Consider the following 110,114-nt stretch of genomic DNA (forward strand, 5'->3'; position numbering starts at 1 on the left):
AAACGGTAGTGTATATATAAATATATTCTGGTGTGATTGACATGAAAAGGTTTGAGATCAGACAGTAGAGTATAACATGAACTCTTTCAACAATTAAGTGTGCCCGTCTTGTGAAGCCATGCAATTACACGAGGAGAGCAGGGAAGGGTGTCCTGCAGAAAGAAGGATCACTAATGACAGTAATCTTACCTTAATGACATTTCCCCACGGCGACTGACCTGATTAACTTCAGTGCACAGCTACACCTGCACTCAGTCAGGTAAGGACTGACACCACTACACACATTTGGGATTTCCAGGTGGTTTTGTTTTGAGTCAGAAAAGGTTCATTTCAGGGAGACTAATCTTTTCTCTTGGAATTTCAGGGGACTTCTGCCCCTGCCCGAGACTGACATCCACATTTGGGCAGCAGGGGACCTAGGGAGGGAATCAAAAAGGAAATAATGAAATCCATGGCAACCTAGTTAGTCAATATCTCCCTTTAGAGGAGAGACATTTGTTTTGTCCTTAAACCCAGAAAGGCTTACAGATCAAGGTCTGATTAAATAAACCCCTGCATGGGCCCGATACCAACTGATTACAATTTGATGTTGACAAAGATACAACCGACACAGTGACACCTTGTGGGCAAAAAGAGAAAGTGCAACATTCTCCTTTGACAGGAAACCATCTGTCTTAATTCATGCTCTACTACTAAACTGGAAAAATAGGAACCTTCTTCAGAAAATGTGATAATTTTGATTCACAATATTGTCAGCTTCAAAACGTATAAATCCCAATCCCGTTTAATCTTTAAAGCATATTTTCACAGCTGACAGACAGCAGCAAAAAAAAGAGAGACACAACTCTATATCCATTCTTTAATATCACAAAATAGTCAAATATAAACCTATCTATGTACAGTGGCAACAGTCTTAGGAAATTATAATTTGCAAAGAATTTTTTTTCAAAAGTATATCTCTGGCCAATAAGATAAATGATATCAAAGCATAAAATAACCTTAAAATCTTAAATATATGCCCCGGATTAAAACAACTCATTTCAATAATTCTTCCTATGCGAGTTTATTTATCAAACACATGGCAGAATTGTTGGAAAGATTACTTTTGAAAAATTATAAACAGGGCAAAGAATTGTACGAATAATCTGATTTGCTCACTGGCTGTGGACGTGTCTTTTTTGCAATTGAAATCTTAATTTTGCAAAATCCAAAAAGAGAAAATAGAAAATAGACCGGCACATATATACTGCAAGTAATCACATACATTCAAATAGCAGGACATAATTCAAAGCAGTAGTATCACCATCGAGACAGGCTTTTATGCAAAGGTTCATAATCACTGTCAGTTAGCTCCAAATGTGGATTACATGACATTCTGCAAGAAGACATTCAAAAAAGAGCTGTAATCTCTGCAATTCATGTTTGTTAAACCTAAAAAAAGCATTCTGCTAAGGATGCCATCTGGAATGACTTGGTATTTTGTGAAAAATAAGACAGATCAACCATTAGCTGAATATTCACATCAAACATCACTGAATAACCTTAAAGCTAAACGTCTGTGCTTTTACATTATTGTTAAACTGTTTTTTTTAATACTGAAACTGTTTTCATGATCGAGTATGTGCTGAACACGGTGAATGAAACCTATTAGCACTCTTGTGTGCGTGTTCAGAAATGCCCACGAGACACATAATAAACCTTTTCCCCCCTAAATCTTTGAAACCTGATTTTCTGGTCTTAGATTAGTTTCCTTTGTTCACGAAAAGCATAAAATAGCCACTCAGTGTTGCACATGATGGGCCGATGAGCTCCTCCCCGTTCCCTCTGGTCTGCAGGCTCTACGATTCTGTGCTGCAGTAAACTTTTACTGCAAAACCCCCCAACAAAAAACAACAAGTCTGTCTTTAAGTCTTTGTGACTTCAGACTTTGTTGTGGCCTGGAAAAAGGAATGGAGGCAGTTTATATTTCTCATCATTAGTTTGGATTACTGGTACAAACTTGTTTGTTTTCGTATAAACTGGTTTTACACATGATAGTGAAGCGATCAGTCATCAGCTCCCGATTTTTTTAAAGATATGTAATATTAAAAAAGATGGGAATGTTAAGAATAACTATTTTCTTTCTCATGATATTTAAATTATACATGGTTGCAGAACCAGAATCTTGAGGTTCAGTTAAATGTAGCTTTACTGTACCGTCCTAAAGTATCCCAAAACGCTGGTGTCCCTAAAAGCAACGAGACTGTCGCCTGCTGCGCGTTCCCCTCAAAGAACATCAAGTACCGAGCGCCACTGGTGGAGGAGAAATGAACGACGCAGACAAGGAGAAAGAGCGAGGCTAGGGAGGAGCGAGGAGAAAGGACAGGGAGCATGGAAGCTGGGTTGCGCATTCGTCTCTGTTTTTATGCCACAATCTGAAAAGGAACATTAAAAAAAACAGCAGAGAGGAATTGATTTGTAGATTCAGCTGCGCTTCTCCAAACAATACAGAAAGTTTTTCATCTTCCTTGGACAAGGGTTGACGAAAAAAAAAATCCTCAACAATTTCCTCCTCATAGAGAGAAACACAAGGCCTCAGCATTACTGAGAGGGAGAAGGTTCGAGAAGTGAAAAAAGGAAAATGAGTAGTCCACACAGAGTTTCTTTCTTCTAATCAAGCCGTCTTCGTGTGCCGTGACTGTTTCCACTCTCGCACTGCGAGAAGTCCAAAGACGTGAGATGTTCAAACTGCAAAATCATCTTTCATAAAAGGTCAAAAGTTAAATGATTTGACGTCACCAAAGTTCCACTGTGGTCCCGTCCTCAAGGGAATTAAACCAGCAACAGCTCAACATTACGAGTACTCAACCAACTCTTTTTATACGTTTAGAATAAAAATTAAATCTCAAGGCCACACATCGTTCTCTCCCACAGTAGTTCTGGTTTGACAAAGCAGACAAAAAGTTGATCCAAGTGTTCAGCTGAGACGGAAAAAAAACAATCCAACAAGTCGAGAGGCAGGAACAGGGGTTGAGTGACGCGCTGCATGCGATAACCGGCCTTAGAGCACACAGACGAGTTTTGAAGAGTTGTGGTGTGCAGTGTGTCAAAAACCTGTCATCTTCCTTTAAGTCCCACTAACTTCAGGATTCTTCAAAAGGTCACGGAGGGGTCGCAGCACTGAAGGTGAATGTGGTGATGGTTGACGTTGACTATAGCTTCATGTTGCTGAGGTCCTTGGACAAACTCTGCAGGTAAGCATCATGAATGGCACCAAGGAAGTCTGGGTCGTTCTAGACCGGGAGGAAGTAAACGAGAGAGGAATGAACAAACCTCACATGTGAGCAAATACAGAACAAGCACGACATTCACTGGAACTCTACCTTTTCATTGGAAACATAACCAATGTAAAATATGGCTAAAACATTTTTAATGTGGGACTTTTGAAACAGATTACTGATTCCCATTGAAGCACTTCAAATTTAACAGCAGCATATCTTTTATGAATTAGAGTCTCAGTTAGTTATTAACATATAGGCAATTGTTTTCTTTGGAACCATTTCTTCAGCAGAAAGGAGTTCCAATGAAGACAGTATCCTGTAGATTACCCAGAGTAACATAGACACATTTATGGAAAGACAAGTTACTATTGCATTAGTCACATTTTTCAATAATGTGAGCACCACAAATTAAACTCCATTCACCTCAGCCATATTGGGGCAGTGCAGTAAGACAGCTCTCTAAAACGGGAGCATTTTATCCACAATTTTCACCCATAAAAAAACCCAACACGCAGTTATGGTGTTGGAGAAGGTTTTTACTATTGTGCCACTGATGTTTGAGTGGATGTCATAAAGGATTTAAAAAGAGGGATCCGTTTGCAAAATAGATCTCTTATCTTGGTGGTTATTTAATTCAGCTTTAGAATGTGACGGCAACGAATACTTCAGCAAATACAGTTTTTATTTTCTTTACGTCACTGGCTTTTTTCTCTTGTCGCTCCTTCTCTACGATTCTCTCTCTAGCTCGCTCGACCACACCCCCCTCCCCCTTTTCATTCCCTCTTAGTCTTAAAAAAGAGCAAGATAAGGAAATGGACAAACTTTCTGTTTACGCTAAATATACATCAACCCCTCTTCCCAATAGGGATACCAATCACACACTGTGCTTTCCTATTTTGGGAAAGAATATGTCTACAAGTTGCAGAGACAGTTTTTTGCCGTACTGTTTAGGAATATAGTTGAATCACTGGTTTCTTTGGTCAAAAGGCAGCTTTAGTTTACACCCTGAAATTTGACCAGGATTTTATGTTTTTGTAATTTGGGTCAACCAACCCTTTAACTTTACACTAGAGTCTCTACATTTTGAAATTTTAATGCTGAGTCAAGAGCAGCTTTGTCTTAAGAGTTTTTATACTCTTTTTACACCCTTTGTGTACCTTAATGAGGTGAATCAGAGTATCCTGAAGCTGCATTTTGCTGCAGGCTACTTGTGGAGACTCTAAAGCTCCTACAGAGGCGCAGGAGGACTCGGCGGGTGACGGAGGGACCAGCGATGCTGCTGCTGGCGTCTTACTGATGGACTGCTGGAAGGCGCTGGGGGAGAGAAGCACAGAAATCGGCGACACTGGAACAGCAAGACCTGGACTCATGGGGACAGCCTGAGAATAGAAAAAGAAAGATGGAGAGGATCAGAGAGGAAACAGCACCAACTATATGTTGGATTATAATAAAATTCATTGCTTTATAAGACTCTGATGAGGTTAATACCAGCAAACAGATCCACAAAAACTGCTGCTAAGAAAACCATTGAACTCACAGACATTGGTTGGATCAGGTTTGGAGGCTGAGAAAAAACACCCATCTCCTGGAAGCTGTGGGGTGGGAACAGCGCGCTTGGCAGGAAGTTGGGTGCGAGCATGGGCTTGTGGATGTCCGAGTTCACAGAGGGCACTGCCGCTTTGAGAGTGTTGAGTATCTCCTGTCCTAAATATGCAGTAGGAGCTGATGATGGTGCTGCAGGAACAGGCGGCGCACCACGCGCCTCTGAGCCAGCTGGAAGAACCATAAGCGGGGAGACTGAACACCGAGGTTGGGGGTCAGACCTCGGTACCACTGACCTGAAAACAGGGCTGGGGTGTATCGCGTACGGAGCTGGGAGCAGGCCAGGGACTTGGGCTGAGAGATGGGGAGGAAAGAGTGGGTTTTGGTGGGCTGAAGTGGGATAAGACTGGTTGTGGAGGTAAGCAGTGGAGGGGCCACTGTCACTGGAAGCAGTGGTGGTGTTCTGTGCCATCATGGTGGGTAGAGGGGGGTCCTTGGGCAAAGACGAGCCAAAGAGCTCCTCAACTGTGATCTGCTTCACCATCGTATGAGAGCTCTGGCGAGTAAAAAGAACAAACGTGTGAGCTTTGGTGGGAATTAAACCGTTGTTGACAGAAAATCAATCCATAAACAGCTGCTGATTGATTTTCTGTCAATAGCAATATGAGGATGCCACAACAGACTGATTTAAGATTGGCATCGTTCAGTATTTTATGTTATTTCATGTATAGAGCAATTTATTGAAAAATGAAAAGACAATCTAACGGGGAGGGAATATTAAGGTGAGCCCAAGTGGTTTAGTGGTAAGATGCCGACCATGAAAATAAAGAGATTCGTTAGGGTTGGAGCTTAACAGGTCCGGTAGTTTGCAAATTGGAAGCTGGAACCAAAATAAAAATCACCTATTATAAACCCAACCAAAATGGGCAAGATCAGTATTATGTGAAAATGGATATACGTTGTGTGTCCATATCCTCAATGCTTAAACTCTCCGGCTTACCTCAGACTTAACACAAAAAGGCAGTGCTCAACACCTTCCTGATTCATTTCCTAGGCTCAAGATAAGCATTTTGCATACTATTGTATCAACATTTGTTCTTGTCTGCTCTCATGAAATTATCTTTGTCTAACTCAATTGTCAAAACATTTTAAAATCAGACCTGTGCCTCATATATAACCCGAAGGTTGGATTACTTTAACTGTATGTTTGCAACATAACTCACATAATCAACTTATTTCTGCAGCTAAATACTCCTTATATGGGGTCACAGTGACACCTGAAATGAAAACCGTGTCCTCCTCGGGTCGCAGTATGTAGGCGTTAACAGGATAAATTAATAAATAGCTTTGCATTGATGTTTGTGTAATGCCTGTACCTTTTCAGGTTGTGGTGCGCTGTGCGCATGCACTGTTGTGTTGATAGCTGCTTTCACACTCGGCTCTGCAGACACATCTGCTTCACCTGCCTGAGCCTGCGTCACACAAACAAATGAAATGCTATTTCTAAAAGAGCCAGAGGATAAATACGTAGACTAAAAACTGGACAAGGCATACACTACAAATGCTACATTCTTACTCAAGCCTGTGATCAAAGTTCACATTTTGTATAATCTGCATTGACAATTAGTGGTTCTGTATCATAACCATGGCCAGTACTGATGTTTTTCTAATTTAGAACATAAATAACATGTTATGCGTGTTTGCCTCCTCACTCTCTGGTATTCCTCCTTGGCTTTGCTGAGCAGTTCCAGGATGTCGATGGGCCGTGGTTCTGCGACTCCGTTGGTCCTCCCTGGCACTGCCCTTTCTGGCGACTCTCTCTGGGCATAGTCCGCCTCTTGTTTGACAATCCTGAGGGAGAGTTAAAATGTGACATTTAGCGTACACACCGATTTGTCAAATGTGGATTTAATGAGAGCAGAGCTGCTTCTTAAGCTAACAGGTAATGGGTGAAAAACTCTGTAGAGCCATCCGTGTACTGTTCCATCTCATCCAAACACAGATACAGTGTTTACATGTCCGGCTTCTTACTTGACCATCAGCTGAGCGATGCGGTGACAGTCCCTCTTGTCATAGAACCAAATACTGTAGATGCCCACTGTAAGAAAAATCACAAATATTATCATGAAGCTCTTCCCACATAAAACTTTTAGAACAAACCATACATTTTAACCAATAACAAAATATGATCACATCATCACAATACAGTTACACCAAAGGTTACTGCCAAAGCCTATCACCTGCACTCAAAAGGAACTAACTACTTGTTGCACAATATAATGTAAAAATACAAAACAAACGGTATGTCAGCAGTTTTTGCTGAAACAATAACTAGTTGATTCTACATTGCTTGTGCATCATTTGTGTGCGTATGTGATGAAATACTGGTGTGTTGAAGGTCCCTCAAGAGGCTGAGGTAACCTAGCAACCTGAATGTTTCCCTCCCTGCAGCATCAACTGCGACCAAGGGGAATATGGCGCGTTGTAAACAGGTGTGTGTCCAAGTACACTGGTCTCTCTAAACAGCATTCTCTACGTTTGAGTTCATTTGTGAACCTCAGGCAGCATGTTCACCAGGACAAGACTCAAATAACCATTAGTTATATCACCGTCTCTCTGAATAATCCCTCCTCCCTGTGTTGGACTTCTGAATCAAACTTCAATCCTGCTCGTGCTCAGCCTCCATCTCTCCGTCTTGGCCCTTCCTACTTCAACGCAGAGGGAGGAGTCGTCGAACCATCTTGAAGATATTTCACAACAACCAGACCTTCGCAGGAGCGCAGCAAGACTTTCTACATGACGACCACTTGACTTCTGAAATCTACCAAAAGGATCCTCAGCCAGTAAGTTGCATTATTGAAGAGCACTAATGGACTGAAAGGAACTACACAAGCAGTCAACCAGGGGAGGACACGACCAGAGAAAATTAATTAAGACCTGTATTCCAGGTGACCGACCGCTGCTTGAAACGTCTCCACCAAAAGTAGAGGAATATCTTCAAGCAGTATTTCACGCAACAACTGTAACCTACATCTCAACCCAGTCTCAGGAGTAAAAATGGCAACAAGAGCACTTTGATTCAAGTGAAGCATCAGAGAAGCTGCTCTGGCCTGAATACGAACAAGAAATTACATCATGTCTTCCATACCAGGCAGGCTGAGGGGCAAACCAAGTCCAAAAGGGGAGCAGTCTACTCTGACGTTGACACTGGCCATGCTGTTTTTTCTGATAAGCAAACAAATGGGAAAGCCGTCTAATTCGTTATTCATTGCCGTAATGAAACTCCTGTTCAGACTTCTAATAGATTACCTCGGTGGCAGCGCTGTCAGTTACTTTCTCAAGATCTGAGGAATTTCATCACTTTTCAACGCACTTCTGCAGAACAGTTTGTATAAGGACTCTGTCTGCAGCATAGGCACCTCTCTGGATAAGGCAATCAGTAAAAACACAACTTAAATAATTAAATGTATATCAAGAACTAGTTGGATTTATAAATCAAACAGATGGATCTTTTTGGCCGTTGCCCGCATGCAGAATGATATTGACTGTGACAAAACAAAGCTGAAACTGTTGCCGTCTGGTCAGCTTGTCTGAGGCCATGAGTGGGAAAAACACTGCAGAAGAAGTTTTCTTGCTAAATGCGACTCCAAGAAGCCAAAATGACTTCAAGCAGAAGGGAAAGGAGATGTTCCAGAGAACGTTGGGGAGTTGTTTATTCGGCATTTTCAGAGGTACCATTATATTCTATTCCATTTGTTTGTGTGTGATACTAAATGTTAATAACGCCAACGCAGCTGTCTACTAGCAGGACATATGCACAATGTGTACATTTCCATGACAGAAGCTTCTGTGATACAGAAGTGTTTTGTGGTAGTTGAGCAGAAATCTAACAGAAACGGATGATTCGGTAGAAAGAAAATACAACATCATGATATTTCCACTGACAAACAATCCTGAGATTTGTGATGAAGCCATCACATCACCGATCAGCATTTTCAACGGGACAATATCTCACATTTCTCATCGTGCAGATTCTTAAAACTTGTCAGTTATAGGCATTGGACTGGGCCTCACATGCGACTATGTATATTAAAAAAATTAAAAAGTGGATAGTGTAATAGTCTCTTCTCACATCTAATTTCAGTAAATAAACCCTGACACGGTAATATGTTGGTTCTGTTTATGGGATTTACTCTTTTAGCTTGTTTGAGCTTTTATTCTACAAAATACTAACAGTTGCCGTTCCTGTAGAGAAGAAAGGGATCCTGCAGTTGGAACTCCAGGTCTTTGTTGATCGGCTCCACCAGGTTCTCTGTGCTCAGTCGGTTCATGATGGTGAAGCCGTGGTGAGGCGAGGCAGACCTTGGAGGAGCAAAGGTTGCAAACGCTGTCAGATAATTCTCTGGCAGTACAAAACATCCCATGTCACACTTCACAACAGCTTTCACATGACTTGACACGAGCACTTTCTAGTTAATTCTCTATTCATCTAAATTAATATATTGTAAAGTAATCTTAAATAAATAATCACTTTTCAAATGTACATAGATGACAGATATTTTCATTGTTGATAAGTCAATTAAAATAGTTAAATAACGAACTGATGTATTATTTTTTCATGTGGTATTTTAAGTTACCATGATGTCTTAAAGATGGCTATGAAGTTAAATCAAGTAAAAAAGAACTGAACGTAAAGAGGATGGCAAACAAATCGGCATGCTTAAAAGTTATCACCTAGTATGTAAATCTTTAATTTAGTGTAACGAACAACTCAACTGTGGACATAAACAATTACATGATGTGTAATAGAGAACCACTGTGTGCAGTAAATGTTTGTTTACAAAGACTGCGGCCTACACGTGTGCGCAAAGAAACGTTGTCACAAGTAAACAACATTCGCGGTGCTCGTATTTGAGAGCTGACGTTATCCACACGGCACGTGCTTACCTCGCATAAACAAACAGGGTGCCCTCGATCTCGGTCTTCTCCTGAAATGATACGTGACATCATGTGTAAAACAACAACAACCGCTGATCCAAAACGTGCTGAATAATAGCGACCAACGTCATGAGCTAGCTTGAGCTAGCTCTGGTAGCGTTAACACACATATCGGGTTAGATAACTAACTTGTTGACAATAAAGCAGTGTAATCATCCACATATATGTATATATGACAGTTTGACAAATACCAACACATTAGTGTTCATGAATGTTTTAATCATGCGTTAGCATACATACTAGCATACTTAACATGCTGCTGAAGACTTTAACAAGCTGTCTCGGGTCTTCTAACTAACTCACCCATTCGTTCACTTTGGAGTTGAAGTTGTAGAGAGCCACCTGTCCGGTAACGTCGAGCAGTTTGTTAATGTACGGGTCTTGTCTCTGAAGAGCTGCTAGGCTCATCATTTGTCCAGTGTTAACGGTCTCCATCTTGGATGTGATTGTTGCTCCAACACGGACGGATTTCTGAGGGCACCGTTGTGACTTCCGCTGTTACCGGAAATCATGGCTCTCAAAAAGTTTACCAGAGGTTTATTTTTTTCCGTTTAATCTGCAACGCAAAATAGGTCATTCCCATTTGGTTAAAGTGCCATTAAAAAAAAGAAGAGAAATGCTTTTAGTAAATGACAGGCGGCCTTAAAACCTTAGTCGTATTACACAGGTTATATTACAAAAAAACAAAATAAATAAAATTGATGATTTAAAAACATATTTGTTTTAAGATGCAAACCTGGCAATGATGAAACATTACATTCAATTAAATGAATTCAGAACATAAATCGTATTATTTAAGAAGACAACCATTGCACTAAAAGAGAGTTATAATATAGGCACATTTGATTTTCAAAAAATAATATAATAATTTTCTAAGAATGTATTGCCAGTATCTTCATGCTATAACGACACCACGGGGCTGCGCTGCAATAGGTCTATGTTTGGGTCCAATCTCTCTGCGAACCTTTATGTGTATGTTTCAATCAAAGTGACAGTTGTTTGCATAAGTGGATTTACTCAAGATCTCTGTTAGTTAAATTTGGCCTTTTTTTGTTTTACGCATGCCAAAATGCCAAATTGTTAGGCAAGTGACCAAAATATAGCCTAAAATAACTCAGTAGTTTGTAAGAATCCATCAGAAATAACGTCTAAAGATAAACATACAATTCTCTGCTCGGTCAATTGGTCCAGTTGAGCTGCAGCTGCCCCACCTGCCTCTGTTGGGAGAAAATTGGAGCAGGATATATAATCGGAGGATTACGCTCTACCGTGAAACTGTTATCCTCCGGCACAGGTAATCCAATCACTGGTAACCTTCCAGCACAGCGCCGACAACTCATTTTCTCTCGAATCGCCACGGAGTGAGGGCAGAAAACTGCGCAATGAGGCCCCAGAGAAAAGCCAGGTGACAGAATGCCGTTCATTATAAGGGGAAGACCCCTGCGGGGTAAGTCCAATGACCTGGAATGTAGTAACTAACCTGATGATGCTGTTTATCTTGCTTTTCAGAAAACCCTGACAGGGGAAAGTCAGAGTGATTTACAGAGACTCATCTGAATGTTTTTACATTCTAATGATACGACAATGCATTGAACTGAAACATTGATATGAGGCAGATTAAATACATGTTGTTAAATGCTGTTTAGTTGTTGTTTTTAAAATGATTTGGAGACGAGGCCTTAATTTGTGGGCGTCTCTTTGTGTGTTTGTGTCCATGTGTTACATGCGGCGTAATTTATTGTTAATATGACGCAACTACTAATTAAAAACATGCTGACTTCTTGTTGTCTGTCCTGGTTGTTTTTTGTCATCGCCCAAGTCTTTATGAAGAATACTTGATGTATGTATCCGCATAGAATCCATCTAATTGATGATTGTTGTTTAAAGCATAAATCATGAGCTTCATTGTCTGTCTGAAAACACTTGGCAATGCCAGACGTCATTCTTGGGTTGAGATGTTTAATGTGCGCTTTTGACGTTCAGTGGGCGGCAACAGGTGCATTCAGTTCGGAAGTGATTCCAGTCGGCTATACTGTACATTGATGTAACTTGAGTCCAGATAATAATTGACAGTAATGGATTGACTGCTGCTGTCTGCGCGTCCCCTCGGATCCGCCGTGAATCTGCAGGCGGGCACCCGGATGTGGCAAAAATGTTTGGCGCTCCTCTCAGGGTTTGCGCTCGGAAAATATTTTATAATTCAGGTTGACGGCTCGGCTCAGGCTCACGCGTCGAAACCTTTGGATGTTTTCGTTCCAACGATGAGTTGGATTTAAAACGGACCTTTTCAATGTGGATTCGAGGATGCAAGAAGCAGATGAACAGTCTGAAGGTAAATACGGTGCGCGGAGCGCAGGAGGAGAGTTGGAGCGCTGGGAGAGAGGGGGCGAGAGCGCTCGTTTGGTTTATTCTCTGGATGCCTGTTCAATCTGTGTGTTTATATCATCTGAATCGTGTCTGTGTGCGGGATTTTTTTTCCCTCTAATTTATTTGAGACCACAGATTGAATAGACTATTGACGTTGTGAGTGCTTGTTCTAGGCAGCGTGATTGTAATGACAGCAGTCACCCAAATCCATTGGGAAACGAGTTGCTGCTGTAGTTCTCCTAAAAATGGTTGACCATGTTCGCTCTCATTATGGCCAAGTGTACGTTTTAGATCCACGTGACAGCTTGGGGAAAATGCTCTGGATGTGCGCGCCCTCAATGAACTGAGAGACGCTAAATAAACTTTTCAAGTAACGCGAATCCCGTTCGTTTAAAATCAGTTTCATGTTTAAGAAGTGCTCTAAAAACGCTGTACTGTTTTAAAAAGCTACCACAGGTCAAAGTAAAGTCGGGAACAACAGCAGGGAGTCAACAGTTGTCATCCAGCAACGCGTGACAGGAGTGCGATGTCCAGCAGAGCTGCTGGTTATTCCTATTGCATCCCAGATAGGTCAGATAAGCTGTTGTCATCATTAAATAATAGGTTGCACTGGTTATTTTGCACCTGTGGTAATGTTGTGTCCTGAATGAGAGTCAGTTGTCCCGCAGTTACTCATTCAGATTAGAAATTGTGAATTTCTGTTGAGCTATCTTTTTAAAATACAGTTAAAAAAAGAAAGAAAATAAAAGAAGTCAAATTCAGGGAACAAATCTAAGATTGTAGTCAGTGCAAACCTTCTGTAAACAATAGTTTTTAAGTGCTTGGCCATTTAATCACCCTTCTAGTTCATGAGGGGCTTTCTCTCTCTGTCTTCCTCCCTCTGACTCAGTCTTAAGAGTTATCCTTATGAATGATTAGTGGTTTGCATTTGGTCGTCTCAGTGTGAGAGCTCTATTGAACACCATAGTTAGCTGTGACTGTCTCTAATGTGTTCTGCTCTAGAGCTGCAGTGAACCAAAGTGAATGTGTCAAGGGCACTGTCTTTTTCACTCGTGGTTTGCATTGATTTGAATGACTCTCTGTCTCTCTCATTAAGGCAGTATGTCCTGCTCTCTTCCTCTTCTACATTCTTTCAAAATGAATCTTCTTCTTCCTCTTCTTCTCGTTCTTGTTCTTCTTTGTCCTTTCACTTTTCTGCCTATAGGTTATTTTTTTACATCTTCTCCTTAAAGTTCAGTTTTCATATTAATTTGTACCAGTGGACAGTACGTTAAAGTTGTACAAGGCAGTGCTTTAATGTGAAATTACACTGCTCTTATCTGGAAAAATTGCAAAAATTAAAATCTAAAGTCCCCTAACAAAAGGTCTTAATATTTTTCCCCGTTTGCTCAAATGAAAATCAGCACTTCTCTGCTCACAGAAATAAGATCACCTTCTAAACTGAAATACACGTCATCACTTAATTTACAGCAAGTGCGTAATCTGTGAAAGTCAGACTCTGGTTTGTTTGCTTCCTTTCCCCCTTTTATTATAAGCACTGTAAAACGTTTTTGTACAATGTAAAATGTTCCAGTCTGGACATATACAACTCTATGACATGTTATTGCACTTTATTTGACCTCTTCTTGAAACATTTAGTCCCCCTTGTTGATAATGCCCTTTATGAATATAAATGTATTATTACATCCCTATAGGCTTATTCTAACATTATATGACAATTTGGTCAATTTGTTGATGGTAAAGCTGCCATGTGTATAATTTGGTGCCTCCCAGTGGTTGCATCACAAATGAAACAGTGGCAGCAATATACATAGCAATGATGTTTGCACATGTTTATACTCACAATCTCTAAATGTCATGACCATGTTGTGTCTGATCGCACCTTCTTCCTCCAGGGGCACAGCATGCCAGCAACCAAAGGACCGCTCCCCCCGGTGACGCCTCAGCTCTCTGGTCAGAAAGCCAAATCCGTCTGCACCAGCTCCATCCCCCTGAGGCCCTGCATGCCCCGCATAGTACCGGCAAGCCCGTCGGCTCCTCTTGTGGTCTCTTTAGGGCCAACAGTGGCGTTCAGGACTCCGGTGGCGCTGGTTCAGGTGTCAGCCCGGTCCTCGCTTGGCATGCCGCCATTAGTGCTGCTCGCCAAGCGCAGGGCGATGTCGCGACGCCGGACATGAGTTCGCAGCCCACAGTTTGCACCACGGGACCACCTCCTGTGGGCTCACTGGCACAGAGGAAGAGGCAGCAGTACGCCAAAAGCAAAAAGCAGGGAGGATCTACCAACAGCAGGCCACCCAGAGCTCTGTTCTGCCTCACCCTCAACAACCCGATCCGCAGGGCCTGCATCAGCCTGGTGGAGTGGAAGTATCCTTTAGCCCGGAGATGGAGGCTCTGGTTGAATGGATGGATGCTTGAGATTATGTTTGTTTGTATGGATAGGTTGCCTCATAGCGCAGTGGATGGAGGGTTGGGAGGTTGATGAATGTATGTGTAGCTTGAAATACACAATATAAATAAGAAATGCCGTCATTAACATAAGCAACTTACATGTATGAAGCCCTGCTCTGTCCAAGGATTCACTAACTTTCAAAATCTAAATACCACTATATATTAGATTAATGTCCTTAACATTTTCTTTTTCAGACCGTTTGATATCTTTATACTGCTGTCTATTTTTGCCAACTGTGTGGCCTTAGCCATCTACATCCCCTTCCCCGGAGACGACTCCAACTCTACCAACCAAGAACTGGTGAGTGGTGCTGGAAAATACAGAATCAAGGCTTGGGCATGAAATGGATAAACTGGGGTTTGCTGAAGTATATTGTTCATCCACTATTAAATGCTACTGCCATGTGCATATCCCTGCTGTGGATATAGCTTACAGAGTGGTACAGATCAGCATGCTAGAGGGATTTCATGGGTTTGGTTTTGAGGTCAGAAAATACACTTTAGCCCAAAATATGTATTTTCTGTCCCCGTAGAGTGTGTGTTGAGCTGAATTGGATTGTAAAAGGAACACACTGCAATTTTGGGGATTTTTTCATAACCTGTAATACCTCTAAGAGTATAGTTGAGCTTAGTTTGAGTGCCAACATTCAGAGCAGGCTTAGTGTTGCACGTCACTAATGCCACAGCACTAGACTATGTTTGGATAAAAGTGATGCTGTCACATCTTCTTACTTTACCCAAATGGTATCAAGTCATGCAGATAGTTTAGTTTTTTCACACTTGCACTGTGCTGCTAGTTGCTCGTGCCACTATTTGTCATAGCTGACACACAAAGGCTCGACTCAACACCTTTGCATGAGTGTGATTGGCTTGATGTGTGAACTGCGTCAGAGGGTTTTCCCGGGCAATATTTAGATGGATGTCTCATTGTCTTTTTGATGCACACATTTACTGGTACACACACACACACACACACACACACGCACGCACACACACACACACACACACACACACACACACACACACACACACACACACACACACACACACACTGCAGATCCCCCTGTGTGTCAGCAGCTCCCCATGGTGTGAGAGCAGCACTGAGTTAAAAAGACAGAAAGGCAGTGAGAGATGAAACATAGTTTGTTTTGGTGCCAAAATTGCAGTGTAATCTGACAGCATCAAACTATTGACAACATAATAATTATTACCATTGAATACAATACTATGTATGAATCCAACTAAGATTTGATTACACAATCCACTCAAATGATGTTCCTGTTGAAATCCACAACAAAGCAAGCGGTTTAAGAAACCCACAGTTTTCTTCTGTTTTTGTCTTTTGTTTACCACACGCAAATTGATGAGCATGATCAAGGATCCCTCCAATATACCAGATTTAGACACAAAGACCAGAAGGAACACCATAAACTTTTGACATTTGGCGATTTCTGCAAGAATAGTAAACTACTCAGAGACCCTCTTGTCATTGGTCACCTTAGCAGCATTCATTTAGGTATTTACGCCTGTGCTTTTCCTACTGTGACCTGTCCAATGAAGAGTGTGGTATACTGTTTTCCAGCATAACTTTGCCATATTTCAACTGGAGCGGAGGTCTAATCAGCCAGAATAACAGTACACACTTGTGAGTCTGTGTCTTCAGACTAACTACCTGTTTTATGCTGCATTCGTGTAATATTGGCAGAACACAGACATATCCTTTGTTCTGACTTGGACACGTTCACACATTTATTCCAAGATAGTTAAGCCCTAATATCCCACCCTATAAACATCCTAAATCAGCTAGTTTTTTGTGTGTGACATATTAGTAAAGTTTCAGGTGAAACCAGGTACAAATATATGCGGTTTATCCTTTCATAATTAAGCAATAAGGTACGAGAGGCAGTACTGTGTCGTGCAATAATGTACAGTTCAAGGGTTTGCCCTAACAACACCCTTGAACAGTACATTATTGCACGACACAGTACTGCCTCTCGTACCTTATTGCTTTTATAATACGGGTACCTGCGACTTTATAAATAGTAATAGTAAGCTCCCTTTCAGCACAAAATAGTTGTAGCCACCAAACGTTGTGTATCGCATTTCAGCGAAAGAGAAAATAGTCCCGTGTGTGTATGGCGCATATGGGACTATAAAACTGACTGCCAGGCCGGTTGAAAGCAGGATGGAGGATGACACGCAGCCACCGATGTAAAGAAGTGCTCTCGCTGCTTCAGTCCTTCTTTTCTCCGTCATTTTTCTCCTCCATGATGTTTAGAGAACTTGCCTCGCATCGGGAAATTACCGACGTAATTATCTCTCACTGAAAATATCACGATACCAACGTCTGCGAGTCGTTACTGTGGACGTTACAATATCAAAGTTTACACGAAACTTGTTTGGTAACTGTCAAGCTTGAAATGACAACTAACGGTCACACAATTTAAATCTACCTGTTATTTTAGTTGCGCACTGATATGGAACGCTGTAAATGTAAACAGGCTGTACAGTACTTTATGGCTGAATAAGGTACACCTCGTGACTCACTCTCAACCAATTAGAATGCTTGATTTGATCTACCCGTTTTATAACTTTCAATAAAGACTAAATTAAAGGCACATTTGTATTTTTCGTCAATTAAATTGTTAATGATTGGGACTTTGCAGCTTTTTTGACACTAGTTTCTTTACACTTGTCAAGTTAATTTCGTCAAGAGTCAGAAATTCACAATATGTCCGACCCAAAAACTCAGAACCTTTTCCGCTTGGCTGCTCGTAATGCGCTATTACACGCAAATCAGGTTTTTGACAAAGATAAAAAACTTTGAGCCTTTGATAACAAAGATGTATGTTATTAGCATGTAGCTTTTTAGCTCGGTCAACCATTTATTATTCGGTTCTACCCAAAAGTATAGAGCTAGATTTTTGTGTTTGTAGTCATAACAAAATATAATAAATAAATTATAGGCACATGTTTAAATTAGACCCAGAAGTGAGATGATATATATCTGCTCTAGTACATATGTGGGTATAATTACCGACATTACCTCTTTTCTTTGAGGCTGGCAAGATTTCTTTTTTTTTTGTGCTTCATTGGGGATTTTATATGTATGTGTGTGTGTAGTGAGAGACAGACAATGAAACGTAGCATGTTCCCTCAACAGATGGGGATTATTCACGCTGTCCACGTCATCACTCACTGCATAATGTACAGCATCTGTGTGTGTGTGTGTGTGTGTGTGTGTGTGTGTGTGTGTGTGTGTGTGTGTGTGTGTGTGTGTGTGTGTGTGTGTGGTGAATGTTTGTGCAGCTTTTTGCATCTCTGTAGGAGTCACATGACACGCTGCTCTTTTCTGCTTTCAGAGATGAGATGTCTCAGGTCATTGTGGTTGTTGTTATACTGCAGTTGTACAAAGTACTGGTAGTTTATGAGGATATGGAGCACACAATTTTATCTAAAATAATATTTAGTCCAGTCCATAAATGCACTCTTTGGCAGCAAAACTAAATGTGTGAAAGAGTTCATTTCAGGCGGAAACTAATTCTTCTCCCTCAAAATGTTTTGAAAATGCTGTGCCACATTGTACTCAAATTCGAAAAGCTAATTAAGTGATCCTTTGGTTTAATAGCCATTTATAGAAAACATGATTAAGTAATGCTCCACACAAAACCAGTGTTTCAAAAGCATCAGTGTCCATAGCAACTTCTGAAACTACTCCCGCAGCATAATCCATTTCTGCTCTGTCCACCCTCACTGTGCTCCTCACACACAGTCAAAATGTGCCACTTCAATTTGTTGCTATGTAAGTAAGCAGAATTGTGTGCGGCTTATTATACATTTACAGGACTTTAACAACATATATACTACAGAGGCCATAAGTTATTTAAAAGAATAAGTCATTCAAGTTCTGGGGCACAGTTTTCCTCTCTCACCACTGTAGTATTTCCACAAACACTGCTTCCTTTTTTAGAGCGCATGTAGGTGTTGTTTGATCGGCTCCTTCATAACGAAACACGGGGCCAAGGAGAGAAACAGACATCTCGGGGAACACAAGAAGTCCTCACATGAACTTAACATGGAAATTTGTAGAAAATGGTTTCATTTTTTGTTTACCAGTTCTGTTCCTCTGTTTTACATCAGCATTTTCATCCCATCCATACGAGTAGAACAATCATTTATGAATGTTATTGAACTCGTGTTTTCACAGTGTGTACTGTGCTACGTGTATTTGAGTATGTTTTATTTTATATAAGAGATTGTGTGTGTGTGTGTGTGTGTGTGTGTGTGTGTGTGTGTGTATGTGTGTGTGTGTGAGGGGCTGAGTGCGCACAAGCAGAATGTTGTTGTGTGTCTGAGTTGTGTGTGTGTGTGGAGGTTGAGGGATTAATCTGGGCAGTGGATTAGTTGTCAGTAAATGAATGGAGGTTGCAGAGAGAGAGAGGGGGAAAGAGAGAGATAGGGTGTATCTATCTATCTATCTATCTATCTATCTATCTATCTATCTATCTATCTATCTATCTATCTGTCTGTTTAGATGCTCTACATCAGATTTAGCTACTTTCAATTAGGTGTAAATAAAATAATTTATAAATAAATACATTAAAAAAATAGACTCCGGGGAAGAAGCAAAGTCAGTAATGTGCATTGATGGGACTTGAATTCATACAGAAAGAGATTTTTGTAAAATAAAAAAAAGATGTGCTTTAATCTTCAACAAAGGACAGAAACACAGCTGATAGCATTACACGATTAGCTTTTTTTGTCAAGACTGAATGGAGCCTTACCTGAAATGTGTTGAAACAAACCAGAGAAGTGCAAGTTCATGAAATAATGAGATGTGTTTGTTATCCTGAGCGTGCTTGTGACATTGACGTCAGCCCACATTGATGTTTCTCATGAATTACATGCTAGCAAGTCATCCCTAATATAACATGCAAGAAGCAATTTTAAATTGATCATGAAGGCCTACAGTTTTCTTCTTTGTGACCTTTTGCCTTGTTTGTTGCTCCCACTCTTGTTCATCTATCCATTACTCTCAGATTACTGAATCTGTCTACTTAACTGCCTCAGTCCCCTCCTATGTTTACCATTCATGTTTTCCTCTTTGTCCTCTCTCTTCTATCAGTTCTTCCTCTGCCTCCCCTTCCGGTGCAGAATGGAAAATGATTAATATCTCATTAAGCCAGTTAGTGATTTAGCAGACTTATGACGGCCCCTTTGACCACTGGCCGACTAACACACGCTTCTGATCAGCTCATAATCCCATGAGGCCTGTATGAATCTGCTGTATGAAGAAAGAGGTGACCACCTTAAAGGCATGCATGCAGAGTGATGCTCAGTCAGGGAAAACTGACTTGGACATCATAATCATGATATAAAGTTGAAATGTGATTGAGTGTGTAGTTAAATCACAATTTAAGAATAGATTTCAATTATTGGATACATCATATGAAAAAGCTTCAGACGACTCTGGACAATCTTTTCTTTTTAACTACTACTGTGCAACGGAGCATTTTATAGGACTTGATGTAAATGTTGTCAAAAGCTTAGAATTAACTTTTTATCCAAATTCAGTCAGTAATGCTGTAATGTCTGTTACCAAAACATAATGGCAATGACCACAAACGTTTGCTCCATGAAATATCATTTTCTATCATCACCCAGAAGCATTTACATTACATTTTATTTAGCTGACACTTTTATCCAAAGCGACTTACAATGAAGGGCTCAGTGGTGAGCAGGGTCATCCTTCAATCAGAGGATCGGTGGTTCGATCCCCGGCTCCGTTAGCCCAAGTCGTTGTGTCCTTGAGCAAGACACTTAACCCTAAATTGCTCCCGTAGCTGCGCCTGCGATGTATGAATGGTTGATAATGCTGATGTGGCACCTTGCATGGTAGCTGCTCTCATCAGTGTGTGAATGGGTGAATGATGTCATGTAGTGTTAAAGCGCTTTGAGTGGTCGGAAGACTAGAAAGGCGCTATACAAGTACGAGTCCATTTACAATAAGTGCATTCAACCATGAGTACAAACTCAGAACATCAAGAATTGATCTCAGTCTAGAAAACTCTCTGCCTGTGTTTGGGTGGTCGCAGGGTGGCAAATTCCACTTCTCAAAATCTCATACAATTTAATCAAATGGAAATATATACAGTATAATAAATGTCCTGTCCATAACTTCACACATTTCCCAAAATCTCAGCCGGACATATCTGGTACATGGCAATTTTGGGATCTCCACTCAAATCCAAAATATAGTTCTGTTTTAGGGCCATTGGGTGTGAAAATGATCTGCTGCACCAAACCCTGCCGGCATCTGGCATTCAAACTGGGCTCTAAAAACATGAAAAAATACTGAAGGGGATTTTGTTCCAGCGTCTCTTTATTTATACATCAAATCGTGCAGTATGTTTACTAAACTGCAATGATAGGATTTCTGGTTTGATTTGATGTGTGTATTCTACTTAAAGTATATTTCTAACTAAAGTGGGTAACAAAGACGCAACATTAATATTTTGATAGCATCTCAATTATGGAACAATAAGGACTCAAGAATATAAAACCACATCATTTAAAATAAAATGAGAATTAATTATATTGAGTCAAATTGTGTCTCATGGTGTTTTAACACAATCCCATGATAAAATATATAAAATACATGTTCTGAAGCATTTTAGATCTCAAGCTGATTTCTTTGTGATATTTAAGTGACAATGAATAATATAATTTGTATGATGTGGAAAAACGATGTTGCCTCATATGAACACCTGCTGTTTACAGAACCCGGCATGAAGTGAAGGAGACAGCTGTGATAGTCACATTGCAAGTGCTATGTGAGCTATTTGAGGTTATTCTAAAGTGATATTTTATTCTGTGGATAAATAACAAAGATACAAAGATGTAGAATGAAAAGACTATTTCTTAATTAATTAAGTAATTATAAACAGATTTGTTTATAGGCCATTCTCAGAGTATAACCAGGTAACCTCATTGGTTGTGTTTGCATTCTGTCCTCATTTTTGAGTCCATTTTTACTTCATGTGGGTGAGCCTTCAGATGAACAGCATGAGTCAGAGATCAAATCTTTTGGCTAATGCAGGGTTGGATATCGGAGTTGAAGTCATGGTAACAAGCCACATCATATTTTGATTAAAACTATAGGCAGACTCTGCAGCAGCTGTGTTTCACGAGTCCTGGCATTAAGTCAAAACACACAGCAGCAAACCTCCAGACTTCACCCTCGTTTTATTCACTTCAAATGTAAAACTAATTCTCATAAACTTGCCTGCCGTAGGGGACATCTTCCAGCCCAAGACTAGCTTTTGCAATTTTGAACAAATTTCAGAATCCTTGTCTGACTGATTTGTCTCAATCAATGATCAGATCAGTCGAGGTCCTGGTTGCTGGCGGCATATTAAACCTGGATGTCTGTGCAGAGGGCCTTTTGTTTCTCATTAGTTTCAGATTCGAACTTGAAGGGATTCATTTTGCCGGAGAAGGTTTGGAATTTGGTTCCTTTGACTGCTATAATTATCGAGCGCAATTTGCAACAAGCCAGAGAAAAGTAACTTAAAACCCTCCTAAAGCACAGCACCATCTGTGCCTGTTCCTACAGTCTTTCATCAGGGAAATAGCTTTTGAAATAACATAAATAAATAAATAAATATCTTTTCTACAGACATGCACTTTACGTTTATGGTGTTATCATTAAGGTCATTAATCAAGAGAGCAGCAAGGCGTGTTGTCATATGAGGATCCTTTCGACTGCACGTTGCTCCTCTCGTTGCTGTTCACTCTCACATGTTTGAGTTGGTCATGTAACAGCAATCTGAGACCTGGATGCTTTAAGTAAGGCAGGCTAATACAAAACAGCAGTACAGGAGATAGTTCATTCAGTTCTGTGTGTGTGTGTGTGTGTGTGTGTGTGTGTGTGTGTGTGTGTGTGTGTGTGTGTGTGTGTGTGTGTGTGTGTGTGTGTGTCAAGTTCCTATGTATTCCCGGTCAACTCTTGGTCCAACTTGCAATGACCTGGTACATGATCCCAAAGGACGCACGGGACAACTCGGTTCAAACACAGCTCAATCTTTTATTGGGGTTTTTTTTCCAATTGTTGGCTGGTTGATCCATCAAGGTTGAAAACCTTCGAACACAAAAAAGCACAAAGTTATACAATCAGAATGTAAAATAAACAATTTTCGCCAACAAATGAATAAATAATAGCTACGGTACCAGTGGCTTCTTTGGCTGTACCATTAGTTGACTCCTTCCTTCTCTGTCTCAGCTGAAAATGTTTGCTCTGAGAGCTTCCCTTTGCAGGTGTTTTCAAGAAATGTTTGGAATTCCCCCCAGGTGAAACCTCCACTCCCACCAAGGTTGTTCAAGGCCTGCTTCACAATCTTGACCGCTGCCTCATTTCTATGGGGAGAGTCTGCAGGGTGGATTCGCCAAGACCACTCCGTTCCATACTTGGCAGCGTTTTCTTCTAGCTCAGACTTGTTGAGTTTGTCCAAAAATGTGTGAAGCTGCTCCAGAGCAGGCTTGGCCCCAACAAAGTTAGTGCCAGGGTCTGACCACAGTTTTCTGGGGTATCCCCTCAGCGAAGTGAACCTCTGGTAAGCCAGCAGGAATCCTTCTGATGACTGGTCAGAATCAGAAACCATTTATTGCCAGGAATGTTTGCACAGACGAGCAATTTAGTTGGGTGGAAGGTGCATACATTAGACATTAGACGAGACAAACAACAATCAACGACAGCAACAGTGCAAAAAGTCTAAATAAGATGAGGATAAAGTGCTCAGATAACATTAATGTAAGTGTATGTTAAAGTGACGTGTGTGTTTAAGTTAAAGTTAAAGTTAAGTGTTTGTATTAAGTGTATTAAAGTTAAGTGTATGTGGCATGTTAAAGTGACGTGTGCGTTTAAGTTAAAGTTAAGTGTATGTGGCATGAGTGTTTAAATATGAATATGAATTATGCAGTGGAGTAACCGGTAGGAGGAGAGAAAGGAATAAAAATAAAAATAAATGGTCCGAAAGAATGGTCCGTGAATAGTCCTGTGATAGTCAGTCAGTGGGGAACCCGGGCTCTATTGATGAGCCCGACTGCCGACGGGAAGAAACTGTTAGTGTGGCGTGAGTTCTTAGTCCTGATGGACCTCAGCCTCCTGCCAGAGGGGAGGGACACTCACCACATCAGTGTGTATGGCTCTGGAGGCCATGCAACAGAACACAATTCCCCACACTTTGCATCTGACTCTTTTCTTTACCTCGTCCCTCACTTCATAAGGGCCGAACAGGTCCACTGTTGTGAATTCAAACGGTGCAGCTGTGCCCGTTTGCTCTGGTGGAAGTTCTCTCATGATTTGTTGACATCACTTTGCCTTGTTTTTCCTGCAGACCACACAGCTGTCTACTATTTTCTTGCCAAGTCTTCTGCCTTTTATCACCCAGGCTTTTTTCCTCATTCTGAGAAGGGTACCCGCACCTCACTCGTGGTTTGAGTTATGGGCTTCTCGTGCCAATAATGTAAACACCCATGCTTCATATGGCAAAACTGGCACTGCAGTCTTGTCATCATCAAACATCTGAATCCTCCCTCCACAGACAAGAAGTCCAGAGTCAAAGTCTTTGTACACTGCTAATCTGCTTAGAGTTGTCTCTGGAAAAGTTGTACCTTCCTGTGCTGCGAGAAAGAGGTCTCTGAGCGCATCTTCCCGTTCCTCCACAGCTAGCACGGCTTCATATTCCCATGTATTCCCGGTCAACTCTTGGTCCAACTTGCAATGACCTGGTACATGATCCCAAAGGACGCACGGGACAACTCTGTTCAAACACAGCTCAATCTTTTATTGGGTTTTTTTTTCCAATTGTTGGCTGGTTGATCCATCAAGGTTGAAAACCTTCGAACACAAAAAAGCAAAAAGTTATACAATCAGAATGTAAAAGAAACTTTAAACAATTTTCGCCAACAAATGAATAAATAATAGCTACGGTACCAGTGGCTTCTTTGGCTGTACCATTAGTTGACTCATTCCTTCTGTCTCAGCTTCTTCTTCTATAAATTTGACTGGCGGATCGTAACCAATTTGCCTAGGTGCATACCGCCACCTACTGTACCGGAGTGTGCAGATTCAGGACTAACTGTTCTAACTAACAAAGAAACAAAACAAAATAAATAAATGAATAAACCAAACCAACAAAGCAAATAGAAACAAAACAAACAAAACAACAACAAAGCACCTCAAAGCAACAAACCAAAACACTACCCATTAACAGCCAATCTACTTAATACCCAAACAAACCTATACCTAAATCCTGCGTCCTAGTCCTGTATCTTTGGCAAATCGCACAAAGCCCTATAACCCTCATGACCCTCATGACCCACCTGGTTCGCTGCCAGAACTCCCTCCAGACTCCACCTCCATCCCAGCTGAGAAATTTTTGCCTTCAAAAGTTTCCTTTCATAGTTGTATTTACGGCACTTCATGATAATATGCTCCACATCCTCAGTCTCATTACGAAAAATACACTTATCTGTTCCCACTTTTGCCATTAAAAACAGAGTTGCATTCAGTCCTGTGTGTCCCAATCTTAGCCTTGATATGATTACCTCCTCTCTCCGACACTTCCCTTTGAAAAACTTAACATGAATGGATTTTTGTATATTGTGATAGTGTCTTCCTTTGCAGTTGTTGTCCCACTCCCTCTGCCATAATTCCCTCACTGCCTCTCTAATAACAGCTTTCGCGTCCCCTTTTCCAAACGGAATACTCAGGATTTCCTCCTTTTTAAGTTTAAGGGCTTTCTTAGCGATCCTGTCCGCTCTCTCATTTCCCTCCACACCTATATGAGCAGGAACCCAGCAAAAATGCACACTAGTACCCAGCCTTTGGAGTCTCAGCATTATCATAGATATTTCCAGCACTAAGTCCTCTCGAATAGATCGTTTGGACTTAATGCTGTTTAATGCTGCTGCAGAGTCTGAGCAGATAACCACTCTCTCCGGCCTGACCTCTTCCACCCATTGCAGCCCCAGGATTATAGCAGTAACTTCCGCCGTGAAGACAGACTGTCTGTCATTAATTCTTTCACGTGACCATTCCCATTGTCTTTCGACCCATCGGTGTATATTTGCAGATAGTTATAATATGTGTTGTTCATGTATTCTTGTGTCTGCTGTCCAATGTCACAGTTTTTCCCCACCCATTTTTTCCTTTGCTCTATGAGTGATAAGTCCACCTTGTTGGCTGGTAAAATCCACGGAGGAACATTTCCCCACATCACACTGGGACCATAGTCATACTTATTTAATCCGAATTCATTGGCTACTGAGTTAATGCTCCACCCAAACCTTTTCCCTTTATTGTGTGTGTATTCCCAACATTCCTGCAGCACATTGACTGCAGGAAGTTCCTCTCCCGAACCCTTAAGCTTCACCCAATATGCCAATGCTAGCTTGGCCCGTCTTAATTTTAATGGCAGTTCGTCCGCTTCCACCAGAAGTGCGATGTTTGGTGTGGACTTAATTGCACCCGTGCATAATCTGAGAGCTCTGGACTGAATTCTATATAATATTTCTAGTGTGCTTTTAGCAGCTGCTCCATACACCATGCACCCATAATCTATACTTGATCTTATAATGGCCCTATATATATCCAGTAGTGACTGTTTATCTGCACCCCATTCATGCCCAGAAACTGCTTTCATAACATTGATCACCTTTCTGCATTTAGTTTCAATGGGCTTAATATGAGTTCTCCACAAACATTTCCCATCAAACCACAAGCCTAAGTATTTAAACTCTGCTACCCTCTCCATACCTCGTCCATATAATTTAAGATTCCAATTGACTACATTTCTTTTCCTGGTGAATAGCATGTAGCACGACTTATCCACTGACATTTTAAATCCCCAGTCATACGACCACTTTTCAACCTTATCTATAGCTTTTTGCATGCTACTGCTCACATACCCAATATTCTTTCCTCTTTTCCATACCGCCCCATCATCAGCATACAGCAGGGAGCCCATATCTCTTCCAATATCCAAAAATATGTCATTAATCATAATATTAAATAGAATAGGGCTAATGGCACTCCCTTGTGGGATCCCATTTACAATACTAAATTCATCTGACACAGCATCTCCAACTTTTACTTTGAATACCCTGCTAGACAAAAAATCTAATACCCAGTTGTACATCCTTCCACCAATACCCAATTTATTCATTTTAATCAACAGGCCCTCTCTCCACATGGAGTCGTATGCTTTCTCTATATCAAAATAAACTATTGCCATAACCTCCTTCATACTTATTGCTTTCTTTGCCTCATTGCTAACTTTTATTAAAGCGTCAGTTGTTGATCTACCTTTATAAAACCCATTCTGCGATTTATTAAGCAAGCCCCTGTGCTCTAAGAAGTAAGTTAATCTGCGCGTGATGATCTTTTCCATCCACTTGCACAAGTGCGACGTCAGCGCTATTGGTCTGTAATTGCCAGCATTAGCTAGGTCTTTACCAGGTTTGCCAAAAGGTAGAATCAAAGCACTCTTCCAGCTGCTTGGCATTACACATTCCCTCCAAATCATATTAAACAGTTTACGCACCATTTCGAAGGCTTCCTCTGGTAATTGTTTAAACATAGCATAGCATAATTGGTCTTGTCCTGGTGCAGAATCCCCACTTCCCTCTATTGCTGTTTTCAGCTCTTGTATTGTAAACTCCATATCAAGGGGAGTGCCCTCACTGCCCTTTTTCTTTTTAACGTCTGTATGTACTGCTAACATTTCTTCTTTTCTCTGTCTGTGCATCTCATATAAATGACTTCCACTGTGAACATTTGCAAACTTCTTCCCCAATAACTCAGCGTTCTCCTTATTTGTAATTGCCCGATATTCTCCGTCTATCAAAACTGGGATTATACCTGATTTCCTTTTCCCACTCATTTTATTGATCATTGCCCAAACATCACGCACCTGTATTTCTCTTCCAATAGATGAGCAGAATTTCCTCCAGGCATTCCTCTTGGCTGACTTAATTACTTTCCGAACTATCGCTCTCTTTCTTTGATAGTCGATCAAATTATGTTGAGTCAGGAGGCTTCTTGCCTTTCTGAAGGCGCAATTTCTTTCTTTAATGGCATTTTTACATTCCTCATTCCACAATGGGACCATTTTCTTTTTCCCATTCCCCTTACTCTTAGGAATGCATATTGATACAGCACCAATAATCATGGAGGTCACTACTCCCGCGCAGCTGTCCACATCCCCTTAAATAGTTATATCTTCACATGCCTTCCTACAACATTCTTTAAATATTCCCCAATTAGCTTTAGGAAAACACCATCTTTCTGTTGAATTACTCTTCTGTGTAAAGATACTACAATTTAATGAGCATAATATTGGGTAATGATCACTCCCTATGTTAGAGTCATTCATTATATTCCATTCACACAAATTACTCATATTTCCTGAGACTAAGGTGAGATCTAAACAGGATACTAAATTTTGAGTAACATCTACTCTAGTGCCTCTTCCATCATTAAGACAAATTAATGCTCTTTCCTCTATAAATTCTTCAACTACCCTTCCGTTGAAATCTGTGCACTCACTTCCCCACAGTGTATTATGAGCATTAAAATCTCCACACCAAATTTCTCTTTTCCCAGCATTTCCTGATATCTCATGAAACATTTCCAAAGACAGCTTTTTATAAGGATTATAAAAGTTCACCACCTTGATCTCTCCTCTGGGACTGCATACTTCTATCATAACACATTCATACTGCTCTGGAACATTAATCTTCCTAAATGCTAGTGCCTCCTTAATAAATGTTACACCCCCCCCCCCACCTTGTTTCCCAGTTCTATCACATCTGACAGAGCTGTACCCTGGAATTACAAAGTCCAATTGTGGCTTTAGCCAAGTTTCTTGAATGTAAATAACATCTGGCCTATCTTTCAGATCAGCCACCACCTTCTTGAACTCTTGCCCATTTGCTATTAAACTTCTGGCATTCCATTGTAGGATATGCAACACCATTAGGAGGTTAATCACTCCGAACATCGTAGTTGGGAGGATTTAACATTTTATGAATCAAATCTGCCTTCGCTTCTTTGATCCCCAGAATCTCTATAGCTGCCTCTACAATGGTCTTAATTCTATCACTTTTTTTCTTTTGTTGAATTGCCAAGTTCATAGTTTTACAGATGAAGGCCACAAAGCACATTTTGTCAACAATTAGCGTGTCCTCATTTATCTCTGTTATGCATGAATTCAACTCTATTTGACTCTGATTCGGAGCAGGGGGAAGGTCCACAAGGGGTTGTCTTTTTCCCGCTTCCTTCATGATTGTTTCCCTGGGTGTAACTTTTCCATTTTCCTTCACCTTTTTAACTGCTTCCGCATAGGACACCTGATTGAGTATTTTATATTTCTGCACTTCCTTTGCTTGCATTTGAATTGGGCATCCTCCAAAAGCAGCACTGTGTTCACCTCCACAGTTACAGCATTTAATTTTTACATTTTGGCCACATTTTCCGTATTCATGCTCGCCTCCACATCTTGCACATCTCTGCTTCCCCTTACATTGCCCTGCCGTATGTCCCATTCTTTGGCACTTGAAGCATCTTAAGGGAGCTGGAATAAACTCTCTAACATCATAGCTCATATATCCTATTCTTATTTTCTTGGCTAGGACCTTTTCAAACTCCATCAGCACTGATAGGCTATCAGTTTTCTTACCATCTCGATTTATTTGCAGTCTAGAAGCTTTCACTACCTTTCCTCCTTTCACTTCCTGGATAATCTCATCTATTGACAGTGGCACATCCTGAATAACACCCCTCAGTTTAGCAGCACTCCCTGGAATATGACTGCTGATCCTTTCTCCGTTCAATGATTCCGCTTTGAGGATCTTCTCCCTTTGCCTTTGATCTGTAGCAAAGACCAACAGTTGCCTGTTGCTTAAAAACTTGGCAAACTTAATCTTCCCTATTTCCTTTTCAATAGCTTTGGTCAGTTTTAACGGATGATAGTGAGCCCCTTCATTTTTGAACGCAACTCCCACTTTCCATTCCGCTGTTTCATCCTCTTTCCTCACACTTGCTCCATTAGCCTTCGCTTTTTTACTCCCCTTGCCGAACTCATTTCCGGAGTGACCAGAACTATCGCTCCAATCTCTCCTCTTTCTGTTAGCTTCTTGCCATTGCATTCCATCTCTCTCGCCATCTGAACTGTCACCCATATTATCTGCATTCACGGTACAGTTGCTGCTGAACCACAAAACTCTGCTCTCCTCTCGAAGTCCACCGATTTTCCACAAACTTGATTCGTCGCACACCGATGACGTCCCAGACTCCGGCTCACGATCCGGACCTGCTGACGAATCCTGCTCCTCTGTCTCAGCTGAAAATGTTTGCTCTGAGAGCTTCCCTTTGCAGGTGTTTTCAATTGGGCGATCAGCAGCCTGCACTGGCCTACTGGCGGTGCATTCTGGGACTTGCAGTCTTTTCTCTTTTTCCTTTTCTTTTTCTTCTGGCAAAGTAACATAATTCGACTAAATAATAATAATTAACTCAACACCTCCCACTTGAGCTCCTGGTTTTTTAAACCCAGGGAGGTCATGCCAGTCTTTCAATTCTCTGGTTGTTCTTCAATGGGTAATAGGATGACTAGGCGTCTGACATCCCTATGCAGAATTGTTGCAGGGATTTTTGTTAAGAGCCTCTTGGTTCCTTCCTTGTTTGTTTTTGTTTTCTCCCCTTTGTTTGGATTTGTGACCGAGATGGGGTAGCTGGGAAAGGTTCTCACTTGGACATCCCTTACGATGTCTTCCCTATTAGTGTTGACACTGACCACTTTGGCCATCTTGTACTGACCTCTCAGGGCATTCTGGTCAGCCAGCCAGACCACATGGCAAAGTAACATAATTCGACTAAATAATAATAATTAACTCAACAGTGTGTGTGTGTACACATATGTTGTGTAGCAGCCAGTCAAAGCACAGACTATATGTTTGTGACCTCAGAGGATGATGCATATGTACAAACTGCTGTGTGTTTGTGTGTGTAAATGAGCGTGTGTGAATTTAAACATATGCCTATTTGTGTTTTTATCTAGAGCTTCCACACAGTCTGCACACACTTGTGTATCTGTGCATGTGTCGCAATCATGTATGTTGTGTGTTTTTATGTTTGTGTGTGATTCTGGAACAGAATGCCATGTTGCCTCATTTCCCCTCTCAGTCAGGGATTACAGGTTTAAAGAGGAAGGGACTTTCAGTGAAATCATATATAACACATTTTTACAAAACAACTGTTTTAATATTTTATGTGGTTCTGCTGATGTTCGCCACAATGTGACACATATTGGAAGAAATATTTGATTGTGATGCTGATTTCAGTAATATTTTGAACAGCACCGGGTATCAGCTGTCATCCTAAAGCATCTAAAACGAAAGAGAAAGAGGGAGAGAGAGAGAGAGAGAGAGATAGAGAGAGAGAGAGAGAAAGAAAGAGGTCAATTAATTGTATTGGTGATCGGGCGACAGCAGCGTGTGGCTGGTTGTTGACCTAGCAAGATGTCAGCCTTTAGGGCAGTATTTTGACACAAACATACACAGTCAAACATACAATAAACACGTGCATTGACCTCCAACTCGTTTCATTTCGTAATCATTTCTGTCTTCAGTCTGTCTGCGTGACTCCATATTCATGTGTATAATGTATGCGTGTGGGTGTGAGGAGGGATAGGTGTCTTGATGTGAGCGTGCAGTATGTGAGGTGAAGCCCTCTCATTAACAGCCAGCCACAGGAAAACATGGATGCTGTGTTTGAATACTGAGATTGTTTTTTAATAAAAGATTGTTCTGGGTTTCAGTGAAGACAGCCGAGTCTCGCCTGTGAATCACAGAACTCATAAAAATAAACACGTCTCGCCATTCCTGTTATAAAGGTATTAAAATCAATAAATAAATTCCCAGCACATCTTGTGGTCAGTGTTTCAGCGAATGATTCAAAGACGATTATTGCGTTCCCCTCCCAGTGCGGGTTGTTATATATATATATACATATTCGTCCATGTTGGTCCAATGCTGTGTGGGTCAGTTGGTGGTGACAGTCAGGAGAGGAAATCACACGGTGGTGTGTAAAGATGCTTTTCCTTCTGATCAAGTCACTGCCTGTTGCCTCTTGTTCAGATTGTCATGAAGATTGCAACATTTTTACAACCTCTGTCAGGACTTTTAACAGTCAGTAGACATTATATTTGTCACACCTTCAACTTTTGGGGGTAAGAAAGATCAAAAAGCCTTTGAGAGAATTTTCATGAGCTTCCTCAACCCATAAAAGATTAGAATTGCCACGTGGAAATAATCTGTTACTGTTGGAGGTTTTCACACATTTTCACATTTAATTAAATAATGCAATAACTCAAAATGCAATAAGAGAGTCATGAAAATAGAGAGGTGATATCAAAATAGACTATATATAAAATACAATAATTTACTTCACAAGTGAAATGTGCAAAGTCCAGTCGTGCAACTCGAGCAGGCATATTGTTTGAACTATTTAGTATATAGGTATAAAGCAAAATATACATGACAATGACATAATAAAGTACTGCATATAATGTAATGCAGTTTACATAGACACACTTGTGTTAATATAAGTCTATGAAGCCTGTATAATAGAAATCAAATGAAATACTATGTCATGTAAAAAGTTGACACAATTACATTTTTGGTGTAACACAACATACACTGAGAGAGAGGCCTTTTCTTAAACATCTTATTGTCCATCCAGCGCAGGCCAAAGTCAGAATGAGAGAACTCACCGGCTGATAAACCTTTTAATCAGGTCCTCACATTGTTTTTCTATGAACACCCAATAGCACTTGGTGTTCCATTACTTGTTCCCATAAAGTGAAGAGAATGGAACAGCAGGCTGCTTTTTCCACACTGTGATCAGATAACAAGCGTCAATGCTGCCCACACACTCGCCTTCAACACAAATAGAACAAGTCCTAAAATTAGTTCATAAAGATTTCACTGAATTAAAATGACACTAGGGGATTTGAGTGGATAAAGATGGGATCGTATACGCACAAAAACTCAACACTTGATGATATTTCTATAAATCTAAGCTTATCTGTCGGAGACTTTGGAAGGTTGAGCTCACGCCTTGATTTGCCAGATTGGCAGAAACCTGCAGTGTTGACGCACTGATGGCAGGATGGATGGATGGATGGAGAGATAAAGGGATGAAGAGATAAAGGGATGGATAGATAAAGGGATGGAGAGTGGGTGGGACAGTGTGAAGAACACCACTGTTAATATTCTTAAAGCTTCATTTACCCTGTTGGTTTACAGTCTGTTGAAGCTCACTCACTTTCCACTGTCAGATCTGTGTGTGTGTGAGTGTGTGTGTGTGTGTGTGTGTGTGTGTGTATGGGTGTGTGTGTGTGTGTGTGTGTGTGTGTGTGTGTGTGTGTGTGTGTGTGTGTGTGTGTGTGTGTGTTAGTCCTGAAGTGTGTAGGACCAATAACAAATGAGAAAACAGTAAATAATTCCCACATTCTATGAATTTGAATAATTTTTGTTGAATTGTTTTGTAAGAAACGTGTCAAAAGGCCCGCTGTGCAAAAAGTCTATTTATATATCATTAATAAAACTGTATCATAGTTTCAGGCTAACACATGAAAACAAATATATAATTTTTGTGTGATCTTTGCGCAGTTGTTAGTTTTGTTTATATCTGCGTGTATATGTGTCACCGTTAAATTTGCCTCGGGACATCTGTGATCATACAGCTGTAAGAGAGTGCAGTCCCATTTATTGTGAGTCATGTCCTTCCTTCTCTGAGCTGTCCCTCCTCTTCATCATTATCATGTATTAAATATATAATTTCTGTATAATGACAGAAACCATGCTCACAAATATATAGTCTGCTAAATTCAAACTCTCATTGAAGAGGAATTATATATTTGTTTCAGTGGTTGAGAGCCAAATGCGCCTCAGAAAATGCATTTCTGACGTTTGACCAAAAATGGTAAAAAATGGTATTACTTAAAAAAAAAAATATATATATAAACCAGGAAACGAACGCGTGGGTGTGTCTGAGCGTTATGCAAGTGTTTGTGTGTTTTAAATGGAGCCCAGGGGCTTTAAAGGTTTTTAGGCCGCCGGGTGACAGATGCCCAGATGTAAGGAAGCCTGTTGGACAGACTGCTTAGCACCCAAAGGCCCAGGGACCACAAACACTGCAGGGAATGTGGAACACAAACACATAAACACACACTTGCACACACACATATACACACTCTCACTCTTTCTCTCAGTTACGCTCTGTCTCTCTCTCTCTCTCTCTCTCTCACACACACACACACACACACACACACGCGCGCACACACACACACACACACACACACACACACACACACACACACACACACACACACACATTCCAAAACCACATTTTGTTCAGACATTAGACACAGAGCACCCTTAATGAATGCAGTGTTAAGCCTTGTGCCCCAGACTGAAGGACTCAAAACACAGCATTCTGCTGGACTTAACCCAAATCGCTGTCTGGTGAGAAGCTCATTGATTGAATTTCAATAAAAGGCTAGTTGCAAAGAGCCAATTATATTTGCTTATTACATGTTCAAGCACAAAGTGAGGCTCAGGTTAGTGAAGGTTACCGCACTCCACATGAACCTGTCTTTGACGGACAAGGCCAGCTGTTGTGTTTGATGTGAACAAGGAAAATGAAAACACATTTTTATAATATAGTAATAGTTATAAGTCTGATTTCTCCAGTTGTTTAGAAATAGCATCAAATATTGAATGAAGTAAAAAAAATCTAGATATCTGTTTTCATAACTTTTCATCATTCAATAAGTCGAAAGTGTATTGTTTTTTATATTCAGAATTAATCATCGTCATTATTTTTGTCATTAATCATCCTTTGAAAATGTAATTTGTGTGGCACCAGCGGACATTTTTGTTACAGTTCTTTGTTTCAAATGATGAATGTATATTATTCAAACTGTTCAAAATGAATAATGGAAGTGGCAGTAGATTGAATGACCAGGAAATGATGATGAGGAGCTTATCTGTTACAGCAAAGCAGTCTCTCTGTCGCTTGCAACAGTTTTCTTCTTGACAGCAGGATGTTTGGCTCTGCAACTCAAGAACTAATATTCAAAGTGAAACTGAAACTATTTGCATTTGAAATATGAATTAAAATGGAAAATATTTTACTGTTCTATCAAAGTACAGCTGGCCTGCAGATTCTTCACAGAGCCGACAGTGCAAATACAACTGTATTCAAAATTGACTTTACATATATATTTATAATTAAATTACTTTTAATATATTTTGACATTTGAAATCGCTGTCCTTTCAAATGAAAGAGTATCTCCTCTATCATTATTACTGTATTCTCAGCTGTGGCATTTATATTTTCACTGCAACATCAACTTGGCCCTAAAATATTGCAGACCCATTATACCACTATAGGCCGACCCTTGACCTCCAGTAGGACCGTTTTCGTCCTTCAGTCCATCTCTACGTCCGTTACCTGCAGGGCTCAACCTGTGTGGTCATGCAGGCAACTACAGAGAAAGACTCGCCATGATCATCCTTTTGTAATGTTGTGGCTCTTGTATAACATCTGAGTTGCTGCTGCTTGGGGTTTAGTTTTACGCCATACCTTTATGTTCGAAAGGCTTTTATTGTTTAGTCACCAACAAGTTGCAACATGATGTTATATGGATGTTGTTCAGATTATCCATCCATCCATCCATCCATCCATCCATTATCAGCCGCTTATCCGGGGTCGGGTCGCGGTGGCAGCAGGTTCAGCAGGCCGACCCAGGCTTCCCTCTCACCCGCAACACTTTCCAGCTCATTCTGGGGGATCCCGAGGCGTTCCAAGGCCAGCCGGGAGATATAATCCCTCCAGCGTGTCCTCGGTCTTCCCCGGGGTCTCCTACCAGTTGGGCGTGCCTGGAAAACCTCTAATGGGAGGCGTCCAGGAGGCATCCTGACTAGATGCCCGAGTTCGTGACCATAGGTGAGGGTTGGAACGCAGACCGACCAGTAAATGGAGAGCTTTGCCTTCCGGCTCAGCTCCCTCTTCACCAGGACGGACCGGTACAGCGCCTGTTTTACTGCTGCAGCCGCAGCAATCCGTCTGTCGATCTCCCGCTCCACCTTACCCTCACTCGTGAACAAGACCCCGAGATACTTGAACTCCTTCGCTTGGGGTAGGCAGTTTGTCCCCACCTGGAGGGAGCAATCCACCGGTTTCCGGCAGAGCACCATGGCCTCAGATTTGGAGGCGCTAACTCTCATCCCTGCCGCTTCACACTCGGCTGCAAAACGCCCCAGTGAATGCTGGAGTTCACAGTCCGAGGAGGCAAACAGGACCACATCATCCGCGAACAGCAGAGAGGCGATCCCGAGACTCCCGAACCGGATCCTCTCCGCCCCCTGGCTGCGCCTAGATATCCTGTCCATGAAGGTCACGAACAGGACCGGTGATAAAGGGCAGCCCTGGCGGAGGCCAACACCCACCGGGAACGTGTCTGACTTACTACCGAGGATACGGACACAGCTCCTACTGTAGGCGTACAGAGACCGGATAGCCCGTGCCAACGGGTCCGGCACCCCATACTCCCGCAGCACCCCCCACAAAAACCCCCGAGGGACCCGGTCGAAAGCCTTCTCCAAGTCCACAAAGCACATGTAGACTGGTTGGGCAAACTCCCAGGACCCCTCCAGTAGTCTTGCAAGGGTAAAGAGCTGGTCCACTGTTCCACGACCGGGACGGAATCCGCACTGCTCGTCTTGAATCTGAGGTTCGACAAGCGGTCGGAGCCTCCTTTCCAGCACCCTGGCATAAGCTTTTCCCGGGAGGCTGAGCAGTGTGATGCCACGATAGTTTGAGCACACTCTCCGGTCCCCCTTCTTGAAGATGGGAACCACCACCCCGGTCTGCCAGTCCATGGGCACTGTTCCCGACCCCCATGCGACACTGAAAAGGCGTGTCAACCAAGACAGCCCAACAATGTCCAGCGCTTTCAGCATCTCAGGGCGGATCTCGTCCACCCCTGGCGCCTTGCCACCAAGGAGCTTTTTGACTACCTTAGCAACCTCTGCCAGGGATATGGGAGAAACCACCCCAAAGTCTTCCGGCGCTGCCCCCTCTCCGGGGGACATGTTGGCCGGGTTTAGGAGTTCCTCAAAGTGCTCTTTCCACCGCCTGACGATGTCCCCAGTCCGGGTCAGCAGTTCCCCCCCCCCTGCTGAGAACAGCCTGGGGTAGCCCCTGCTTTCCCTTCCTGAGCCGTCGGATGGTTTGCCAGAACTTCCTTGAGGCCAACCGAAAGTCCTTCTCCATGGCCTCCCCGAACTCCTCCCATGCCCGAGTTTTAGCATCCGCAACCATCGCAGCTGCAGCCCTTCTGGCCTGCCGGTACCCGTCAGCTGCTTCAGGAGACCCCTGGACCAGCCAGGCCCGAAAGGCCTCCTTCTTCAGTTTGACGGCTTCCCTCACCCCCGGTGTCCACCACCGGGTTCTCGGGTTGCCGCCACGACAGGCACCGATGACCTTCCGGCCACAGCTCCGAGCAGCCGCGTCCACAATAGAGGCTTTGAACATGGTCCACTCGGGTTCCATGTCCCCAGCCTCCCTCGGGATTTGTGAGAAGTTCTTCCGGAGGTGGGAGTTGAAGACCTCCTGGACAGGATCCTCCGCCAGACGTTCCCAGTTCACCCTTACTACACGTTTGGGCTTGCCAGGTCTTTCTAGCCGACTCCCCCGCCATCTGATCCAACTCACCACCAGGTGGTGATCAGTTGACAGCTCTGCTCCTCTCTTCACCCGAGTGTCCAAGACATACGGCCGCAGATCAGATGATACGACTACAAAGTCGATCATTGATCTCCGGCCTAAGGTGTTCTGGTACCAGGTACACTTATGAGCCACCTTATGCTCGAACATAGTGTTCGTTATGGACAAACTGTGGCTAGCACAGAAGTCCAACAACAAAACACCATTCGGGTTCAGATCGGGCAAGCCGTTCCTCCCAATCACGCCCCGCCAGGTTTCTCTGTCATTGCCCACGTGAGTGTTGAAGTCTCCCAGGAGAACTATGGAGTCGGCAGGCGGCGCCCTTTCCAGGACCCCTCCCACCGACTCCAAGAAGGCCGGATACTCTGAACTGCTGTTCGGTGCATAAGCACAAACAACAGTCAGAGCTTTACTCCCTGCAACCCGTAGGCGCAGGGAGGCGACCCTCTCGTTCTCCGGGGAAAACTCCAACATAGCGGCGGTCAGCCGGGGACTGGTGAGTATCCCCACTCCCGCCCGGCGCCTCTCACCCTGGGCAACTCCAGAAAAGGACAAAGTCCAACCCTTCTCCAGGAGCTTGGTTCCAGAGCCCATGCTGTGCGTGGAGGTGAGCCTAACTAAATCTAGCTGGTACCGCTCCACCTCCTGCACCAGCTCCGGCTCTTTCCCCGCTAGCGAGGTGACGTTCCACGTCCCTAGAGCTAGTCTATGCTGCCGGCGATCGACTCGCCCAGGTCTCCTGCCTGGCCCGCCGCCCGGTCTGCATAGCACCCGACCCCGATAATTCTCCCCGCGGGTGGTGGGTCCACGGGGTGACTGCTGGTCCATGTTGTTTCTTCGGGCTGAGCCCGACCGGGCCCCATGGGCGAAAGCCCGGCCACCAGACGCTCGCCGACGAGCTCCCCTCCTGGGTCTGGCTCCGGGAGGGTGCCCCGGTTTCCCTTGTCCGGGCGAGGTAACTTCAGACCGTGGGCTGCTATTCATCAGGGTTTTTTGAACCGCTCTTAGTCTGGGCTCTCCCCCGAGACCTGTTTGCCTTGGGAGACCCTACTAGGGGCTGACGCCCCGGACAACATAGCTCCCAGGATCACTGAGCCACTCAAACTCCTCCACCACGTTAAGGTGGCGATTCATTGGAGGAGTATTCAGATTATAAAAATCCTTATTTATTTATGTATGGTTACCAGGATCATTGGGATGTAACTGCTCCTTTATGTTGTAATATAAAGATTAGAGGGACAACCATTTAATTCCCAGATTCCCGGGTCCAACAGGTCCTCTACTGTTGGCAGCATGTGAGCGCTGCTGTTCATTGTTTAAACTTGTTCAGGTCGACGATAAGTGTCCTCTGAGGAAAGATTCCCACAGGATTTGTCATGTTAGGAATAGTCCTGTGTTTAAAGGGGATGAAAGTAACGCTGAAAGTAACTCTTTAATGTATAAAAGGGAATTACATTTATACAAGAGCATAACACCTCCAGTTGTAGCCATGTGAAATAAAACACTTGAATGTATTTATAGTGTATAAATAAAAATAGGGATGAAATAACAGGACTTTGGCTCGGAGGGAAAAAGAAACAACAGGCTATCTTGCATATTGCTTAAGCTAACAGTTATTTATCATGACCGGTGATTACAAAAAATGCCTCACCTTTTAACTCTGAAATGAAATACTATTTTGTGAGAAAGCAAATGTGTGTTGTGAGGATACTCGTGCTAAAGTTGCCGTCCATGTCCCGCATGTGCATCTTACCGCTCGGTGTTCATATTCATCGTGCTGCTCCCTCACCTCATTTTACATACAGCCCAGCCTGCTGCCGTGACAACTGTGACCATAGAGACTTGTGGAGTATCGGACGAGAAGGCTCTCAACAGGAGAGAGAAAAGGTAGAGAGGAGAAAGAGTGGGACAAGAATTGGAGAAAAGAGCAGAGAGCACAAGAGAGGGCAGAGGAGTGCAAGGAGATAATAAGGGGAAGAAAACAAGAGGATGACATAAGGAGGGAGAAGTGGAAAGGTTAAGATCGTAGGTGACGAACAGATGAGAGAGGAGAACAAGGACAGGACAAGAGAGGGAAGACTTAAAGAGGAGAAGAGAAGGATAGGTGAACTAGAGCAGCAGAGGAGGGATGAATAAATAAAAGGGAGAAGTAAAAAAAGAGAGGAGATGAACTTTCTTCTTTCTCTCTGATCAGCAGCAGTAATGTGTGTGTGTGTGTGTGTGTGTGTCATCACTTACTTACGGACTGATGAAGACATGTCACGCTACACATGACTGTTTACTTTCTATAGCGAGGCCATAAAGTCTTAATACCAACTCTGGATTAGTAAGTAGCTCTTGGTGGTCAGCCAGTAACGACGTTGGCTGCTTTGGCCATGCTCACTGTTTTGACATCTGGATTATGAATATCCACAACTAAAAATAGACACTACCTATATGGTCATGATTGGAAAACCAGTAGAGAGAACAGGAAGGCACAGAGGCCGAACCATCAATAACACTGTCTGGACTGATGCTGCCACAGAGCTAGAAGAGATAGAAAAGATCAGTGCTGGACGATGATCATCGTTATAGCAGTTAGTATGTGCATGATGATAACGCAGTCAAAGGAGTCCTATTAAGAAACATATCAGGACTGTAGTGCTCTGCCACAACAACAGAGTTGCATCTGACAGCTTTGCACATCATTTGTGGGATCACATCCTAATCAGTAAACAGAATAAGACATTTCCCAATATAAGAAAATACGTCAATAAAAAGTCAAGTCAAGAGCCATAGTGGCAAAATGAGAAGATCAGTATTTTTAATTAATAACCTGCAAACATCAGCAAAGGACCGGTATAAAAAGTGAAAATGTAATTGTAACGTTTAATAATGGGGTGAAACCACACGCCTTTAAGATATAGATAAGATACATATAAAAATAGGCTGCACTATCGGGTCACAAGTAATTCATTAATATCAAATTAACCAAATGTTAAGCATCATCATTTAATTATACAGCAAATATTGTTAAATTAAATATGTTTTAATCTCATTCCTTGTGAGGTCCTTGCATAAAGGCACCATTGCTACAGCGTATGTCCGCCTTGTTTTTTTCAAAACAACAGTGTCTAATTTAGGTGGGATGTCACAATCTGCAATAGATAAAATGGGTATTTTACAACTTCCTTTAATAAGGAACACTCTTTTCCCAGCAGCAAACAACCAGATTGTACTGTAAACAAAAAGGCTACTTCAATTTTGAAGTGGCCTGTCTTTGGTCAGTAATAAGTTTATTTCTGTCAATACGCCTGTCACCTTTCTTTGACCACATTTCTCTTTAGGTTGAACTTTTCATGCCGCTTGCTTCTCTGACTTTTGGTTGTAAAAGACTTATCGGGTTAATAATTAGCACTTAGCAATTACAGTGTTCTCCTCTGTGCTGATATATTATGCCATCTACATCCAACATGATATCATTGGACAGGACTCTACATCCGAAGATGAGAGGGATATGAAGAGAGAGAGGGGGGGGGGGGGGGGAGACATGCTGAAGAGAAGTGGGAAGCTGACAATATAAATCAAGTCTCGGTGTTTCTCTTCCCTTGTTATATGAGTGCTTCAGGACAAAGTATGTTTATTAACAGTCCTCCTTTTTTCAGGTAGGTAGCAGGTACCAAGTGGTAGGTAGCAGGTAACAAGTGGTAGGTAGCAGGTAACAAGTGGTAGGTAGCAGGTAGGAAGTGGAAACAGGATACGTGTGGATTCAAAATCAACCCAAATGGACTCCAACGTTATGCAGTTTACAGCTTTGGAAACTTTTTCTCAGGCGCTTTAGTAAAACAATACAGGTAGCAGCCAATTCAATTCAATTCAGTTTATTTTATATAGCCCAACATCACAAGTAGGGCCGCCATGGCAGGAGGTAGGAGGTATAAGAGGCAGGAGGCAGGACCGGTTCCAGCAGCTACGATCCCTGGAAACTTGAGGCGAGGAAGCACAGAGACTCCCGGAAAAAAAAGTAGAGTTTAGTAATGTGCATTGAAGAGACAATAATTTATCCAGAAGGAGAGAAAGAAGAGGAGAAGAGGAGCGAAAGAAGAAGAGAACAGGAGAAGAGGAGCTCAGTGTATCCTAAGATGTCCCCCAGCAGTCTAGGCCTAATGGGAAGACAGATGATTCCCAGTGTTTTCTAATTTCTTGCATGCTGTAAATCCTGTACATTCTGAAAGTGAGAGGTCAGCTTCTGTTTATGGAGCTGACCACGTTAACAACCGATATGAAAACCAGGATTCACTTTTTTCAGGATTTCATGTGATCATTTAGAGTTTTGTCATTTTTCACATACTGTATTCTACCCCAAAAATGTTTTTGTTTGAAAATGACTTCCAATCTTCAAATCTTCAAATGTATGCATCATGTGCAGCTCTAGCCTGCAGCAACGGGAGAGGTGAAGATAAATAACCTCTCATCCATATAACCACGTCAGTTTTTCTCATGAATATGCGCAGAGAGCGAGAGATGGACAGTCGAGTAAAGGAGACCTGATTCCTCTGTTAACAGCCCAGGATGTACTCTATGACTGTGTGTGTGTGTGTGTGTGTGTGTGTGTGTGTGTGTGTGTGTGTGTGTGTGTGTGTGATGATAATTTTTATTCTTGGAAATTGAGCATATTTAAATAAGTTTAGAATATATTACAACAACACATACAACAGGTACATGTATAAAATGGATTTTGCATCACTTCCTGACACGACAGCCTCGTACAAGACAGATGCAGTAGATGTAAGAACAAGGAGTGATGGAGGAGATGCTGGTGACTCTATTGTTCAGCCTGTGGTCGTGTTCTGGAGCAATCAGCATGAATATCCTCAGCCTCTCTGGCCTTCATTAATCTTATTAAGACCAATGGGAACACAGGCTAATAGGAGCTGATTAGCCTGTCTCTGGTCGCCTGGCTGATTCACCTACATGCACTCGTTCACATGCACATGGCCTCACAGATACGAGCACACTGACAGAATCACACTGACACGCTCTCGTACGAGCATACACCGACATCCACAGAAATATATTCATAACACTTTGGGTTTCTCTGAGAAAGTTGGTGGGCAGATACAGAAACCGGCCGAGAGGCAGAGCTGAGGCCCTGTCATCACAACAACTCGAACGCATCGAGGTGAAAATACAAGCCGAGCTTGCAAATATCAGACTTCAGACCACAGCTCAGCTCTTGATTCTTTGCTCCTGTGTTATTGCTCACACACCTGCAGGTGATTAGGACACATTAAGTCAACCTCGTTGACTTTTCCTCATTTTACCCAATGGAGCTGTGATTATCACCATGATGTGAATATAGGAAGTCTGATCCGTCAGTGGCTGTGAACTATTGTGTGTGTATTGTCCACGCTCAATGGATGGCAATATTAGTCTGAAATATATATATATATATATATATATATATATATATATATATATATATATATATATATATATATTATGGATTGCTGTGAAATGTCGTAGATATTCTTTATGAATACCGGTATTGCATTCCCATCAGCCTCAGCTTTACTTTTACCACACAGATGCTAACTTTAAAAAAAAGGGTACAAATGTCTCCTGACATCAGCAGAGGAGGATGCTGATTCAGCGAAGGAGCTCTCTCTCCACAATAAGGAGCTGAAGGAAACCTTGATTTATCAAGTCAATACAAAATATGACATGTTTTGCTTTCATCATTTGGATTAATTGTTAAGATTCAGCATATAGGCTTAATGGCAAAAATACAGTACATGTGTATCCCATCATCTAGTTAATTGTATAAGATATTTTATGAAAGATAAATGAACACAGTTTACTGTCACTATTGCCACTAGTTCAAAATGCATGAGAATAAGAGTACAAATTGAACATTACCAAACAAATGGGAGAATTTGGAATTTTGTTCATGAGGTTTCTAATCATATTTAATGCAACTTGTTTGCTGATCAATGTGGATGAATATCAATAGTATTGTTTAAAAACATGTTCTGAAAGATCAACTTCCTGTTTACGTCATGTGACTCAGGCTGACATCATCACAGCTCTTGTTCACAAACAGCATTATGGGATGCCACAGTACCTGTTGGGTGGGGTGGATGATACTGAGCACACACCCACACACACACACACACACACACACACACACACACACACACTGAGCCACATGGCATTGAGTGTTATGTCAGCTTGTGTTATCATCAATGGGTAGTGACATCGCGTGACCCTGCATCTGCTGTGTGTGTTTGTGTGTATGTGAAGCTCCCAGCTCTTCCCACTGATCAATTTAAGCACACACACACACACACACACACACACACACACACACACACACACACACACACACACACACACACACCAGAATATACAGAGAGGGGGAATACAGTCACCTCAGCCAGCTGCAGAATGTCTCTCTCTCTCTCTCTCTCTCTCTCTCTCTCTCTCTCTCTCTCTCTCTCTCTCTCTCTCCCCCTCTTGTAGAATGTTTAAATTATTATTATGCACTCTGGATACTCCAAGTACATTTCATTGCCTGAAGTGGGCGCTTCAGTTCATCCATGACATAAGACTGCCCAGCTGTTCCCTGCATCTTGAATTATTACTGTTTGCATATGTATTTGTGCATGTTTTTTTTTGGTTTAGTACTTTGGTTTAGTCAGCCATTTTATTGGGAGAACATACAGTGACATGAAAACTTTTAATGTGATAAAAGTCCGATTTTAATGTTTTTACTACAGAGGTAGTGTATGGACCAATGAACTAATAGGATTTTTTCCATTTCAATGTGTAGGGTGAACCAGCCATTCACCCCTTAACCAATATTAAGTATCTAAACTGCTTTTGTGCCACATATAGTCAAATAATACATAATAAACTAACTTAAAAGTTTTTCACAATTTAGTTACGGTGACATTGTTTTTGGTTCAAGTAGTTTTGTTAGTTTTAACCAGTCTTTGTTCATAAGAGGAACACATGTGCTGGCTGTTCAACTCAAAATGTCCAATGGCTCCAATAACAAGTCATTAGAATGCGCATAATAAAGTCAAATGTAGGGCAGATTGATTCTGGTTTATTGATGATATGATACTCTGTATTGATTTGCAGTTTGTGGTCACAAACAAATCTTGTATAATTGTGAAATACAGGAAATCAGTCTGCATAATTCATATTGCGGGTTCAGCACTCATCAGCTGCTCTTCATCGCAACACAAACACTGCTGAGAGACAAATAAACCTTTTTAAGACGTTAAAGTGTGTGTGTTTCTAAGACGCAGGGCACCTACATTTTTTTTTAACCGTTAGCCCCGTGGCGCCCATTATCGGACAAGGAAATTCTAAAATAACTCAAGTGACGTTTCCTAAAGGATCTCCGGAACCACAACGTTGATTAACTTCATTTAAATCACTGAAATACAGTAAAACCTTGTGGGAAGAGTTATAGGTGAAAAGAACAAATTAAACTTACTGTTAAATTTATGTAATTACATAATCCCCGTAACCTCGGCGTCCTTTCCGGGCGGCGGCCGTAACGTTTTACTAGATCGTTAATAAGTACACTTTACAAAGTCGGATTTCAATAAAAGACACCTATTTGTAACCCTACAAGCTTATATGAATCTAACAAAGTATGGTAGATCCTTGTGTGTAGTATATTAGTACCTGTAAGATCCAAATGCGACCTTACTAAGGCCTCTAGAAGGGCGTCTCCCCCCTAGGGGGAGAATCGGAAGCAGCACCTTTAGGTTGTGGAGGCTATTTATGTTTATTTATATTTTCTAAATGCCACAGTAGTGTGCAAAAAACTGTACTGTAGTATCCATGCAAGAGTTTAGAGAAACAAATCCAGAATCAGATAAAAATCACATTCAGATAAGGTGGTCATGTGTGGTGGGTTAGCGCAGAAAGGAACTTGTTGGTATAACTGCAAAGATTCACACAACATAATGTGGCGCTTGCAGAGTACAGCCAACTCACCATTGCTGCTACCAGTTTGTCTTACTGGAGAACATAGTTTTACTTATCATTTCACAGCCTGATGCACAATAAAGTCACCACAAAAACAGAAAAATGCACAACAAGCCTGGGGAGGAATTCTGTGTTTTTCCTCTTTTAGCCATCTGTGTCTATATATTTTTAATTTCTTTTTGAGTTCACCTCTAGGTTCCCAACCAGATTATGAGTGAGCTGATGGACTATCATACCCTATTTCAGACTTCCTATTTTTTGTGTCTCGTCTTCATCTTTCCATATCGTAATCTTTTTTTAGCTTCACACTCTCCTATCCTTCCGTCCTTCCCTTCACGTCTTCTTTTTCTCCTTTGCTCTTATCTTTCACTCTTTGCCCCGCTGTGCTTTAGTTGGTTGCAGTTTTCAAAGCCATGGTAAAAACCAAGAAAAATAGTTAAGTCATTAAGCCAGTTGTGCATTTGTCCAGTCAGGTGTAGGGATGTTCATGTTGATGCCTGAGTGCAGGAGAGTTCAAACCAATTGTCTATTGTCCAGTTCAATCTCAAAAGTGGTGCTTGTGGTTGAGCCAGGCTAATAGGTCGATCAATAAAGCCATGAGGATAGAGAGGATAAAGCTGACCCTAAATCTCTGCATATTAACGGCACAACTCTGTGCAGAGAGTTAATTTTTTTATTTCTTTTACAGTTGTTGACTGAAAACATGCTCCACAGTCTCTGCCGATCCAAAAACATCATCTGGACATTTTGTCTGTCCTCTGTACAGCGACCGTGAGCTCTCTTGGCTACAGCTGCCAAAATTTCTTGTCCGGCTCCCAAAAGAGGAGATTTGGGAGATTACAGGAAGCACTGCTCCTCCTTAAATCAGTTAAGCTGCTTCGTAATGTGTGCCTGGGCCGGTGTTGTGCTGCGGTTAGTAAAGACATCTTAAAGCCAAGGAAGGTAAACAGGCAAAGGAGCACAAATGCGCTCCATCCTCCTGCTTTCACAATTAACCATAGAAAAACATGGACGTCCAGTAGTGCTCATGGAAATTTCCATAGTTTTCTTAAGGGTCTTCCTTTAGGCCTATTCTTTGGGATTACCACTCCATGGCATGATGCTAGTTGCTGAAGCCAGTAAATCCAAATTTGGGCATTGTGGGTGGATCCTGAATGGAGCAGTAATTGGACGATCGTGATGCAAAAACTGTGAGGAAAAGACCTTGACATCCAAGGTAAAACCCCCCAAACACACGTTTGCTCATTTTAAGTCTATATATGGTCTCAATGGAGCAATGGTATTTAAAATCTCCACCAACACACATAAGAAGAACGAGCTACTTAGATCATACAAAGTATGACCTTATCAAACCTGCTTAAAGGATCTTTAACATTGGTCAATCACCTTTTATGTGTGCAGCTCAGATTTGAAGGCACTTGCTGTTTTTTATAGATTGCTAAAGTCTTATTTTTAAAGTGTGTAGTGCATCAGTGAAAGCTCCTATTTATCTGGCAATGTGTGCTATAGAAGAGGCCGTTGTCTTGAGTATCCCAACTTCAAGTCTCATTCTCTGCCCACACATGAAAAAAACCTGATTTCCATGGCAACGTTATCCCCATCACAGCTGTATAACAAGCACAGAAGGAGATTACTGTGATGCACTAGTGCCGTGGTCTTCACAGGGTTTGGACAAAGGAAACAAAAACAGTTGATCCTTTTGGGAAGCAGTTTACATGAAACAAAACCAAATAAAAGCAGCTTTCTAGCTCTTCAGCATACCAGTGTGGGCACTGGGACTTGCATTTCCAAGTCTCTTTTCCCATTGCATTTCTCATTCTCCACCTCAGTTCTAACAGAACAACGGTTGTCTAGAGAAGAGGGTTGACAGGGTTTCGGTGTTTCTCTTTAAACCTCCTGGTCAGCACTCAACCCCACTCTAACTACAGTATGTCACACATGATATGTTACTCTAACACTCCTGCACTCACATACTATCCAGGAACCCATATGAGAAATAAGAGATTTAATATTTATTATGTAACATCATGCCACGTGTATTAAAGCCATCAGGAGGTATGTAATAGGGCAGAGGGCAAAGACTATTTATTTTCTGTCTACTTTTTAAATCCTGCGGGGAGGAGGTTGGAGTTACATGAGTACAACACTAAACTGTGGGTTTTAGTGCAAAATGAGTTTCTGATGGGTCTCCTAGTTTGCTGAATTAGATTATTTTTTAAATATAGTGCATTATGGTGTAATTTAGAATATATGAGCGGTTCCTCTAGACTAGTTTATTCGTATTTTTGTCTACCTGCTCAAACAATAATTGTTAGTCTATTTATATTAATTAATTATAATAATGTTGAATTATAGTGTTCTTAAAACAGTTCAATAATGCAGAATGAGCTAACTAAGTAATTACAGGTATTCATAGCTGCTCCACAGTAAAGCCATAATCCAGCCCTTTCACAGGAAAGCTTTGCATATGATGTGTTTTGTTCTCATTAACAGCATTACACACATGCACCTGCCCTCTGAAAACTGCTGTCTGCTGCTTTTTATCTCCATGCTTCATTGTGTCACACTTTTCTTCTTCATTTTTGGTGAGGTGGTTGAAAGTAAAACTGTCGAAAGTATTTTGCTTTTTATTTTTTATAAAACCCAGGAATACAGTGTACTACAGTAGGGCATGCAGGACAGGGTGTACTGATTGTAAATGTGTGTAAAATGTAACTCAGTCTAGTCTACCGATTTTTTTTAACTTTCATGTAATACTTCATCACAAAGGATGTCTTAAAATGTAAAAGAATGCTTACAATTAAACATCACTTGATCTAACTATTCAACAATCAGTTGCAAATCCAATATATTATATATAGTCGTATAGTGCCTCTATTACTTGTGTTACAATACATTATTTATTCAGATCATGAAAACAGTGTGTAACTGAATGATTACATTAATCTTTTCAAATATCTTCGCTTTTCTCTATTGATTTAGTTTTTGAACACCTGGCAGTTTTTTTAGATGCTCATGTAATTGCTTTCTCTTCACTGTGCATTGTTTTCATTGTGTGGGTGTATTTGTGTGTGTGTGTTAATTCAGTATGTAAGATCATGTGACCGCTCTATTTGTTGTCTCCATTGTCCTGCAGTAATCTCCCTTCTTATGACACAAACATGTTGATTATCAGCTGCACTCCGCAGGTCACAACCTGAATGCAGAGGGCTGAACAGACAGACACACACATGCACACACACACACACACACACACACACACACAAACACAAGCACACACACACAAGCACACACGGGTTGTCAGCTGTTCACTAAGCGAAGGAGCGGACATTTAAGACCTACGTAAACAACAGTAGGATGGAGCGAGAATGTTGGATTGAGGAGGTGTGTGTGTGTGGGTGTGTGTGTGTTTGTTTATTTGTGTGTTCTTCTTTATCAGTGTTAAACAGCTCTGAGTTGTGGTGCCTGTTGACCTTAACTGGTCATCACCCAGCTACTGTTATGACACATCGCTCAGCTTACACCAGATAACAGTTAGGAGCCAGACAAAGACATGGCCATTGCAGAAAAATAAATATCTACATGGCAGTTGAAGCATCAGTGCCTTTTCTGCAGTATGAAAGGAATGTAGCAGTGATTTTGCATATTTTTGTCCCTTTGCTAAGCATCAGGATCATTTTTCACTCCTGCTGAAACCAGGCAGTGGTATCCCCACTGATTTGATGTTGCGGCCGGTGTGATCCCATCGTGCGACGGTCTCTACTTTTGGTTAATGACTTGCAAAGGCCTACCAATTTCCACCTCATGGTGTTGCTAGACAGAAAGTCAGAGGATTACCAAAGTCAGTATGATTCATCCTCTGGCGACCATGAATGTCTGTACAAAGTCTGTGGACCAAAGTTGTGGACCGACATTGACATCTAGAGCTTTGGCGCACGCATGTTTAGAAATGTTTGCACACTTGATGTACATTGTGAGGGCTAACACAGCTCAATTGATTGAAGAAAAAAAAACATTCTAAAGTCCGTACCTGACATGTACCTGCATGCAATGACAAATAGTCAGCATTTAAATAGAATAATACAGCACATGCGGTTATGGAGCATAAACAAAAAATATAGGTAGCTGTGGTCTGTTTAATTACACATCCTAACTGTGGCTAAGTCCCCATTGCCAGGAGCGTTTATATTCCCTGTGCGAAAACTGTCTGTCTGGTTGGCTTGCTGCCTTTCAGAAGTGTGTGTACTACTGCGGGTCTCTTGCACACTTGGGTGGGTGTGAGGTCTGAGTGTGCGTGTTACTGTTGTTGTCAGTGTCTTTCAGTGGGCATGAATGTGTCTGTGTGAGTCTTTGTGCGCATCTTCTCTGTTTGTGTCCTTTAAAATCAACGGGAGAAGTACTTTGCTTAATGTTCCTTAAATCTGCCGACTCAATAACCTTTTGCATTGAGGGAGAGAGAGAGAGAGAGAGAGAGATACATCCACAGATAGAAAGAGAGGGAGTTTGTGTGGGAGAGACAGAGAGAAAGGGAGAGCTATGGACGAGAGTGAAAGGTGTTTCTGTGAGAGACAAAGAAAGTGAAATGAAGCTCAATAAATAGATGTATGTGGATATGTCCAAATTCAGGGACCTGTTTCCGTTACCAGACAGTGTTACCATGGAAACATGCTGATGATGCAGCAGGACATACACTATGACTGTAGAATTTGAATATTCTTTTTTTTGACCCTGGAATATATTATTTTGCCTCCATTTTTTATGCTTCGGTGGTCATTGCTTTATTTCCCGGAGATAAGCTTTAAATAAACAGTGCTGTAATACTGAGAAATCTTTTGAGTTTTGTTGTGATCATCACTGGTCATGTTAAGCACCCAGTTCTTCGTTTTATTGCAAACTACTGATGTAAAATGCATCACTTCCTGTGCTGTTTGTGATGAGGGTCACTGCATCATAATGTGGAGCGAGGCACGAGGGCTATAATTTCATACAGGTCTCCTCCACCCACATTCCTCCATAAGAAGTGTTGGACATGTCTCACGATGCGGGTGCTGGATGAAAACCTTGAGTTCTCAATGTTATCTTTGCTGACAAAATGATGTTTTTGTGTGGAGGTTTGACCCTGAAACAACATACATTTTAGAATAAAAATCACATGTTTGGTGTCCTTTCAGCATCAGCAACAAAACCATGACTATAAATATGTTATAATACATTTATAAAGATGTTTTTATTTCCTTCAGTATTCCGTTCAGCATGTCCTCGAGAGGTGATGTGCAAATCAAATCTCACATGCAAGATTTCTTGAATGTGACAAACCATGTGTAGGAGCTATTTATTGGCTTTTAAGTTATTTTACTCAAGTAGTATTTTTTTAATTTTTCTAGTTGTTTGGTTATTTAGGTTATATTGTTGATGTATTAGGATAGTTTTGTGTGTGTTAGGTTTTTGTTTAGTTAATTATTTGTAGTTTATATGTAGGAGTAGGCAGGTATAGGACCAGAATGCACCTTGGTAGGCCTACTTTATGCAGTGGACAAATGGCCACTCCACTACACACCATGCTTAAGTTTTACGTTCAGTTTAGCTTTTAGCAACAGGATTGAAGTCGCATTAAAACTATTATATTATTATTATACATAACAGGAGAGCATTCTTTATTGGATACCTAATTGTAGTCAGCAGGAGGCTTTGGATCTGATCAAAGTCAAGTCAAAGATACTCTTCTGTTTGCGTTGACAAAAAAAGGAAACCAGTTGCCATGCCAACTGTTGTGATAACCAGGGAAATATTGTCTTTGTTGTTGTGTCTTATACCTTTTCGCCTCATTGTCTCCTCTTTCGGCAAACCCCCATGCACATTATTTTGTCTCACAGTGAATTCCTTTGGCAAAGTTTGGGTAAAGTTAGGAGACTAAACTGTTCTCTTTCTTCTCTTTTCTCCCTCTCTCCACGCAGGAAACAGTAGAATATGCCTTCCTGATCATTTTCACGATAGAGACATTTCTGAAGATTATTGCTTACGGTCTGGTCATGCACCAAAACTCCTACGTCAGAAATGGCTGGAACATGCTGGACTTTGTCATCGTCATAGTGGGGTGAGCTCATAGTAGCGCATGCATGACGCACACGTGCAAACACACACAAAGACACAGATTTCTTACAGACACTTGAGCTTTAACGACGCACGTTGTCGCTCATACAGTCCCTCATTTACAGTATACTTTCAATCAAACATATATTAACTACACACGCACCTCACTCAACATTCAGCTGACCGTGATTTGCGTGGCTCCCCAGCTTTTCATTCTCATCATATTCAGAAAGAAGATGGCAATAATGTTTCGAAACATGCACACACACACACACACACGCACACACACACACACACACACACACACACACACGTATGTACACATATTCACACGCATGGCCTTGTTAGGAGTGATCAGTGGACCACCTGGCCTAGAACTTTAATGTAAACTGTGATGGGGTGTGAAAAATGTAAGGTAAATATGCACAGACATAAAAGGACGCCCACATAAAGCATGTGGACACACACTTGCACACATAGGTGCATGCACACAGAGACAGGACACATGTCTCTGTCTCTGGCTTTGCTCTGTTTTCATGACCTCTCTGTCACTGCTCTCCTCTCCCTCTCCTCCCCGTTTCCCTCCCTCCCTCCTCTCCATCAGGCTGTTCAGTGTGGTTCTGGAGATGATTACCAAAGACGCTGATTCTGGCGGCCAGTCTGGAGGCAAACCTGGGGGTTTTGATGTCAAGGCCCTCCGAGCTTTCCGCGTGCTACGACCCCTTCGCCTTGTCTCTGGAGTTCCTAGTGAGTTAACACTGAGCTGCTTTTAGGTCTTAAGCAGTGGAGACTTGAGTTACTTGTCCTCATTCCTTGACTTGCACACACTAGACCTTTAATCAGGACCTTTAACCCAACCTGGACATGAGACATCGGAAATGGGCCAAGGTCACCAAATGCTACGTATAGGCTACTGACAATAATGAAAACAATGTGTTCATACAGCTAACAAGAGAGGCATGTATAGGTGTGTCCACATCCACATAGTTTTGAAATCAGTCAACAAAAGTGAACCTGTGAACCCCGCCAAGTGTGCCGACTATTGAAAAAACTGATGAACCTAATGAGCTGGGTCTAGGCTGCTTGCTGAGATGCAATGCTGCGGAACTCCCCCACACCTTCAGAGATGAACAACTTGAGTCGCTAAATGTCCCGAGAGTTTCCTCCTCTGGGAATCACAGTTGGCGTGCAATAACAGGCCCTGAGAGAACTGTGCTCAGCTCGTTTGTATTCCTTCTTTGTAACAGTGCATTTTAATATATATTAAAACTGGTAGAATAGATATCCGCATACTTAAATCTTTGCAGAGAGCACTTTATTTTTTAGCTTTCGTTATCCTGCAATATCCGTTAAATCTAAAAGCAGTCATTGCAATAACATATGATGACTTATCTGAGTGCTGTTCCAAATCTTCGTGGTCTAGTTTCTCAAATAAACACAATGTCAATACATAATTTTATTCTGCTCTGCTCTGCATTGAGCTGCATATTTATTCAGTAGCAGTACGTTGGCCCCTTTACCATAAAGTCTTGCTAGATTTTACTTGGTTAAAAACAACTTTCAATGCAGTTTAGAAATGGGCGAAACAAACTGAAAATAAATCCCCAATAATAATTGTGCAACTCTGGTGCAACTTGACTCACTTGGTAGAGTGGAGCGCTATGTGTGCTATCCTTTATACATTGAGCTCCACTGACTGGCCACAGTCTGATATAGTCTGTGGTCACATTGTATTGTATTGTCAAAATTTAGACTGCCGTTGATAACGAACAGTAACTAAAAAATGGAGACTCTTTTATATCAGGTCACAAGGTACAACTCAAGAAAAGAAAAATGGTATAAATAAAAAATAAAAAAACATGTTAGGTATCAAATTAGAGCTACAATAATATGTACATGTACAACCTCTAAACACAACTCAAACAATAAATAGGATTAGAGGTTAGGGTGAGGGCTTAAAGGTTACGTTAACTAACAGCATTCCAATAGTATAATATACTATACAGTATAGTCTCAGCTCGAGCCAATATAGTGCAATTGAATCAAATGTTCTCCAATCTCCTGAAATATTTAAAAAGAAAACTTTCCTTCCTGCAAAGAAAAGATCAGGAGATATGGCGTCCTTCACTATTTCAGTCCACCTCATATTTGACCTGAATATGAAGTTGCCCTAATGTATCTGCGTTCTTTGAGTTGCCATAGCAATGCATTATCCAGTCTCAGGAAGGAAAGGACCTCCAGGAAGGATGAACTGAGCTTCGACGACATTTTCAGTTCTAATCTGGTTTAACATTTGTCTCTGTTGTCTGGTATGTTCAGTTTAATTAAAATGTGATATTTCGGCTTGTTTGCTGAAGCCATAGAGGCCGGTGTGTTGGCTTTTATGTGGATTCGGTGATATCATGAGGATAATGCTATGCCTTTACAACGACTGATAGCTTTGTGTGTGTATGTGGCTGTTTGCTTTTCTGCATATCATTTGTGAAAACAGTTGACTTGAGACAACAGTCAGTAATAATTATAATTGTATGTTGACGACTGTTTTCTGGAGAGGAGAATGGCAGTTTATTAAAAACCAAACCAGATGAACCATTCTGGTCTTTTAGTTTGAGCTAGTGGTATTCTGCTTCTGCTCTAATGTACACAACATATACATATTTAGATTAAGACTACTTTTCAGAGCTTGGTAGCATAGATGTATGTTCTTGGTGACATAAACACATTTTCAAGGTTAGTTCATTAAATAAAATAAGGAACACATATGCTGTTGCTGCTTTTCTCATATGGATGGCACTTTAAATTTAGGAACTCCTGGGTACATGTCAACATTAATATTTCTGTCATGTGCTCCCTTTGCAGGTTTACAGGTGGTTTTAAACTCCATTATTAAAGCCATGGTTCCCCTGCTTCACATCGCTCTGCTGGTCCTCTTTGTCATTATCATCTACGCCATCATCGGGCTGGAGCTCTTCATAGGCAAAATGCATGCAACATGCTACGTGATAAACACAGGTATGGTAGTTCCTCCCGGTTTTCTCTGAATGTTTTTGGTTTAATTTGATTTTGTCGTGTCAGCTTTTTAAGCCATGAGACCTTGTGAATTTCATGCAATTTATTCAATTTTCTATCCTTTAAATCCTTTTTTAACGGAGTCCCACGTCCAACCTCAGTATGACCAGGAGGATGCGTCTCATCTATACAGGAGTTAATCCCTGTGAATGAATGGACACATGTTCCTTGACTGTATGGTGGCAAGCTGCTGAAAGCAGGACAGAACAACAGATGGGTGGATTAAAGCCAGTGATTTGATGACTAATATCTGCTTATTATGTAAACAGGCTTGACCTTTACTCTAGCATTGCTTCAAACGAGGGCTTTTACACTATCAGATATTTCACCATGTGATTATCGTGGGCAAAAGAAATCACGATCACGATAATATCGCGATATCTATCAAACATTCTAAATAAATAATGCTATCAGTCAAATTCATCTTTAACATTCACATGTATATAGTGTTAATACAGTACACACACACACACACACACACACACACACACACACACACACACACACACACACGCACACACACACACGTGTGGCTGTTTAAATCACAGAGATTTGTGGGCCATATAGAAATGCAACATGGCGGATCACTCTCCGTTTGCCCCTCTCTCTTACACACCTTTCTCCTGCTCTCCCTCACTTCCTCGCTTTGATCCGTTTTGATGTGTTTGCTTGTGGACGTCAGGAGAAGCAACGCAGACTTCAGTTGCGAGTTCATGACTGAGCGAGATGGACGCTCCCTTTAATCCCCCCTCGTGTCTGCTCTCTTTGCTGTGAGCAAGGCACTTACTGTCTGTCACTTGTGGTCTTCATGCGGAGGGTGGACACGTGTCCACTACAAAACAAGTGTGGATCTGTGTGTGTAAAAGCAAGGAGGGGAAGTTGAACATGTTGTGGGCTCATTGACTATGCATGTGTGTCTGTAATGGTTATGTAATGATTGCATGATGACAGAAGATTTCATAACCTAGAGGACTTTATATATGAACTGCTGATCTGTGTGGTCTGGGCTGACTGTGATACGCTTAAATAACTGGGTTTTATTCTCTCTTTATAGAGTAATTATTACAATTATAATGATCATAATTAATCTGAAGTTTTTTCCAGAAAAATCAAAGGAAAATGGTCTTACAGGACATGAGATAAAGGGAGCAGGAGAAAAGTAAAGCGCAATTTTGACAAATGAATATAGTCAAAAGAATTAAATGGTAGTAGGAGGCTAAGACAATGTGGAGGATAACCAATGAAAGGAGATGATAAAATAGTATGATTAAGACCAGTTTTACAATGGCAGTGCTGTAAAACATATTCAGTAAAAAGTGAGATTTAAGAATAGAAAAAGGTGTCATTTTAAACAGAAGGCTTCGTTTTTGTTGTTTGCCTTCATTATGCGCGAGCAAAACTTCTGTGCATTTGTTGATCCATCGGTCTGACTCTGTGCCTCCAGGTGCTCTGGCGGAAGAAGAGGCCACGCCGTGTGCGGTCTCAGGGCACGGCCGCCATTGCCTGCTCAACGGTACGTCCTGCAAAGAGGGCTGGCAAGGCCCCAACAACGGCATCACCAACTTCGACAACTTTTTGTTTGCCATGCTCACTGTGTTCCAGTGCATCACCATGGAGGGCTGGACCGACGTTCTCTACTGGGTAATCTGCACTATGCATCAAGACTCTGATGAAGCTGAAATGGAGCCATAATTTGAGTTCATAATCCACGTGTGTCACTTTTGAGATCTTTGATTTTGAAAAAACCTGGTCAAATACTGTTAGTGTTCCGGCATGTTTTAAAACTATGTTTCATCATGGGCATTTTTAAGGTTAAAGATGAAAACAAGGATTATTATTATTAGATTTGCTTTATTTGTTAGAAAGGATATTGAAAATTATATAAGACTATATTTTAACTGATATTCCAATGTATTGAAGTTATGAAATAAGTGACATAAATGTGACATGATGATGGTGATGTGCATTGATTATGCAAGGCAAGTCTTTTTGTACAGCCTCTTTCAACAAGTGCTTTACATAAGACATTACCATTTCATTATTATGTATAATTTGTTATGTAACATGGACAACAATTAAGATGATATGCAAAAGGGTTGTGTCAAACATAATTATAATAACGATGTATGATGAGAAATTTCAAGGTTTAGCTGAAGATCTGCAGTCTACAAGGAACATCAACAACAAGGATCAAGGATCATTGAGGCCAGCAATATATAAAATACATACAGTATATTTAAAAAAACATTCAGTTTCTGTCTCCTGCCATATTCACGTTCATATACAAAGCAGTCCTCATTGAGAGCTGTAGCCTAAGCTATTGCCCTTCTTTTAGTTGATGACAACATAAAAAAAAAGCCCAGGCTCACTTCAAAACCTTCAGCTTCTCATAAACAAAAAATTAACAAAAGCTTTTAATTAGCCAAAACACTCAGCATTGAAGCCCAACTCAGACTTTGTTTTAATCTGAATCCACCCACATCCTGTTATTAATGGAGACCCTCATCCATGAAATAATGAACCTCAGTGTATCGTCCTTTCTCTCTCCCTCGCAGACTCTTTACTTCTGTATGTGTTACCATGGCAATACCAATGTTAATACTGCTGTTAAGGTGCTGAAAGAAGGAGACAAACCGTAAAGAAGTATAGCTGGATGGATAGACAGAGAGACCTCTGGCCTTTACTACAGAAATCCATTCAATATCTTGGCTGTATTGTGCTGTTGCTGGAGGCAGAGTTGTAGCATTGAGTTGTGTCTTCCATGCCAGCTGGTGTGTGTTTGGGAGTGTTTCAGTAGAATTGCATGCATGTGCGGGACAAAGAAAAGTTAAGTGTCAAGCGTGTTGAGGTTATTAGGACTGTGTAAAAAACCAGTTATGTGGTTAAAAATGTACAAACGTCAACTATATATTTCCTCTTTGCCAAACAGCTGGATTAAAAGACACTTTAGCTCTGTAGTGAGGTACCACCTCCTTATTACTAAAAGACAAGTCATCATACCTCCTCCACTCGTCTCTCAGGTGGTGCCCTCTAGTGGTCACAGTTCCTGCTCCACCTTTAGTTGTAGCTCTCTGTACTGTAGATCTCTTTCCCTCTGAAGGACATTATGGACTTTACACTGCCTCTGCACAAGCTGCGGAAAACAGCCAACACGCTCCATCATGCCCGCTCATTAGCCAGACATTAATACTGCTGTCAAACTAAACTACATTTGGTAGAATTATGCTGGTCTTTGTATATTTATGAGAAAGAGAGATTTGTTCTACAACATTTTTTATAAAACAAGAATTAATTGCAATTTTAGAATACAAAAAACATTAAAAAAAGAAGAGAATGTCTGCACAATTATAAACCAAAACATATAAATAAACCACGTCTAATATTTCTCCTTCTCTACTTTGTGTTTCTATTCAGATGAACGATGCAATGGGCTTTGAGCTGCCCTGGGTCTACTTCGTCAGTCTGGTCATCTTTGGATCCTTCTTTGTTCTCAACTTGGTTTTGGGTGTGTTGAGCGGGTAGGTGTTGAGGGGCTTTTGTTTGTTTTGTACTGTGCACAAGACAAGAGAGTGTGTTTTGTATTCTCCCTTTTCAGTAACTAAGGGCTTTTAAGGTTTCAAACTTTTTCAGACGCTCTATGCAATCGTTCAATGCGCTATTATTTTAAAGATATAAGAAGCCATTTGATTATCCTGAACAGGATAAGCAGGTTTAGAAAATGGGGTTTTGTTCTGATCCAGTACAGTATCATCTGAATCAGGTTCGACAATCGTTATGCTCTGCCCTGTCCAGAGAGTTTTCCAAAGAACGAGAGAAGGCCAAGGCTCGGGGAGATTTCCAGAAGCTACGTGAGAAGCAGCAGTTAGAGGAAGACCTGAAGGGCTACCTGGACTGGATCACCCAGGCGGAGGACATTGACCCTGAGAATGAGGAGGAGGGGGACGAGGAGGGCAAGCGTAACCGTGAGTTTGCTGAATTTAATCAATTTTGTACCTCTGAAAAATGCAAACAGAACAGAGAGTTAAGCCAAGCCTTAAGCCCTTCTGCCTTTAAATAATGTTGCATGTCTCTTATTCTCATTGATAGTGAAAGGAGGCAGGTGAGCAGGGAAAACCATTACTCATCCTTCTGTTGTTGTTCCACTTGGACAAACTCCCCGATGCTTTGCCTTTCATGTATCATAAAGGAATTGTTCTATGTATCTGGGACACACTGCTCTGGCTCCGCTAGATTGTAGACTACACATGAATGTAACCATACAACGATGCATTTAATACGATATATCTTTCTCCAGGTTGTGCCATTTGGTAAAACAGGCCATTTATACAATAAGGAATCAATCCAGTTATTAAACAGTTATTGCACCAAAATGAGACGCAATCTGACTCTTCGTCTGCGTAAATTAGTTGTTATTGAGTGAAGCAAACCTAAAACTGTACTTTGTGTTGTTTTGCTATGTTATAATGCCTTTACATTTTGTATTACTTTCATTAATTAGGTCAACAATATAAATATATACTTCCTGCTGGCCAGTTAGGGCCTTTATGTTGAAACACAACCACATGTGCTACCCACTGGATTCTAAAAGGAAAACTCTCTTCGGGATGGCGTAACAGTTACAGAGAAAACTGTGACATCAGCCATGGTGGCGACCTCTGAGGTAGCACAAAGAAAGTGGGCGACAGCAGTGTCTATTCTACGGTGTGGCCTTGTGTGTTCAGTTGCCATGACAACACAGCAATAACTGTGGACGTTTGGTTTCGTGTGTGTGTGTGTATGTATGAGAAATAAAATATTGCTTATTCTGATCTGGAGGAGGCTTATTGTGGGGACAGAATGTTTGTACCCTGTGTAGATTTTTAAGGTAAAAAAGCATCTAGTACAGTATTTAAATAACCCGATAGTCCATTCAGGCGAGCCTTTCTGACTCGTCTTTTGACTGGGACAATAAATTGAAGGGGGTTGCTGCAGACAAGTTATTTGTCTTTACAGTTGAAATGAGGATTGACTTCAGTAATTTGATTAAATTGACTGAGTGGCGGATCGGTGCAGCAGTGTGTGCACTGATAGTCCTGCTAGCTGTTATCCAAACACACCAGAGCAGCGGGTTCTGTGATGCACTCAGCAGAGTTTTCACTTCGTCAAAATTCATCCCAATTTTTAAATTGTGTGTTTTGCAAATATCACATTTTACCCTTGTTGTTGAGTTTAGTTCATTAGTTTACTTTTTCTATACGGCTACAATCCCTCAAATCCAGAGCACCATATTTACGAGGAGTTTTCATGTGTTGGGGACGACCTTCCTGGTGCACTGTGCGAGTGCAGGAGAGTGCAGCCATGCAGTTCTCTCTTTAAATGTCCCTGTCACCCATCAATTACATAAAAGATAGAATGATGAAGAAAAGTGGATCATTTACATAGCTGCCTTCTGAGATGACCAGTTCTCCCAATGCTTGATGTATCCAATTCACAAGGACATCATTAATAACTTACTAAGAAAATGTAGAAAAAATTGCTTTATTCAATCATGATGCTCAGAATAACTTTTTCTTGCATAGTTTGCTCTCTGTTTCTCTCTTTAAGTCTGTGTCTAGGTTTGCAGCTGCTGAAATGACTTACACATTTATCTTTAACCTCATCGTCATTGACTTCTTTCAAAGTGGTGACGATAATGAGTATTTGCCTCTCAGGCTTTTCAGTTTCCTACTGATTGATGTTTGCTGAAATTTTATGTCAAAGGTCAATAATTGCCTTTTTTTTCACAAATATATGTTGTATGGATGGTGGCTAGCGTCTTGAGGCTACATTAGCAACTTATAACATAATACTCATGACTCTCAGACCCAATTGTTGGTGGTAGAGTTGCATTGTGGGTAACGTGGGTGACAGGTTTTGCCACCCTGCTCCAGTGCCTTTAAACCATTCACAGTGCGGTCAGTACATATGTACCTGTCCGTTTTTACATCCTCCAGTAATTGCTCTGCTTCTACCTCTGCTGCTGCTGCTGCTGCTGTAGACACCCGAGGCCACACACTAACTTTCTCTCCTTAACTCCCGCAGCGACTGTGTGCCTTGTAAAAGAAAACGTCTGTAGATTGCTGCTAACATAGTTTATTCCCTCTTTCTCCCTTTTCTGCCTTTTCTGTCTTCATATCTTCTCCTCTTCTTGCAAGCAGTTTTTTTCTTCTTTGCTTTCTATATTTTCTTTCTGAAGTTGTGTTTACTGATAATCCTTTCTAGTCTAATATTGTATTCATTGTTAGTTTGTCCAGAAATCCAATTATACCCAACCGAGGGGAATTTTGTGTCTGTGCTGTAGTTTGTATTGCAGCCGTCTTCTGTTGTACATTCCTCTCCCTCTTGTTCTGCCGCGTACTGACTCACTGCTTCCTCTGCTGTCTGGCTGTGTGAACTGCATGTTGATAATACCAAGGGGTCACGCTGGCTGACCTCACTCAGAAGAAGAAAGGAAAGTTTGGCTGGTTCACTCAGTCCACAGAGACACATGGTAAATGCGTTTGTGTGTCTGGGAGCGTGCGTCTTTTGGTGCATGTTCATAAAGGAACAGTTCATGCTTGCATGTGCTTTGCTTCTGCTTTTGTTTGTACTTTTGTGTTTGCATGCCCTTTGTCGCATTAATCAGTGTCTAATCCTTGCCATCCTCATCTTAAGCAAATCCATTTCGTGGAGCACATGCACCTCATTATCAATTATCAATACCTCCTTTAAACTTTGCTTCTCATTGTCCACGAGTGGCACATAAAACCTTTCTAGCGAAATGTACACACTTTGTGTTGTACAACAGATGATAAGTTGATGGAGGGGAAATGTGCTCCAGCCTCCATGTCACAGTGGAGGGGGATGTGTACCGAATAGCAAGTTATGGGAAATGGCGCTTTCATTTTAAGGAACGATGGCGCGAATGTTACGAACAACACGCTCACACAAGAGAGATCGCCATTCATCTTAAACATGATGTGAACTTGTGTTATGTTTAGCATTAGCACTTTCAAGTGTTCAAAGATACAGTAAAAACAATGCTTTTCAAATTAAATTTGAATGTACTTCTCTGTTACGACATAAATGAGAGTCCTGATATAAGAAACTATGACTTTGAATGAATAATGCATTTCATGGTCAAAGTCTTATGTAAAGGATGCACATTTTGTGTGAAATGAGATGTTTAGGCTTCTTAATCTTTTTCTCAGCAACATTTTGTTAGTATCAGTTTAAATATTGCTTACTGAAAACCCTTGTAATGTATAGTAAAACATAATAATAATGTTTTCAGTTAATCTCATGTTAACTATATTTTGGGTCTGAAGTAAACAGAATTATTTGTGTACAGATCTCTCATCCAATCATCATAATTTTCCTTTCATTTGTCATTTATAAAGACAATATGTTATGCATGTACAGTATATATGATTTCCAATATACTGTAACCCTGTGACTATGTAACTACGTGTTGCAGCATACAGACCTGGACCAAATAGTCTGATCAAATTAATCAGCTGGACAATGCAGTCAGTACTAAAATATATTCAACATTTAACAATTCAACTATTTTATAAGAGTAACAATATTTATGTTCTGATAGTTCCAATCAATAAATGGTTTAAAAATGATTGACAAAGTCTAATTTGACTCAGGTCTGGCAGCATGTACTCACTGTGACTTCATCTATGCAGGAACCTTAGAATTCATCATTTTTGGATGTCGTCAAACTTTTTCTTTGAGAATGATAATACTCTGTAATTTAGAAAACACTTGCTGAATTATTAATTAATGCCAAACTCTGAGGAGTCACCCAGCCTTTACTATTTACACCTGCATTTGTTTTTTCTGGGTTTGGCTTGACCTAAGAGCTTTGTGAAACATGAAGGACAGATACAATTTCAGCTAATATCTTTTCAGCAGTTTAATGTAAAGTGAAGTAACCTTTTTCAGTTGAGTCTTTTAACAGTTTTGTTTGAATATAATTCTAAATGAGAGAATTGTTCTTTTCAGAAAGGAACCAAGCCAAACCAAAAGTGCATGCGTGTCAATAGGAAAATCGAGTAATTTGAATTTTATTGTTGAAACCTGTTTCCTTCAGGGCACTTTATGGGCACTTTATGTCCTAAACCTCTTTGTTACCTTGGCACCTTATGGTCTCACCTTATTTGTTCTTGTCTATGTGTGTGTTTGTGTGTGTGTGTGTGTGTGTGTGTGTGTGTGTGTGTGTGTGTGTGTGTGTGTGTGTGTGTGTGTATGTGTGTGTGTGATACCACAGCGAGCATGCCCAGTGAGACAGAGTCGGCAAACACAGAAAATCACAACGGAGAGGAAAACAAGTCCCCCTGCTGTGGTCCGCTATGGTGAGTGTGAAATACAGTATTGTTGCTATGACGAGCCAATAAAAATAGGTTAATAAAAGACAGTCAATGGACACAACAGCTATTGTACATATTGAAACTGCAGAGTGCACGTTTACACATGTAGCCCTTTTATTTAAAGTTGCCTCATCCTTTATCCTCCGCAGTCAAAAAATTACTAAGTCAAAGTTCAGGTTAGTACATTGGTACTGTATGACTGCATGGTTGACGTCTTCTTCATTCATTTATTGGATTCAACTCATCTTGCATGAGTCATTCTTACCTCGTACTTGAATTGCTCAGATCCCAAATGTCTGTCATGTTTTATATCTGACCAATCGGTCTTTATCCTGATGTTTCATCATTGTGTTTTTTCCCTTGTTTACTCACCTAACATCCACCCGGTCTTCTTTATAATTCATATTCTACAGTGATCTTGTGCTTTCATGTTATTTCATGTATATGTGAGAAAACAATATCAAATGCATACACAATAAGTCAGAACCGTTCATTACAAAATTAGTTAGATTCAATATAATTCTCCACTAAAGAAAAACAGGTTTGAACTCATTTGGCCTCACATGCCCTGCTGATTGATGAACTATTTGTCTGTCAGTCGTCAGTCTCGACGGTGGAACCGTTTCTGCCGCAGAAAGTGTCGAGCAGCCGTGAAGTCTGTGACATTTTACTGGCTGGTCATCATCTTGGTGTTCCTCAACACCCTCACCATTGCCTCTGAGCACTACAACCAGCCGGACTGGCTCACCAAAGTACAGGGTATCTTGTCTTGCTCTATTCTGTTCTATTCAGGTTTTGTAAAGCATGTATTCCCGTCAGTTCTTTCTTGACTTTGTTCAACTGTGACATTTTCAATGATTTGCTGTTGAAGTAAGCCCTCTTCTCTCCAGACGTAGCCAACAAAGTTCTCTTGGCAATGTTCACCATGGAGATGCTCGTGAAGATGTACAGTCTGGGGCTGCAGGCGTACTTCGTGTCCCTGTTTAACCGCTTTGACTGTTTCGTGGTGTGCGGTGGCATCGTAGAGACCATCCTGGTGGAGCTGGCCTTCATGTCTCCGCTGGGCATCTCCGTTTTCCGCTGCGTACGACTCCTTAGGATCTTCAAGGTTACACGGTGAGCAACTAAAACATGACAACAGCCTAGTCAATACGCAGGAAAATGTTGGGTTCATGTCTTGTCTTACCAATATGATCATCACTACATGTTCGCCTCATTACACCTTGTGTTTGGCATTCTGTACGTCTATCCTTCCGTTAACTTGTTTTAAACTTCTTCTTCTTCTCCAGTCATTGGGCATCTCTTAGTAACCTGGTGGCCTCTCTGCTCAACTCCATGAAGTCCATCGCCTCCCTGCTGCTGCTGCTCTTCCTCTTCATCATTATTTTCTCCCTGCTTGGCATGCAGCTCTTTGGGGGCAAGTTCAACTTTGACGAGACCGTGACCAAAAGGAGCACGTTTGATAACTTCCCCCAGGCTCTGCTCACTGTGTTCCAGGTGAGCGTTCGGCCTTGTTCACTTCATTCGGATACGATTTGCAAGAATTATAACGGTGTTCAGGATTCACATTATTGTCTATCTGTCGATCTGAGTCACCTTCTCACTCCCGCTGTGTATCGTGCTGTCCAGATCTTGACAGGAGAAGACTGGAACACGGTGATGTATGATGGTATCATGGCGTACGGCGGTCCGGCCTCCTCTGGAATGGTGGTTTGCATTTACTTCATCATCCTCTTCATCTGTGGAAACTGTATCCTTCTGAACACACACACACACACACACACACACACACACACACACACTCACTCATCCATTTTCACGCTTGCTTGTGTGAGAAATTGTCGTCTCCATATTCTTAAAGCCCAGGTGCGTCTTTCATGCGCCTCAGTGTTTTCTTCTTAAGTCACATGACCAGACATCCTGCTAAATGTCTTCTTGGCCATCGCCGTTGACAACCTGGCAGACGCGGAGAGCCTCAACACAGCACAGAAGGAGGAAGAGGAGGCCAAGAAGAGGAAGAATAGTGTCAAGTACAGCTTAGAACACTTAAATAATTCACATTTTAATTTCTGTTGCCATTTTCTGTCTGATCGTTTGTGTAGACAGTTGTCACATTTGTTACAGGCACTTTCTATTGTCAGAAGAAAAAAAAATAGCCTTCTGCTTTGTTAGTTACTCCCTGTTTGATCCGTCTCTCACAGGGATATTAGCACTGATAAGAAGAAGGTGGAAATCATAGACGTCAAGGATGGAGAGACCAAGGTAAAAGAAACTGGCTCTAGTTCTCTGCATAAATCATGCACATTGTGTTCATAACAGACTCTGTCTTAAAGTGCATTATCGATATATAGTTTTCATCTGAGTAGTTTTATGACGCTAAACCTGGTCACTGTGTGTAGCTGCCAGCAGAGGCCTTGCTGGAGGAGGACAAGGAGTCATATCCAGCCATCGACTCTCCAGGTAAGAGTGACACTTTGAGAGGGGGTGTCCACAATAATCCATCAATTCATCCAATTTAAAGGTGTTGTGATTGACTAGACTCTAGTCAATCACAACACCTTTAAATTGGATGACTGATTTGTGTCATTTTATAAACCTCTAGTCACTAGAGGTTTATAAAATGACACAAATCAGAGGTACAGTCCAGTTGAGTTAGAATTGTGCCACGAATTTCAGCTTTTTCTACTGACAAGATTCAGCGAGGTGGAAGGCTATAAATTCATGCGGTACTGAGAACAGTTTTATTTAACATAAAATAAAATTCTTTATTAATTCTGAGGGAGATCTAATTTTTAGGACCACATGTACCGTAACAACGACATACACTGAATTTGATTTCTTCAGTAATGAAACTACAAAAACAACTGAAGGACCGTTTTCATCAGAAGAGGGATTAGAAATAACTCCAGTTTTGTTCCTAGCTTGTGATGATGACGACAATAATGGCGTTCTCCCAGAAGTCCCGTCAGGGCCCCGCCCTCTGAGGCTGTCGGAGCTCAGCATCAAAGAAAAGACTCAGCCCATCCCGGTGGGCAGCGCCTTCTTCATCTTCAGCAGCACTAACCCGTGAGTCCCTGACCCGCTTGGTGCCGATATGGACTCGGAGGCACAGGAACTAGTCTCCCTGCTCAGTGTGACAGAAACACAGAAACATCTCAGTAGCAGCAGAAACCACAGATGTGTCACATGACCAGCCTTGATTTTACACTCACTGTACATTATCTGTCTCCAAATCTCCTTCTTTGGTTTTCTCTCCGCTTTAGGTTTCGTGTGTTCTGCCATAAGCTGATCAACCATCAGATCTTCACCAACCTGATCCTGGTCTTCATCATGCTCAGCTCCATCTCTCTGGCTGCTGAGGACCCAATACGCAACTTCTCTGCTCGCAATATCGTACGTGGACTAGCCACTCGGACCGTAGTCTTTGGTTGCCCCAAGTTGATCATATTTGGAGAGTTTATTTGTCTCTCTGTAGCTGACAATCCGAGTTAATCACAGCACACATTTCGACATGCCACAGTGGAGTATCTGTAGTATATGTTTTATTCAATAAATCACTACATACAATAGAATAAGTAAAGCCACAATCTAATATACAAAAAAGAAAGACTGAAAAGGTATAGGCAGAAGCATAATGCTTATATGTTCCTATCCTAAATTCCTATAAATTAAATCAGATAATTGTGTATATATATATATATATATACATGTCATTCACACAGAAAAGCACAGGAGCAAATAATACAAATCATCCTGGGTTCTGGGGTTGTGCATCCTGTCCCACTGTCACGGCTTATTGGGACAGAGACGTCTCTATTGTTAGCAGTAACAATCTGCTGTGGAAAAAAGGCCAAAGGAAACATGAAAAAACATTACATATTACCACCTGCCTTAGCAACATAGAAATAATGTAGAAGTTAATTGTATTAACCAACACGTGACCAACAGTGATTATTTATTTATTTATATATATATATATATATATATATATATATATATATATATATATATATATATATATATATATATATATATATATATATATATATGCCCACCCACTGGATCTGTTTGTGCTGTTGACAACCTGAACTTGTGCATTGCCTCTTGCAGGTACTTGGTTATTTTGACTATGCTTTCACCGCAATCTTTACTGTTGAGATCCTGTTGAAGGTAAATGAGCCTTTTTGCTGTGTTGTGCTTTGTGGGTAGAGCTTCAGTAACCCTGCGTGCGTATGTCACTCTGATTGCCTTCTCAGATCCTAGGCTATGCAGACTATGTCTTCACTAGTATGTTTACATTTGAGATCCTTATTAAGGTAAACCATGAAAACTGTTGTGCCGCCTCAGCAACAATCCATCAAGTCCACGCATGCTGCACACGTCCTCCTCATCCCCCTCATCTTTGTCTCTATCATTTTTGTCTATCATTTTGGGTTGAAATGGGCGCCTGCTTGTCCTGTTGTCATGGCGCCAGTCCGTTAATGTGAAGAGTTTTTGTGTCCGTCTGTCACTTTTTCCATTATGGCGCACTTCCCTTTTTAATCCTCGACTAGTTCACAGACTAGCGCCTCTCCAGAGTGCAACTACTTGTTTGGCTCAAATGTTACAGTTGTTTCTGTTCTTTTTTAACCTTCTGAAGATTACAAAAATATGCCTGATTGGCACTTTGACCGGTGGCATTTTGAAACCAACCATTATCATTGTTAATATATTCCCATATTTTAAATATATATGTTTGTTTTTAATTATAATTATGTTTGAAATATTATGAACGATGGTGAGATGAACTTGAACTTTATATATCCCACTGCCGGATTGCATCCAGTACACATAATGCACTCCCAAATATTGTCTTTATAGAAATCCACAAAATCGGGAACATTATTTCTTATTTTTGCTGTTAGAATGAAATCCTCTGGCTCACCCCTCCGCTCACTGCATGCCTGTACCAGGTGAATCTCATGTATTATGGCTTAAGCCTTAAATTCGATCAGGACAGGATTAAAGGCCTTGTCCCTCGCTTAATCTGCACCGGAAATGAGTGTAGTAGCTTTTGAATAATGTTCCCTGTGTCTTGTCTGACCATTTTGCATCATATATGATCTGTTTATGTGTGTGTGTGTGTGTGTGTGTGTGTGTGTGTGTGTGTGTGTGTTTTTTTAAATATTGAAGCAAACATATAAGACATATTGCTTGAAACTATTGTCACTTACACAATATTAGAAGAACTAATCTGTTTGTGTGTGCTGGCCCTAAGTGAAATAATTACGTAACATAATTAACATAAGAGCTCAATTTCAATGCAGGACCATCAACTGGAAAACTGCAGATAACATTGCATTGTGAACTGTGTACACCCATGGTTTAGACGCAAATTCAATGTGAATGTAAGGCAATATGAAAAGAAGAAAATGGAGCATTAAATCTGTTTGGTACTCACAACACGTTCTTTTGAAAATTGACACTGTAGATATTAACAAATCATTTAAATAGTAATAACAGTCATTTCAATTCCATTTCAGCCTAATTTGAAGCTGCTTGAATTTGTTGAATGATGGCAGATCTGTCTTTGGTCTTGACTGCTGTCTCTCCTCTGTCCAGATGACAGCGTTCGGAGCGTTTCTTCATAAAGGGGCGTTTTGTAGAAACTACTTCAACCTCTTAGACCTGCTGGTCGTTGGTGTGTCTCTGGTCTCCTTTGGCATCCAGTATGTATCATTCAATCTTTTATTAATGTATTATTGAGCAGCTGTGGTAGTATTGCCATGACTTGAGCTGAAAGGACTCTATGACAAACATGCCATTAACAATGCTCAGCTGAAACCACTGGTGTGTGTTTTCTTCCTTAGGTCCTCTGCTATTTCAGTGGTGAAGATTCTCCGTGTTTTGAGAGTCCTCCGTCCGCTCAGGGCCATCAACAGAGCCAAGGGACTGAAGGTCAGAATAACAGTAACGCAACACAATGCAGTGTGCATCTGTAGGCGTGCGTCCATATAATTGTGAATGCATGCGCCTTTGCTTATGATACAGTACTGTACAGTGACGTGCAGGGTGGTTCGTGGGTGGTGAGGCACTGACTCAGAGTCAGATTTACAAATATATGAACCCAATAGAGTATTAAATCACCATTCAATTGGCAGCTTGCACATTGACTGGTGCTTGTTTTTCATATTTCAAATCAGCATTCTTTACACACACATAGTAAGGTACATATTTTATTTCACCAATTTATAGCGGCTCAGAGAAAGAGCTTTTAATTTGCCATCGCAATGCCACCATACTCATTCAATTAAAATACAAAACAGGCTATAACACGTGAAATACACCACCTATTCAATGGAAAGAAAGGACATGAGGCTCTGTCTCACCTGCCTCCCCTGACTGCACGTCCCTGGTACTGTATATTCCTACTCACACTGTGTGTCCTTTGCAGCACGTGGTCCAGTGTGTGTTCGTGGCCATCAGGACCATCGGCAACATCATGATCGTCACCACGCTGCTGCAGTTCATGTTCGCTTGTATCGGAGTGCAGCTCTTCAAGGTACGGGGGAAAATGTGGAAAGAGAGATTGAGGGCAATGGGGTCACAACCAAATCAACAGGCTCAAATATAGTTTGAACAGAAGTGGAAGGTTGGAAGCAAATAATAGTTCCGACTTTCTCTCTTGCTTTAGGGGAAATTTTATCGCTGCACAGATGATGCCAAGTCCAGTCCAGACGACTGCAAGTGAGTTCTTTTAATTTATTTTGTGTTATTCATCAGCTTCCAGCTTTGGGCATTGGCCTGCAGGACAGTCTCTGGGTATCTGCATGTGGGTACATGTGGTTGATATTTCATCTTTCAATCGCAGAGGCACCTACATTCTCTACAACAACGGGGACACGGCGCTGCCCATGGTGAAGGAGAGGATCTGGTACAACAGCGACTTCAACTTTGACAACGTCCTCATGGCCATGATGGCTCTTTTTACTGTCTCCACATTCGAAGGGTGGCCCACGTAAGTACTGCTTTGGCCCTGAGATAGAATTCAGATTTGACTAAAAATATCTAGAATAATGGCAATATTTATTTACTGTTCATTTACCTTTATCTCTGTTTGAATGAAAATTCTTCATTTCAAGGACATGTTGTCTTTATTTTGTGCGTATGAATGGTCTTAAGGACACTATGTAGTATATTCGCAGATATAGCAGATTCGTTCTCAATAACTGTTCATTATCTTTACTTTTGTATGTCCATGCAGTCTGCTCTACAAGGCCATCGACTCGAACAGAGAGAACATGGGTCCCATCTACAACTACCGCATCGAGATCTCCATCTTCTTCATCATCTACATCATCATCATCGCCTTCTTCATGATGAACATCTTTGTCGGTTTCGTTATTGTCACCTTTCAGGAGCAGGGGGAGAAGGAGTACAAGAACTGCGAGCTGGACAAGAACCAGGTAGGCGGGACTTTTGATGTTTGTGCAGGATGTTGTTGTGTATTGCTGCTTTTATTGAACATTTTTTTGAGGAGGAAAAATCTGTTCATGTCAAATTATTAATTTTGTATTATTGCAATGTATCCTCATGCAACGGTTGTCATGATACCTTATGAAAAGTAATTTTTGTGTGCATTTCCCTATAGAATGTCCAACAAAAGGTGTTAATTTCTTCTCTTAACATGCATACAGTATTTTCAAAATAAACTTCTGTCTTCACATGAAACAACATGAAAGGATTGTGGAAAACATCTGCTGGATCTCGCTGCTGATTGGTCCAAATGGTGACTGTATCTCTTAGAGAAGAAGACGTGTTTCTCTTGATGGTGAGTCTGTGTCTCTATGTGTCTCCATCACAGCGTCAGTGTGTGGAATATGCTCTCAAAGCTCGTCCTCTGCGGCGCTACATCCCCAAAAACCCTTACCAGTACAAGTTCTGGTACGTGGTCAACTCTACAGGCTTTGAGTACGTCATGTTTGTCCTGATCATCCTCAACACCTTGTGTCTGGCCATTCAGGTGAGTGCCCTTCAACCAGTTTAATGCATGTGTCTGGGACCGTACAAAAGGGTTTAGTTTGGATTTCAGCAATGCTGCATGCAGTTAAAGTTATCTGAATTCTTTTGCTAAGAATTGGAATACAATTTGTTCTCTTGTTTTCCTCAACAGCCATCAAGATATAACCACTGAATGTTTGTTTTTCTTCATTAAACTATTTACTCATCATTTTGTTTGTACAATGGGTATCATAAACCTTCTAATAATGTATTGCAGAGGATTGACTCTGGCAATTTCTGAATACTGATTCACTTTAAATAAAGTACATGTGTTATTGTTTTATATTTCTGATCAGTCTACCTGCCTGTCTCTTTCCAGCACCATGGTCAGTCTCATCTGTTTAATTATGCCATGGACATCCTCAACATGGTCTTCACTGGGGTTTTCACTGTGGAGATGATCCTGAAGCTCATCGCCTTCAAACCCAGAGTAAGTCTCCTCTCCTCATATACAAATAATTGCAAAACTGCCATCAGTTCCTGAAATCATCTTGTTCATAGTTTTTCCTTTTAGATCTCCCTTTATATTCTATCCGTAATAAGGTTAATGTTTTTGACCTTTTATCTGAAAGCCCTCCACTTTTCCTTGTAACCCCGCCCTCATACACTCTTCTCTTGGGCTCTTTGCCCACTGGCTATGACTCCACTTCCATGTATTCCTCCACTTCCATAACCTCTCTTCCTCTTATACCTTCCTGCACCCCCTCCACTCCTGCCTCCCCCCGCTCCTCCTGCTGGCTGTGCATGCTGCCATAATCAGGGCTATGTCGGGGACGCCTGGAACGTCTTCGATGCCCTGGTCGTGATTGGCAGTGTAGTCGACATCATACTCAGCCAGGTAGAAAGACGTTAGTATGTACACCTCTGTCATTCCCTCCTTCCGCTGTCCCACTGCTGCTGCTCTGTTGTTTCTGCCCTTCACACCTTTCCTCCTTTCCTCCCTGTCTTTATTTTTGTTTAATTTTTTAAAGGTTGGCTTCAGCCCATTTCTGCTCTTGAAGCAAGTCTGTTGAATCTGTTGTGGACTTCATGGTTGATGAGCATCATAGACAAAATGCATGCCGATTGGCTGGAAAATAAATTCCATCAACGACCTGTGTGATGAGCGCCAACACATGAATTAGATGAAAGCCCTGCTACATACCGATTAGATCTTGTTAAATTCAGTTTTAAGTCTATGGTGGCCATTATTTTAAGCCTGCCACTGCATCATTGGGAGTAGAACATTAAGTTTGAAATGGAAGATTAATGACAGATAATCAATTAATCATATAGAATGGCTAAGTTAATACTCTCACAGACTCAGTCAGGAAGGACTTGACAACGTCACTCTTAAATCTAATCACAACTTGTGTTCTCTATCTTTCATAATCCTTATTTTTTTGTACCTTTTCGTTCTTGCTCTCTTGTCTCTCTCTTCTTCTTTTCTGTGTTTTTGTTGCTGGTGCTTGCAGAACTATTTTGCTGATGCATGGAACACGTTTGATGCCTTAATTGTTGTGGGTAGCGTGGTTGACATTGCCATCACTGAGATCAATGTAAGTAGTCATTTATCACACACACACAAGCCTGTCTTACTGCTTACTCTGCAAGAGGGCCTTGCCCCGTCATCAGAGTTGCATTCAAGATCACAATGCTCTTTTTGGCGTAATTACTGCTCTTCACAATTCCGTCATCGGTCATAAAACCACAGTCTGATGATACTGTAAATGATAATGGCGTTTAACAAATGTAATTCAAGTTTATTATGAGAACCCTTTCCATCTTAAATAATTATTGAACTAAACAGAAGTAAATAACAAATGATGAAGGGAGACTTTCACATGTGTTGTGATTTTTATTGGTGCTATAATTGGTCACTCCCCTCTAGTGTAATTAAAAACTACAGGTTGTGAATAGACAATAGGTGGACAGCATTTTAATATTTTTCTCTTGATTATATTGATCAAAAATATATTTCAAGAAAACAAATAAATCTCAACATTAATTGTGTCACAATTGTATTACTTGCTCAATTCATTGATAAAATAACGAGTAAAAAGAGCTTCTAAATTTATTGGGAACTGTTGTGTTTGAATGCAGCTCAGTTATCATTTAAAAAATGTCTGATATGATCATTTTGTCTGTTTTCGCTTGTAACTCCTTTGAATCTGCGGCACTCCTACTTCAAGCCACCCTGTATTCTGGTTCGCAGCTGCTGTTCACACTGACTGGTTGCTTGTTGCTTGTCCATATGAATATGTTGGTTTGTCCGGTCAGTCTCTTGCTTTGAATGAATGTTTGAGGTTAAGAACACACGTACACCATTAATTAACAAAACTCTAGCATATGGTGTAAAATGCAAATAGAAAGCCTGAAGAGAAACAGGTATACATCTGCCAAGAGCATGTCAGCACTGGAATTAGTGCTGTAAAGTTCTGCAACTCAGAAAATACCAGCGTATTTATGTTTTACGTATTGTTTTAAAGGTAACTGCCATCATCTCAGTTTATCCTTTTCCCTCAATTATATCTTTTCCTGCACACATGTAGCCACCATATATTTGTATACTTGAAAGAAACCTTAAATCTCTGAGCTTTCAATCAAAATTAGGAGAACTAATAACCAAAAGCGTGCTGCGTGCTGGTATAATCATTCTTTTTTCTAGAAATGAAAAGGTGCTAGCAAGGGTTGTTAGGATAGTCTGTGGCGGGAGATGGTGACTCTGATGAGCTGCCTTCAGTGGGGCTCTCATTCCACCGCTTGACTGAGATGAACAACCACAGGGTGATGGGACAGCAATGCATCAGGAGGCAACGGGTTATGGTTACGGGCGAATGCCGATGTTTGCAGAGAATGACATCAGGGTCATTCCGAGGTTCCCCCTGGTGTTCATTGGTGATAGGCTGCGTGGTTCAAACACAGATGTCAGCAGTTTCCTTTAGGAAGGCTCCAATGTCAACAGTTAAACTATTTAGTATTTTGGTCCAGAACACATTCTCTTTCAGCACTGAATGCTTGCATCTTCATGTCTGGTGTTAGTGTTGAGAACATGTGGTCAAGCTTTTGCATGACAGGCTTTAAAATGATGATGATGCTGCTCTTGTTCGTGCTATAACTTCTAATGCTGTGTTGTTGTTTATAAGTGAAGGTGCTTACAAGCATTTTAAATTGCATGGTGAATAAATCAAATGCTAACGATGACTCGTGAACATGTTGCTGGTGCACAGCTGGGTTGTGCATCTGGGATTAACCTGAGGCTTTTGGTTTCAAGTCAGCAGACATTCCTGTCGTCAAGGTGATAGTGGAGCCAGGGGTAAGAACATGATTAACGCCCCTCATGGTCACTCAGCATTAAGATATTTCTGTTGTCACGCTGTCGCTCACTGTTGAAAACATTGAACTTATTCAATCATGTGGTGGTTTGTGATTGAACTCTCGATGTTTGTCAAAGTCTTGTTCTGAATCCACCTGGTTTGTTGCATTTTGGCTCCAGTTTCATGGTTAAATCTGACAATTTTGTTTCTGTTGAGACTTGGACCTATCTGAGTGCATGGCATGACACTGACGGACAGATAACACTGTATGGTCTTTTGTCTTGTTTCTTCATTTCAACAGAGCTTGCCCAAGTGTATGCGATCAGATTCCCAACATTATATAGTCAGTGCACTGTTTCTCGTGTTATTGTATTTCAACGTGACAATAAAAAGATCCATTTCAATGTTTGCATCAACTCTGAAAACACAAGTGCACTTTGTCTTTGGACTGCAGATTGTCTGTCGCCTGTTTTTGAATCAGTCATCCAGAGTTAACTGTACTGTGTGTACGTCCTCCGGGTCTGTTGGTCATGGCAGTGTGTGTAACACAGTTACTCTGCATGCACGTTGGTTGTTATCATCGCAGAAATATCACAAGTGAGAAGGCTTCTTACTGATTTTCATCTACTTTAAGGTTGCTTGTAAGACTCACACATGAAGATTGAACAAATGCATGACTTACTGCATGAATGAATGAGCGGCACAGAGCTGTGTACGGATGCTACTGCATCGGTTTTCTCTCCTGATCACTCTCTTCGTCCTCCACACCTCAGAACACGGAGGACAGCGCTCGCATCTCCATCACCTTCTTCCGCCTGTTCAGAGTGATGCGATTGGTCAAACTTCTGAGCAGGGGGGAGGGCATCAGGACTCTGCTGTGGACCTTCATCAAGTCTTTCCAGGTAGGACTGCGACATCCTTCTTGAATCTGTAATGTCATGGACCAATGAGATGAGAGATCACAAGTTAGGTTTAAGGCTCTAACTTTCTCAAACTGGTTGCTGGGTAGTCTGCTCTTAGCCAGTATGACCACAATTCATTTGGTAACATTTTCTGAGATGTAATTATAAGTTTAGGTTTTTTTTATGCTTTTCTGATATAGGTCTGAAGAAACTGTGTATCATACTTAGATTAGAGGACATAGCGGGGCTAGTTGTACAAGATTTAATCAAGATAAGCAGTGGATCTGGTGGTGAAACCGTGTTCTCAAATTAGATTCTGCAGATTCCAGTGTCTCACTCTTTTCTCTCTTCTCCCCACCCAGGCTCTTCCCTACGTTGCACTCCTGATAGCCATGCTGTTCTTCATCTATGCTGTAATTGGGATGCAGGTACGATAACCTGTTTGACACCCTGCATGCAACTTGGTGGTTAGAACCCAGTACAGGTTGGATACATGTTAATGTTGCGAGATACGGCACGGCCTTTGCGAAGGTGTGCACTCTAGTTTGTCTTGAATGTTTGTCCGCATTTAAGAACAGGCTGGCTGATGTTTCTTTTTCTTTTCCAGGTGTTTGGGAAAATAGCCATGGTGGATGGGACTCATATCAACCGCAACAACAACTTTCAAACCTTTCCTCAAGCTGTGCTGATGCTCTTCAGGTGTTTGTGTAGTTTTAATTGTTGGTTCCAAGTTATTAGATGTTGTCACAAATGCATGAGGGAGACCCTCTCATTCTGCTCCTGTGTCAATGTGTCCGGCTCTGTTAGGTGTGCCACAGGCGAGGCCTGGCAGGAGATCATGCTGGCCTGTCTGCCAGGGAAGCTGTGTGATCCAGAGTCGGACTACAACCCCGGAGAGGAGAGAACGTGCGGCAGCGGCTTCGCCATTATCTACTTCATCAGCTTCTACATGCTCTGTGCTTTCCTGGTAACCATGTCACTGTGTGCAGTAGCAGTAATGTTTGAGCACCCATATTCCTGTGTACAAGAAAACATTGCAAACAAAATGAATACAATCGCTTGTCCTGGTTTCAGATCATCAACCTGTTTGTTGCCGTCATCATGGATAACTTTGACTATCTGACCCGTGATTGGTCCATTCTTGGGCCGCATCACCTAGATGAGTTTAAAAGGATCTGGTCCGAATACGACCCTGAAGCCAAGTAAGTAGCCGGTCGCTTCTACTGTACGTTACAGCTGAGGAATATGTGCATCAGTACACATGGGATGGTGATCCGTTACTTATCAGAACCTCAGTGGCAGTGAAGACTGTGCTAAGTGGTAAAATGCCTGATACCTGAACACATCTTGTTTTCAGGGGCCGGATAAAGCACCTTGATGTGGTGACTCTGCTGAGGAGGATCCAGCCTCCGCTGGGCTTCGGCAAGCTCTGCCCTCACAGAGTGGCTTGTAAGGTGGGTTTAGACAACACAACGACTCAGTAACACCGATACAGCGAGAGAGATAAATGTGGTGATTGTCTAGAGTGACACAAATACGTGAAGATCGTTGTTACACCATTAACATGTCGATTCATAGGTTTATCACTTTGGATGAAATCCTTCAAATCTGTACTTCTGTTGCAGCGTCTGGTGGCCATGAACATGCCGCTCAACAGTGATGGGACCGTCATGTTTAATGCCACCTTGTTTGCTCTGGTCCGCACTGCTCTCAAGATTAAGACTGAGGGTGAGTCAACACTTTCAAGCGTTCTGCTTTTTTTGAGCTGTGTTTGGTCATTCTGTACAGTAAAAAAAGAGAGGGATTTACAGTATAAAATATATATTTTGAATCATACGATCATAAGGTGAGAAGATGTAGAACAAGGGATTAAATGGGGCATAGTGTTCTGCATGATGACAGCCCAGAGGAATCACTAGCAGGCTTTAGCCCCATGGCTAGTGATCCCTAAACCAGCAATTACCTTCATCCATGGGACAGTTTTTTCAGTATTGTTCATTGGGCGGCATTTCAAATGTACTTGAAATGTATTGATGCATTGATTGATTTCCTCGTGGGGCTGCAGTATTAAATGGCATGAGGAAATGTATGATTTGCACAAGGATTGTAATTAAGTTGTTATCGACAGATCTTTAAAAAAAATCATAGAAAAGAGTTGATTCAACACTTTTTCCCTCTTCTGAATTATTTACTTTGGGATGCCTCGTGCAAAATCTTTTCAATTAATGTCATGCCAGGCATCTTTGACTTTTAGTATAGTAGTCACCTTTTCACTGAGTGTCTTCCAGTTCAACATTTCGCCACAAGAGGGAGCTACAGGTGTTCAATAAGTATCTCGCCTTCACGACCTACACAGGGCTCCTAACATTTTTTTAATCTCATGTAACTAGTTTACCATAAGGAATTGTGTATTCTTTGTAACTTTAAATGCCAAGTTTTGTGATTGTTGTGTGTATGAGAGAGAAGAGAAATTTAATTATTTAATTATGTATTATTTAATACTTAATACTTTACTTTCAGACAAATACTTTATTGATCAATGACTCATTGCTTTGAACCAAAGTGACCATAATACCTTACAGTTAAGCATTCCATTTTTTCTGTAATTTCCAAGGTAATCTGGAGCAAGCCAATGAGGAGCTCAGAGCTGTGATCAAGAAGATTTGGAAAAGGACAAGCATGAAGCTGCTGGACCAAGTGGTGCCCCCTGCAGGCGGTCAGTGGTCATTACCTACACACGTGGTCAACACTGTTCATTAACAGAGATGTCATTTCTTTGACAGAAACCTCTCTGCCTCCCTCTCTTCTTCTGTGCCGTTCTTTCTCTCCGCTGATTTGAATACACTATGCTTCTCATTTGTATTTTCCAGAGAATTCAATAATGGCAACCTCACACGTACTGAGGTGAGGTGGTGAATGTCCTGGAAGTCCCACAGGAAAGCATTCTATATAAGCGTATTAATAGAAGGAGGAAGGGTGTGAAACAATGGACATGCATTTGAATGCACAGATATTATTCTCTTTATTTGAATTAAAAAAAGGAAGTCAGCGCTATTTACAAACTTTTCCTTTGCTGAATGATGTTCATTGTTCAGCCTCACTACTTATTATTTTTTTACCACTAGAAACTGTGCAGCATTAAAGACAGCCACAAACACAGTTCATGTATAAAACATGTTGTTGTGATTACTGAATCATTCTGGTTCTAGAGACTTAAAGTGATACTGCATCCCAAATCGGTATTTCGGCTATCATGTTAAAGTGACTGGAGGAATTATGTTTTTCCGTTGTTCATTCTCATGAAAGTGATATCTCAGGAAATTTGATATTGTCGGCAAATTTGATACAAACATGCTGACAATAGTTGCCCGCTGAGAATTACAATCTTTCTAAAGCCACATTTTTTAAAGTCTACATAATGGTTATATTTAATACACAAAAGCAAGATTGTGGGAGTCGCATCACACTGAGAAACCATCCATCAGAGACGTTCAGCATCCTGTTTCTGCTGTTCTGAAACAGCGAGGCCCACTCGCTAACCAAAACCAAGATAGTGCAGCACTTTGCCCTCATTTCAGAGAAACTCTTATCGCTGTCAGCCAGTCGCAGTTCAACTGCAGACTCTGTCATAATTCTACAGTTTTGTTTATCATTAATCTTGTTGTCTCTGTTTCTGTGTTTTCACTTCCTGTCTATACAAGTCAGATTTGCAAAAACCTTGACAGCGAGGTGCACTGTGCTCTTCCTTTATGAACAACTTTTATTTGCATGCATCAGCTCCCAATGGGCGAGCACAATGTGAAAAAATATTGAAATAAGACTCTTTAATCCATCGCTCATATGCAGTCACATCAGCATTAGTTTGAAAAGCTATAAATACACAATAGTTGCATTAGTTACAAGTATGCCCCGAAATAAATACCCAACTTATTTTGCTCAATCAACTAACTTTCGGTCTTATTTGAACCGAAAACCATCCAGCTTCTTTATGGGACAGTTTCTGCCCATAAAGGTGATGTGGTGGTGTGTGGAAGTTGCTTTGAACACAATTCATTCTTTAAAGTAGAGTGCTGATGATAAGCACACCTGAGTCCAGCATGCAGGTTCCTCTGCTTGAGTTCATGTTCATGTGTTCTTACTTTGCTTACAATGCTTCAGCTTTCAAGCGTGATTCAGCTGCATGTCTTTGTGTGTGTTCGTTTGCTAACCTCTCTTCTCTCTGCTGAGCCTTTTCTGCCACGCCCGTCTCCTCCACAGCTTCCTCTGCTTTCAGTAGAGTGCTCTGTCAGTCGCTGGCCTTCTTCTCTTCTCTTCTCTTTCTGCCATCCTAACTGTCTGGGGCAGTTCTGTTTTAGTCCGGTGGCATGAAACTACTGATACCTCTTCCTTAATAACGTCATCAGGCTCTGCCCAGGAAGAGAACCTGCACGTGGGCACAAGATGTATGTAGATTGATCCTAGATCAATTGTTCCCAGATAGATTGATCCTCCCACACCAGGGGTGATAGACTATGAAGAAAGGTTACATCTTACCACCTCGTTAGACACATTCCTAAAAATCACTTGGATTAACTCAGCTATTTTCTTTGAAGAGAAAATATGTCAAAACAATGCATATCACATAAATCAGAAAAATCCAAACTGAAGTGTTTTATAAAAATTATTAATTATGAATAATCGGCCCACACGTTCATGCACATCTGAAATTCTGGATAAGAGCTTCAGAGAACCTTGAATATGCTTTTTATTCACAGGTTTTCTTTCTGAGCACAGCCTTTCACAGTTTCTCCCTGGCTGTGTCGGGTGACGTAGAGAAATGTGTCATCTGCTTTAAGATGGATCATCAAATCAGGATGAATGCTGCTTCCATCTTAAAGCATCCGTCCTACAGGCATTTGTCACCTTTACTCGATTCCTCTCAAGGCTCTAAAGGGTCTAGGAAAGGTGATGAGGATGAAAAAGAAGAAAAGTAAACACCCACATTTCCTACGCACCAGAGTTCAGCTTTTTTTAAATGATCTTTTAGTCTTTCTCCCCATTCTGCTTTCGCAACCTTATCTGAGTGAATCAGACCCACGCTTGATTAGCCTCCCTGCATGGCGGATAGTGTGTTTAGGCACAGCTTCCATCTGGCTCAATGTTGTTTCTGTGTTCGCCTCGAGAGGGGTGCTATAGATGTAAACCTGGCTGTTTCTTTTTTGCTGCCTTTTTGCACGTGCTTCTTGCTACAGACCATTGTTTTCTGGGGTTTAGAGGTATAAAACACGTCTGCTCGTCCGTATCTGAAGTGGTGGATGAATGTAGTAAATACTTCAGTCGCCATAATGATGGAGTGCTGGTATATGTGGTAGTAACTGGTTAGACTTATACACAATGCAGTCATTAACGACCGTATTGTAAACTCATCACCAGGTAAAGTCAGATTTTGGTACGTTAAGAATTCAACGTGCTGCATTGGCTTGCATGAGCAATCGTGAATGCATGTGTGGGATTTGTTCCGAGTAAGAGAGGGGTGTTTCGTAACCACATGCACGTTGTCATAGATCGCAGCTGCAGCCATAGATGTTATCTGCTGTCAGGTTAAAACCTGCTGCAGACATTTGCGTGAGAATGATATGTTTTCAGAGATTATCACAAATTCATCAGAGCGCCAACACCAACTTCACCACCAGTTATGATATTTAAACAGTGCCAAGAATAATGTCGAGCTACACGGTTGATTAAGTTTGAAAGAAATGTGAATTTAACAGTGCTTTGCTTTGTATTGACAAACAGTATTACGTACAGACAAACTATAAAGGCCACAGTTTGATGTGCCTCTGAAGAAACGTGTGTGTGTGTGTTTGTGTCTGTGTGTGTCTGTGTGTGTCCTCTTGACAGTGTTTTCTCAACTGGACGGTTATTATAATGCTCATGCAGCAAGTTATATATCATATTATTAGTATTCTTTGATTTTGATTGTTCCTGAAGTTCTTTGTTTCATTGTATTATCTCATATTATCTTTTCATACAGCCCTCTGCAGCGGAGGTGCTTCATTGTTCTGGTATAATACTGTTAATGGAATTAAGTTTGGATACTTTTAACGCAATTTGGCTTTGCTGCCTAGATGTATTTCTTGTCTCTGATGGTGAGATAGTGGTGGGGGAAATTTCTATTGAGGGATTTTATTTTTTAAATGTCAATGGATACAAACAGTGTTGAGGCATTTCAGTATTTTTGGTGTTGATCTGGGAGGCTTTGGTGTGTCTGGTCTGCTCACTCAGATGACGAGGTAACAGTGGGGAAGTTCTATGCCACCTTCCTGATACAGGACTACTTCAGGAAGTTCAAGAGGCGCAAAGAGCAAGGTCTTGTAGGAAGGCGCTCGTGGGAGATGCTGAACACAACCATGGCTCTGCAGGTGAGTGAAGTACAATGCATCATCCAAAGTAACCGGGACAAGTAAAACTATCTGCATGGTGGATACCGCAGTAAGTGAGACGATGTTTGGCTGAAGTGAGCCTTTAAAAGTAACTATGCTTGTCTTACTTTTATGCTTCACACAGCTCAAAACATATGAGATTTGCTCTGTCTGCCTTTCAAACTATATGTTATCAGCTTTTATGAATTACTCTGTTATCACTGTTATGGATCTGTAAAGGTCTGGGCAGGGTCATGCTGGCACCTGAAAAAACTGGAAGGCAGCAGCTGGCAGGTTTGATTTCATAGCTGATCTCTTTGCAGGCCGGCCTGCGCACGCTGCATGACATTGGACCAGAGATCCGTCGAGCCATATCATGTGACCTGCAAGAGGCGGGGCTAGTAGATGCTATTGGAGAGGAAGAAGAGGAAATCTACAGGGTAAACATCCTTTAAGATCCCTTTCTGACAGCCTTTTCTTTTGTTATTGGGTTACATACAAGTCATACAGACATACAAGTCTGAAGAAGAGCATTAACTCAAAGGGTTTAAAAAAAGACACATTTCCTAAATAAAGCCAATTAAAAACAGACCAATTTATTTTTTTTCAAATTCCACATTTCAAAGAGGTATCTGGTGATATCATTTATCCCTTTATCCCTTTAACTCTAAGATGTAGATGTCCCAGGAAGCCAATTATATGGGCTCTCAGATGACTGTTTACAACAGGGGTGGGCAATTAATTTTCCCAGGGGGCCACATGGGAAATTTGGACCGTTGTGGAGGGCCAAACCAATTCTGAACTTAATTCAATTAACTCAATATTAATGTTATTACTTTATTAAAAAACTGTAAATTATATGGTTTTGAGCTGCTACTAGTAAGAATACATGTTACAATAGTAACATTAGTCCAATAAGTCACTTAAGGATGTGCTAATAAATTACATGAGAGGGAGCTACAGTGTGCGGCCCTTTATTTATGTTTATGTTGCTGTTACATCTGACATATTACACCATATTTTGTAATTATTTACACCTATTTATCATATGGATCTTAGCTCACCACAAATATATTGTTCGGGCTCTGATGTTCAGTATGAAAAACTTAAGTAAAATCTCTCAGTCCTCATCGGTTTCTCTTGTCTCTCTGCAGCGTAACGGCGGCCTTTTTGGGAACCATGTCAGTGCTGATCAGCAAGGCTGCTTTCACCCGACCACGGTCACCCAACGGCCGCTACAGGTCCTGCCCTTCTCCTGCAGCAGCTCAGCTGAACCCATCCAAACAGGCCGGAGAGCCAGCGACGCCGACAGAGGAGAGGAAGTAGAGATGAACTCCTCGCCCATCCAGTACAACCATCATTATCACACCCCACATCCGTATAATTATCCTCACTGCGTTTCCACTTGCCATCAATCGCCAATTCCCTCCAATGCCAACCTCAACAATGCCAATGTGCCCTCACTTCCCTCCGTGACCAACGGGAAACAGCAGAAGTGCTTGTTAAGCGGAGACCGTCCATCCTCCACCAAAAAGGGACCATCAGCGTCCACTTACAGCAAAGGAGTACACGACAAGCTTTGGAAGTCACACTCCTCGAGGTCAGTGAAAAAAGGATTCACACAACGTTTTTCACACATGCAGTAGCACTCAGTAACATCTCATATGATAGTTACAGATGTATTATCCATTTTTTCGATGCTCACATTTTGTACATGATCGAGAACTGACATCCAATTTCATTGAGCAGTTTGAGCCGAGCCATGTTGATACACTGCTCAGTGGGGCTGGATGCCGATTTAATACGATTGAAGAATTGTCCCAGATCTTAGAACAATGAAAGACAAAAGGCATGTTCGATAGAAACCCATCCGGACACTTCCCCTGAGCCTCCTGTTCAGCATAACCAGGTATCATTGCTCCATGTCGAGCCCTGTTCGTCCCCCTCACACATACAAAGCTCCTCCGACTCAGCTGTGTTGGAGACACATTTCTCTCAGGTCATATTCTGTGTCCGGTTCAGATGAGTTTTATTCACTGCGCAGTGGAGACAGAAGTTTGCAACAAAGCTGTAGACTTCTCTCCGCCAGAGAGAGAGTTGTGGCTATGATTATACACATGGTTACAGGTAAACACAGTTAAACAAAAGGGGTCTGTGAACCCAACTCACAAGTCTGTCTGAATGGATTTGCATCTGCTCAATACAGGTCTGTGTCACAAAGCCAAAAGGTGATGTAATTAGTTAGGGTGTGACCTCATACACTGGGCTCTCTTTACGCTACTTCAAAAGGAGATCTGTTCGTCAATGTAGAATATTTGATCTCAACACACAGGTCATTGTGACACAGGAATGGCAGAAATACACATAGGCAAAATAAAACAGAAAAAAGGTTCATGGGTTTCATTTCCTATCCCAAAGGTTGCAGTGAGTCATGCTTCAATTTAGACAGTAGTGATGAATGCATGATCACAACAAATAGCTTTTGTATGAAAGTATCACCTAATACCCCCCCCCCCCCCCCCCCCCCCCCCCCCCCCCCCCCCCCCCCCAACTCCTGACAGTGTATACCCATATATGCAAGTGTTATTGTACAGGACTATACATAGTATAACTGCTAGCAAGCAGATATGAGCTCATCAAAAATTGTTTATTGAAGTACTTACTACCTAAATTGACAGAATAATTATACAACAGACACCCCTGGCGGCTTGTCTTTGGATTTATTTTTTGTCCTATTTCACCCCCAGCTGAAAGGTGCTTATCCTATCATAACTAGAGTTTTGGGCTCTAAAATTTTACTTAACGTATTAGTATATAACATATACTCATATTTAGATTACAGTATTTTCACCTATATGTATTAGTAGTGAAACCATTCACATAATATTCAACCTGTACAAAAAAACTACTTTTAAAAGCGCCTATATTTGTGTCCTCTTGTCATTGCATGCCACCTCTTCACTTTCCTTCCCTGATCTCCTGTTGCAAATATTCCTGTCTGTCAGACTGCACACTTCCTCTCCTCGGAGCAGGGCACGCTACTATGAGGCCTACATTAGGTATGTGCACGATGTTACCGTCGTTTCTCAATACCCTTTTTTTTTTGGGGTGGAGGGTATGTCACAAAAACAATCTGTGGAAGCTTCTTACTTGCAAACAAAGAGAGTGTCGGTTTCAAAGCATTGGATTATGAATGAGTACTGTGGGGAAATTATGTTTCAGTAAAGTTGTTTTCACAGTATTAGTGTGCCAATGTTCTGCATAAAACCTCAAACTACGAATAACGAAAAACCTTCGGGACATGTAATTCCTACATATGTATAATTGTCAAATTTGCAGTAATAAGGTTCTCTTTGGCGTTACGATGCAAGGTCAGAAAGCGGCGGTGGGCTTTACTCCACTATTCGCCGAGAGGAGCCGGGGGCTGGAGACAGCGATGACGAGCGAGGGTCGGGAGAGTACTTCAGCGGGGAGGAGTTTCAAGAAGACGACATCATGCTCACGAAGGACAGGTACGAGGATGGCAACAGCAGCTGTCGGACTGACATGATGTGAGGAAACACTGATTTCAGCTGATCAGGAAGAAGCCTGAGCACTAGTTCCCAACCACATAATACAGACATATTAAGTTGGGAAAAACAAGTCTCACAAGTACCTTCACAGTGAAAAAAACAAAAAAAACACCGTAATCCGAAAAGTTAAAACAGCTAAGAAGTGTTTAAAGACCTGGGACCATATTCACAATCAGTTTCTGGGATTGCTGTCCAGTCTATAAGTGGTGACATTGCTTGGCATGTAAATCTATAAACCAGCAAGACACTGTTGCATTTTTCCAGCTGCTTGGTGTTGTGATCACTTTAATTTCTGGCGTTATTGTGTGGGTCGGAGATGTGAGCACATCTGAGACAACAACAACAACAACAAGCATTCTCCCTGCAGGATCTAATCTGTAGAGTTTTATTGACTCTGTGTTTGGAGAATATTTCTCCTTCCGCTTTGTCTTTCCACCATTTTCTCCTCTGCTTAGAAAACTCTGAAGCCTTTAAACACACACACACACACACACAGACACACACACACACACACACACACACACACACACACACACACACACACACACACACACACACACACACACACACACTGTAACAATGAAGTCATTTGCTTCCTGTTCCCCCCCACAAATTCCCCCTCCAAATATTTGTATTAATTATATAAGAGTTAAATTTTTTTGGCAGAATTATTTTGGCTCCATCACTGAACTAAAGCTAAAACATTATATTTGTTTCACAGGTTGCCCAACAAGGATCACCATGATGCAGAAGGAGACTGTGACCTTGGGGTTTCCAGGGGCGACCGCCAGTCTGACGGTTACTATGACGATGACCAACAGCCGATCTGCCAAGTTGGCAGGCGGTCATCCCGGAGGTGGCTGCTACCCTCACCCCAAGGTGATGCTCAGCAAACTGCCGTTCAGTATTTGTGTTTGAGATTCCTTTACACCACCAGGTTGAATGTACAACAACAACTTTATATGTTATCCTTTGGGAATGTTGACTCAATTATAAAGATGTATTGCACCAAGTTGTGTTCCCGTCATTCGGATTCAGTTCATTGTATTACATACGTGTAAGGAAGAGGTAAATTAGATTAGTATCTGTTATTACACGCATTGAATGAATGTGCGTGAAATTAGCTTTTCTTGTGTTTCGTTCCTCTTTGTTGTGGGATAATATAATATAATAGTGATAATTTGTTGGTTCTCGTTTGTTTTCTTAGCTTCCAACAGACCGACATTCAGCTTTGAGTGTCTTCGCAGAAGAAGTAGTCAGGATGAGGCCCCTCCCTCTCCATCCTGCACAGCTCTTCCATTACACCTGGTGCAGCAACAGGTACACGCCCCTTTTTCTGTTGGTCAATATTGTGACAAAATAATAAACCGTATTGTCACAAAATGCATGTCGTTACAAAGGGAAGCAGAGCACTTTTAAGAGACCCGTTTTGTCTTTACTCCCCAAACCCAAACATGTCGGGTGCAATTGGATTGACCCTCAGGTGATGGCGGTGGCCGGTATCGATGCGAGCAGAATTCACCGCCTGTCTCCGACGCGGTCGCTTCGCTCCTGGGTCACGCCTCCTGCCTCACCCATCAGCCGCGGCTGCTCGCCCTGCTACACACCTCTCATACAGGTCTGTTCCCTGCGTGGTCAGAGACGTGTGAAGATACACCTGATCATTTCGTTAATGGAAAGACTGGTTCAGTAATATATCATTAAAAAAGAAAAGAAAGACATAAGGGACACAGAAGTATAAACGGTTTATTACAATCTGTCTTTATTTCTCACATTTTTCTGCGTTTACTATTGATGGTCGCATCAAGCCTTCGATGGCTGACATCAATTAAACCAATCTGATCTGTGTGTGTGTGTGTGTGTGTATGTGTGTGTGTGTGTACCCAGGTGGATTGGCGTAGCCCCGGCAGCGTCAGCAGCATCCCCGGAGCAGTGAAGAGGAGTTCTTGGTACACAGACGGCCATGACGGTCCTCCCGGCCTCAGCCGCTCTCCGTCTCACCTGCAGTTACCTGCAGACTGCTGCTCACACATTCTGCAGAAGAGAGGCAGCGCCAACAGCGTGGTGGAGGCTGTGAGTACAACACATTTACAACTTTGACCACTATGATGGGATTTCATTGATATGTCTGAGGAGGTATGATAGTTGCAAGACGGACATGAAATCCCTGTCATTCTAGTAATTGTGTATTTCTTTGTTAATATCAAATACGCTCTCCATAATTGTTTTTGATTGATTGTTTCATCTGTGAGATGTCAAAAATAATGACCAATGCCCGGATGCAAAAATACACATTTATTTTATGCAGGCAAAAATAAAAACTATTAATTTAGTATTAACTTCAAGACGATATCAAACCAGAGAGCAACAAGGTATAATCTTAGTCTTTGTGAAGCTGAAGCTGAAAACTGAAAGTCCTGTCACCTCGTCAACAAACGGACCATCTGAGCTTCATAGGTTGTTTCAATTAAAGTATTTCTACATGTTCCTGAGACCCCCAATGAGGACCCTTGGTGAAAACCATCTCACTCAAGAGCACACACACTTGCACACAAAATCCAGATGTTCCTGAGTTGACCGCCAGAATCTGACATTTAGCTGAATTTGAATCTGGATCTATAAAAAAGCAGCCCATCTCTTCAGCGTTGGTTATGTTTCATTGGTCCTCAGGTGTTGATCTCTGAGGGTCTGGGGAAATACGCCATGGACCCCAAGTTTGTGACAGCGACCAAACACGAAATCGCAGACGCCTGCGAGATGACCATCGATGAGATGGAGAGTGCCGCCAGCAACCTGCTGAACGGGAGTCTGGATAATTGCAACTCTGGGGGAACGGGGAGCGTCAGCTCGGACCCGCTGGCCACCGCGCATGTTAGAGACCGCAGTATCCATGACTACAGTGACGAAGAGCCGTACGTGGCTCTGAAATGCGAGGAGGACCTAACAGATGAGATCATATGCATCACGTCGCTATAGCAGCGGCTCACACAGGATTATTTAGGTTTTTTCAATTGAATTTCTACTTCTATTCCACAGTGAGGGGAGGTCTCTGTTCAGGAATAGCAATAGACAGAACATGGAGGGATAAGAGAACAAAGTGCCTTGTTTTCTCTTTCTGTGCAGAATGGGAATGTAGGAGACATGAGGAAAACAGATGTGAAAGAGCTGAGAGAAGTTCAGCAAATATTTAGACCAGAGGGAATCAATCTACTCGCCAGCCTGCCTGTGGTTTTGCAGGAGTTCAGGATCCTCTCCAAAGGGTTCCTTATATTTCCTTTGTTGTCAACAGAATAACCTGTCAGCCTCGCAAAGCCAGCCAGAGCTCGTCACATTCATTTCTACAACAGCATCCATTGAGGATCAAGTCCAGCTACTGAATGCCGGACAAATTAGTGAAATACTGAGAGATGATAGTAATGATGGTATGTGGTCTGCACTTGGTTATTTATTTTTTAATTATTTTTATAATTTAGACTCTGTACTATAGCACATGGAATTTAAATTAAACAAAACCCTTGATGGCTTTAAATGAGGGTGTTTGCATCCATAAAAGACCCCGTCTTTCTTCTGCTTCTCCGACTAAAATTGTGGGACTTGATTCAAACAAGGCCATGACTCAAACATAGTTCACTCCACGTGAAGAGACAATTAAACTGAATCAGTCACCGTTCTAAACACACCCATGTGTGGAAGAGCAAGGCTGGCTTTGCAAAGCTGCATTTGTCGTGCTGCAAAATGTCTTTTGGTTATCCGATGATTCCAAGATTCCCTGTATTCAGTTGGACCTTTATGTCATGTATATACGTATAATGTGTGATTTTAATCTTTAGTGATCATGATAACAGATGCTGGTTATTAACATTACAATATGGCCTCCATGCTGCAACTCAAATAACAAAAAAAGGTGATAAATATATATGTATATGTCTACATATATATTTCAGTAGGTTGCTGGTTGGTACTTGACTTGAAAAGGAAATCACATATCACTGAAAAAAGACTTTGTCCTCAGGCATATCCTTCTGTCTCACATGCACACTGATAAGAGAAACGTACCATCCCCCTTTACAACAACAACGGAGACTAAATACAGCCATTTTACTAACACAGTCACTTTAAAGCACCCTGAACATAAAGGAAGATTTAGGATGAACGTTCCATGTTGCACTTGTTTGCATAGTGTCCCTTCACTTTGATCAAAGCCCCTTGAAGACTGTGAGGAGAAACCATTTCATTGTTACCAACGCCCCAAGAATATGCAATGTCTCACTTTTCTCAGACCTGCTTGAAACTATTTGAACGCGAGTGAAGTTATGAAAATAAGACAAACTGCCTGAGAACATGACTGGAATACAGCTGTAATTTATGATGCTGCAGCAGAAAGTAATCAGTCTGACATCATTCTGTCGTCATGTGTGGCTCGGCTTTTTAAACAGCTCCGCTTCCGGGCCATTTCCCTTCCTGTGAACCCCACATCACATTTGGTTTAACCTACGAAGCAGCATTTCAACTTAGTGGAATTCCTCGTCAGGCGTCTGAGGGCTTGTTTTATGATGAGTCAGATTAAAACAAAGATCTCCAACACAAAAGGGTCCGACTGTCGACATATTGTATATTTAAAAAGCTGCAACAGACAGGGAGACTTTCATGACTATATATTAATTCCCTATATTTGTGTTTTTGGAATGAAATGATGTTGCCTTTTATTTATTTATTATTTATTTTAGGATTTTGTTTTGTTTCAAAACTAGTGCGTGTACAAGATGTCCAGATGTGTACAAGATGTGTTTCTCTACCACTGCCAACTGTAATAACAACTATTACAAACCAACACTGGGTCGTGGCGGGGCAATCTTTTTTTTGTCTGGGCAATGAGCTTGATCTGTGCAATCAAAGGGCTTGTTCCAATATTAAAACCAAAACAAGGAATCATTAAGTGCATTTACACGCACATCAATATTCAATATTTTTTCCAGATTCGCCATTTGTCTCTTTTTGTAAGTTGCTGTCGAAGAGCACACTGTTCCCTGTGAACACTAATGACAAAAGGTTGATGCCAATATTGAAAAGTTTTTTTTTTTGCATAGACTTAATAGTGAATATATAGGTTAATTTGACCCCAGCTGGTGTCTGAAACGCTTCGTATGTACCGTGAATGCACTCATTAATTCTTCATATATATATATATATATATATATATATATATATATATATGTATATATATATATATATATATATATATATATATATATATATATATATATACATATATATATATATATGTATATATATATATATATATATATATATATATATATATATATATATATATACATACACACACATACAGATTTTAGTGGCCAATATTAGCTGATAAAAAAGACTTCTAATTTGGATGAATTTGCACAAAATAAAAATAAATAAAAATATATATATTTAAAAATGCAATCATGTGAAACATTCAATAAATGGCAGCTGTAATTGATCGTGATCTAAATTCTGAGTTCTGATAAGGGATCTGAGACTCAAGTCACCTCAGTGTTTCAATAAAACAGAATGCCACAATTACCTCTTTCAAATCACTATATTACGGTTTTGGATTCTACAGACTTTTTCAAAAACATTTTAGAGTAATTAAGAAGACATATGACACACACGCTGGAAGCAGAAATGTGTAGATTTGCTGCATATACTGTACATGTGAAACACATTTCTGAGGAGCCAATACAGCACCCTGGAGAACGTAGAGCTGCAGTGGATTGTGATGGTTTCTCTGATGGGAGAAACATTCAAATTACTACATCAAACACAAATTGAAGAGGAAATTCGTCATTCAGTGTTTATTTATTGATCTAAGTTTAAAAACGTCAAAAAAAATCTGTACAGTCCAGTTTATTTTGGGTCAATACAATCAACTAGTACAAATAATCATCTGCTGCTTCTTCACAGCACAAGTATCCAAACGCATCAACATTTAGACTTTTATCTAAAGAAGCACAGTGACAAAAACAACTGACAGCTTTATTTTTTTGTACTGGTCCCCTGCTTAACAGATGTCTATGAAATGATAACAATGTATACAATCTGTATAGTGTTTGTAAAAAGTGAAGATTTCTGCTTTCTATCCATTTGTTGTATGGAAATCAAAACAATATAACTCTATCTACTCTGTAGCACAAGTACTCGTACCTTATAGATTTTGTACCAATGGAAAACAAAAACCCTGTTTTGTACATTTGAATTCTTGACAATGAACCTGCTGAGAATTTTTGTAAGGATCACTGAATAAAGTCACAAGGACAAAGTCAGCACAGCTTCTCGTGTTTGTTTACAACTAACAGAGGAGAATAAAAGACATTAAGGCTATAAGAACTTTCACAATCATTTTCTCTTTACAATCAAAGTGTTACTCCTTCATTAGAACAAAAATTATTTAAACATTCATGTAATATAGCACAATGCTCCATACAATGTAAACAATCACTGTCACTGTAATGAAAATACTTAATAGATTAGTGCAAAGCTTAATAAGACACGATTTTAATTCATTCAAGTACTTGCCCATATTAGTGTTGATAATAAGTGGGATAATCTGATCAGTTATAAACAATACTTCTCTGTAAACATCCACGATACATTAAGAATGTATAAACACAAGAGACACTGACAGCTCTTTTGTACGTATACTTTACATTAAGACTCTTTCAGCACCACACTCGCCAGATATGATGAGCTATTATTTGCATGTATTACTACCGGTGCTTAGATTAAACAGATGCCTGACTATCCTGAACCAAAAGGAAACCAAAATCTGTGAGCTATAATACTTCATAATGCTAGTGCAATCCTGTCCAGTCTGCTGTTGCCCAATACCTGTTTCATATTAGCTTCAGCTGTGGGTGGAGGGTGTTTCTTTGAATCTATTCTATCTCAGAATCTTTCTGAGAAGCAATTCTCCATTATGTTCACAGTGCGGTTGCAATTGCTCAGCATCCAGGTCATGCCATCCTGGAGTACCAGGACTTTACGTCTAAATTAAAACTTTCAGATTAAAACGTTCACATGTAAACTGCTAAAATTAACTTTAAATTAATTTAAAAAGCGTAGGTCAGCCCTTCATAATTGTTTTTAGCCTGTGACTACACATCTAAAACAGAAATATCACGTGTGTTCACAAGACAGCACGACATTATTCATGTACAATATCAGATCAAAGGTAAATTGATCAGCTCCTGATCGAACACAGAATACGCCGATCATCGCGTTGTGAACCGTTCACCCTTTACTCGTTCCCTCGGCTCATCGCTGCGTGTCGAGTGTCGGAGGTCGGTACACGGGAACCCCGGGGCTAACGAGAGGAGGCCGACCTCTGATGATGTCGGCAGCCTTCTCTGCCATCATGATGGTCGGAGCGTTCAGGTTGCCGCTGACGATGCTGGGCATGATGGAGGCGTCGACTACGCGCAGCCGCTCGAGCCCCAGAACGCGTGCACTGGAGTCGACCACCGCCGTCGGGTCGGATGGCGAGCCCATCTTGCAGGTGCAGGACGGGTGGTAAGCGCTGTCCGCTTTTTGGCGGACAAAAGCATCAATGTCGGCGTCGGATTGGACCTGAGGACCTGGCTGGACTTCTGGACCACGGAACGGGTCAAAGGCCTTCTGGGTAAAAATCTCTCTGGAGAGTTTGACACAATCCCTGAACTCCGACACATCAACATCTGAGAGGAGAGAGGAGATGGAAATACAGAAAAACTGGCTATATTATCAGCAGTGTGCCGTCCAACCACAATGAATAGAAATAACAACGATCCTCAAAAATGAGGCCTTCAGAGGGAAGTGTCGAAGCAACATATAAAGCAAAGTACATTCAGAACTAAGCAGGTCTCATTGGAAGTATGCTTTCTAGGGAAACAGAGTATTCTCAAAACCTTTGCTGAAGTTGGTTCTAGACAGTTCAGTGACTGAATCTTACCGGTGGAGAGATAGTTTGGCTGGAGGAGAGGGTGATCCAAAGGGTTGGCGCTCTTCAGCTTCATCCAGCCCACACTGGTGCTCCTCATTGGTCCAACATGAACCTAAAACACAAACAAAAACACTCATCTCTGTGGTATGTTTTGTAGCATTTCAGTTGTACTGTGCTGGTAGACTTCCTTTTCTCCATACAGACGGTGAGGAGATACTATTTCACTGCAAGAGGAAAAAACAACATTATTCATTGTTATTTTCTGCTCAATGAAAACAATCTAAAGTGGGTCAAGTAAAGTAACCAATCTGTATGTTTTTTTGACTTACATTCAGTACACCCTTTATAAAGACAATGTGTTTGTTGTCAATTGTATTTATACAGATGTTACTTATTATGCCTTTTCCAGTATTGGTGGTTTCTGCACACATTAACTCATGAAACAAACCCTTCTTTAAACACAAAAAACACAAAGCCTTTTGTAGCACTTCAATAGAAGCCTCATTTCACACGTACATACAGTAACTCTGAACTCTTTCCTGGAACGTATCCTTCAATGGAAAAGAGCCTATAAATAAAGTCAATAAGCCACCTCTTAGGAAATTTCTGGAAAGCACCTGTTGGCTTGATCCATGGAACTGTTAAAACACTCCTTTGTGTGTCGTGCATTATGGGCGGGTCTCATGTGATTCGTTATAAATAAAAGTCACGTTGTTGCAGACTGTAAAGGAGTACTGTGGAATTGTATCTGAAACACTGTTGACAAATAACAAACACACTGACACACAGACATGCATATCCTTGTATGACACAGTTAAACCACCCTGAAAGCTCTCATACGCACGAAGCACATACCTGATACGCCTCGATCTTGGAAGCAACTCGACCGTGGTTGATAACCTGTGAGGGCAGGAAGTGAAACTGGATGTCTGGGTGTGGGACATGTGGTCCACTGCGGATGAACCCTCCGCTCTCCAAGTGGGCTGTTGCTCCAAAACCTAAGGGACAGTTGTCATGGTGCATTAGATGGTGGGACACGGCGTCGTCAGACATGCAGCGTCTGTCTTGTCTAATCGATAAACATAACAATGACAGATACTTCATCAACACATTCTGCGTGTTAATGGTACAATGTGTAGGATCTGGCAAGAATTTTTATTTAAAAAAGGTTTACTAACATTATCAACAGAATGTAAAGAGGTTATAGTGTTGACGTATTAAAAATTAAATATTTCAAACTCCATTAACTCTGGGAACTTATGATTTAAGATACAGAGTTTATATGAACCCATACATGTTTCCTGTGTTAATACTAGGCATTGAAGTTTAGTGATAAAAACTCACAGAAATCCATTATTGTATAGAACATTAGGGAGAATGTGTGTTACCACATGCATGTGTGGGTGCTTTGGTTACCAGTGAACCGAGTGAGCCACTCCAGGCCTATCTTAACCATGTGGAAAGGTTTCTGGGCCTTGTACAGGGTGATGGGCTGAGTGCACTGCTGCTGGATGTACAACTCCAAATGATCCTGCAGGTTACTGCCAACACCTGAGAAACAACAGAGACAAGAGGGGAAGACAAAGAGACGCATGAATACCGCTCATGTTAAGCATAGGAAGCATGACACAGGTGAATGAATCCCTCTGTCAGTGTGTATTCGTGTTGGATGTGTTCAAATAAAGTCACGTTTTTGAGTTACCTGGTAAGTGCTGAACCGCAGCGATACCGAGTTGTTTCAGGTCATCAGCGTTTCCCACCCCAGACAGCATGAGAAGCTGAGGGGAGTTAATGGCTCCTCCGCTTAATATCACCTCTTTATCGGCAAACACCTGAAGAGAGAAGAGAAAAACTAATGAGTGAATCAATACTAAAAGAGTCCAAGGATTCGTCAAACATTTTGTTTCTGGATGGATTGGATGGAAAAGTAAATTAAAAAGGCTTGGTTGAGAAAGATCATCTCAATTTTGCGTTAAAAAAATAAAAAAAGTATATCACCTTCCACAACATAATTATATTTTCCTGAAAGTGATAGTAATTCTATCCATCTTACCCTTTTCTTTTGTCCTTTCTGTGTGTACTCTACACCCACTGCACGGTTGCCATCAAACAGGATCTTGGTGGTCAGGCAGCGCACCTCTGTCTTCAGGTTGGGTCGACCCAGGACAGGTCTCAGGTAGGCACTGGCTGTGCTCCACCTCTTTCCTGGACACATTTGGGCAGTGAGATGTGGACAATATGTACTCTCAGTTGTTATTGGATATAAGAGTTAATGTTTTCTTTAACCTTTATAAATGGTCATGTCCATCCAGCCAAAGCCCTCCTGTTGGTGTCCATTCATGTCCTCTGTGAAGGGGTATCCTGCCTGCTGCCCCGCCTCAATAAAAGCTTTGTGAAGGGGATGGTTGGTCTTCCCTCTGGACACATGAAGAGGTCCGCTGCCCCCCCGGTAACTAAAGTACACACATAAAACACACATTGAAAATGTCACAAAGATAAGAGTATTTCCCTTTCAAAATGCAACAATCTGTTTATGGGAAATGGTTATTGGTCTTTAATAATCAATATTGCAATCGACATTCATCATTTAAATTCCCAGCATTGTTATATTTCAGAAGACGGCGATGTATATGTCACAATTTGGTGACTCAGTACTACGTGGAAGCATTATGTTAATCTAGCATAAAAAACTTCCTGTGGATGCGTGGCATGATAACTTCAGTCTCATTACAAATTACATCATTGTTTTTATCAAAAAAACAATGCACATAAAAAAATTTAATTTATCTGTCTGTTGTTATAACACAGATGGACACATACATCGCATTTGCCTGTGATCTCGACCTCCCAGGTCTTTATCATTCTAGTTTTAGCATGTTAATATCTGAGCTGCCGTCGACCTTCCTCATTTGTATGTGCTGAAATTAGACTGGTGACGCATTGCGTTTAACCTTTATTGCTCCTGCAGCTCGGTTCCATGTGATAAGATTGTCACTGTGCCACTACAAATTGACATTAAATTGCATTCATGACTCAGGATGAATTTTGAAGCAATGTGCGTCTGTGGGACGGCAGCACCAACACCGCCAGACGGAGGGTTCCCTTTAAATTCTGTCAATGCATATTAACATTATTGGAAAAATAGGTCAAACGGTACCCTAAGAGCATTTGGGTTAAAGAAAAAATGTCCAGCAGATATTTTTGTCCGGTACCTGTTTTCTCCCAGCTCATGATACTGAGCTTTCCTAAAGTAAGGCAGACAGTGTTCGTAGTCCCAGCCCTCGGCCCCCTCCCTTTGCCAGCGGTTGTAGTCTTCAGCGTGTCCGCGGATGTACACCATGGCGTTGAGGGAAGAGGACCCGCCCCAGACGCGGCCCCTCGGCCAGTACATCACCCGGTTGTCAACGTGGGGCTGGGCTAAAGTGTGGTAGTACCAGTTATACCTGAGGAGGAATAAAAACAAATACAGCATGGTGTCTGATTGGAACCCATATCTGTCTGGACAACAACAGATTAATAATATGTTATTATATGGAGAATGATATAAAATGCTGGACTAATAAGTTGGTATAAAGGTGTATGTGATACATGGATGATAAATTAGTTTAAATCAATTATATACATTTCTTTTCTTCATTTATTGTGGCTTTAATTGTCTAAAATAACATAAAATCACAGTTTGACTCAGTAAACTGTGTTCTTTTTCATTTGTGAGTGGAATAAACTCTATGAAGGCATTTTACAGTTGAGTTTTAAGGGACTGACCCATCTCTAAAAAAGTCATATCCTGTCAAAATATTTGCACAAATGTCTACATTTGTGTTCGCACACATCTGGGAATGAATGACAAGGTAAATAAAACAGTTTGACACATCAGCAACAAAACATTTGTGAAATGATCCAACTAGTGTACTTGTCATCACAGAGGTTGTAGGTCAACGCAGCCGGCATGTGGATCTTCCATGAGAGTTGTGAGTTGCTGAGCAACATGTCCTTAGGCCCCGCCTCCAGCAGCAGCACAGACTCGTGGGCATCCTCACTGAGACGGTTGGCAAGGACGCAGCCCGCCGACCCAGCCCCAACAATGACGTAACTGTAGGACGGTGTTTTCAGATTGGCTGTAGGTGAGGAAGTGTTCCTGTTGGCAGCTGTTGCACTAAAGCATCTGTAGTGGTTGAAGAAGGATCGGGAAAAGCACCGGCCCATATTTCTGGTCATGGGGGCAAATTCTGGCAAACGGGTAAACGTGAACCTGCCATCCCTCATAAATCTCCCTTGAGTCGCAGTCACAAACAGCCGGGCTCCAGTTTGGCCTGACATGGCCAAAGACAACATCCTGGTTCTGGGAGGGTTTTCTTCATTCACTGTAAATCACAACAACACACAGTGAAGGGTGTCCTAGAAGGGGCAAGCTGGAGCCGGGACTCAAACTATATCTAATGAAATGTACATGTCCAAAAGTAACACTCATGTGTGTACTGTCCTGCTAAGTATGCAAATTGTGGGTTACGGAGAGCCTTTTGGCTGACATGGTATTAATCATTACTTCAGCCACACCTTGTCTTTCTCAACTCATACTTTGGAAACTACAGGCTGTTTAATGAACAAACAGAAATATATTAATTAGAGCTGAATACAATACACTTTGGAAGTAACTCTCAACTCTGCATGTGGAGCAGTTATTTTTTTTGCCCTGGCTTATTTCCTGCTGTTGAGGAGAGCAGTTTATGTTTCTCCACTTTTCATTTCACTTTTCATTTCATTGCTTACATTTTACTTGGGCAAATGGTCTTATTTCTTTCAACCAGAAGGGATGAGTATTGTAAAAGGCTACAAAGCAAAGTCTGCAAAAAACTGTCTGGCATTATAACTGTATTTTCTGTCATGCGTTTACTTCAAAGAGCAAGTGTAGTCTAGTCATTCAGGACATGGCCCTCCATAAGTAGGTCAGGACTGTCAGAGCAATAAAGCAGCCAGTCTGCAGCAGTTTGACTGATAAGCTGAAATCAGCAAACAGCCTGAAATGTCAGTAAAGAAGCTTCTGAGACACCAACACAACCACAGCAAGTGGGACCAGCAAGATGTGTCCAAGTTTCACTAACTTAGGTTTCATGGTTAGTCTGAAATACCGCTAAATGTTTACGATTAAAGGCCAATTACGCAACTGTTGGCTTATCAGTGTACTGTCTGTCGGTCTGTAGGTCTGTCGGTCAGCTGCAGGACCTACAGACCTGCAGCTGCACTCTGGTCTGCAGGATTAAGTTAAAACACACTTGACATGCTCCACACGCTCGAGAATACGTTTAAAGTGTCTGTAACATCGTAAAACGGGTTAGGCTGTTGTTGACAGGCTTTTTCCGGGCCTCAGTTCTCCGTCACATTCGTTTCGGTAACACGTTACTATAAGTCGTCTGCTGTTTACTGCAGGACGGAGACAGCTCGCACTAACTGATACAGTTAACCTCACAAACTATGTGTAATGTAACCCGAGGCGTTTAATACCAACATAGACGTGGACAACTGGCAGCAGGAGCAGGAAAGAAGACCTTACCTTTTTTTAAACCCTGAAACGGGAGACTATGCGTGGTGTAATCATGTAAACCTCAAAAGAACGGGACCACTGCTGTGGGCGGAGCTTAGTGCTATTTACTTAAAAGGTAACGGGACAAATCCAGCGTGACCCTCACTGACAGTTCATTCAGGAAGAGCGCGAGAGGTTTGCAGTCAGATGCTGTGGACTGTAAAAGGCTTACGTATCCCCTTATTTTATAGTTTAAGTTTATTTATTATAGTTTTGTTTTTATTTTAGCTACAGCCAGGTGTGATGATGTGGGGAGCCAGTGTGATTTTGTTCTACTATCTCGCGGCCCAGGTGACATCACAAGAAATTGTAAGTTATCGACTTTGACAACTAAGCCATTAATTAACTGTTATTTAAAATAAAAGTAAATTAAGTAATGTATGTATGGGATTTCTTGCAGATAGTGGACTGTCGTGAATTTCTTGGTATGTAATTTATTATTTATACTCTGTCTGACCTCTAATGTTAATAATAGTATGTAGTATGTGGCTTTTACTTAAATTAAAAAAAAAGATGATTTTTGGCCAATGTAGAGACCAATCAATCTTCTTGCCATGTTGTACTGTTGATTTATTATTACTTTTCAAGCTGTCAGCTTTGTATTTTGGATGAAAATGTAACACTTGGATCATAAAGCAAAGATGACACAAATGGAGTTTACCTCTAGATATAGCCCACCAGATTAAGAAATAAAGACTAACAAATATAAAGAGATTTGATGTCAAGTCATATTTTATATGGAGGCCAGGGGTAAACAACAGAGGTTTGTTTGACATGTCTGCCTGAAATTCAATAAAATCTTTAGCCAAGCAGGTAGCTCCAAATTCAAAAAAATTGAATAATGTTTTTACATTGAGCATTACACAACTGGGAGTGCAATAGGCCTACCATTCAACAGCAGAATTATCAGACAATATCTGAGTAAATTTCCCAGAATAATAATATAGGCTGCAAATTATAACAGCATTGTTTGTTTTTCCAGATTTCCCCCCTTGCAGTAGCACCACTCCGTCTGCCCTGGCGGACCTGAGAGTAAACCTAGTGACAGTGGGAGAAAAATATATGATGAACATAAGCTGGGCAATCAACATTGATGGTAAAATGCTTTTTTTTTTTACATTTTACTAACATGGAACTTATAAAACCACTTGTTTTCTATTAATACAGTTTAACAAACACTTGTGTGGGTAATTCGCTGACATGGCATCTTCAGAATTGATTGAAAATATATCTTTTAAATACAATACGTTACCTTATTCATTATCTGAAAACATAAAAAGTTTATACATATACTATAATGTTTATCAAATAACAGAGGAGATTTCCCCAAAACGCCATTCCTTTTCTCAAACAGGACTTTAGTCTGGTTAAGGTGACACTGCACTAGACAGAAGGTAAAAACGTTTAAATTGAAATATTGTGGCTCTATAAAATAAAAAATAGATTATTTTAAGGTTGTGCACCCCAGAAGTATTATTTGTACTTAAAAGCATTGTGGAAAGTGTAAAATGTTTGTTCTGCAGAACCAACTGCAAGGTGTTGGTCAATCTCTGCCATGGTACACCAACATAACACCAATGTACACGTTATAATCTGAGTAGACGAGCATGCAGGTAGTGGATAAGTAACGTGGACCATTACAAAGTTAGTGTGCTGTGGTTTTTGAGCAAACAACAATGTGTATTGCCATATCTAGGTTCCTGAGATTTGTGATACGTAGATAATATATGATATTATAAATTATAATATTGTTATTGATAATGCCTTGACTATCTATAACAAGTCATACAAAGAGCTGATTAGCTGATTAGCTGTCTTTTACACATTGGCTACTTTGAACTACAATGATAATAATGATTATAATTACTATTACAAAAATATTATATTATATATATATATATATATATATATATATATATTATATTGCAAAAATAAAGCAACAACAATTGTGTGTGTGTGCACAATACGTTGTTGTGTGGAAGGGTAAACTGGAGATGAGAAAACAATTAGATGGTATTTACAATATATCTATTATTTATACAAACTGTCTTTAGTTATGCAGGGTGTCTGACACTTTCTGTCTCTTTGCAGCTAGTAATATATACCTGACAAGCACCCGGGTCTTTATTATGGGGGAACCCGCGTACCACTGTAACTACACACCAGTTGTGGCCAAGGCAGGCATCCGTGGATCACAGGTATCATGGAATCTTGCCTACAACATTTCTGTGTTTATGTCTGCACAACATGAGTTTGAAATGACAGACATATGTGAGGTTAATGCAATGACTGTCATCTTTTCAAATCTAGAAATGGTTTCATTTTTTAGTAGAGGGCGATGGCTACAACAGCATCCAAGCTGCCAATCTGCCATTGCCTCTGACAGAGCATGTCAGCCCTTACAAGTCTGTAGAAATCACAGTCCCACAGCGTAAGTTCTTTTTGTATTCTCCACCTCCTTTAATACTCTATACTTTCATTTATATATATATATATATATATATATATATATATATATATATATAAATATATATATATATATATATAAGATAAGATATAAGATTACATATATATATATATATATATATATATATATATATATATATATATATATATATATATATATATATATATATATATGTAGAGTAAAATGTTTAAACCTTCGTCTTTTTTCAGGTGTCATTCCAAAGCCTAAGCCAAATCCTACTGCAGTTCCTATAGGTGAGCAATCTCATTTGGTGGTGCATGTATGTATTTAATATATAGTAAAAAGATGGGGATAATTCTGTCTTTAACAATACTTTTTTTCAATATTTCACTGCAGCCGAGATCAAGCCTTTAGGTATGACTGCACCATTCCTTAAAGCCATGCAGTACAATCGCAATATAATTACCAAGTAAAGTAAAATGGGGGATTTGTTTTTGTGTATTTCTTTGTCTGTGCAGAAACGAGGAAAGACGCTGTCCCTGGTAATGTCAACTTCACCAGCATAGCGTTGGCCGTGCTTGGAGTACTGGCCAGTTTGATGATCTTGAGTTCCTGCTACATAATATGTAAATACAACACTTTTTAAACATGCATTTAGTTGGGAGAGCACCTTGTAAGCACCGAAATTGCAGATGTTGAATAGTAAAAGATGCTCAACTTAAGACATATGCACGGGCTTACTGGCCAATCTTGTACACATGCGTTGGACCTTTCCTCAGTCAGAAAGCTACTAGTTTCAAATATGTTGTTCTTCCAAAACCAATTTACAGTGACCTTTCTGTCACATTTCAAAATAAGCTCATACTCTTCCATGCCAGTAAGTAGCGCAATAATTACCTTCCATATATGCTGTATTGTGCTACAATGTGACATTTTGTAACTTTTTTGGTTGTTGGTGTGCCGCAGGATTTTTTTATTGTAGTAAAAGGTTGAAAAGCACTGCTCTAGTTTATGTGAAATCTTTGGCACTGTGCTGAAGACAACTAACCCCTACTTTCCAATGACTTCTTACTCTCCAGATAAAAAATGTGGCGGTAATGTTACGAGCTCATTGGGTTTCAAAAAGTTGCCTACATCTCCCATGGCTCCCGTCCCTGTCCTTGTGGTGTACCCTGCTGAGGATCCAGCCTTCCAGCGGGCCGTGGTGGCCCTCGCGGAGTTCCTGCAGTGGCACGGCGGATGCAGCGTGGCTGTCGACATGTGGCAGCAGAGGAAGATTGCAGAGCTAGGGCCAATGCGCTGGCTGGCAGAAAAGGCCAAGAATGCACACAGAGTCCTCATCGTCTGCCCAAAGGTAGATTGCAACTTATATGTAATATTGATCAGTTTTTACTTGCCGTCTGCTATGAGTCATTTAAACGAAAATAAAAAACCCTCTCTTCTCTCAGTCCTCTTCACTGCCCAGCCACTCTCCTCCCAACCACGCCTTTCCAGAGCCTTCAATCCCAGCTTCAGCTCATGACCTTTACCCCCTGATTCTCAACATGGTGGCAGGCCACTCAAAGAGTGCCAGCGACTTGACGAAGTTCTGTGTGGTGCAGCTGGGCGAGCAGCAGGACAAGAAGCCGAGTAACCTTGTGCTGGAACTGAGGGCCTGCAAGACTTTTCGTTTGATGAAGGACTTGAACAAGCTATGCAGGAGTCTTCATGCCGAGAGTCAGGATGTCAAGAAGATATCAAATCTGATCTTCAGACCGAGGATTGCCTACAGTGAAAAGTGTTCAGTGAAGTTAAGAGAAGCTGTAGAAAAGCTAGGAGGACATCAGCCAAACATTTCCGGAAATGCAGAACCATTGAAATCTGTGGTTACCATTGTTTGAAGATTTGTAATGAAAATGTTTATAGAAAATAGTTGAGTCTTTCATTACGCTCTCTAAAGTGAATTTACATGGATCTATTGTATTTTATATATGGCATAGACCTATGCTTATTTTGGTAACCCAAACACTGGTTTGGACACTGCAGGGTGGATACTTGTCTCTGTGTTTTCCAGCACTGCATACTGTAACCTATTACTTTTTTTGTAATAACATCACAGTTACCTGTTTATATGTTTTTGTTAGAAGAAAAACGTATTTACTCTTAATCAACTACTGTTTCACAGTTATATTATTAATCATATACTGTGTAAAGGCTTGTGGCTTCGCATGTGACCTACTCTCCTGTTTAAACATACGTATGCTTTAACAGTGACCTTCTGATAGTCTTGAGACTGTGGATGCCTACATGTCTCTGTTTGAAGAACGTGGTGTTCCTTGTTATCATATGACCATGCCGATGCAAGCGAATTTGAAGACGTCCTGAGAGCTTCTGTGATTGTGTCATTAATGTATTTAAGAGGTAACTCTCTGCGTATCTCTATGTATGAATTGTAAACTGATGAACACTGGCACAAGAACGAAAGAAAGAAAGAAAGAAAAAAAGGCAGCAAAGACATCTTCTCTCTTCTCATTTATGTAACAGATTTAAGAAATGTTTTGCTGTGTTTGTTTATTTTATTTTCTTAATCTGCAGTCATTGCTTGATTTGTAATGAAAATGCAGCCTATAAATTGAAGAGAGAGGTGGTTGCTATGGGTAGACTCCTGAATCACGTGAGCCTGAATGGGATTAACACAGTTCATACACAAACTGTATGTCAGGGAATGCATGAATGAATAAACTATCCTACTGGTAATAGGCCAAGGGGCCCAGTAGTCAAGGGGCTTTGTCAAAAGTAGGGGTGCCCCAATTTGTTTTTGTTTCTTTCACTGCATACTGTGATCGGGATTCAACTTACTAGACATAGCTGTTTTACTGCTACAAATTTACATGGTCGGCAAAAGTAGCACATCCTGGTTTATTTTAGAGAGAAGAATAATCAGGGTGAACAGGGAGAATAGTTGTTTTTTTTATTGGTTAGATTTCCATTATTCTAATGGCAATGCATTTCACAATTGGCGATTCAATGTGCAATTTGGTAATGCCATTTTAAAAAGCATATCAAATAATATAAATAGATAAATATAAATTTTAATTAAAGTGCCCTTGCTTCACGCATGTCTAGGGTACTTGCTGGTTGCCAGACGCAGCGTACACGGGTTAGACGATACACGGATTAGACGATATTTCATGTGTGAAGCAGTGCCGTCATGTCATTTTGCAGGGGCTTCAACCTTGAATGTTTTGAGTGTATCTCTGACTACTTTTTTAGATGTTTCTTGATCATACATCAAGCTGTTGTAACTCAACTCTACGTTGTCAAAACTGTTCCAAAGTTAACATGCTTTATGAGAGTCATGGCTTGAAGACTTCTGCATGCCAATATTAACTCATAGTCATAGTGCCACCTACTGGGAAACCATGGCAATTTGGCCTAGAAATACAAAAAATGGTATGGACAAATAACACAAAACTGAAGATGGACGACTTCTGGTACGGTTTAGAGCATGGTCCCAAGAGACGCCGTTTGACGCGGTGAAATTTTCCAACTCTGGCGGAAAAAAATCGCATGACGCTGAATTTACACAACAAGTATAAAGCAGAACTAGTGGCTATTTCCATGGTGAATGGCGGAAACGGCAACTGTTTATACGGAGATAAGCCACGGTGATAAGACACGCCCCCTTTCAGGCACGAGTAACATTCGCAACGCGTTTGGTGTGAACACAAAACAAGTTTTTTAAGGGGCGCTATCTGACTTCCTGTACGGTTTAGAGCATGGTCCCAAGATGTGGTCACAGTGATACATTATCCATGTCTTAAGTCTCTTCTGACACATTTTGAGAGTGATCTGATTTATCTGTGAGGGGGAGGGTATAAAAGTAGAAAACATATAACTTCTTGTTGCCACTAGGTGACTAGGATTCATAATCATCATAGGCTATGGATGTCTTCAGGGTCAGGAGGTCAAGACATATGAGACACATGGAGCAGATTACATAATGTACGGCCGAGTTAAAACAACTTCCATTTTAATGCAAAATGCTGTTTCTTTGCCACTTTTTTGTAGAGCAGACACAACCGAACATGTGTATCAAGCTTCAAGTCAATCGGTCATAGTTAACAAACAAAGTGGGCTTTCACAACTAAAGGGGGTGCTATCAAGCTATTTTTTTCAACTCTTATCCGACACCCCAATCCAATTAATATTTTTCGCCGAGTCCGATTGGTGTGCAAATTTGGAATAATTGTAGGTGTAGACCAAGCACCTCTTTTCCCTGTGCAAAATGGCACAATAAGAATAAGAATAAACATCAGAATAACAATAGTTCCTCCGCTCTGACTACGTCAGTGCTCGGGCCCTAATTAAAGTTAATGTATTACCATTTTGTAATGCAGTGTTTGTGTGTCTCTTTCTTTAAATGGCAATGCATTTCGACATTGCAAATTAAATTTGTCAGCGAAACGGCATTCCCAGTTTACTGCATTTACTTTTACTTGTCACAACCCTTGTGGCTGATTTGTTTTCTTTTACAACAAAATATGCTTAAACTACAGTAATAGAAAGGTAATACAACAATGTTGATAGAGGAGTACCTATGTCACAGACAAGAGGCAGTGCCAAGTTAAAAATATCTTCCGACGAATAGAAACCGCCGTCTTGTATCACGTGATCAAACACGGAAGTAGAATCTGCCGCTGCCACAACTTTCTATTCAGAGGAAGGTCCTCGCCTTTGGTTACTTGTCGAAGCGCTTCACAAGCACAACGAAGTCACGACTCATTATTTATGACTATTTAGTCAACTTGTTCCCCAACAATGACTCAGGCTGAGAAGGAGCAGGACAACGGGAAGGAGAAAGAAAAGGAACGAGACAAGGAGAAAGAGAAGGAGCAACAACGTGGGGTGAAAAGACCCATCGCTCCTCCGGTCATCCCAGACCCGCTTCAGGAGGTGAGGAAGTCGAGTGTTTCAATTGTTGTCTAATGCCCTTATTTATCAAAATAATAGTCGAATATCCTCGTCTCAATTTCTGTAATTCATCCATTTGCTCTCACGTGCTTCTGGACTGACCGAGGTTTAGTATCAGTCACTTGAACTCATCATTTACCTGCCAAAGCCTATAACGTGTTAGTAGCTTTAAAGTGGTGCCTTCAAATACAGTATTTGACCGTCAGCTGAAAACCTCAGACGTTCAGTTTGTATTGATTAGACTAATATTATGTATACCTTTTGGTTTGAGATTAATTTGATGCTGCATCATACAAAGATATTGTAGACATCAACGTGTGTCCAACATTGATTTTGAAGCAACAGTTTGGGGAGACCCGTTACTGTTTTAACACGACAATGTCCCTGTGCACAGTTTTGGGTCCACAGGGAACTGATTTTCTGTATTTGGTGTGAACGAAGACGACTGGCCTGCACAGGGCTCTGACATTTGGGATGAACTCATTAATGCTCTTGTTGCTAAATGGGAGAAAAATCCCTTCAGCCAGGTTTTTTCAAAAACCTTTTCAGAAGTGTTGTAGAGGCCCTTATAGCTGAACGTGTATGTCCATGCTTATATATGCAGCAATTACTGGTGTAATTATTGGTGTAATGGTCAGGTGTTTGGATTTTCTAGATTTGTTGTGCATGACATGGCTATGTTTATGCTGATAATCATACTTTCCTCTCTTACAGCAAATACAGAGCAATTTCATAGTTGTCATCCACCCTGGTTCGAGGACACTCCGCATTGGCCGAGCAACAGATAATCTTCCGGTGACACTCCCACATGTGATAGCGCGCAGACACAAACAAACTGGACAGCCGAGATATGAAGACGCCTGGCTGTTGAGAGATGGTCTGAATGTAAGTCACTCATGGTCAGATACACGTAGGCTTTGATTCTAGGGCTGAATCTGTCAAACTAATTGCAATTAGTATTACAGATTTAATATAATTGTGGTGTGATGTTTGTAGGGATCTGTACCAGCAAATATGTTTTCTTAGGTTTGTAATATGATGTTTAGGCCAAGACAGCTCTGCAGAAGGACACTATTTAATTTAAATATGGTATTTTGACACACATTTAGCCTTTAACAATAATGCGCGTCCCGCAATTTATAAATTGCAAAGGTTAAATTGCCACATTTGTTTTCAAATGTATTGTGCAGCCCTCTTTTAATGTCTTATTTCACTGTACTTAGATTCATTTCCTATTTGTGTCTTTTACCCTCATCGCTTCTACTTCCTGGTCGACAGAAAGCAGAAAGTAATGAGCAGAGGCAGAATGGGCTTAAAATGGTGGACCAGGCCATCTGGTCCAAGAAAATGTCGAACGGAGTGCGGAGGACACCTGTGTCCGCTGAACAGGTGTGTATTATGAAAGAGAAAGAATTGTTGCATACGTAATACTGCAATATTCAGACAGCAGCAACATAATTTGATTTATATATTTGCTTTTAAATTGAAAGTGTTTTTTTTTTCAAAAAGAAATTTGAAGCACGATGTGCTGCATCGACTGTATAAAAGGTTCTAGAGTAAGTCGGGAGTTGATCGGTTGCTAGAAAGTACCATGAATAACTCAAGTGCTGTATTCTTTTCTGTGCAGAAATTAATAAAATAATCTTTTAATTTTGTTTTACCTGTGTGAGTAAAGGCCAGAGCTTATAACTGTCAGATCCGTCCGGCAGTACTAGACGGCAGCTCCAGGGTGAAGTGGACCAACACGGCCCACCAGCCTCCTCATCTGGTGGGAGAGGAGGTCAGTCCATGTGCCTGATAACTTCTTGAAAATAAGACATCTAAAAACTGTAGTACCAAGACTCTTTGTCTGTTTTATCATGTAGGCTCTTTATGTGAATCCATCCGACTCTTACAACATCCACTGGCCAATAGTCAGAGGTCAGCTTAATGTGCATGCCGGTACCGGAGGCTCATTGACCGCCGTACTGGCGGACCTCGAGACAATCTGGAGTCACGTTATTCAAAAGCAACTGGAGATCCCCCTCAAAGACTTAAAGGTAGGAGAAACTAACCTCACCTCCTCATATCACAAAAGTCTTCTGCAACATTTTGAAAGTGAGATCAAAAATAAAAATTCTCACATTAAAGCTTTGCTTTTGTGACTTATTAGTATTACAGATGCATCTTCCTGGTCCCCGACATCTATAACAGGCCTCACATCAAAGAAGTTGTCAACATGCTGCTGCTTAATATGGGCTTCTCAGGTATTACACACATGTATGGCTGTGTACAAAAAGAAAATGTATATACACTGTTATCCTTTGCAATAGCAAACTCTTGTGTGTGTGTGTGTGTGTGTGTGTGTGTGTGTGTGTGTGTGTGTGTGTGTGTGTGTGTGTGTGTGTGTGTGTGTGTGTGTGTGTGTGTGTGTGTGTGTAGCGATCATAGTGCACCAGGAATCGGTATGCGCTACATTTGGCAGCGGGTTGAGCAGCGCTTGTGTCGTGGATGTAGGAGACCACAAGTCCAGTCTTTGCTGTGTAGAGGACGGCGTGTCCCACCGGAACTCCAGGTGGGGCTGAGAACCACTTCTATGTTTAATTTATATCTATGAAATAGTTCATTCATCCAGGTTATAATTGGAGACCTCATGGATTCCTTTTACACATGAGACTCAGAACAGTGACAATACAGAAGATGACAATACTCAATGTCAAAAACATGAGTACATTGTTTCTGGTTAAATCTTGTTGAGTTGAAAAAATTCCCTCAGTGACATTGTATTTTTTTGTCTGTTGGACTTTGCAGATTGTGTTTGGCTTATGGTGGTTCAGATGTGACCCGCACTTTCTTCTGGCTCCTGCAGAGGGCGGGCTTTCCCTACAGAGACTGTCAGCTGTCCAGCAGACTGAACTGTCAGCTGCTACAGCATCTGAAAGAGACCTTCTGCCATCTGAACCAAGTGTGTGTTGGTCGGGGGGAGGGAGGGGTCTGTGTTTAGAGGGAGTACTGTGGAACTGTAGTGTTGTACTTTGATCCATTTTAGAGCAGCACTGGCTCTTTTGTGTCAGTTTCAATTACAAAATGGGTCTTTACTGCCATTTATTCTACAGGATATATCAGGACTACAAGATCATGAATTCCAGACACGTTTCCCAGAAGCCCCAGCTCTTCTCTACCAGGTTCGACTAGGGGATGAGAAATTACAGGTACTTAAGTTGGATAGTAATGAATAACTATGATTGGTGTTGAATTTTTTTTACATTGTTCAGTCTCAAGCTTGTGTACTGGAAGTAACTGTTTTCTGGCTCATCTCTATATGTTAGGCACCTATGGGTCTTTTCTACCCGACCACATTTGGCATCGTAGGTCAGAAGATGACATCACTTCAATACCGTTCCCAAGGAGACTCAGAGGATCCTCATGATGAGCACTACCTGATGGCTACACAGAGCAAACAGGACCAGGTAACACACACTCACAGAGAGATTATATCATTATTAATATTATTTCTTCTTCTTCTGGGAGAGGTGCTATGATTCTTGTTTTTATTGATTATTATTATCCCGTTTTCTTCACCAGTCCTCCAAATCCAATGCAGACCGGAAGGGTATGTCCAGACCAGGTGGTGGTTTGGACGGTGAGATGAGCGGTCAGGGAGGGGTCGGGGAGCTCTCTGACCTAACCAGGGGCTGTGGGAGTGGCAGCGGTGGAGGAGGGGTGAAGGGGGAGATGGAGTTTGGGCCTGCGCAGGGGGAGTGCCTGATGGGGGCAGGAGAGGTGGAAGAGCCCTTGTCTGCTCACCTCTCCAGGAAGACTGCCATCATGAGCCAGTTTGAGAGCAAAGCCCTTGGCCTGGACAAGGCCATCCTGCATAGCATCGACTGCTGTGGTAAGGACAGACAGAATGTAGTAAAACAAATATATAATAATGGATGCGGAGGACATATGTCTGATATAAGGGCACCTTTTTTATTTTATTTTTTGTAGCATCGGACGAAACCAA

General features: G+C 41.2%; 5 protein-coding genes across 5 annotated transcripts in view; 3 read left to right on the plus strand and 2 right to left on the minus strand.

The window, feature by feature from the left end:
* Positions 1–3,149: 3,149 nt before the first annotated feature.
* On the minus strand, positions 3,150–10,268 carry dcp1a (decapping mRNA 1A). Its single transcript, XM_079225673.1, has 9 exons — positions 10,104–10,268; positions 9,750–9,790; positions 9,037–9,164; positions 6,834–6,900; positions 6,515–6,653; positions 6,179–6,274; positions 4,798–5,358; positions 4,418–4,639; positions 3,150–3,272 (listed from the first exon to the last, which is right to left on the minus strand). The coding sequence occupies exons 1-9, from the start codon at positions 10,233–10,235 to the stop codon at positions 3,192–3,194; spliced, it is 1,467 nt and encodes a 488-aa protein (XP_079081799.1). The 5' UTR covers positions 10,236–10,268; the 3' UTR covers positions 3,150–3,191.
* Positions 10,269–12,104: 1,836 nt separating this feature from the next.
* cacna1db (calcium channel, voltage-dependent, L type, alpha 1D subunit, b) lies at positions 12,105–88,177 on the plus strand (the record flags this gene model as incomplete). Its single annotated transcript, XM_079225919.1, has 52 exons — positions 12,105–12,132; positions 14,063–14,531; positions 14,811–14,916; positions 51,411–51,550; positions 52,151–52,293; positions 54,406–54,558; positions 56,060–56,256; positions 58,030–58,133; positions 58,408–58,577; positions 61,049–61,123; positions 62,891–62,975; positions 63,140–63,166; positions 63,589–63,749; positions 63,881–64,106; positions 64,280–64,487; positions 64,620–64,740; positions 64,906–65,020; positions 65,192–65,252; positions 65,390–65,450; positions 65,912–66,056; positions 66,254–66,383; positions 67,101–67,160; positions 67,247–67,306; positions 68,592–68,698; positions 68,840–68,927; positions 69,424–69,531; positions 69,664–69,716; positions 69,841–69,987; positions 70,234–70,435; positions 70,834–70,992; positions 71,350–71,460; positions 71,791–71,868; positions 72,485–72,568; positions 74,284–74,325; positions 75,100–75,228; positions 75,591–75,656; positions 75,836–75,927; positions 76,036–76,195; positions 76,303–76,430; positions 76,586–76,682; positions 76,854–76,956; positions 77,843–77,944; positions 81,493–81,629; positions 81,953–82,069; positions 82,784–83,229; positions 84,662–84,688; positions 85,001–85,141; positions 85,923–86,080; positions 86,409–86,521; positions 86,685–86,819; positions 87,089–87,274; positions 87,872–88,177. 52 exons carry the CDS (start codon positions 12,105–12,107, stop codon positions 88,175–88,177), a joined length of 6,867 nt encoding a protein of 2,288 aa, XP_079082045.1.
* A 4,323-nt stretch (positions 88,178–92,500) lies between these two features.
* chdh (choline dehydrogenase) lies at positions 92,501–98,777 on the minus strand (the record flags this gene model as incomplete). The annotated part of the gene is made up of 10 exons (XM_079225575.1): positions 98,716–98,777; positions 97,078–97,528; positions 96,377–96,607; positions 95,451–95,617; positions 95,218–95,369; positions 94,867–94,996; positions 94,581–94,715; positions 94,020–94,162; positions 93,174–93,276; positions 92,501–92,919 (listed from the first exon to the last, which is right to left on the minus strand). Exons 2-10 carry the CDS (start codon positions 97,497–97,499, stop codon positions 92,501–92,503), a joined length of 1,902 nt encoding a protein of 633 aa, XP_079081701.1. The 5' UTR covers positions 97,500–97,528; positions 98,716–98,777.
* A 3,537-nt stretch (positions 98,778–102,314) lies between these two features.
* Positions 102,315–103,783, plus strand: il17rb (interleukin 17 receptor B; the record flags this gene model as incomplete). The annotated part of the gene is made up of 2 exons (XM_079225845.1): positions 102,315–102,527; positions 102,622–103,783. The coding sequence occupies 2 exons, from the start codon at positions 102,315–102,317 to the stop codon at positions 103,051–103,053; spliced, it is 645 nt and encodes a 214-aa protein (XP_079081971.1). The 3' UTR covers positions 103,054–103,783.
* Positions 103,784–105,973: 2,190 nt separating this feature from the next.
* Positions 105,974–110,114, plus strand: part of actr8 (actin related protein 8) — a gene marked incomplete at its 5' end in the record, with an annotated part of 4,902 nt that continues 761 nt past the window's right edge. Inside the window, 12 exons of the mRNA XM_079226645.1 lie at positions 105,974–106,108; positions 106,841–107,011; positions 107,405–107,515; positions 107,802–107,906; positions 107,992–108,165; positions 108,279–108,372; positions 108,548–108,680; positions 108,917–109,070; positions 109,222–109,317; positions 109,435–109,575; positions 109,691–110,000; positions 110,099–110,114. The exon at positions 110,099–110,114 is cut by the window's right edge and continues 148 nt beyond it. Of these exons, the coding sequence (XP_079082771.1) occupies positions 105,974–106,108; positions 106,841–107,011; positions 107,405–107,515; positions 107,802–107,906; positions 107,992–108,165; positions 108,279–108,372; positions 108,548–108,680; positions 108,917–109,070; positions 109,222–109,317; positions 109,435–109,575; positions 109,691–110,000; positions 110,099–110,114 (1,640 nt within the window). The remainder of the gene's footprint in view (positions 106,109–106,840; positions 107,012–107,404; positions 107,516–107,801; positions 107,907–107,991; positions 108,166–108,278; positions 108,373–108,547; positions 108,681–108,916; positions 109,071–109,221; positions 109,318–109,434; positions 109,576–109,690; positions 110,001–110,098) is intronic.

The sequence above is a fragment of the Taurulus bubalis genome (assembly GCF_910589615.1).
Source record: "Taurulus bubalis genome assembly, chromosome: 11".
In the NCBI taxonomy this organism is placed as follows: Eukaryota; Metazoa; Chordata; class Actinopteri; order Perciformes; family Cottidae; genus Taurulus; species Taurulus bubalis.

What these genes read in the sequence shown, in the direction of transcription:
- dcp1a (XM_079225673.1), bottom strand. Translation starts at nt 10,235, where the DNA reads ATGGAGACCGTTAACACTGGACAAATGATGAGCCTAGCAGCTCTTCAG. An exon ending in ACCCTGTTTGTTTATGCGAG is followed by an intron (nt 9,165 to 9,749) that starts GTAAGCACGTGC and finishes TGCTCCTCCAAG; the next exon opens with GTCTGCCTCGCCTCACCACG. An exon ending in TCTCTACAGGAACGGCAACT is followed by an intron (nt 6,901 to 9,036) that starts GTTAGTATTTTG and finishes TTTTTCTTACAG; the next exon opens with TGGGCATCTACAGTATTTGG.